The following is a 141315-nucleotide window of genomic DNA, read 5'->3' on the forward strand; positions in this document are numbered from 1 at the left end:
AGATTCTTCCCTACCCTCCTTCTGATGTCCCAGGAGGGAATTAAGAGCGCATCCGATCCAATCAAACGCCATTAGAATGCAGCCCACGAGGGTAGGAGCTGGCGATGCGAGCTTTTCTTCCCCAGCCTGCTTTGTTTTGGGGGTCTGCACCGTGGCGGGGTGGCCGAGAGGCAGCACCTGGAGGAAGAAGGGAGCTGTGGTTGGGTGGCCGAGAGTCAGCACCTGGAGGAGGAGGGGAGGAGAGAGGTAATCTGGGACTGGTGGGGGTGGGAGAGTGTGTCCTTGCAGCTGTGACCTCACACTGGCCCCTGCCAGGGCACAATACCCCTCTGCTCACCTCCATGGGGATCTTTTTCTGGGTCAGTTCAGTGTTTCGGTGTTCTGAGCTCCATGCTGAAGATAACCTCAGAGCAGGGTGGAGAGCTCCAGATAAGTCTGGATCGATGGCCTCCTCCAGGCTCTGGCAGTGAGCTGTCCCAAGGGCATTTCCAGCTTTCTGTCCATCCTGGTCCTGCACACGAAGTGTCCATGGCCACTGTCCAAAGCTTCCTAAATAGGCCAGGGCTGCAGTGTGGTGGGGGCAGTTGACAGAGGGGCCCCCCAACCATCCATTGGTGAGGCTGTGTGGCTGGAGGACATAGGCCACCAGGCCCAGTCACGGGGGTCCCTTATGCCTGTTCCTTCCTTTTCTCCCCATGCAGTCGAGTGAGTGGCAGGCTGTGTTATGATTCATGGGTGGTAGCCAAGGCTGGGACAGCACGAGTTAGGGCAGCCGGCCTATGACAGTGCTGGGCCGGGACAGAAGCCGAGTGTCCTGAGGTGTGAGTGGCAGGCAGTGCAAGAAAAGCTCCGGAGGGAAGACTGGATGGAGGAGGCTTCCAGAAGTGCAGGGAAGCCCGGCACAGCTGCCAGGTTCCCCCCTCCTCCCCACCTCATCTGGCAGGCCTGTGCATCAGGCCAGCTAGATGACTGGATGGTCCTCTCCTGTGCCTGTCACTTGGTAGCTCTCCTTGGTGTCTGGGGCTCTGCCACTCAGCTGAAGGAGCTGCAGAATGGCTGGCCACCAGGCTGAGGGCGGGAGGAGCTTTTAAATGTTAATTGTATTTTGACATCTGGGCTTGTGACATCCATCCTAATGACATTTGGCTCGCGGCTGACAGCCCCTGGACATGTGGGGAGAGAGAGAGCCATGATAAGTAGTTTTAAATTGCAGAGTGGCAAAGAGGCTGAAAAATCCTGAGTCTTAGGAAAAAAAGAGAGAGGGAAGGCAGAGGAAAGAGTAGAGAGGAACAGGGTAGGAGGCAGCCGCTCACTGCTAATCACTAGCTGTATGCACTGAGCATCCACTGTATGCTGGCAGAGTCAAAGGCCTCTGGAGGATTCAGGTGTGTCCAGCTGTGTTTGCCACACCCCACATCTGGAGCTGTTAGGTTTTGTTTGTTTGTTTTTTTAAAAAAACCTCTGCATCTTTCAAGGCCTCATTCCAAAGCTTCCTGCTCTGGAGGTCTCTCTCTGTCTTGGCAGTCTCCAGGCCCCATTCCCAGCCACCTTAGGGTGTGAGGAAGCAACTAGAGGGTCTCGGTCCTTGGGAGCCATGAGGACGGCTGCCTCCTCTAGCTCAGGGGCAGGAGAGATCACATCTTGTCTTCTCTAGGCTGCTGTGCTACAGCTGCTGAGGCAGGCCGCCCCACTCCCAGCCGCCCCTGCTCCCAGACTCCCCTGCTCCCAGACTCCCTTGCTTTTCTTTCCTCATCAGAGGGAAACCAAGGCTGAGGAAGGAAGTAGATGCTTCTCTTTCAGAAACTCTGGAGCAGCACCTGGGGAGCAATGTTGGCCTGGGGGCCCCATCGCTCCCCTCTGGCCCCCCCTGCCCAGTGCTCCTCCTATCCTGGCCCAGGTGTGCAGCCTTCATGCTAGTGGCAATGGGCACAGGCCGTTGTCACCCCTGGCCTCTTGTCCTGCATCCCTTCCCCACGCTGCAGGCGCTAAGGGGCGCCTGGCACACTGCGGAATGCAGCCCATCCTGGTCCTCCTGTGGTGGGCACAGCACTGGGGTTCCGGGAGGCTCGGCTTCGTAGAGGTGTGCTTGACACCCGCTCTCAACCTGTACCACCTTGTCCTGTTGGCCAGTCAGCGCGGATGGAAGATGTGGTCTGAGTATCGGGGCACACTGGGAGCCCTGGCAGTATGTTAAGGGTTCACAGGCATTTATGGGGACCAGATGGGACAGGAAATTGGAAGGCTAACGTGGTGACACACAGTCTGTGGAAGACCCGTGGGCAGTATGTGCCCCATGTTGTACAGTCAGAGAGCCGCTAGCGGTGCAGAGAGGGGCCTGTTACTAGGTTCTGGTGTCCCGAGAGTGTCCCTAAACAAACAGGCAGACTGTGGCTGGCTGCAGAGCTGTTGGGGTTTGGGAGCAGTAGATGGGGGGACAGTTCTTTACGGAGGGTTCTGGGGCTGGAGGATCCCTGGAGGCTGGCATGTCCCATAGCAGAGTCGCAGACCTCAGAAGTTACTGGCCTTGTCCCTTCCTGTCCCTGAGCCTGGGTGAGGGGAGGAATTGCCTCCTGGAAAGGTATTAAGATGAGGCTTAACTCACTGTGGAGACTTGAGAGGCTCAGCCCAGCCATAGATCTGACAGATGGAGAATCCTATGCTCAGGAAGGTTGGGGACCCCACATCCAGTGGCCCTCAGCACCGAGGATCCAGCCCTGTCCCCTCCTCACCAGCCTGAACTAGCTCTGAGGTCCAGGGGTTCTGCAGTTGGCTTTCAGGAGACAGGGGTCTGAGTGCAGGCCGTGGAGAAGCAGGCTGTGGAGAGCCCGCATGACTCTCTGGAGGTCACTTCTGGCCGTTGTTCCTCAACAGAGGCTGGTTCTCTGGCAGAAGATGCCATGGAAGTCCTCTGAAGGTCCTGTTTCTTTGTCTCCATGATAGGCACCCAAACAAACAAGTCAGGCCAGCTGGGGCCCATGGTAAGGGCTCATGGGGGAGTGCGCTCGGCTTTGGTAGTCTGAAGTGCCATGGCTACCAGGCAGATCCAGTCTCTGCTGGGGACCTACCACCGGCCCAACCACAGACTCCGCATCTGCCAGCAAGTTTCTTTTTATAATCGCTGAAAAACACAGCCTGCCCAGCCTTTAGCGACGCAGCTGGTGGCCGGTGGGGGATAATTATGGCCAGAGTGGTGGCAATACTGAGGGGCAGGAGCAGGGGAGTGGCTGATTGTAGGAGCTCTGGTTCTAATAAACCACGGCCTGTGTTATTTTCAGTTCTATCCATCCATCCAACCAGAGGACACTGGGTTATGTTCTGTATAGGAAGTGCTGTGGCTGCCACTTACGGGAGCCCAGAGAGGCCGCCAGTGCTGTGAACCCAACTCCCTTTATGTCAGCTTTGTAGGAGGGCCTAGGGGCTGGACCGCGTGCTACTCAGCCACAGCACTGGGTAGAGTGGACGGAGGAACCACTGACCCCAGATCCTCACAGACCAGAGCCGTGCACACTTGGCCGTGGGAGCTCTGCCATCTCTGTATCTGTGGTTGGAGCGGCTGGAGATGCATGCTGCCGAGGTGGGAACCCTGGCTGTGCCTGTCCAGGGGCAGGGTCACTGGTGGCCCTGTCCGTGTCCCGCACTGTGCGTGAAGCAGGATCACTGGTATAAGTCACACACACACACAAGGCACAGATGAATGAACAACCTGGATGCTTCCGTCAGAGACGTCAGACTGACCGGGTGAAGGAGACATGTATTTGGGTCATTACGTGTGACAGGAGGAGCAGGAGCGTAACAGTTTGCCAACAGTTAATCATTCACCATACACGCCTAAGCTCACGGTGGTCCAGGCACAGTGCCAGGCAGGGCATGAAAGATGGTCAACAGATGCAGTGCTGGCCTTCATAGTCTTCAGAGCTGGAGGTGTCCCTGCCTTGGTAGGGACTTGGGAGAGAGAAGCAGAGAGGACAAGCGGTTCAGTCCTGCTGTCCCCAGCCTCTCCCTCCAGAGTCTGGAAGTCAGGGCTGCAGCAGCTGTGATAACTGAATGCCCAGGCCTAGGCCCAGTAAACACCAGGTGGCTCTCTGCAGGCGGGCCAGAGTGAAGGAGGCCCCTGGCCCGCCCCAGCTCTGTTAGCCACCCTGTCTCCCCAGGACAAGGCTGGCCACTCCTCGGGGTTCTCAAGGAAGCCACGTTTGCAGTCTGGGCCCAGCGTTTGCAGCACCACGGCTATCTCCTGGCCGGCCTCTTAGGCAGGTTCCCTTTCCAGATCGCCAGAGCCCAGGGAAAGGGGGCAGCCCGCTGCCAGCTTCTGGGGCTGAGGGACTCTTCTTGGGGCTAGCTCCAGGCCACCTGTTACACTGTGTTCAGTGGGTCCAGGGGTGAATTGCTCCCTTGGTCTGGGGGCACGGGACTGCTCGAGGTTCAGGGATAAGAGCACTCTTCTCCACAGGCCATGAGACCTGGGGCAGATGGAGTCACGTCTCTTGGGCCTCAGTTTCCTTCCTTGGCATGCTTGTGACAGGAGTGTGTAAATGAGCATGCCACAGGGGGGCATATGCCACGTGTGTGCTCGCCTGTGAGAAGCGGCCCTGCGGGTGGGGGGTTCCAGTGACGCACCGGGTGGGTGTAGCGCGCCCCTCTGCGTCCCTGAGCTCTGCTGTACTTTGCTGGGTGTGCGCTGGGCAGCTGGGTTCCCTGACCCTCGACCTGTGGGGGTGAGGAGGGGTCTCCGCCATGTCTTTGGGGCGCAGGGGTGGTGAGCTGGCGCGCGCATGGGGCTAGGGGGTAGGAGGGAAGGCTTCCTGGAGCGGGTGACAACCGAGTGCCGTGGGAGCGGGAGCCGCTGGCGGGGCGGGCGTGGAGGGGTGGCGAGTCCCAGCTTCCGGAGGTGGAGGTGCAGGTGTGTGTGTTCGGGGTGTGTGTGTGGGGGGGTGGGGGGAGACCCGGGCGCTCGCTCTTTAAAAGGCTGGCGGAAGCGTGGCGCGCTCGACCCGCACTCGCGGCGCAAACTTGCGGGCTGGGCTCGCGCGTGCGGTGCGGCAGGGCGGTGGGCGCCGGGAGCGGTGCGGCCCCCTCGGCCCGCGGCCCGCGCTCCCGGCGCTCTCGCCCCTCCCGCACCGCCGGGCTCCCTGTGCCTGGCTCGCACGCTCTCATTTTCTCCCCGCCGCTGCCGCCGCGGCCGCCGTCAGGTGCCCGCAGCCCGGCCGGCTGCGCTCGCCCCGCAGCCCCGAGCCTCGGTGCACGCAGCGCCCCGCACCGCCTCGCCCGCGCTCTCGGGCTCGGCGGCGGCGGCGGCAGTGGCGGCGGCAGCAGCAGCAGCAGCGGCACCGTGGCGGCCGCTCCCAGCTCCAGCTTCCCGGGAGCTGCTGCCCAACGCCGCGCGCTGCTCCGAGGCTCCGGCCAAAGCGGCCGCCGGCTCCTCCCCGCCGCGCCCGGGACTGCCGGCGGCTCCGCGCCGGGCTTCTCGGTCCGCAGCGTCAGCGCCGCCCGCCGTGGCCCGGGCTCCCGGCACCAGCAGCTAGCGGCTGGCCTCCGCCTCCCTGCGCTCCCCGGGGCGCAGCCGACCCCCGGCCGCGGCGTTCACCTCGCCGATGCGCGGTGAGTTGTGGCCCGAGAGCACGGGCGGAGGGGGACTATGGTCTCCGGGAGCGCGGGCTGCGCGGTGGGGACCCCGGCGTCTGGGGAGGTGGCCTCTGCGAGCTCCCTAGTTCCGGGGAGGCGGGCTCGGGACCCAGGGACAAGGGCTCCTCTCCGGGCTGGGGCCGCCTCTCCGATGCCCCCTCGGGGATGGGACACAGCTATCTTGCGGATCTAGGGGAAAGTGGGGTGGGGGCTGTGACGGGCTGCACTGATGACAGGTGGAGTTGGCCCCGATGGGGATGGCGACACCCGCGCGCCCCCTCTGCTGCGCAAAGGCTAGGTGGTGGGGGCGCGGGCCGGGGTGTGCGCTTTTGCCCCGTGGTCCTCGGCCGGAGGCAAGGCTCCCTTCTCTGAGAACCGAGTCCGGCCCCGGCACCACCTTCGCCACTGGCTGGAGCCGGAGCACCTCCTGCCCGCAGCCGCCGCCGCCGTGGTTTGCGGTGGCGCTGCAGGTCTGGGGTCTCTCCACAGCCCCGGGACCTGGGGTCAGGCTTTCTTAACACTTGGGGCCATACCCTCCCCCGAAACCTTGGTGAACCGAGCGTCTCTAAGGGATCTTCGTGAGCGCTGGTGTGGCGGGGGAGGTCCCTGCCCCGGGGTCGGTTCCCCGCGCCCGCGGGCAGCCGTGTCCCCTCCCCGCGCGGGGGCGGGGCCGAGGTGGAAGCCCGACTGTGCGCTGCGCCCCCGCACCTCGCGCTGCGAGGCTGTTTGTGCTGAGCTGGGGCAGCAGCACAGCGGCGGGGAGTCCTGAGCCCAAAGGACGAGCGCCCTCTGCCCCTAGCCCTGGGCGACACTCTTGGTACTCAGACAAGCCTTTCTGCAGGGGACACCTGGTTTCTTCTTGCTCTCCTCATTATCCCTGCCCCTGGCTAGGGAGAAAGCTGGCTTTTGGTGACACCCTCCCTGAGCTGGGCTTTCAGGGCTAGGATACCCCAAGCCACATGTGTGGCAGTGTGGTGTCCATCCTGCCATGAGTCTGGCGGGAGGCGTGTGTGTCTGTGTCCCCCACAGCCAGCCACCCACTCTACTCTGGATGATTGGACTTAGGGCAGGCAGGCAGGCAGGGCAGTACTCTGAGGGTATCCCTTCTGAGCATCTCAGGCCACTGGAGCGTCTCTGCAGCGGAGCCTAACATCTAACCAGCCGTGGGGAGAGGACTCCCCTTCACATGCCAGCCTTACCTCTCAGGGTGGCTTGGCCTCTCCCCCCCCCCCGGGGGGGGGCTCAGTTCCCCTGTGAATGGGAGGAGGTGGCAGGCCTCTGGTGAGGAGCTGAGAACTTGGGAGCTTTCCTGAGCTGCTCCTATAGGAGCTCAGAGTCTGGAGGTCAGGGATCACAGGGGACCACCACAGGCACTGTGGGGGGATCACAGGGGACCAGCACAGGCACTGTGGGGGGATCACAGGGGACCAGCACAGGGAGTGTGGGGGATCACAGGGGACCAGCACAGGGAGTGTGGGGGGATCATAGAGGACCAGCACAGGGAGTGTGGGGGGATCATAGAGGACCAGCACAGGGAGTGTGGGGGGATCACAGGGGACCAGCACAGGGAGTGTGGGGGGATCATGGAGGACCAGCACAGGGTGTGTGGGGGGATCACAGCGACCAGCACAGGCACTGTGGGGGATCACAGGGGACCAGCTTAGGCCCGGGCCTGTGGGCATTAGTCCTCAATAGAAGACTGCTTCCTGAAGGAGCCCCCAGCCTTGGTCAGATTCTTGTCCTGGGTGGGACCTTTGGGGATAGTGCCCCACCCATTTCTTCTAAGCTCTGAGCTGCATGCCTGCCCTCCTGGGGAACAGATGACTACCGTTTTCTTGGACTCTCCTCACCTGCCTCACACCGCTCAGGGACAAACATCCCCAGAAATGATCCCTTACCCTGGTAGTTGGCAGTGTTTGGTCTAGAGGAACATATCATGAGTGGTGGATTTCCAGGCACATTCAGAGAGGGCTTTGGGGGACTCTCAGCCTCACATAGAACAGGCCTTGAGCAGGCAGGGAGGTAGGGACAGGTCAGGAGCTGGACAGATGTCCTGGTCTCTGGCCCAGCTGAGGGCACTGCCCTCCTCCTCTGACCTGTATCATGGCTTCTGTATCCTTGTCTTGGAGGCATGAAGTCTCTAGGAGCTTGGCAGTCAGCCTGTGACTGACTATTTGCTGGCCAGAAGAGCCTGGAAGGCTCTGCATAGCCTTGTCCCTGTCCTGAGGGTGCCACAGCCCAACCTTAGTGCTGCTGGGCCATCCCTACCCCACCGCAGGAGCCAGCTGGTGGGAAGACATGGAGCAGGACCCATGGACTCCAGAGCCTTGTAATTACAGCTGACAGGCCTGTCCTCTTCCTCCAAGCTCAGAGCAGCAGCCCCTAATTACCACCCACCCCAAGACATCTGCCCACCCCTGCTGTCCTCCTCCTCTCGGCCCAAAACCCAGCTTTCCAGTGGGCAGGCCCTGCTGGGAGACTGGGCAGCTGGGCTGGCAGCTCCTGCCCCTGGAAGGTATGTGCACTCCTGCAGATCCGCACCTCATGCCACTTGGAGAAGGCGTGAGGGAGCTGGAAGCCAGGCCCCAGCCCTGGCCTGGCCCGGCAGAAGACCTGCTGGCTGAGCAGGCCCCCACCTGAAGTAGAAGAAGCAGAGGAGCTTGGAGTGAGGACAATAGCTTCCTGTCACTCCCTGTAGGACCCCGTTTCCAAGAGTGTCAGCTCTGCCCCAGTCAGCTGGGATCACCAGGGAATGAACTGAGAGAAAGCTGGAAGATGGCTCATTTGGCAAGCCCCAGGTTCTGAGTTTGGGTGCCGGCACATGTGTGAGAGTTATGTGGTGATGTACCTGTAAGCCCGCACTGGGGAGGCAGAGACAGGCAGCCCCTGGGCTCACAGCTCAGCCAGCCTATCCTCACCATGGCCTTCCTATTAGTAAGACCCTGTCTGGACAACTAGGGAGGGGAGAAACCGAGGGAGACAGCTGCTGTCCACTTCTGGTCTCCATATGTACACAAGTATGCACGTGTATGTACACCACCCATGCATACAGCGGGATTGAGAGAAGTCTCGGCCTGGGGCCCTGGAGAGCAGGCTGTCCCCCAGTCCCTTGTACCCTGCTCCCATGCAGCAACACCTCCCTCTGACCTTGCCCCTCACTCCCTCCCCAGGCTGCTTCCTCTTTCCAAGCAGCTTTGCACCTTCAGGGAAGGTTGTGAAAAGGACCCAAGGGAGCAACTGATGGCCCCAAGCTGGCCTAGCCCAAAGCGGCCGTCCGCTCTGAGCCCTCTGAGCCTGCAGGCCAGTGAGGCTGCTCTGGCTTGTCCCTGTCCCCTGGTTTCTTGGTAAAACCAGCACACTGAGCATAGTACCAGTCACCCCTAAATGAAAGCCGAGTCCTCCCATCAGTATCACCCCCGAATGTCACTGTAGAGCAGTGTCATGGTGGCAGCCAGGTGTTAATATGTGTGGACTCGCATATATTCAACGAATTGGATAACTTGGTGGATAATGGCATTATCAGGACCCTGTTCAATTAAAGTAGATATTATCTGCAGTAATTGGGAAATGACAGCCCATAATGACAGCCTGTGCCATTTTAGGCCTAGTGAGACAGTCTAGTTAAGCTACCACTCTCCTGGAGAAGGCAAGGCCATGATCACTGGGGCAAGAGCAATAACTATGAAACCAGGAGAGACCCGTGGCTGCTCCTGTGGCTGTGTGCGGGCACAGGGCCAGAGTTCTGGGCTCTCTGGCTACCTCCCCACATTCTTGGGTGACAGAAACCAGCCCTTGTACCCTACTAGGGGGTGGAACTTCTAGATAAAACGACAGCCACTGCCCCAGATGCAGAGAGTCTTCAGGTTCAAATATAGACACAAGGGGCAGGGATTCAGCCTGGCAGGCCCTGTCTGTCACAGACATCATCGTGGCCACTTATGCTCCGTGGCCTTTGTGTGGCCCGCCTAGGGATGAAGTCTTCTCCTCGGAGGTGGCTGTGTCCACGCTCTGCAGCAAAATGGATCAGATTGGGTTTAGCACCCGGCTTCAGGCAGTACTTGGGCCTGGAGTATTGGGTTTGGGGGCGCCAGCTGTCAACTTGGGTCTTGTGCAGGAAGCTAGGGACCATGGCGGGGACATGGGGAGGTGAGGCCAAGATGAGAGGGTTGGGCTGTGGGCACTGGGCCTGAAGGTGGAGGAGGCAGTGTGGACTCTGATGCCCCAGAGAGGCGGGCGATGTTGGTTTGATGGATGGCTGATGCCCTGAGCTTTGGTGATAGGCTGGACATGGGATGAGACTTTCTGCTGATGTGGGCAGCTGTGGCCTGCTCAAGTGGCTCAAGTGGCCATCCTTCTGGGCCTCAGGTTTCTTTTTCATCTTGTCACTGAGCTCGAAGGCCCCATCTCTCTGTCTGAACAGTGGCCATGGAGTCTGACTGAAGCCAGTCACTCTCTGACTTGCCCCTCAGCAATCCTTCCTCTCTCTCCTCTTCCGGACGAGCTGGCTTCCTGCTGTTCATCCACAAAAGCTAAGCACCAACCTTGGGGTCTTTGTCCTTGTGGTCCCCTCCTGGCTCTGCTCCAGAAGCCCACGGGCTTACCTATTCCCGCTGTACTTTCTTTCTATTCGAATACAACTCCTCAGAGAAACCCTCCCTTGTGATCCTCTTCCCAAAGGGCTCTTCTGGGCGCCTTCCCTGATGCCCTGCAGCTGTGTGGCTCTTGTCCGTCCCCTCCTTCCTCCCCAGTGCCAGCTGCACAGGTGCGTGTGCCTGAGTCACACCAGGGCAAGACACACTGGGAGTTCATAGCCCATATTTGAAGGCCACCCTGAATGACTGGATGTCCATGGCAAATGGGACAGCAGTCTGTGCTTGACCACACATGAGGTCTCAAGAGTTTGGTTCAAGGGCTGAGTCCTGTGTGGACTGCAGATGTTGCTGCTCATTGTCCTGGGCTCTGCCTCAGTGGAGCTGCATGGCTGGCTCCGGGAGGGGACCTGTCTCTGCCTGTCATTGATTGAGCGTGTTATTTTGTGTTCTGAACCGTGGATGAAGCATAGGAGATGTAAAGGAGCTGGTCACATGGGCCCCTCCATCAACCCCCAGCATCAGCTAGACTATAATATTTGTCTCAGGAACTGGAGTAGTCAGGGCAGATTCCCTGGGGGAGGAGGGCTCTCGGCTGCCACCGGAAGGGCAGAAGTACAGGACTGTGGATGTCATGTTTTCTTCTGCCTAATTCCCATGGATACTGAGCTGAGGAGTTACTTCCTGTGTCCTTCCCACCTCCTACCTCTTCTCTCCTTCCATACACATTTCTGCAGGGCTTGCCGAGAGCCAGTCACCTCGGAATCAGGCTTGTGCTCTTGCAGAACCTGAACGGATGGATGCTTGGGGTGTGGACTGTTCTAGGACTTGGCAGGTTCCCAGTCTGGAGCCTCAGCTATTTGAATGCAGGGCTTCCAGAGCTGGGTACCAGTGTGATACTCTCTGTTACCAGCCCGTGGCTGTGGGAGAGCTGAGGGACCTGGAGAAGTGCTAAGGGACCCAGATCTTCTCTTTAGAATACGTCTCTGATCAGTTGGGGGGGCCTCGGTGCCTTGGTCCTGTTCACAGCCTGAACACCTACCCCAAGTTCCACCTTCAGAAGTACCAGTACTGTGTATCACAGGGTCTCGTAAGTGCAGAGCAGGCTCCTGGGGAGCAGTGCAGGCCCCTTTATAGCATCCATTCTCCACACCATGCTGAGAATGTACGGCTGGTGTGCCAGGGTGCAGAGGCCATGGAGGACACAGCCTGCTCGCCTCATGGGAGGCCATGTGTCCGATGGAGCCACAAAGCTGCTCTCTGTCAGGCAGAGTTGTGGACTTGCTCACTGTGGGGCAGGGGAGGTTGTGAGTGGCCTGCTTCCCATGTCTGGGCACTGGCCAGGTCCCTTTGTAGGGTACTGACTCACAAACTAGTCCTTTGTTGGGTCGTGGGGTCCTGGGGGTGGTGGAGAGGGGTTCAGGCAGGAAGAGGGGAGAGGCCTCTGGTTCCCTTTCATTTTTGCCTTTTAGGGTGTGTGATGGGGCCAAAGAGATGTCTACAGGGCCAAGGACAGTCCCCACTCAGCCACTCACAGTTTCCAGCTTTCTGAGCACCTGGTTGGGTGGGAACCAGAGGTATCCAAGGTGGGACAGGTCACTGAGGCGATGGAGCAAGGCTCAGGAGGGCTGAGGGCGGGTCTGGGCTCTAGCTCTTCCTATGGCACTCCAGGGATAGCTTTGCACCCTGAGTGCCCACATCTTTTCTGGGGCGCAGCCCTCAGAGGATCAAGTGTAATGGCTCCCACCTTGTCCTGTGACAAGGTACAAGGTTACGCCCATTCCTGTCCACAGGTCTGCTGTTTGGGTTCTGTTTGGTTGGTTTTGGAAGAGTCAAAGGCAGCTCAGTGAAGGATGACTGGAGTTTTGGTGAATCATGGTTCTCCCTGCCTGGTTGTTGCTCTGTGGTCTGGTTCCTCCTGGATCGGGCCATGCTTGGGGAAGAACGATCGAGATCAGAAAGGCCATGGTGGACCTGCCTGAGAGGACTTCGCACGGTCCATGAGACAGGTTTCTGAGCCCTCCCTGGTGGCCAAGGCCTGCGGTTGGTCCTCAGCCCTCCTAGACTGCAGCCCATCCCAAGTTCACTTTACAACCTCCTTCACTGAAGAGAATACTCTGGACAATGCTCACTGTTGGCCTGTGAGCTAATGCTGTACCCGGGAGGACTCTCTGCTGTACGGGGGAGGACTCTCTGCTGTACAGGGGAGGACTCTCCTGCTCCTCCTCTGGTACTGTCATTGTCCACCCTGCAGCCAGTGGGGGAGTAGGGAGGACTACGCCGGGGCAGTGGGGGAGGCGGGGGGGGGGGGAAGAAAAGGGAGATGCTGGCCTTGCAGCCCTCCTTCTGGGAGGGGAAATGTGTGTGTGTGTGTGTGTGTGTGTGTGTGTGTGTGTGTGTACGCACGCATGTGTCTGCGGCTTAGGGAATGGACTTCAAAGAACTCCCCTTTCCCCTGCAGGTGCAGACAGACATCCCCAGGGCTGTGCTCTGCCTCCTTTCAGGGTATTTTTACTTCCCCCTTGTTCCTGATACAGCATCAAAAGCTGTTGGAGAGGCTGAAGGAGCTGTGCCCACCCATCCCCTTGGAGGAACTGGAATCTGCCTGGGGACCTGCTATGGCCAGGGATGAGGCTCCTGTCCCGGGAGGGAGGCCATGTGGGAGGCTTGGCAGCTGGAGAGGGACTCCTGAGTCTGGCCCCACTGTGTTGGGCTTCCTTCCCCTCATTCCCTGATGGTCCCACATGTGGGGGGCGCACTGAGCCTCTAGGAGCTTCTGTGAACCTCTGGAATGTAGCGAACATCTGGAATGCAGTGAACCTCTGGAATGCAGTGAACCTCTGGAAAAGGCTCCAAGCCACTGCCACAGCTCTGTTGTGCAGGCTCCCTGCATCTGTTGGCCCTAATATGGCTCATACTCTTTCAGGGTGCCAAGCCCCCTCCATATGACACTCATGGAAACAGCTGTGAACTCAGCAGGCCTGGGGGACGGCCCACAGCAGCAGTGGAGTGGCCAGAGTGTGGGCCACGCTGCACATGCACTGTGTCTCTGGGCTCTGTGGCCAGAACCACTCAGTGCTGCGGCTGCCCCCTCTGTGGGGTGGGCTGGACACTCTATCCCACCCCAGGGTGGTGTGTTATGCTCTCCAGCTGCCCTGTGGTTGTCTGAACTGCTCAGTGACCCCTTGTCAGTTGTTTGGCATGTCCATGCCCTGTCCTCACACAGGTCACTTTAGTGATAGCTGTAGATGTGCCCAAGGGGCCACCATGGTGCCCAACTGACCCAAATTACATGTACGAACACAAGAAAGACCTAGAGGACATGTGCCCACCTGGCAAGGCAGGGCAGAGTTCTGGGACTCCATGGTGACACCAATCTCCTTTCAACTGCTTGTGACCTGCCTAGTGTCCCATCTAGCTATTCCCACAACCACCCAGAAAGTGATCCCATAAAGCCATTCTCATGAGGAGTGAGGGATGACAGCTCTGGGCAGAGGTGGCCTTGAGACCCCCAAAATCTGGCTGTGGATCTAGTCCCAGGTCCCTGGGTCTTGGAAAAGGTGGTTCTTCAAGGATCTCTATGTGCTCTGTCTCTAAACCTGACACATCTTGATCTGCTAGGTGACTTTGAGAGAGTTATGGGATGCTTCTGGGCTACCCATACCAGTTCGCTGGTAGAGCAGGGCTAGGTGGAGTCGTCACCAGAGTCTTGACTGCCCAGGGCCTGTTGCAGATGGAAAACTTGAGGTCTGGGCTTGTAACTTAGTGGTGGAGATTGCCTAGCATGTGCTGACCTTGGGTTTAATCCCTATCCCCCCAATACTTAGTGTGAGGCCCTCAGGGCCTGAGAAGCCCAGAAGCTGAGGCTGTAATCTGGTCTCATATCCTTCAGTTCCCTGTCCTTGGGGCTTTAGTAGGTGGATTGGCAAGTTGAGGAGGGGTGGGTTCCCAGACCCCTGCTGGGCCTTGATGGAAGCACCCTATTTCTAGGGGGAGTTTCAACCCAGACTCTAGCTCCTCCTCTGATTGCATGGGAAACTGAGGCACAGAGTGGCCTAATGGCTAGCTGGCTTCACTTGACAAACCCTTGGAGAAAGGGTCTTGGGGTCACCTCTTGGCCCAGCCCTGACTCAGCTATCAGCTGAGTTTTCCTGGTGGATTCTGAAATAGAGGTGGGAGGCTGCTAGCTTCAGGGGGAAGGCTAGGGGGTGTACAGAGTTCCCAAGGGAAATTAGCCCAAATTAGCTGTGAGAATGAGGAAGAGTTGTTTTCTCCTCTACCCTGAAGATAAATATTTAATCACAACAATAACAACAATGCTGATGATAATGTAGAGGCCCTGGTCGCAACCTGAGCCCCACTGGGGCAGATATCAGAGGGAGGGAGGCCAGAGGAGGCTGAGGCAGGGAGAGGGACAGGGGAGGGAACCTGGATTTGTGCTCTGTTTGGGCATTTGTGTGGCCGGGGTGAATATGTGGGAGTGAGGGACCATCTCTGAACACCAGATTCCTACTTCTTCCCACCCTTTGGTGTTGCAGCTCCTGGCCTGGGCCCAGCCAGCACTCCAGCCTTACTGGGCAGGCTGCTCTCCTCCTGGGGTCTTGGCTTCCCCTCTTGGGTCCCCCCAAAACAGCTGGGTTTCTAGCTCAGAGCTAAGGTGGGGAATATCTGTGGAACTTGGCACAGACTTCTATGGGGTTTCAGTTTCTTCATTTCTATCATGAGGTGGGATGGACAGGACTGGTATCTTCCTATAGCTTCTGAGGGCATGCTGAGGGGCTCATTCCTTCCCAGCCATGCTCACTGTCCCCAGGAGGACTCTGTCAGAGGCCTGGCCTCTGAGGGCAATGGGTCCAGGCCAGCGAAGGTCTTTAAACATGACCCAGTTTCTGTTTCCAGCTCTGCATTTCCTCAGGAGCTGGGCCGCAGAAGTGAAAATCAAGTAGAGATTTATGGCGTCTTTGGCGATAACCTCTGGGTTCCCTCTCCCAGGCTCCTGATGAGGAATCAGAACAGTAAATGTCTTCTTCGGGCTGGGTTGATAGTCTCTCTCTCTCTTTCCCAGGTTGGTAGCAGTGATTGGAGCTGTTTTCTCCTTGATGCTAAGATCCTGCCAGGCTAGGAGCTCACCTCCCTTTCCATAGCCAGACACGGCAATCTGGCCTGCAGGACATGGGGACAAGGATCTGAGACCTCCTGTAGCTCCGGCCACTTTCTGTCGTCTGTGGATTTGGCCTGTGTGGGCCACTGAGCTCCATTCAAGTACCAAAGAGGAGGAGGGGAGATCTTTGGAATGGGCCAGTCCATTGGCCGTCTCCAGCCACCCTGCTGCTGAAGCTGCCCTGCTCATGTGTACCCAGGCCGTGGGACCCAGGGCCTGCCAGGGCTAGGAGTCCGGCCCACTATTCATGGGTCTCTAGGCCTTTTCGAAATGCCTGGGAAGGGAGGCTGGGGCTGGTGGTGGGCCCGGCTGCCCCTCTGCCTGCTCCTCAGCCTTTATGGTCCCTGGGTGCCTTCATCCCTAGGGAAGCCCAAGGGTCACCCCCACATGAACTCTATCCGCATTGATGGGGACATCACGCTGGGAGGCCTGTTTCCTGTCCATGGCCGCGGTTCAGAGGGTAAAGCCTGTGGGGAGCTGAAGAAGGAGAAGGGCATTCACCGGCTGGAGGGCATGCTCTTCGCTCTGGACCGCATCAACAATGACCCGGACCTACTGCCCAACATCACCCTGGGCGCCCGCATTCTGGACACCTGCTCCAGGGACACCCATGCCCTCGAGCAGTCGCTGACCTTTGTGCAGGCGCTCATCGAGAAGGACGGCACGGAGGTCCGCTGTGGCAGCGGTGGCCCGCCCATCATCACCAAGCCTGAACGAGTAGTGGGTGTCATCGGAGCTTCCGGGAGCTCGGTCTCAATCATGGTGGCCAACATCCTCCGCCTCTTCAAGGTTAGTGCCCTCCATGGCCCAGGGTGCCTGGCCTGAGACTCCTTCCTCCTCCTCCTCCTGACTGTGTGGGAGAGTGTATGAGGAAGGAGGCAACCCTCTTGGCTCTGGCGCCTGATGCTGTTTGAAGCTTGGGCTCGGTGGAGTGAGGGTGGGGCTGAGGGATGGGGCTTGGTGCTGACCATGGTCCTGAAGCAGCACGTGCCTTGGCTCCCTCTTTAGACCCTGAACCTGGAGGGGGTTAGAAGTGTGAAAGAACATCAGAGAGAGGCAGACAGACAAATGGAAGACAGGTGGATCGATGGAAGGGCAGACAGACAAAATATAGACTGGAAACCACGGCGCTGCAGATTGCCAGGGGATAAAGCAAGACTTTTGTTTTGACATTGTTTTCAAATAATTGCAATCCCCAAGAAAGATGTGTTTCTTCTGGTTAGTTGAGGAAGCCCCTGGTGGCTCTCCCAGCCCGCCCTTCAGTTCCGGCTAGAGAAGAGTGTCCTGGTTTTCGGATGGGGGCGGGGTTGTGGGTTCAGGGGGGGATGAAGAGAGGAAGGGGGGGCAGCAGGCTAATCCAACCTTAGCCTGGTTACCTGAACGTAGCCCTGGCTTCCCTCCCATCCTCCCCTCTGCCCTCTGCCCTCTGCCCTCCTCCTTTACGTCTTCCTCCGCTTGCTTCCTTTCCAGCCCCTCCCTCCCCCTCCCCCTCCCTTCTTCTCTTCCCGGGGCAAGAGCTGCTGATTTGCAATTCAATTGGAGCCAAGTGCTTGCTAAGCTCCTAAAACAACCGAAAGCTACTGGGAAGAGAAAAAAACCTTACAAGCGTTTTACCAATAATTATGCACCAGCTCCCCCCACCCCTAAGCCTGCCTCGTTTGCTCTGTCTGTGGTGTGAGTGGCGGGGGAGAGCGGGAGGGAAGAGGAAGAGACCAGGAGAGGCCACTAGTCCCCTCTAACTCTGACCTCTGGGTCCCTTTGCCCTGGTCTCCAGGGCTTGGGAAAGGCTGTTTGAGCCACTTGGGGTGGGAGGAGAGGAAGCCAGTCCCTCTCACCCGGAGCTCATCTGTCTAACTCTGAGGATGCATCAGTACTGGGGATGGTGTGGTGTCTGGGCCTCCAGGAGGGCATGAATAGAGACGAAGTTCCTGTTAGATGGGGTAGAATTTAGCCACGGCTAGTCTCAGGTAACCCCACTGCAGAGTGCATTACCCTGTCTGCATCTGCAGCCATCATAAATGTGTGTGCACATGTGTATGCACCTGCTGTGGTCCCAGGCTGGCCTTTTCCCGGGCGGTTGGTTTAACTTGATTTGGGCGTAGGAGCAGCAGGAACCCCTAAGGAAACGATGCCCTTGCATGGACAATTCAAGGAGTCCCTGGGGACCTCATTGTCCTAATCATCTCGTGGGTTCTCAGAGTGCTGCATTGGTCCTCCCATGCCTCCAGCCTCATGGAGAGAAGGAGATGATGGGAAAACTGGGGCTGACTGTCCCAGGCCCGCTCCACAGATGGCTGGGACAGCTGAGTCATCCAGGCCCTGCCAGGCCTGGGAGGGAGGCAGCCTGGGCCACCCAACTGTGTTCCCAGTGACGCTGGCCCAGCCTCCAGCTCATTGTCAGCGAGCCTTGTATGGAATCTTGAGACTCTCCTGGTGCTCCAGAGTGAGGGCTTCCCCATATCCACTTCACCTTTGGGATGGGGGATCACTGGCTCCCCGACTTTCTGTTTGGATGTTAGGCTTCAAAGCACATTCATAGGAACACATATATCTGGGGGACAAGGTGCTTGAGGCCCTCGAGATGGCTAGCATTTCTGTGCTACTCTACCCAAGGATGGGCACAGTTGGTGTGATAGGACCCAGGGCTCAGGCCTCCTTGTTCCCTGTCCCTCTGGTCCTGTGTGAAGAGGCCTGGCTGCTAGGTCTGTGCCTAAGCGAACACAGGGATTGGTGTGCGTTGTGAGGTGGGCAGGCTGCATTGACTGCTGGTCTGGAAAGAGAGGAAGTAGGGGAGGGGAGCAACCAGAAGGCTGTGGTCTGTGTTCCCTGGGTCCCTTTTAGTGATGTTAATGGTCCAAGCTGGGGCAAGAGGCTTCTTCACTAATGAAAATGATAGAGACGAGAGGCTGACCGGACACTCAGAAGCCATTTACAGAGGCAAGAGGTTAACTTGGGTGAGTGGGCTGGGCAAACCCACAACAAGAGCTGGCTCTCCAGCTCTGGGGCATGTGGGTGTCTGGTCCCCTGTGTGTGTATGGGGGTATGTGTCACTGCCTGGCTCTGCCTCCCAGCCACAATGGAGACTAATTCTTTCAGGGGGACCTGGGCTCTGCTGCAGTGGTCAATGCTTCCTCCCCACTGAGGGGAGCTCCAGGGGCCCAGCCTGCCTGGAGGGTGCTTATTGGGATGCAAGGGGCCAGATCTCCAGTGCTTCCTCTAGACAGCTAGCTCACACAAACCGCTGCAAAGTGGGATGGGAACCCGGCCATCTTTGGGGAGCAGATGCCTGACTCTGGGCATACACAGACCTAGCAACCACCTACGTCCTGTTCAGTCAGCCTTAGCTTGGCCTGTTCTCCCAAGGGAGAGAGGATGAGTGTGTGGAGAACACCTTGCCGAGGGTCCACAGTCTCTGAGGAGGACATGGCGTGGCTGTGGATACCTTGTGGTGGTGACAGCCCCAGGCAGGGTCAAGCCTGAGCGTTAATCCTTGTCCCTCCAAAATCTTTAGAACCCCACTTACTGTATCCGCCACTGATACCAGAGTTTGAACGAGCCAGTAGGGTCTTCTGAGAACAGATGCTGTTGAGGGTGGTCAGGGCAGTGCAGGCTCCAACCTGTGCGCTGGTGAGAACTCAGAGGAGCCGTCTCTGAGTCCCTCTTCCTTTTGCTTGGGAGAGAGTTGAAGCCTGGAGAAGAGACCAGGCAGAGGATGGTGGACAAGGCCGATCACTTGGGATGCTGGTCTGCCTGATTCTGCCTTAGTTTGCAAAGAGTATGAGGCAGTTGCCCCAACCCCCTCAGCCAAGAGGATGGAATTAGGAGGCGGGGTGTGAGCAAGGTCAGCACAGGGTCCGGTACAAGGTCAGCCCACAGGAAATGTCACACCCAGCTTGGAGCTGGGCCTCAAGTCAGCATGAGATACTCCATCGATGCAGAAAAGCTAGGAAGGAGCAGGCAGGCTGCAACAGACGGTGACCTTTGAGGCTGATCCTGGAGAGTTCCCGCCATCTGCTGGGCCTCTCCTTTCTTCCTGTGAGGGCTTCAAGCTTAGCGCTGGCTGAAGCCACGTCTCCATGGGGAGTGACAGTGTTCTTGTTGGGGCTAGTGAAGGGGGAGGGGCTTTTGAGCTGCCCCGGCCAGGCCATGAGGGTACTGCCATTGCACATGGGGCTGGGAGGGGCCTCCTGACTTGTGTGGCTGTTGAGCAGGTCCAAGGCTCAGCCCTCAGCTCCTGCCCAGGACTTCTAGAAGCTTTGTGGTAGAGTTGAGACCAGATTTCCTGTGGAAGCAATGGGTTTGTGCTTTCAAGTGTTCCAAGTCATGGATGAGAAGAACTCTGAGAGTCCTCAACCTCCCCAGAGCAGCTCATGTGCCTGGAAAGCATGACACACACACTTCCTTCTAGGCCCAAAGCTGGGACTTACAGACACTGGACCTCTTCTTCTTGTGGCACCTGCTTAGGTTCTCTGTGAGCTCATCCTAGGCATGGCCTCTCCCCAGCCCTCCCTCCCAGCCTCCCCCAGGCCTCCCTCCCAGCCTCCCCCAGGCCTCCCTCCCAGCCTCCCCCAGGCCTCCCTCCCAGCCTCTCCCAGCCCTCCCTCCCAGCCTCCCCCAGCCCTCCCTCCCTCTCCCCCTCCCTCCCTCCCTCTCCCCCTCCCTCCCTCCCTCCCTTCCTCCCTCCCTCTCCCTCCCTTCCTCTCCCTCCCTCCCCCTTCCTGCCTCCCTCCCTCTCCCCCTCCCCTCCCTCTCCCTCCCTTCCTCTCCCTCCCTCCCCCTTCCTGTCCCTCCCTCTCCCCCTCCCTCCCTCCCTCCCTCCCTCCCTCCCTCTCCTATTCCCTCTCTCCCTCCCTCCCTCCCTCCCTCCCTCCCTCTCCTATTCCCTCTCTCCCTCCCTCCCTCCCTCCCTCCCTCTCCCCCTCCTTCCCCCTCCCTCCCTCCCTCCCTCTCCTATTCCCTCTCTCCCTCCCCGTCCCTCCCTCCCTCCCTCCCTCCCTCCCTCCCTCCCTCCCTCCCACCCTCTCCCTCTTTTCCGTCAACAAGGTCTCATGTAGCTAGGCTAGCCTCAGGCTTGCTATGGAGCTGAACATCTATCTGATTCTTGTGCCTCTACCTCTCCAGTGCCAACAGGCATCACTATGTCGTCCCGTCCCCAAACTTGACACAGGTTAGTTGTCTGGAAGAGGAACCTCAACTGAGGAAATGCCTCCATCAGATTGGCCCGCAGGCAAGATTGTGGGGCCTTTTCTTGATTGATGATTGACCTGGGAGGGCCCAGCCCACTGTGGGCGGAGCCACCTCGGGCCTGCTGGTCCTGGGGTGTACAGAAAGCAGGCTGAGTAAACCACGGGGAACAGGACGCACTTCTCCTTGGCCTTTGCATCAGTTCTTGCCTTGAGTTCCTGCCCTGGCTTCCCTCAGTGATGGACTGTTACCGGGACGTGTAAGGTGAAATAAACCCTTTCCTCCCCAAGTTCCTTTTGGCCATGGTCTTTCTCATGGCAATGGAAACCTAAGGCGCACCCTCACACCCAGTGTTATGCAGTACTGCGCATGGAATCCAGGGTTTCTGTGTGCTAGGCAGTGCCCACCACTGAGCCACACCCCAGCCCCTGGAGCCGTCTTTCTAGAGCCCAAGTTGAACCTCCTGTCTCAGCTGCTGAGACCTGGTGTTGACTTCCTGTCCTGCTTGGCAATGTCAACTCCTGCTGGAGGCCTGGGCTGCCTGACAGCCTCAGCTGCATCCGTCTCTCAGGAGTGCACTCCACACCAGCCATACTGCTTTCTTCCTGTTGCTGAAGACATCAAGCTGCTCTTCAACCCAAGGGCCTTTGTCCCCATGCTCCCCTCTCTCTGGAATCTCCTCTCTCACTCTTGTATACTTAGACAGGGTCTCTCTATGTAGCCCAGGCTGGCCTCAGACTCACACAGGTCCGCCTGTCTCTGTCTCAGGTTGAGGCTCCTCTCTTGTCTGACCTCACTTTCTTCTCATACAGTCACCGTTCATGTCATCCACACGCGCACGACTTGTCTGTCTTCTGTCACCCTTGGCTCCCTTCTAGACCAGACACCATATCCGGCCCGCTCCTGTTTTCATGTGGTCTGTGAGCTACAGAAGGTTCTTATGGTCCAGATATGTCCAGTCCAGGCCTAAGGCTGTGTGTGCCCCTGGACAGATATAAATACAGCCAAACACAAAATCATAAACTTACTTAAACATTTTGAGGGTCTGGAGAGATGGCTCAGCACGTGAGAGACCTGTTGTTCTTGCAAAGTTCCCAGAACCCACATCGGATGGCTCACAGTCACCTGTAGCTCCAGCTCCAGGGGACTCAGTGCCCTCTTCTGGACTCTGTGGGTACACACACACACACACACACACACACACACACACACACACACACACAGAGACATGGACACATGAACATGGATACATAAATACGTAATTAAAATAAATGGTTAAAAATTATGATATTTTGGGCCAGTGAGACGGCTCAGTGGGTACAGAGGCACCTGTTGCTAAGCCTGATGGCCTGAGTTCCATCACCAGGGGCCCTATGGTAGAAGGAGAGAACTGACTCCCATAAACTGTGGTGTACACATACACACACACACACAAACACAAAATAATGTAACTTTTTTGTTGTTATTGTTTTTCAAGACAGGGTTTCTCTGTGTAGTTTTGGTGCTTGTCCTGGATCTCGCTCTGTAGACCAGGCTGGCCTTGAACTCACAAAGATCCCCCTGGCTCTGCCTCCTGAGTGCTGGGATTAAAGGCGTGCGCCACCACTGCCTGGATAACACTTTTTTTTTTTTAATTATGAGGCTTAAATAAATGCTAAATTACCCAGTTATCAAGTGTGAATTTTGTTGTGTTACCATGTCAAAAGTTTGGGTATACCTGGAACTTATGGTTGGGGGTGAGCCACCAAAAATACAATATGTCATGATGTGAGAAAGTCTGTGAGGACACAGCCACACCTGCTTGCTTTCTGCTGTTGACCTACAGCTTTAAGAGCTGCTGAGGTTCAACTGTCTGCAGGGCTCCTGGTGGAGGCCAGGGGAATAGTAGGCCACCAGGAACCTCCACCATCATGGGCTCCTGGAAGAAGGGGACATATGTCCCCTGGGCTGCAGCTGCTGCAGCTGAGGTCTTAGAATCTCCTGTAAGTTCCAGCACGGGGAGGGAGTAGCTGAGGTCACCTCTGAGTGAGTCAAACCAGTGCTTCCATCTGGATGTGTCCCTCCCTTGAACACCTTCTTCATGCTCTTAGTGTGTTGCACCAACACCTTGTCCCTGGGAAAAGGACTCATGACCATATGTTTCTAGAGGTTTGCTTCGATAGGGTTTGCTCAGCCACAGCTTGGGGTGAGTGAGGTTGTAGTTGGTTGTTTTTTACTCTTTGTTCTTTGCTGTATTGAGGGGCCCACCACCCAGCTCCCAAATAAATACACACAGTCTTATTCTTACTTACAAATGCCTGGTCTTAGCTTGGCTTATTTCTTGCCAGCATTCCTTAACTTAAATGATCCCATCTACCTTTTGCCTCTGGGCCTTTCCTATTCTTACTTCTGGGTATCTTACTTCTACTCTTGCTCTGTGGCTGGCTGTGTGGCTGTTCCCTTATTTCTTCACTCCTCTTACTGTGGGTATCGCGCTGTATGCTGTGAATGTGTTGCTCTGATTGGTTAATAAATAAAATGCTGATTGGCCAGTAGCCAGGCAGGAAGAATAGACGGGACAAGCAGAGAAGAGAATTCTGGGAAGAAGAGTCCTGGCTGAGTCAGGAGTCTCCAGCCAGACACAGAGAAAGCAAGATGTGAAGGCAGAACTGGGAAGAGGTACCAAGCCACGTGGCTAAACATAAATAAGAATTATGGGCTAATTTAAATGTAAGATGTAGCTAGCAAGAAGCCAAACAGTTTTAATTAATATAAGCGTTTGTGTGTTTGTTTGCGTCTGAGCAGCTGTGGGCCCGGGCGGGACTGGAGAAAACTCCAGCTACATCCTCTCATTCCTCCTTCTACTGATTTTCTCTGCCTAGCCACGCCTATCCGTTCTCCTGCCTTGCTATTGGTTGTTTAGCTTGCGATTAGACCAATCAGGTGTTTTAAACAGGCAAAGTAACACAGCTTCACAGAGTTAAAACAAATGCAACATAAAAGAATGCAACACATCTTTGTATCATTAAACAAATGTTCCACAGTGTAAACAAATGTAACACATCTTAATATTCTACAGCATGAGGTAAATAGAGAAAGCTCTGAGAGGAGAATGTGGAATGGTGGTGTCAGCCACATCAGCCTCAGCCTGGCCCTTTTCGGTGGCCACCCTCCCAGCTCCCCTAGCAGCAGGTGCTCAGTGTCTGTCCTCCTTTTACAGAGAGAACAGTGGTGTGGACAGCTAAAGAGCATGCTCAGAGTCACACAGGTGAGCTGTAGAGCTTGAGTATGCATTGGGCACCTGGGCCCAGCCCACTTCCTTCCCCACCATCTCCTGTCCCTCAAAGTGGGCATGGGGCTGCTCACTGGCAGAACCTGCAGTGTGTGCCCAGAGCTCTTACTAGGGGTCTGGAATACTGGTCCAGAGAACAGGTTTGATGGATGGCTTACTTTCCTATTGTAATGAAGAGACATCATGGCCAAGGCAACTTATGAAAGAAAGCATTTAATTGGGGGCTTGTTTACAGTTTTAGAGGGTTAGTCCATTATCATCATTTCAGGCATGGCAGCAGGCAGGAGCTGAGAGTCCACATCTGATTCGCAAGCAGGAGGTAGCAAGTGTGAAACTGTGCTTTTGAAACCTCCCAGTTGACCCACCCCAGTGACACACCCCCAACGAGGCCACACCTCTTAATCCTTCCCAAATAGTTCCACCAACTGGGGACCAAGCATTCAAATATATGAGTCTATGGGGGACAATTTCATTGAAACCACTACAGTGGATGCCAGGGCTGCAGGGGAGGATGAGGTTCAGGGTCAGTCGGTCTGAAGACTGTCACCTGTTTTCTTAAGGTTCCAGTATGTGTCGCTCTTTTACCCCCAGGAACTGGCGGTCACTTGGGGTGAGCATCTAGGAAGGGAAGTCTCTGGGCCAGGTGCACTGGGGTGCAGCTGCAGCCCTGAGGGTCTCAGAGTGCCAACACTTGGTCTCATCCCTGGGCCAGCAGACCCTTCCTGCCCACCTGGCCTGGACTGAGGGGTCCCAGCTGCTTTGCTCCACTGGGATGACACCTGGCAATCTAGAACAGCCTCTCTGTACCCAGGGACACTCCTTCTCTGGTTCCCAGAGCTTGAAGCCTAGTGTCAGGCCTGAGCTTGGACACCTGCTGACAGACAGGCTGCACCCTCCTTGCAGCAGCTCCCTGGTGCTGTGGGCATCTGCAGACAGAGCAGGTGTGGTTTCAGTTCCCACTGCCTTGTGCTCAGTTTGGCTGAGAGAGGAAGGAGCAAGACCTTCTGGAGAGCTCTTAGGGGAGCCCTGGGAGGGAGCCCTGGAACCCACGTGGGGCCCAGTAGAGGGGCTCAGGGTCACCGCTTCCGGCTTACAGCTCCCTCTCTGCTGGCTGGCCTCAGTTTACTCACCTGTAAGCATTTGCCCACACACCATATCTGTGTTATAACCTCTTGTCTACATGATGTGGGGCTGTTGTCCCTTGGCTGGCACCGGACACCGAGGCCCTGTCCCATGGTCTGACATGGGGCCTGAGTACCCCAGGTGGTTCTGACGTGTGCTCAGGGGAGCATGTTGCCCAAGCAGGAGCCGAGCAGGTGAAGCCGTATCAGGGGGAAGTGGGCAAGGAAAAGATGAACGACTCAAACCAGTTATGCCAGGGCTGGTGTGACCCGTGGAAAAACAAGACTGCTTCCATGAGAAGTGTCATGGAAGCAGCTGCTTTGGCGGAGGAATGGCCATTTTTGAGAGGGGACATTTCTTTTTCTGTTTTAAAGTGTATGGGTGTTGTGTCTGCATGTGTATGCAACACATGCATGCTGGATGCCCTCAGATCAGGAGTAGGTGTGGATCACCTGGAACTGGAGTTACAGGTGGTTCTGAGCCACCATGTGGGTGCTGGGAATTGAACCTGAGTCCCCTGGGAGAGCAGTCAGTGTTCTTAACCACTGAGCCATCTCTCCAGCCCGAGAGGGGACATTTCTGAAGACAGGTAAGGGAAAGTGTTCTAGAGAGTGGCAATGGTAAGTGCAAAGGTCTTGGGACAGCAAGGTGACCAAGACTCCACAGGAGTAATGTGCCTCTGAAACCCACATTGCCTACTTTTGCTGTAGAGGTGTCTGGTGAGCCTGGGCCATGTCAGGACCTCTGTCCCCTCACTGCCTGTACAGCCTGTACCCCAGCTGTGCCTGGGATGCCCAGGCAGGTTCCTCTCTAGCCCTCACTTCCCTTGTCTGAAGGTCTGAGTGGGGTGTACCAGAAGCACCCAGGCCCGCAGGCTATGGCTGTGGTTGGGTGTAGCTTGCACATTGAAGCCAGATCTTGCCCTATGTTGTCCAGGGATGACACAGCTGAGGCCCCTGTCTCTCCCAGATGTTGATGAAAACCAGTAGAGGCTGGTGGATGGGATGGAGAATGAATGGGCTTTGTGACATTGGATTTTGGTCTCCTGCTGACAGCTCCCAATGGGCTTCATGATGCTCCTGCTCATGTGAGCATGTGATCTGAACAGGAGGAGCGGTAGTTTGGGGGAGGCGAGGAGGCTTAGCAGGCTGGTGACTGTTGTGTGTCCTGAAGCTCCTGCAAGGGGACCAGTTGACATGGACCCTGCTGTCGTTCCCAAAGTGGCTGGCCCTGTGAGGGGATGGCAGCTGGGGAAAGGCTTTTGGTCCCCTTGTCAGTGAAGCCCAGGGCCAGGTGACGCTGCCACCTCACTGTGGGATCATCTCAGGTGGGTCAGCTGCTGTATCAGTAACTGAGGGTGTCAGCCTAGGCAGGCTATGACCCCACTCCTTAGCTAAACCGGGTCCATGTTTTCCAAAACCAGCCTTGCCGGTCTCCTGTTCTCTCCTGGGACATTCCTTTTGCTATTTGATGGACTAGCTGGAGCTTTTCAAGGCCCAGCTCAACCTGCTAGAACTTCCCACCCCCAGCACGGTAGGTGGCAGACCCGGGCAGCTGTTCCTGGCTGTTTCTCATGCTCCAGCACCTGGCCAGAGACCAGCAGATCAGCAAGCAGGCGGGAAGACACAGCGTGGAGCTGGGTGACAGGTCGGTGCCTGGCCCAGGTCTTCAAGGTTAGGCCCAGTACCTCCCCTCTAATAGCCATGAACTCTGCATGTCCCCAATTTATTAACTAGCATTTCTATGGCCTACACGTGCTGGGAAGAAAAGAAGCCAAGGTCTTCGTGATATAAGACTTGACCTTTCCCAGTGTGCTGCTGGGGGGGAGGGAGATGAGGACATTGCTCCAGTTCTGACACTATCTGGGAGATGGTGTGGGAGGGGCAGGGACCCCCTTAGCCTCACCCCCTCCTCTGTGTCCAGGCCTCATGCCTATTCCTGCCCCTTCACTGCTTAAGTGGCTCAGTTCCAAGACCTTTCTGTGGGGGGCACCTGGCTCACCTGGACCCCCTCTTGTGGCTCAGGACACCCCCTGATTCCTGTAGCTCCAGGAATTTCTCCCAGCTGGTGCCTGGAGGGCTGTGAGTTGATGAGGCCGAGGTATCTTTTTCCCAGATGAGGGAGACAGGCTGGGCCCATGAACATGGCTCTCACCAGTTTTCCGGGCCATGAGCTGGGAAGGATGTCATGGCCCACTGAGCGGTAGAAAGGAACAGAGCCCAGTACCAGGTGCACAGGAGAGGCGGCCCTCTCCTTCTGGAGTTTCTGGAGCTCAGTCCCTCCCAGACCTCAGTTTCCCTCTGGTGCTGGCTGAGGGCAGATGCTCTGTGCACAGGCTGGTAGCAGCCATGGCCCATTCTGTAGCCTTCCTCAAGGTCATGGGGGAATCGGAAACTTATCACAGGCCAGCCATCCTGAAGGGGCAGGAGGCTCACCCTGAAAGGAGGTGAGAGGATCTGTGGGACTAGGGGGCTGCAGACAGCATGCATCCCCAAGATGGCCCGGGTGGGGGAGGGGCAGCACTAACCTCTGCCAGAGCCTGGGACAGCGTGGGTACTCCTGGATCTCTCTGTCTCTCTGTCTCTGTCTCTCAGAGGGCAGGATCTCTCTACATAGCACTGGCTGCCCTAGAACTCACTCTGTAGACCAGGCTGCCCTCGAATTCACAGAGATCTGCCTGCCTCTGCCTTCTGAGTGTTGGGATTAAAGGCGTGCACCACCACTACCTGGCTTCTGTTGGATTCTTTTGAGCCTCATGCGTGGCTCCGGTGATAGGAGGTTATTGGTGAAATTATTGAGGCCACTCCATGTAGTTAGAACGGAGGTTTATTTTGTGGGGTAACTTACAAATGAAGGGATAGGTTGTAGGGTCTGGGAAAGGTATGGCGCAGTCCGGCCGTGTTCTCTGGAGAACTCTGCTTGGTCTACCTCCAGCGTCCAGGGGCCCAGAACCAAGAGTGACCTCTCCTCTCGATCCTGGGTCTCCAGCTTCCTCCCTCAGCCCCGCCTTGTAGGTCTGACCATTACCAAAGCCTCAATGGGGGTTGGAACTTCCAGGCCAAGGCTGGGATGGCTGCCCACTACAGGAGGTTTCATGTAGGAAGCTGATGATATCAGACACTTGAGGTCCCTGTTTACTGAGGGGGCTGTTGGAGGAGGGGACAGCAAGCAGGAAGCTTGAAGGTCACAGGAAGCATGATGTTCCTGCGTGTGGAAGTTGACTGTCCCACCTGTGAGAGGCTGCATGGGCTCAGGGTCACTCTGGCAGCGATGTGTGGGGGAACCAGGGACACAACAGGCATCCCTGCCCCTAGCCAAGGGCTGGAGGAGTCTGAAGTGCGGAGACCAGACTTTGTAAGTGCTTTGATTATTTTAAATTGCTTAAGTGGCTAAGATGGCCCTTCGGATCTTGAGCACCCAGGGACGCAGACACAAAATCAATTAGGAAAGGTACAACAGACCTGGGGGAGGCCTCACCTCTTCCACCCTCTCAGGCCTGTCACTTCCTGGAGCTCTGCTGGCCTCTGCCTCTGCTTCCAGCTGGGGCATTGCAGGCCACTGGGGTAGCCTAGAGGGTCTCCTGACAGACTATCCAAACACCAGGGAGCTTGCTGCAGACCAGCTTGGCTTTCTCATAAAGGCCTGACTGTAGTTTAATATTCCAGAGTCCACAGGAGAGGCTGGCCCCATGGACCCTTGCTCAAAGATCTCAGGCACTCTGGGGGATGGCATGGAGACTTTCTTTGTCCTCAGGGCTGGAGGGGACTGGGCACCACCCCCTGCACCTCTGTGGTTTCTGAGCATTGCTCTCATGGGTGTGAAATGTTACACTCTTGGTTTCTGTGGCTTCTTTGAACAACATTTTCTGTCATGTGTGATGGTGACCCTGTCTCCACTGCTGTGCCGATTTCTGTGGGGCAGTTTCCTCTACACATGGCCCAGGCTGGACCAGAAGGTGCCCTGTGGCAGACCTCACCTCTGGAGCCAGCCAGGCAAGGCACTTCCGTTAGTGCCCTGTGATCAGTCTTGACCTGCCTTTATGTGGCCAGAAACAGGATGTTTTGTAGATTCTTATAGAATCTAGAGAGGAGATATTTGAGCAGAAGAGTGAGTGTGGGAAATCCTGTCTGTTCTTGGAAGATTCTGGGTCCAGAGAGTGGCTCATTCAGACTGCAGGCGTCAGCTGGGCTGTGGTGGCGCACGCCTTTAATTCCTGCACTCGGGAGGCAGAGGCAGTTGGATCTCTGTGAGTTCCAGGCCAGCCTGGTCTACACAGAGAAAACGTGTCTTAAACAAACAAACAAACAAACAACAACAACCCCCCCCCCCAAAAAAAAAACCCCACCAAACCAAACCACAGACTGCAAGCGCCTCATTAACCACACATAGCTCCTGTAGTACGGGGCAGAGGAGCAGCCTGTTCCCTTTGGGTGGTAGCTCTCTGCTGTCATATAGAGTTTAGGCACAGCGCATGTATCCAACATGCTCTTGGGGTTCAGGGCTTTTATTTTTTTAAAGCAAAGAAAAAATTTACCCTTTTTAAAAAATATTTTTTATTTTATTTTTTATGTGATTGAATGTTATACCTGCATACCTGTGCACCATGTATGTGCCTGGTGTCCAGGGAGCCAGAAGAAGGTATCAGGTTCCCAGGAACTGAAGATGGTTATAATCCCCCATGTGGGTGCCAGGAATTGAGCTGGCTCTCAATCACTGAGCCATCTCTCCAGCCACTAAATACGTTTTTGTTTTTTAAAGAGCTATGGCTTTACTTTTAAGTGTGTGTGCACTCAGTAGAGAAGCATCTAGAGGCATTGGCTCCCTGGGCATTGGAGTTATATGTAGGCTGTGTGTGCTGGAGACTGAACTCAGGTCTTCAGTGAGAGCAGGGTGTTCTCTTAATTGCTGAACCATCTCTCCAGGGCTCAGAGATTTCTAATGGCTGCTGTTGGTGTCTGTGACAACATAAGGCCTTGTTCCACCCACCCACCCACCCATTATCTATCTATCTATCTATCTATCTATCTATCTATCTATCTATCTATCTTTTTTATCTATCTATTGAGGCAGGTTCTCTCTATGTAGTCCTGGCTGTCCTGGAGTTTGCTATTAGACCAGGCTAGCTTCAAACTCATAGAGACCCTCCAGTGTGCTGGGATAAGGGTGTGCACCACCATGGCTGGGGAAATTTTTTGTTTTGAGACATGATCTCCTGTGTCCTAGGCTGGCCTTGAACTCATTTAGCTAAGCATAAACCTGGCCTTCTGATTCTTCTCCTTCCACTAAGTGCACTGAAATCACAGACATACCCCCTCACATCTGCTTTATGCAGTGTTGGGATGGAGCCCAGGGCTTCTTATATGCCAGGCCAGCATTCTTTCAGATGAGTCACATCCTTTAGCGCTCTTGGTCTCTTCTTAGTCACTCCACATAACCTGCGGAGCCATCAAGACAGTAGCCCCATTTTACAGATGAAAAAACCGAGGCCTGTAGAAACTAGAGAAGCCATGCAGCCAATTAGAGCCACAGCCGGGCTGGGTCAGGTCCCAGCCTGCTGCTCTGCCTCTGCATGCCCAAAAGTTACGAGGAGAATCTTTCAAATCCGGCACCTCAGTGTAGGTCTGCCTGCCTGAGACAGGACAACCAGCCTTAGAACCGATGTCTGTGCCTGGCCAATGTCCCCTGTCTCCTTCCTGTTGGGTTTTAAAGGCCCACGTTTGTGGTCGGTTTGGAAGAAAACAGAAGAGCAGACTGGGAGCTGCAGTTGGCCGCACAAGTGTGAGGACCTGGGTTTGGGTTGCTAGCACCCATGTAAAAAACTGTGCATAGCTGTAATTACATCTGTGATCTCTGCTATGGGGAGACAGAGAAACTGGGCTCCCTGGCTGCTGGCTGACAAGTCTAGCTGAATCAGTGAACTGCAGATTTAGTGGGAGACCTGTTTCAAAACCTCAGGTGGAATGTCCTGAGAGATGGTCAGCAGTTAAGAGCACTGGCTGCTCTTCCAGAGGATCCAGGCTTATGTCCCAGTGCTCACATAACTCCAGTTCCAGGGGATCTGATGCCCACCTTTGGCCTTTGTGGGCACTGCATGCACATGGCACATGCATTAATGCAGACAAACATTTATACACATAAAATAAAGCGGATTAGGGATTTAGCTCAATGGTAGAGTGCTTGCCTAGCAAGCACAAGGCCCTGGGTTTGGTCCTCAGCTCTGAAAAAAAAAAAAAAGCTTCAAAAAAACTTGAAGAATATAGTAGAGAGTGATTAAGGAAGACCTATGATATGCATGCACAATAACAACATAAAGAGGTAAAGAAAGGGCTGGAGAGAAGGCTCAATGGTTAAGAGTACTGGCTGCTTTTCCAGAGTACCTGGCTTGATTTCCAGCAACCACAAGGCAACTCACAGCCATCCATAACTCTAGTACTAGGGGACCCATCACCCACTTCTGGCCAGGCATGTACAGATGTCTGTGCAGACAAAACACCCATATACATAACATAAATACCAAGGTAAAAGAGGCAAATAAAATTGCCAGTTGCCTTTCTAGGTGGCAACCTGATTTGTGTGTATTTTCCCACAACCTTCTGTTCATGTAGCAGGTTGAGTTCACATCTGTGGCTAGTGTTTGCACAAATCATGGTGGTGAGCATTTTCTAATGTCCTTAGCCAGTTTTTTTTGTTTGTTTTTTTGTTTTTTGTTTTTTGTTTTTTGTTTTTGTTTTTTAGCTGAGGATCAAACCCAGGGCCTTACCCTTACTAGGCAAGTGCTCTACCACTGAGCTAAATCCCCAACTCTTAGCCAGTCTTTGAAACATGCTGTCTGCTGGCTACATAATCACCCACTAGAGCACTGGCCATTCTTGGTTCAAACCCTCCTGGTAGTTAGTTGGCTTGATGTAGTTGGGGGCTGCTTCTTTGGCCATGTCTATATTTCCACAGGAAATGTGACAGCATGGTACCTAGGTGACTGGAGGAAGTAGCTGGGGGAGGGCACTTATCTCATGGAGCAGTTAGTTTTGCAGGTGCTCAGGTGAGCTCTGGGAAGGGTGGTATAGAGGTAAAAATGGCAGGTAGAGCCTGGGAGGTAGAGCAGGATTTTTCTGGCAATGCCTGGGATGAGGGACATATTCAGCTCTTCTTATGAAACGGGGGCTGACCTAAGGCTGGCAGTGAGGGAGATGAGCTGAGGACAGGGTATCTTGCTTGGCAGGAGAAGTGGAGAGGAGGTGAAGTCCCCCTGGAGGCCTTGAACTGGGCTAATGTGTTTAGGCATCCCACCTCCAGCTCCTCCCTTTCACCTTACCATTCCCTGTTCCTGTCCCCTGGGCCTCTCTGTAAGTCCCCGTTTGCCTCAGTGTCTAATGGTACCTTAAGGCAGAACTGCACCTTTTCCCATTCCTTTACACCTTAAGGTGTGACTTGTCATCATAAAGTATGAATTTCAGACACATTGACCTATAAGGTTTGAAGACAGGTTTGTGGATGACCTTCATCACCAAGTCTTTAGTGCCCAGGAAGTTCCCTGTAGCCCCTCTGGCCTATGTCTTTCTCAACAAGGTTCATCTGCTGCTGGACTTGTCCAAGCTTTACCTCAGCACATGCAGACTGGTGCCTCTGCTGTGTGAGGTCATCCATGGTGCCTCTGCTGTATGAGATCATCCATGGCGCCTCTGCTGTGTGAGATCCATCCATGGCGCCTCTGCTGTGTGAGATCATCCATGGTGTTCTCTGCTGTGTGAGATCATCCATGGTGCCTCTGCTGTGTGAGATCATCCATGGAGTTCTCTGCTGTGTGAGATCATCCATGGTGCCTCTGCTGTGTGAGATCATCCATGGTGCCTCTGCTGTGTGAGATCTGTCCATGGTGTTCTCTGCTGTGTGAGATCATCCATGGTGTTCTCTGCTGTGTGAGATCATCCATGGAGTTCTCTGCTGTGTGAGATCATCCATGGTGCCTCTGCTGTGTGAGATCTGTCCATGGTGCCTCTTCTGTGTGAGATCTGTCCATGGTGCCTCTGCTGTGTGAGATCATCCATGGTGCCTCTGCTGTGTGAAATCATCCATGGTGTTCTCTGCTGTGTGAAATCCATCCATGGTGTTCTCTGCTTTTGTGAGATCATCCATGGTGTTCTCTGCTGTGTGAGATCATCCATGGTGTTCTCTGCTGTGTGAGATCTGTCCATGGTGTTCTCTGCTGTGTGAGATCTGTCCATGGTGTTCTCTGCTGTGTGAGATCATCCATGGTGTTCTCTGCTGTGTGAGATCATCCATGGTGTTCTCTGCTGTGTGAGATCCGTCCATGGTGTTCTCTGCTGTGTGAGATATATCCATGGGGCTATTCCACTGTGTCTTTATTTATGTAATTAATAATTCATGTGTCCGGTCTGCTGCTTCTGAAAATTTAGGGTGAATCCAATGTTTGGGTCTCATGAATAAAGTGGGTCTGAATGTCCATGAATGTGTCTTTCAATGGACTTAAAGTTCCTTTCCCAGACTGTGTTATGTTGCTGGAAATGTTGGCTTCAGAGCTGTACCAGCAATCAGCTTTAGGGGGAACTGTCCATCATTTTCCACAGGGATGCTGCCCTCTTGACAGGTTTAAGCTTCTCCTGTGTCCAGAGGCCTGTCTCAGAAGCCAGCTTGTCCACGTCCCTATAGACAGTGCTGGTCTCTTGAGTCAGTATGCAGCTTTGACCTGTTCTCACTCTCATGGCTGGCTGGTGTCCGGGACGCAGCATCTTAGTAATGGAGATGGGTTTCTGTGCTGCATATGTTAAAATGGAAGCATCATAAGCCTGGGAGATGGTTCAGTGGTTAAAGTGCTAGACAGCCAAGAGTTTGGATCAGAGTTCGAATCCCCAAAATTCACATAAGTAAGCTAGCTACCAAAAGCAGCCATATTGGTGAACTCTGGGTTTGATTGAGGGGACCTGCCTCAGTGAACAGGCAGAAGAAAAGCAATGGAGGAAGACACCTGACTTCAACCTTGGGTCTCCACACACATGTGCTTTTACACCCCACACACATGCAAAGCATACACACACATAAAATAAAAAAGAAGATAAGGGCTCATGGAGGCTTGGGGCCTGTGCACTCCCTGGAGCACCCCCAGCACTCTCCCTGGAGCACCCCCAGCCCTCTCCCTGGAGCACCCCCAGCACTCTCCCTGGAGCACCCCCAGCACTCTCCCTGGAGCACCCCCCAGCACTCTTCCTGGAGCACCCCCAGTTCTCTCCCTGGAGCACCCCCCAGCACTCTCCGCTCAGCACTCTCTTCCTGGAGCACCCCCCAGCTCTCTCTGCTCAGCTCTCTCCCTGGAGCACCCCCCAGCTCTCTCCCTGGAGCACCCCCAGCTCTCTCCGCTCAGCACTCTCTTCCTGGAGCACCCCCCAGCTCTCTCTGCTCAGCTCTCTCCCTGGAGCACCCCCCAGCACTCTCCCTGGAGCACCCCCCAGCACTCTCCCTGGAGCACCCCCAGCACTCTCCCTGGAGCACCCCAGCTCTCTCCCTGGAGCACCCCCAGCACTCTCCCTGGAGCACCCTCAGCCCTCTCCCTGGAGCACCCTCAGCCCTCTCCCTGGAGCATCCCAGCACTCTCCCTGGAGCACCCCCCAGCACTCTTCCTGGAGCACCCCCAGTTCTCTCCCTGGAGCACCCCCCAGCACTCTCCGCTCAGCACTCTCTTCCTGGAGCACCCCCCAGCTCTCTCCGCTCAGCTCTCTCCCTGGAGCACCCCCCAGCTCTCTCCCTGGAGCACCCCCCAGCACTCTCTTCCTGGAGCACCCCCCAGCACTCTCCCTGGAGCACCCCCCAGCTCTCTCCGCTCAGCACTCTCCCTGGAGCACCCCCCAGCTCTCTCCGCTCAGCTCTCTCCCTGGAGCACCCCCCAGCACTCTCCCTGGAGCACCCCCCAGCACTCTCCCTGGAGCACCCCCCAGCACTCTCCCTGGAGCACCCCCCAGCACTCTCCCTGGAGCACTTTCCCTGGAGCACCCCCAGCTCTCTCCCTGGAGCACACCAGCTCTCTCCCTGGAGCACCCCCAGCTCTCTCCCTGGAGCACCCCAGCTCTCTCCCTGGAGCACCCCCAGCTCTCTCCCTGGAGCACCCCCCAGCTCTCTCCCTGGAGCACCCCCAGCTCTCTCCCTGGAGCACCCCCCAGCTCTCTCCCTGGAGCACCCCCAGCTCTCTCCCTGGAGCACCCCCAGCACTCTCCCTGGAGCACCCCCCAGCTTTCTCCGCTCAGCACTCTCTCCCTGGGCATGTGGCAGCAATACACTGCTCTTTCTCAGCCCGCCCACTCTGATTTCATGGGCCTCATGTTCTAATCTGGGGGCTGGTGAATCGAATCTGGTGGGTGACCCAGTTAGCTCATGACCACAGCCCCCGGAGTTTCCCTGGCTTTTGTCATCTGCGGTTCCACCTCAGAATCAGGGGTGATGAAGGCAGGAACCCACCTGTGTGCGAGTCCACTCCTCCAGTGTGGCTGGCATCTTCCCATTTTCACTTTTTCAGAGTCTCTTCGAAGGGTCTGGGATGTGGCTCAGTTGGCAGAGTGGTTGCTTAGCATGGATGAAGCCCGGGCTCAACTCCCTGCATCACCACATAAGCCAGGTGTGGTGGCGCTTGCTTGTAATCCCAGCACTCAGAAGAGGGCAAGATCAGAAATCCAAGCTCATTCTGGCTATAAGCCTGAGCATACATAAATTAGGAACTATCCAAATTATGTCTCAGTGCTTAGTGGAGTAGTACAGGCCCGTAAAAAAGAGCCACTTAAATTACAAAATACAAATTTGTTTAGTTTTTTTTTTTTTTTTTTTTTAAGTTAATTTCTATTGACTGGGACTGTCTTTGTGGGAAGGAACGCCACACACAGCAGTGTTTTTGGGGAGGTTCAGTAGGTGAGAAATCAGTCATACACTAAGGCTGGGCCAAGGCCCCTTTGGGAAATGAGAAAGGCCTCTTTAAGGCCATGGATTGACTAAATTATCCTAGAGGAAGAAGGCTGAAATGTTTCAGTACCCTGTAGGCTGAGTCCAGGGCAACTCCGGAGAATGTTGTCCATGCAGAAACAAGCCTGTGCTGGGAGGCAGAGGCAGGAGCTCAGCATAGTGCTGGGGCACTGGCCGGGGTGCTGGCTGGGGCGGAGGCTGGGGCGCCGGCTGGGGTGGAGGCCGGGGCACCGGCTGGGGTGCTGGCTGGGGTGCTGGCTGGGGTGGAGGCTGGGGCGCTGGCTGGGGCACTGGCCGGGGCACTGGCCGGGGCGCTGGCTGGGGTGCTGGCTGGGGTGCTGGCTGGGGTGGAGGCCCACTCCCGTCTGTGTCAGTGGGAGTCGTGTGGCTAGGCAGACGGTGTGGGTGCCTTGATATTTTAATTGAAGCCTGGAGACACAGTTGCTCTCTCTACTGTGCTAACAATGTACGGAATAAATAATTCAAGCGTGGCTGTGTTGTGCCTGCTGTCCTCGCCCATGGGGGTGGCCACACGTGAGCAAGTACACACACACACACACACACACACACACACACACACACACACACGCACGCATGCACACATGCACACACACGCACGCGCGCACACACACGCACACACGCACACATGCACACATGCACACTCACAGCCAGGAGTCGGGCAGAGTTGCTGTTAGGGGCCAGTGGCTGGCTGGACCAGAGGATGAGCATTTCCATTTTAACTGGGCACCTCTCAACCTTAGAGCAGTGGTTTCTTCTCAGGCAGCCCTTGAAGGAAGTTTAGCGGGCCAGCTGCTCCTTCATGCAGCAGCTAAGTGGCACCTAAAGTCTCCTGTGTCCTCAGACCAGCCTGAGATGCCAGTGACCGGGAGACAGGGACCCTCATATTGCCGTACTCTCTGGCCTATGTCCTGGCCCCCTTAGACTTAGCAAATCTCATGGAGCTCCAGGTTGGAGGGAGGTGTGAAGCAGATGTTGGGGTAGGGGGTGGCCAGAGTGAATGAATCTGGTCTTCCCAGAAGGAGAGTGTGTGGCATATTCTGGGGTGGTCACTGTGCTGGGGGTGGGGTGTGGGCGGCTGTGGTGGAAGTGTAGGTGAGGGCAGCCTGGACACTCAGAGGCAGAGAGAGCAGTTCTGATGAAGGGTCCATGAAGGTGGATTTCCTGAGAAGGTGGCTACTGTCCCCAGAGAGATAAGGCCATGGCATCAGGGCGTGAGGGAAGATGGGATGTGTGGGTCTGCTGGGGACAAAACAGGGCTGTCAGGGAAATCTCCAGGAAGGGACATTCAGACATAGACTCAGGTGAGGGTGGAGCCGGTGCACAGGTCCTGTGGTAGGAGAATACTTGACCTAGTTGAGAAACAGGGGCCCAAGGTGGTACTTCTGTATACCTTGGACCCTGCTGAGCACCAGCATCTGATACACCCAGCAACAGGGCCCTCCCATCTGCCAACAGACTCAAGGTTAAGTCAAACTTTTTTTGGTTTTGGCTAAGCTATGGAGATGGGAAATGGGGATATGTGAGTTGTGGGTCTTGACTCTTTCTGCCTGGTGTCACTGGCTGCCACAGTTGGCAGGCTGCACAGTTATAAAGCTGTAGAAGGGCCACAGCCTCCCTGGGGTGGGGAGAGGCAGGAACAGAGGGCCTGTTTAATTTAATTCCCTGTTTTATTGCTCGCTGGATAAATAACCTTCATTAAGATAGAAAGCGCGGGGCGGGGGGACATGGACGGGGAGAAGTTTGATTAATTTCGAGCCGGTTTCTCATTTGTTAATTTTCTTCCAGTTCAGCAGGATTATTTAAACAAATTACAGACATTACTGTCCCCTTCTTCTCCCTGCAGGACTGTGGTCCTCAGGGAGGGTCCGGCTCCTTTTTCTACCGTGGTTATTTAAGGGCAACTTAAGTCAGGCAAGGAGGCTCTCCAGCTCATTTGTTCCTTGTGAGAAGAGGCTGGCGAGGCAGGCCACAGTCTAGGGGAGGCGGGCCACAGGCCACAGTCTAGGGGAGGCGGGCCACAGGCCACAGTCTAGGGGAGGTGGGCCACAGGCCACAGTCTAGGGGCTGCCCCAGAGCCCACCCTTAGTTCCTTCCAACCTGCTGCCTCCTGAGCACTGTCCTTGACTCTCGCCTACCCACCGGCTTGAACCCATGCTCCCCTGCTTGCTCTGGGTGCCCTTGCTGTCCCCTGTGGGGTACTCACAGGAGAGAGCAGGCTGGGGGATGGGGAATTAGGACCTCAATCTCTCTCTGTTTCTCTTTTTCTCCTTCCCTCTCCCCGCCTCTCTCTACCTCCAGTTCTGGGAATTGAACCCAAGACCTTGCTCATGCTAGGCAAGTGCTCTACCATTGAGCTACATCCCCAGGCCCCCTTTGTACCCTGTTTTGTGACAAGGTCTCACTAATTTGCACAGACTGGTCTTGAACTCAGTCTGTTGCTCACATAGCACTCGATCTTGCAGTCCCGAGTACATGGGATGACAGGTCACAGACAGGCCTGTGCATCCTCAAATGGTTGGTCAGCTGCCTTACTTCCCCGAGTCTCCGTGTGTGCATGCATGGTGTGTGTGCATGCATGGTATGTGTGCAGCACATGCGCAGAGTAGAGGAATGTTTGTGTGCACAGATTGTTGGCATGGTCAGGTTCACCTCTCGCAGTGAGCCCTGTACACTGTGTAGAGGGTCGCATGTGTGGAACTCAGAGAGTGCTGTGAATGTGCACCTGGGTTCTTGAAAGTATGTGAAGCAGTGTCTCAGGTGCCCTGTGTTTGCACACCTGTACCCTTGAATGTATGGGGCTAGTATCTCAGGTGCCACTGTTCTGTGTCCCATCATGCTATAGTGTCACACATACAGGCCTGGTTGACAGGCAGGCCAGGCTGGAGGGAGAAAGGGACATGAACCTGAGCCAGGGAGTACCATGCCTGTCAGTCCAGGGCACGGCTATACTTCCAGTGTCAATGTCAGGTCTAGAACCTCTGAATGTGAGCTGGATCCAGCTCTGAGAGGCTGGGTCTGGAATGGACCCCCATGAAACTACAAGCCACCCCGTTAGAGACACAGAAGTAGGGAGGGAGTCCGTGGCCAAGGGTCTGCGACGAGAGGGTCTTTTCAGGGATGTGGGTGGGTCTGATGCCATCATGGGAACTTCAGACTGGTGCTCGGACGAGCAGAAGGGACTGGGCAGGGCCTTGGGTACCCCTGCTTTTGCTGTGCCGGGGATGAACTCGGGGCCCTGCACATGCGCGCAAACCACTAAGCTACAGGGCTCTTGTATTTTGAGACAGGAGATGACTATGTAGCTCAGGCTGGCCTCAAACACAAGATGTGCCTGTCTCAGCTTGAGTGCTCACATTCCAGTCACTAGATTCAGCTTTTGCTCTGCTGTGACTGTTCCCTGAAAGTGACCATGGCTGCTGTCACCAGGAGGGCCTTGCTGTGCCTCCTGTATGTGGCAGACCCCTCTAAGCTCTGCTTCTTGAGCTGGCCTCAGGGACCCACTCAAACTGTATGGCAGTTTTGGGGCCTGCAGGGTGAAAAAGACCCCCTCTGCAGGACGCGTCACCTCAAAGCACTGGATGTTGGTACCCGGGCAGGCCAGACCTAGATGTGGAGCCTGTGGACAAGACTGAGATGTGCTGGTGGTCCTCATGGACTTGGAGGGAGGCCTGGACTGAGCATCTGTGTTTGGTGCCTGTGGGCCAGATTTCAGCAGCAGGTGCTGCTGGCAGCCTTGGACTCCCTGAGCCCTGCCTTGGGGTTATCAAGTTAACGAGGGGGATAACAGTGGCCCCGACTGTAGCAGAGCAGGTCTCTAGGACAGGCCCGAGGTGATGTTGTGTGGCTTTACTTGTGTGGTAACCTCTGGACCCGTGTGAAGAGCAGTGTCATGGAAACGGGCTGCATAAGGTCTTAATGAGTTACGTCCCTTCACGGGCGGCATTTCCTGCACTGGAGAGGGGCTGTTGGGCACGCCACCAAGTCCCAGTGTCTGGGGCATGATGGGCGTGTGGAGTGTGGTAGCAGAATTGAGCGGCACCTGTGGAGGTTTCCGCAGCAAAGGGCAGGGGACGGCCACTCCATATGTACCCACTGCTGGCAGCAGAGACAGCGTCGCTGCCATTTCTGGATTGAGGACCCTTGGAGGATGCCTCCTCCCTGGGTCCCAGGGGTTCAGAGGTGACAGAAACTCAAGCTTATTCCCCGTGGAGGTGGCAGATTTTGCTGGCACACAGAGGAAAAGTGCAGGTGGTTCAGCCACTCACCACCTGGGTGACATTAAACATGATCCTGCACCCCTTGGAGGGGTGGGGCCAGCACCTGTCTACTTCGGAGGGCTGGCAGCAGCGAGTTCTGATGACAGAGTGAGTCTGGGCAAGGAAGGCCAAAGGCATGACTGCCCTGAAGGCCCCCGGCGTTGGAGGCCAGAACACTCACGGGAGTGGTTCTCTCTTCCACTGTGTGGGTCTCAGGGCTCCAGCTCCGGTTGTCAGCCCCTCAACAGGCGCCTTTACCTACTAAACCATCCATGGACTCCCTGACTAAAGTTTTCTCTGACAGAATCTTGATGGAACCTACTCAGGAGAATCAGTGAGAGTGGACTGTCTCTGAGACACCTGTTCAATAGTCATTCATATCCTTAGTCTACATCCTGGGGCTATGGGAGGCGGGGAGAGGCAGACAAAATGGTTCTCCTCAGGGTCTGGCATCCGTCGGGAGGCACCCAGTCCACAAACCTGTGGGAAGTGTGCGCTGTCACAGGGGGTAAGTGAGAACTCCAGGTAAAAGGCCCTAGGGTTGGTAAGCACAGCCCAGAGCTGGGGAGCATGGTAGAGAGGTCAGGCCCCGGAAGACCCTGCAGGGCCTGCTGAGCTCCCACAGAGGGAGAAACTGAGCTAACTTGGGGTTATGTCCTTCCAGCTGTGGGTGGACATGCAGGTGTTTGAGGGGGTGAGTTGGGAGGGGGCTGAGGAGACAGGGATCCATCCTGCCAGAGGCTTGGTAGGGGCCACATGATAGAGTTGGTGAGAGGTGGCTGGGTTCTGGATGTTTCTGGAATAAGGCCAGCAACACCTGATGGTAAGTCAAGTTTGGGCAATGAGGCAGACTCAGGGTCTTGATGCTGCCTTGGACCGCAGTAGGAAGGACACAGCAGCTGTTTTGAGGCCAGGCAGTTCCTGTCATATCTAGTCACTGGTGTCTCCAGGGGAGGTCAGCTGGGTGGTATCCTAGCCTTCAGTGTTTATCTGAGGGTGAACACAGAGGCAGGCGGCAGGGGTGTGTGTGCTCTGAGCCCTGGGGTGCAGGGCTCAGGCAGGAAGAGGGGGCTGAGGAGGGCAATGGGACCAAGCAAGGAGGGGACCACACAAGCCAGATGTCATGGTGGGGAAGGCTGCTGGGGGCACCAGTGAGGCTGCTGTGGCACAGCTGGGCACCCGGCCAGGCACCCCACGGCTGTCCCTGCTGTGTTTGTCCCCCTGCTCTGGCTGCTCCCTTCTCCCAGACACACCCCTGAGCCCCAGTGGGGCTTCCTCCTGGCTGCCTGGCCAGTCTGAATATGGCCTGGCTGTGGATATAAATCACGGGAAGTGTTGGCAGTGTGACTTTTATCATCTCGTGTGTTCAATGATGTTAATACATCCCATTATATCATCTTATATTAATATAGTGCAGTCCATCACACACACACAGAGCACATCTGCCTGACTTGGGAGATGGTGAGCAGACAGTGGCTCATTTTCTCCAAGGCCAGCCACGCCCCCACCACTTGCATCCCGTCGCTAAGTGGACCTCAGGGTATCAATGGCAACCACTGTGGGCACGGAATCAAGAGGTCCTCCTGGCCCTGTCCCAACTCCTGCAGCCTGTGGAGGGTCGCCAGGTTTGGGAGAGGTTTTTCATGAGTCCCTGCTTACTGTAGAATCCCCTCCTTCTGTTCTGGCCGAAAGCCAGGCAGATCATTAAATTCTCACTAAACAGGGCAGGTGCAATGGTGTGAAGCCGACGGCTTGGGGGTGCAGGGGGGGGCAGTGGGAGCAATCCCGACCCTTATTCAGGCTGCTCCTCAGCCTGAGACAGTGGGAGTGAAGGACTGGAAGCTGTGTGTGAACACGGAATAGTGCCAGGTAGGGACTGTGGGCTGAGAACACGCAGGTGAACACGCAGACAGACCTGGGTTCAAATCCTGCCTAAGAATTTGCCGTATGCTCTCAGGACATCTTTTCTTATCTAAAAAATGAAGTAACAGATAGCGGTCCTATTGTGTGAGGAAGAAAAGAGACGGGCCTTGGGGGGCAGGTACCAGGACAGGTTGATTCTCAGTGTGTCACAAACTCTCTGACTTGGTCACCACAGACACCTTCCACTGCTCACCTCTTTGCAGGGCTGCAGGGCCAGGCAGAGCCAACATCATCTCCCAGTCCCTTCCTCCGGCTCTTCCTACTCACCCCCACTCCTGGTGCAGGTGCTGGAGTCCCGAGGCCCCGGGCTGGTCTGGGGACCTGGGGACCTGGGTGATCCCTTGTACTCCTCCAAACTGGGCAAGGCCTTCTTTGCTCTGTTTGTATTGAGGGTTGAAGCAGGAGAGCAGCGCGGGCCTGCATTGTCATCTGCACCCGGACAGGACAGTGGCTGCAACATCCGGTCCCTTTCTTCTCCCCAGAGTCTTTCCTACCCATCCTTCCGTAGGCCCCCTCACTGTGACCTCCACAAATACCCGATTCTCCTCACCACACCCACTTCACAAACAAGGAGACTGAGGCTCCATGAGTTGGCGACCCGAGACGGCTCAGTTAGCTAACGACCTGCATCTTACCTCTGGGAGCTTGGTTTTAGCTCCTTGCACAGAGTGCAGAAGCTGTGGCCCTGGGGGTGGCAAGCTTGGCTCCAGCCCTCCCCACCCAGGCCTCAGCTGCCACCCCCCTCCCTAAGATCGCCACTGACAAGGTGGCACAGTCCACGTGGACCTGCTAAAGAGAGTGTAGTTTATTGATCTCCATTTTGCTTATGAAGCAGGACAAGAGCTGGTTTGAAGATCTTGTTTGCTGTCGGCCCAGGGCCCGCTCCCTGCCCGACCGCTCTCATCTGTCTCCAGGCCCTGCCTCCAACGCGCCAGTGTGGCTCCTTTGTCAGCCGATGCCAGGCGAGGCAGGAGCTCTCCACCCTGCACACCCCATTCTTCTCCAGCCCCCAGCCTCCTGGTGGGGGTGTGTGCTGGGCTCCTGTGAAAACATGCAGTGCTTAGAAGGGCAGGCAAGGACTGAGCACGTGCCCTCCGGGGATGTGTCTGTCCAGGGCCAGCTGCCTACGCTGCCTAGTTCCCTTCAGGAAAACAATTTAGAACAGGAAATTCATCCAAGTGCCAGTTTCCTGTCCTGATAGGATGCTGGGCAGCCAAAGTGGAGGTAGGGGTGTGGAACAGGGTGTCATTGTGGAATCAGGGAGACAAGGTCCAGCAGGCCCTGGAGGCAAGGGGAGGTGGGGGTGGGGGAGTAGCATTGTCCATATGTGAGTGCTGCCTCTGGTGGTCACTTCCTGCAGACGTGACAGCTGGCCCTGGCTGGGCATTGGGCAAAGGGAGGACTCAGAGGCAGACTGACTCTGCCATAAATGAGGATTAATAGGGAAGGTCATGTGCACTGCTCCGGGAAGGGTATCAAGCAGCGGAGAAGACCAGTGCAAAGGCACAGTGTACCTCAGTGCTCAAGGTATAGAGAGGCTGGCATGGAAGGAACTGTTGGGAGGCCAGGGCAGATGTGGTGAGTGATGGGGTCAGAGTTATGCATGTGAAAATACTCCGGGGGCTGGAGAGATGGCTCAGTGGTTAAGAGCACCAACTGCCCTTCCAGAGGTCCTGAGTTCACTTCCCAGCACCCACATGGTGGCTCACAACCACTTGTAATGAGATCTGATGCCCTCTTCTGGCCTGCAGGGACACATGCAGGCAGAATACTGTATACATAATAAACAAACAAACAAACAAACAAATCTTTAAAAAAAATACTCCAAATTAGTTATTCTGATAGACTGCCGTGCACTGAGCTGGAAAGGGTTGCATGGGCACCTGCCCTGGCTCACAGAGGAAGATCAGTGGGCATTCTTTGGAATGTAGGGCTTGAGGTCCATCTGGAGCACCCAGGACCCTGGTGTCAGGATAGTATCAACTTTTTTTTTTTTTTCTCCTGAGACAGTTTCTCTATGTAGCCCTGGCTGTCCTGGATCTCACTCTGTAGATCGGGCTGGCTTGAACTCACAGAGATCTACCTCCCTCTGCCTTCCAAGTGTTGGGATTAAAGGTGTATGTATGGTGTCAACTCTTACCTAGCCATTTCCTCAGTATGTTACCATGGAGGGGGGGGGGTTGAATGTAAATGGTCCCCATAGGCTCATATATTTGAATACTTCATAGAACTATTTGAGAAGGACTAAGAGATGTGGTCTTGCTAGAGAAGGCACGTCACTGGAGGTGGGCTTTGAGATTTGAAAGCCCAAGCTATGAAACAAGTGTGGTGGTGTGTGCTTTTAATATCAACACTTGGGAGGCAAAGGTAGGTGGACCTCTGAGTTTGAGGCCAGCCTGGTCTACAGAGTGAGTTAAAAGACAGCCAGGACTATACAGAGAAACCCTGTCTCAAAAAGCCATTCTCTCCCCCACCCAAAGCCCAACCCATTCCTGTTAGTCTCTCTGCCTCATGCTTGGGGAATCAAGATGTAAACTCTCAGCAACTGCTCCAGCATCATGCCTGCCTGTTTGCTGCCATGCTAAGATAGTTACGGACTCGCCCTCTGAAGCGGTGAGCTCCAATAAACTCTTCTGTAAGTTGCCTTGGTCCTGGTGTCTCACCACAGCAACAGAAGAGTACTAAGATGGTTACCAAGAGAAAAGAGAGGCCCCAGCCACGACCTGGGCTGTGCTGTGAGGACAGGGTCCTCGTAACAGGTGCTGTCCTGGACTGTGGTTCACTGGCAGCTGTAGAGGTGCCCACACACCACAGCCAGCCCTGTGTCCTCCTTGAGGACAGTTACAGACAAGAGCCCCTCTGGCAGCCTGGGGGTGAGGTTCTGCTGGTGATCCTAATTAAAAGCTCGGATCCAAATGGCTCGATGATGGAATTTCTAATTACATCAATTTCATCTCGTCTGGCAAGCAGAGGTTTGCATACGATAAGCATGAAATTAATAATTACGTTTAGGAATTAGCTGCTGCTCAAAGCAGACCATTTGCACAGCCCTCTGGGGCCCAGGGCAAGCCTCACCCTGTCCTTTGTGTTAGAGACAGATGGACCACTTCAGCCCATAGAATGATGGGCAGGAGAGGTGTGCAGTACATGAGACAGCTTCTCTCTGCTGCTGTCCTTTCTTTCCTGTGGGAGATGGAGGCAGCCACTTGTCACTGGAGGCTACAGGCACCCTCAATTTCTATTTAATTTTATCAATTAATTAATTTTTAAGTTTTTTAGTTTCTCAAGACAATGTCTCACTAGTTATGTAGACCAGGCTAGCCTTAAACTCTCTGAGGTCTGTCTGCCTCTGCTGGGACTAAAGGCATGCTCAGTACTATTTTATTTATTTTTTAATTACTTAGTTTTTTATGTGTATGAGTGTTTGCCTGCATGTACGTCTGTGGACCACATGTGTGCAGTACCCATGGAGGCCAGAAGAGAGTGTTGTATCCCCTAGAACTGAGTTACAGATAGTTGTGAGCTGCCATGTGGGTGCTGGGAATTGAACCTGGGTCCTCTGGAAAAGCAGCCAGTGCTCTTAATTGCTGAGCATTCTCTTCAGCCCCAGCCTTAGATTCTACATGTGCATTCATGTTCTGTGTATGGATACATGTGTGTGGGCACACTATATACAGAGGAGACTGAGGTTTCACATAATAATTACTGGGATGGGTTCTGGATTCAAACACTGTCCTAGCCAGTCAAGAGCTGTGTGACCTCAGATAAGTAACTTATTTTTTCTGTATTAGTTTTAGATAAATGATGATTAAATGGGTATATAGTATAACATTGAAGGGGTTAAGCTTGGAAACCTACTTAGGACAGGAAGGTGTATAGTAGGCATCTGATCAGTGTCGGTTCTGACAACGCTCGTGAGCTGTGTGTACCTAAATGAATCTAGTTTATTCTAGTACGTCCCCTTCTAGCCTGAGAAGTGTGGTAAGTGTCAATCTGACACAAGTTCTGAGGTGGAGAGCCATTATTGATGTCCAGTAGTTGGAGAGTCATGTCACTGCTGACTATACAGCCCTCAGACTGCCACCTGCACCAGTCAGCACAAGTGAGGCGACGCTGTGGTAACAACCAGCCCTCAGACCTGCCACCTGCATCAGTCAGCACAAGCGAGGCGACGCTGTGGTAACAACTATTCTGCAAACCTTAGGATGTGAAGAACAAGGGCTTAGTAACTGCCAAGCCACACATCCTGTGGATTGGTTAGTGCTTTGTCCTGTCTCAGGAACCCACATCAGGCTGGACCCTTGCTGGTGACAGTACCAGGGATGCATAGACCGTGGGGAGTCTCCCACCTGTGATGACATGCTCTGGCCCAGAGAAAACATGCATTCCCTGCCCCCAGCTCATTAAGCAGGATGTGTCATGTGACCTTGCCAACCACAGGGTCACGGAGTTGTAACATGTACCACAAAGATGAGAGCTGGTCCTGTGGGCAGTGACCCTGGCGTTAGGTACCTGTGTGTTCATTGCTTAAGCAATTATCTCTGTCTCTTGTGCCGGAATCAGCTTCACCAAGGTGTCTCCACAGCAGGTGCTAAGGAAGCCATTACTGAGTGAGTGAGTTAATGAAGAGGCCACCAGGGTGTGCAAGGAGGTAGAGGAGAGTGTGGGAGCTGTGGCCACAGCAGCTACAGAGGCAAAGGAACCTCTTGGGCCTTGTGGACAAAATTTACTTTCTATGACACTCTGGCAGTTTGAAAATTCTCATATGTGCTCCTGGTCATAGTAGGGATACTCTGTAGGCCCCAGAGGAGAGAGAGATACCTGTGTGATGCAGATTATGGTTCTAGGGACAGAGCAGGCCCAGGATACTGTGGAGTTTGTGCGGGAGAGCTGAGCAGGGGAGCTTTGTGCTCTGGGCATGGCTCACAGACAGGACGCTCCTTGGATAGAGGCCAGGGAGAGCCGCTCGATGGACCCAGCCAGGGCAGGCAGGGTGTGTAACCAGGCCCAGAGTGGCCAGATGCTGGGGCTGGCCTTTGTCGGGTGGCTGCTATGAAGTGATGAGTGACAGGATAGGCTGTGGGGAGCCATCCAGGCTGGTTCAGCCTGAGTTCCCCACTGTCAGGTGGCTCTGGTGGGTGTGGCTTCTGAAGGGGAAGGCCCAGCATGTGGTTCCGGAGGCAGGCTGTCAGTCCATCTTCCCAATGAGGCCTATCCCAATCCTGCCAAAGACTGCCAGAGTGCTAGGACTGGTCTTTGGTGATTGGGGGTTCTCAATCTGTGGGTCATGACCCCTTTGGAGCCTGGAGGAGAGGGACAGAAGATTGTCATTCCTGTCAGGTGGCCCTTGAAGGGTCTGTGGTAAGGTCTTTCGTGGCTGGTCATTTGGCTCTGGCACACTAGGTCACATGGAGATTGGGTGGAGATTTCACTCCAGTTGTTCTGGATGGCTCCAGAGACTATGGGGACTGTACTCAGTGACCCTCTGGGACACTGGTGACTGCTTTCCTGGGCGGCTTGATTCTGACACTTTGGAGCCTTTCTCTTGGATCTGAGCAGTGGTGTGTGAGCCCCTGTGTCCTGGCCAGGGTCGGCATGCCTAGATTGTTGGGGGAGAGCCAGATGGCAGCCTGTAGTCCCAAGGAGACACGGGCATCCTGACATGGGCACCCCAATGGGGCACCTGACATGGGCACCACAGCACAGGTACCCTGACATGGGCACCCGACACGGGCACCCCTACACGGGCACCCGACATGTACATGTGTGCCACCTGTGGTCCCACCAGGCAGATCAGTGTCCCTCAAACACAGCAGTGGCTCCCTGGGACGTGACACCAGTGTCACCCTGGCGGGGCCTTCCACGCCTCCCCTCACACCCTGCCTTCTCTTTTCCCTTCTGCCTTCTGATTTTCTTTTGAGACAGGGTCTCACTATGTAGCCCAGGCTAGCCTGGAACTCATGTCAATCCTCCTGCCTCTGCCTGCCAAGTGCTAGGTTTTCAGGAGCACCTCTATGCCATACCCATGTGCTCAGGCGACTCTACACGTGTTCTGGAACACGCATGTGTGCACAGATGCACTGGGATTCCTGCTTGATTGTTGCTGAAGCCCAGAAGCAGCTTTTAATATTCTTGTGGCACGGACCTCCTCCTCACCATTCCAAGAGTGTGGAGGGGCAGTGAAAGAGAGTTTTCACACTCTTCCTTCTCAGTCCCCTGCATAAACCAGAGCTCTCCTGGGGTCAGCGGCAGACACACTATGTGTCACTCCCACTAAGCAGCACTTGGCCACAAGCACCGCCTGCCTTCTCTCCCGTCTCCTAGGGAGCAGGGGTGTCCACCAGTGCTCAGGGCTGGATGCTCACCCACTTTTACATCCTTCTGGTGGCACATCACAACAGGTGACTTAAACAGGGGATGCTTGGTGCTGTGGCAGGCTGAGGCAAGCCTGGAGAAGCCAGGAGGGCTGCCTGGAAGAGGTGAAATCAGGCTGCACAGTGCATGTAGAAGGGTTGGGTGTGTGGAACAGTCCATGGGTTACAGCTTCTGTCAGGACCCTGGGAGTGGAAATGGGCTGTTGAGCCCAGTGGCTGTGATGCTCATTCTGTCCCCAGAGTGTGGCATGAGCTGCGTCCACAGCACCCAGAACAGAGCAAGCCTCAGATCTGGTGGAGGTTTTGCATATGGCCAGGGCAGGGGATGCTGAGGAAGTGGTGGGAGTCCTTTGGGCTGCCATTTTGAGAAGTGACATCTTTGAGGAGAACACTAATTGAGCCATCTTTCCCTCTCCAGCCGAGACAGAGGAGCTGAGGAGGGCACACAGCCCCATGAATCAGCATGTCTGAATCACCTGGTGTGGCAGACTCTCTCTCCCACAGCCTTCTTTGCCCTGCAGTGCCCTGATCTTCCCCCACTCCAGGCTGGGGCAGTGGGAGGATGGTGTCTCAGAAAGCAGTAAGCATTCTAGGATGTCTCCCTGACAGTGATTGGAGCTGTGTCTGGGAGGCTAAAACTGTGGTGCTATTGTGTTCCCCCAAATATTGTGCACTCTAATAAACTTATCTGGGGTCAGAGAACAGAACAGCCACAATATTAAACACAGAGGATAGGCAGTGGTAGCACACGCCTTTAATCCTAGCATTCCAGAGGCAGAGATCTACCTGGATCTCTGTGAGTTCAAGGCCACACTGGAAACAGCCAAGCATGGTGACTCACGTCTTTAATCCCAGGAAAAGATGCCAGAAAGCAAAAAGATGCCAGAAAGCAAAAAGGTATATAAAGCATGAAGACCAGAAACTAAAAGCTTTTGGCTGGTTAAGATTTTAGGCTTTTAGCAACAGTTCAGCTGATATTCAATCAGGATGAGGACTTAGAGGCTTCCAGTCTGAGGAAACAGGATCATCTGAGAAACTGGCAAGGTGAGGTGACTATGGCTTGTTCTGTTTCTCTGATCATTCAGCGTTCACCCCAATACCTGGCCCTGGGTTTGTTTTTATTAATAAGACCACCTAAGATTCCTGCCACAGCCAATGAAGGCAGAGGGAGTAGGAAGGCAAGGACCAGGGGAGGGGTCACATGTAGCTCTGCAGAGAGCCACGGGCCTGCTCTCAGAGGCCCAGGGATTCCTCATAGCACCAGCAGCTCCTAATTGCCCATTCTGTACCTGCAGAGCCTGAGGCCTGGGGAGGAGAAGGAACTGGTCGGCTCTACCAGCTAGAGACATGAGTCAGACTTGAACTCCAAACCTTAGTAGTCTGAAACCTTTCTTAGCAGGAACTTTAGTTTAGGAAATTATTGTGTCTCTTCAATTTCCTTCCCAGGGACCCAGAAGAGACGCTCCTAATGGCGGGGGTAATCTGCAGGAAAATAATCTACATACACCGGGTTCTTTCATCCATTTACTTTATTCCTCTGAGATTAAATGCTATCTACACAGCTTTAATTCTATTCTTATATCTAGCTCCTCTCTGCCCCTTCTCCTCCTGTCCTCTCACAGCCCTAACTAAACTCTTTTGCTTTTGACCTCATCTCTGTCCTCAGTTCCTCCATCCATGCTTGTCTCTTCCTTTCCCACTCTCCTGACTTGGCCTAATCCCTACCATCTATTGAAAACTCTGCCTTGTTCTTTCTTCTCTGGCCACACAACTCTGCTCAGTGCTAGGAATTCTGCCTCAACCCCCCCTCACCTGGTATGCAAAAACCCTTTTGTTCTGAGTCAATTGCTCTGGAATGCCATTTGGCCTGTGAGGGGAAAGAGGGTCTGAGCTTCATTTGCACCAGAAACAAAGCTATGCATCTACACATCTACCAGCCTAGACATTGTCTCTGTAAGGGTGTTACCTTAGTTCTGATCAGCAGTAGGTCTAAGAGGCTTATAGTGTTTGCTGTTATGGCCCAGGAGTTATGAGTGCACAAGAAACTGATAGCAGGAAACAGCTGATATATTAAAAGCCAAATAATACCAAATATTCCTTGATATATGGCTTCCTCAAGAAGGATTCCTTGATCCTTCTAGGTATAGCTTTATCATATACAGCTGAATTCTTACTACATTCCTGCAGCTCATGACACTTCAGAACCTGTGATGTGACAGGGAGAAGGGACTGGTCTACTGTCCCTTATCCTGGCCTGGTCTGGAGTTGGTGTCTTTCCCAGGGCCTCAGGGACTATTGGGGCAGTACAGCCTGGCTTTCCTGCTGTATACTATGCAGGAGCCCCATGCTGATCCCACATCTTTGTGGGAATGGGGTACATGCAATATGTGCCTGGACCAATCTCTGGGTGTGGGTGTGGGTGTGAGTGTGAAGCTGCTGACTGCTCCCAGGGGGCTGGGCTCCCAGCCTGACCACAGGGTACTTGGAGGTCTATCACTCATGGCCTGGTTGGGAGGGAGAGATAGTTTGAGGGTGTGATAACGATGAGTGAGGAGCAGCCTAGCTGAGGAGAGAGTGGGGACCCAGCCTTTGGTGCTCATCTGGAGGACATGTGGGTGGATGGGTCCCATCCTAGCTGTCCCACATTCATGGTGTTTTGTTGGGTAGGTGATGGGGTTGCAGGGATTTAGTTTTATTCTGTATAACAGTCTTTTAGGAAAATGGACATTTTAGACATTCACAAAGGCATAGAGAACAGGCAGCAAGGCCCCACGTACCTGTCACTGCCTTTCACTGAATGATTGTCAGCTCTCTGCTAATAGGTTTGTCCTTCCTCCTGCCCCATAGGGTCCTGTGAGGCAGACCCTATATTTGTCACCCCTACATATCCTCTCTTTTTTTTTTAAACAGGGTTTCTCTATGTAGCCCTGGCTGACCTCGAACTCACAGAGATTCACTTGCTGCTGCCTCCCGAGTGCCAGGATTAAAGGTGTGCACCACCACCCAGCTTCCTTTCTAGCTTCTTAGCACAAAATTTTAAACATTGGTTCTCAACTGGGACAGTCAGTCCTCCAGGACCTCTGACTCTGTCTGGAGATACACTGGTGGTCACTGTTGGGGAGATACTTCTGGCACATGGGGCACAGGCTGGGTATGGACATCCACAGGGCACAGGCTGGGTATGGACATCCACAGGGCATAGAGCAGCCCTGTCTAGGAGCCTCTTCCATCCCTAGCCTGTCTGTGTGGTAGCTGAAAGCCCCTAGGAGCAGGGAACTGTGGTCTCCATAGTGTTGGAGAGGAGGGGACAGGGAGGAGGGCTCATGCCTCCTTTCTTGTCCTTTGGGATGGTTTTAAACAATTATAGGAGGCTGATGCCACTTAAGGGTAGGGGATCGGGTTACTCCGTGGCTGGGAGGGTAGGAGCAGGGCCAGAGGTAGGCTTTGTCTCTCCGGGCCCTGTATTCAAACAGTGGAGAGAAAGGGTCTCTCAGAGGAAGCTGCTCTGGCCACCTGAGGGGATGGGGAAGCATCTGAGGTCTGGGTTCTGGGCTGTGTCCTCCAACTGGGTAGGAGAAAGGAGACAGAGGTCATTGGAAACCATAGAGACCAAGCCTTCTGTATGGTGACTAGAGGGACTTGGAAACGGAGGCTCCAGGTGTCCCCTCCCCCTGCCACGTGTGTGCATACCCAAGTGTTTATTTGTATCTGGGGTATGGCTAGAGACCATCAGTCAGAAGCCACATGAGGCCAACTGGGAGTCGTCCTGGGGTCGCAGGCAAGCTCTTGGTATCTTGCTGGCCAGACCTTGCCCCTGCCAGGGAGACAGGTGGAACTCTGTGGGAGGGGCGGCCACCATTAGACACCTCCTCTTCTCTCAGTACCTGGGACCTCTCCTGCCATTCTACAGTGTCTTCCCTGGCTGAGGGGAGGGGAGGCAGTATCTGTGGGAGGGTGCTTTGGGTTGTGGATGGTGGGGAGCAGCTGCCCCTTTCCTGTGTTTGTCCATCGATCTGCCTGTCCCTGTCCCCCTAGATCCCTCAGATCAGCTACGCCTCCACAGCCCCTGACTTGAGTGACAACAGCCGTTACGACTTCTTCTCCCGTGTGGTGCCCTCGGACACGTACCAGGCCCAGGCCATGGTGGACATCGTCCGGGCTCTCAAGTGGAACTACGTGTCCACGCTGGCCTCAGAGGGCAGCTACGGCGAGAGCGGCGTGGAGGCCTTTATCCAGAAGTCCCGAGAGGACGGTGAGACCTGTGTGGGGTGGGCCCTCTGCTTCTGGGTTCTCAGCTCTTCCCTGAGCTGGGTTTGTCCGAGACGCTGTATGCTCCCGCCATGGCTACATCTGTGGACCGCTCTGTCCTTTCGTGGGCAGGGAGACGGGGGGGGGGGGGGGGGGGGCAGAGGTCTGTATTTAGGTGGAGATCAGGGACCCTGTTGCATGGGTGATCAGCAGGAGGCTTGTGAAGCAGGGAGTGTTCAGGGATGGGTGAATGAGGGCTGGAGGCTGCTGGGATGCCCTCCATTGTGGGTGCGCTGCCTTACCCATTGAGCAGGTGGAGGGAGGCTCCAGTGGCAAGTCATTGGCACAGCAAGGGTTAACATCTGAATCAGGGGTGGTGGTGATCACAGGAGGGTCTTGAGGTGGCAAGCAGACCCCTGGGCTGGAAGACTCTGTGTCCTGTGGCTTCCTAGGGTCTCCTGGATAGAGTGCAGGGGTGGCCCTGGTGCCCCTGGCAGCCTCATCCTGCGGCCTCTAAGTAGCTCACCGCTGCTCTCGACCTTGGCCAGTGCATATTTATACCTGCAGGGCCCAGACCTCTAATTGCTTTTTCCTAAAACTGCAGAGTGACCGGAGGTTGGTGGTGGTGATGCCCTGCAGGCATAATCCTGCTACAATTCTCTGATAAGCCCTTTAATTGTAGTAGGAAAGCTGCCTGGGTGCCACACGGTGCTGTGGGCTTCTGTAATCCCAGGGTTGCTCCTGCCCTGAACAAGTGAGCACAGACTCTGTCCTCCGTGGAACTCAGGGCAAGCCAGACGGTTTAGTCATGGTGTTTAACCCCGCTGTGGGGACCTGGAGGTGCCAGATCATGTGTTGCACTTGCTGTCTGGGTGGCCGCAGCCTCTGTGGAGAGTGCCACCACTTATATGAGGGGCAGAGCCTTAGGAGTCACTCAGTAACTCATTCCCTGTCTCACAGTGCAGAGGGGCAGGTGTGGGCTTTGACCCCAACTCCAGGGCAAGTAGTGTCAGCGGCTTCCTGTCCTCACCTACTTAGTTTTCTGCCCATGCTGTTCTCCTGCTGGGGTCATGGCCAGCTGGGGGTGTGACAGGGACACATGTGAGAAGGTGTGCCTGACCTGCAGGCACAGGAGAAGCTGGTGTCTGGTGTGCTCAGCTGAAGGCAGGACTGTGAATGGCTTTTTCAAGCGCTAATCGGGTGTTGGGAACTGGGAAGAATAATCTACAAAAGATGCTTAGAAAGGACCTCAAAGTCTAGAAAAACAAGAAAACCAGTTCCTTGCCAGGCCCTGGCTCCTCCACTCTCCTGTCTGGCAAGGAATCCTTTGCACGGCCTCCTCTCTGTGCTATCCTGTGCCTCTGAGGTCCAGCTGTCCACCACGGCCTTCGATTCTCCCTGTTATCCGAGATCACCTCGCCACTGGGTACCCCATCCTGCCCTGTTGCTAAATGGTATTTGATTTGGAGGGCAGTTCTTGTGGAGGGGGGCAGAGAGAGAGAGAAAAAGAGAGAGAGGGAGAAGAAGGGAGGAAGGGAGGGCGGGAGAGAGGGAGGAGGAAGGAGGGAGGAGGGAGGAGGGAGGAGAGAGGGAGGGAGGAGGGGGAACTGCTTCAGCAGGTCAAATTGAAATCAGAATTGAACACTGAGAGAAAGAGGCCGCGGCACCTTATAGCCTAATCCCCGAGAAAGATTAAAGATGTTTTTGGCCGTATATTGTATTGATTTGTCCTCTGAAGTATAAGTCATTTGGGAGGTGGTGGGAGGGGGAGGTAGGGAGGAGAGAGAAGTCTCTGCTTTTGGTCACAGACTAGGACTTCTCATTGTGATGGTGAGCATGTCAGGCCTCTAGCCTGGACGTGGCTCTGGGTCATTCAGAGGAGTGGGATTCTTGTTTTGTGTTTTCCATTTCAAAGAGAAAGAGACAGACCAGAGAGGGCAGATGGCCTTCCCAAGGCCACACAGCTAGATTGGAAGATACAGCTTTGTCCTATGGTGGAGAATGTTGCCCTGTCAGCCCCATGACACCCTCACCTGTTAACTCCTGCTTGGGGTGTCCCCATGGTTGATGGAGCCCAGCCTGTGCCAGTCACTTCCCCAGCCCACCTTGACCGTTACAAATCCTTTCACGTTGTTTAAGCATACATAGACGCTGGCTGAAGACCACTTAGGTACACCTCCCTCAGAGGAGGGCTGGGAAGGACCAAAGGCTGCAGGGGTGGGCATCCAGAGGGGGGCAGGGGTGGGCATCCAGAGGGGGCAGGGGTGGGCATCCAGAGGGGGGCAGGGGTGGGCATCCAGAGGGGGGCAGGGGTGGGCATCCAGAGGGGGGCGGGGTGGGCATCCAGAGGGGGCAGGGGTGGGCATCCAGAGGGGGGCGGGGTGGGCATCCAGAGGGGGGCGGGGGTGGGCATCCAGAGGGGGGCGGGGGTGGGCATCCAGAGGGGGGCGGGGGTGGGCATCCAGAGGGGGGCGGGGGTGGGCATCCAGAGGGGGGCGGGGTGGGCATCCAGAGGGGTGCTGTAGGGCTTCATCTTTGGATTCAGGAAGGCTATGATGGGTGCTTAGGAGTAAGCCCTAGCTGCTCTGTTGGGTGGTTCAGCCGAGGTAGAGGGAGACAGGAGGGACTGTGTGGCTTTATCTTGGGGTATCTGCCTATTTGTGGCTTCAGTAGCTCTGGACCCCCCAAAACACTGACTGCCTACTCCTTGGGGAGATAGCCTGAGTCCTAGCCTACTGTGTCCATCTTGGAGAATTAAGGAGGAGAGGAGGCCCTGCCACGTGCCTGTCCCCTCCATCCCAGAAACCCAGAGGCTGCCCTGAGTCTCAGACCCAGCATGTCTTCCATTCTGAGGACTGAGAGTGGACCATATGAGTGGCCCTGCTGAGTGGCAAGGCTCACCAGGCCCCAGCTGGTGTCTTCTCCAGGCTGGGGATTGGCAAGGTGTTGGCATTAATGTGACTGCTAGTGATGGCCAGGTCAATCCGTGTGACGAAGATGAACCCCCATGCTTGCATGGCCCGCCTCGGGGACTTTGCCTGTCTGCTCTGATTTCTCTGATGCTCTGGCCTGCAGCAGGATGCTGACACCTCTCAGGTTGGTGAGTCCCTGGGGCTAGATGTCATCAGGCCCTTGTGTGCGTGTGCATATGTGCGTGTGCGTATGTGTGTGTGCGCGTGTGCTGCCACTTCCCCTGTTCTCTCTGCTGGCCTCTGATGAGTGTACCTTGACAGCAGCAAGAGGAAGCTGTCACTTGCAGGGCTGTCCTGGTCTGAATTTGCTGCCTCTGTCCTCCACAGAAGCCATGTGCACGCTCCGAGGAACTACTTGAAGATGTTTGGGGGTTTAAAGAGTCCCCTTTTGTCTTTGGCCTGTGCAACTCAGTTCTGGATGGTTCAGAGCCCAAGTGCTGTGGCAGGAGGCTGGGCTCAGAAGCACGGACTGTGCTGCCTTGAACCCGAGGCTTCCACTTCCTGTAGTCTAACAGGAAGGGGAATAGCGCATGTGCCCCCGTCCCTCCCCGGAAGTGCTGTGAGGTTCCGGGACCGAGAGTGACTGTGAGTTCTAGACCTGGCTGTGGGTGGTGGTGTGGCCCTGAGCTTGTCACAGCACCTCTCTGAGCCTTAGCTTTGTCACTGGTGTGAAAGTGCTGGGGTAGGGGCTTCTGGGTTCCCCCCCGTTGAGTTCTTCACGTCCATTAGCTTTCCATCGTTCCTCACTGTTTGGAGGGCAGGTGCCACGGTGGTCCTTGGCCCCAGACCCAGGTCGCAGGCACTCATGCAGTCAAGAGTCCCCTCAGCACCCTCCCAAAGTCTTTAAGTTTATCTTCTTCCCCCCCAAAACTCATTGTATCTTCCAGGCCCCCGTGGAATCGGGAGGGGTCCCTTCCACCGCTTCTGGTTGCTTAGCAGCAGCTGGCAGAGGCTCCAGACCAGCCGGACTACCAGCCTTCTCCTGTCCGTTGGCTTGTCTACCGACTCTTCCTCCTGTGGCCCCCATGCCACTGCTAAGCTTTTGGAGTAGTGGCTAAGCGCGAGCCATTGCCTTGTCCCAAGGGCTGGAGGAGCCTGCAGACGTAGCTCCCTTGCTCTCTGGGGCCCTGCTCTAGGCCTGGCATCGTGCGGCATGCCAGCAGCTTTGTCCTGCTCCTGCCCGGTACACACTGTGTCACCCTAGTCACGCCCCTCCCGGATCGGCCAGCTCTTTTGGTGTAGGACCAGCAAAGGGCCGTGTGGGTGCTGAAGCCATTTCTGCCTCGTTGCTCTGTCCACTTCCCTTCAGAGCACTTGAGCCTAACAGACTCTGCCGCCTCGGCCAGCCCCTCGGCCAGCCTGCCTGTTCTAGACTTCTGAGACTCTACCCATGACAGAGCCAGGCTGGCATTTGGGGACAATCATGATGGGGAGCGGGATGAGTGAGGGGGAAAAAGAGGAACTCTCAGCTGGGGCCTCTTGGGCCCCGGAACGGGGTGTGACTGGAGCCGTTGAGCACTGTGAGCAGAGATGTGAAGGTGCTCAAGGCTAATGGGCTTGCCCTGGTTGTTGTGTAGGTAATAGACTGGGGGCCTGGGCCCCGGGAAGGCCGCTCCTGTAGTATGTAAGAGTAAACAAGCACAAAGACCCAGTTCAAATCCCCCAGAACCACGTGAAGAGTGGAGCATGGCAGCAAGGGGCTCCTAAGCCAGCACTGAGGAAGGGGACCACTGGGACCTGCTGGCCTCCATCCCCTGCAGGCTCTGTGAGGAGAGCAGAGCAAGGCTGAGACAGCTAGGAAGGATGCCTGATGGTTCCTCTGGTTGTGTGCACTCACATACCACACACACATCCACCACACACCACAATACCCCCCACCACACACATATCACACACATATACACACTCACATACCACACACACATCCATCACACACAATACCGCCCACCACACACATATCACACACATATACACACTCACATACCACACACACATCCACCACACACCATAATACCTCCCCACACCACACGCATATCACACACACATATACATACACACTCACACATACCACACACATACCTCACACACACTCACTCACATACACACACACAGACACACCACACACCCCAATGTATTTTTAAGAGATGAGGGTTTGGACCATGGGTTCATGGAGAGAAGAGAAGGTAGGGTTGTATTCTAGTCACGAGCTCACAAGCTGTGGCCCTGGGTTCACGTGGACAGAGGTTGTTGAGCCCAGCCCAAGCTTCAGCACCATGGAGAGTGGCACCAAGGCGAGGCGGGGCATTCCTGGGCAGCCCTTTGGCTCCAGCCTGCAGCAAACCGCCTGCTCCTGGCCAGTGTGCAGACACGGAGCCAGCCAGGTGTCTGTGAGACACAAGCCTTCCCCTCTGCTTTGTTTCCAATTTCCGTCTTATCCAAACACATTTATTCCTGGACACTGCTGTGACCAGGCAGGTCTGGCCGTACTAGGAGCTGGGATGAAAGGGCTGAAGTGCTTGTCTCTCTCAAAATCAGTGCGGTGGCTGAGGGGCTGCGGTTGCAGGATGGGGAGGCTGGGACTGGAAAGTGCTTCCTTTGGGAGACCCAGGTTGGGCCTGGCCCAGAGGGTGTTCTGGAAGGCAGGCCGGATGGAGCAGGCACCCAAGCAGAGTGTGTGGCCCAGGCCTGCCTGGTTCTTCCCTGTGTGGATGGACCACTGGTCCTCTTTGGCTCTCTGAAGTGGAGATAATTCTAGTTTTTATTTATTTCTATAGAAATGATAAAAACAGGCAAACCAGCCTCCATGAGGCCCAGTGAGACTGGAGGGTTCAGGACTGCTTCTGGGCATACCAACCCAGAGTGAGCGATTGGCCTAGACTCAGGGTTCTCCTCCTCCTGGGTCTTTACACTCCTTGACTTACATGTGCTACATCTGGCTCTATTTTACTATAGACAGAATGATCATGTGGCGATTCTATGCAAATATATGCAAATTTTTAACGAGCCAGAAGGAAGCTAACGATGCCTTGGGACCCAAGGGAAGCCTTGGGTGTAGGAAGCAGCGGGGCAAGGTGATAAGCAGAAGGAGAGAATGGGGTGGGGGCAGAGGGCTAGGGAGGGCCCTGAGACCCTTGCCACCCCTGGCCAGCAGACTTCTTCCTGGCCCGTGCTACAGATTTAGGGAGGTTGGGAAGATGGGCAAGATGACTTACTCTTCACCCAGAAATGGAGGAAGGGGGTGGGGAGGAGGAGGGGGCGGGAGGAGAGGGGGGAAGGAGAAGGATGGGAGGGGGAGGGGGCGGGAGGAGAGGGGGAAAGGAGAAGGAGGGATGGGGAGGAGGAGGGGGCAGGAGGAGAGGGGGAAGGAGAAGGAGGGGAGGGGAGGGGGCGGGAGCGGGAGGACCTAAGTCAGAGGCAGTAGGCAGAGGCAGCCAGGCAGGCTCTGGATCACAGGTGGGCTCAGTTTCCTCTGAAATGGTCATGGAACCCAGGGTGTGAGCTGATTGGGAGGGGCCAGTGGGGCAGCACAGGGCAGTGTTTGCTGTCTAAGGAGGCTGTGTGGCCACAGAGGGCTGGCGGGGTAGGAGGGAGAGAAGGAGGGGAGGGGGCAGAAGACAGACAGTGGGTGAGTAGGGAACACAGGAAGAGCTGGTGATGGGGGAGGGGCTTCTGGACCACTGTCCAGCTGCAGTCCAGATGTCAGCCAGTGAACTGGGCCTGCTCATTCTTCAGTACCCTCCTGCACTGTGGGGACGACTGAGCTGTAGTGGCAGGGCTGTTGACCACCCTTTCTCTTCACAGGTGGGGAACAGCAAGAGGGAGTCCCCTGTCGGGGCCCCCCAGGACACTTTGGAGTGGCCTTGGGGAGGGGAGTGAGCACAGGTGTAGAGTTAGGAGGAGCAACTGGCCATTCTGTGAGTTAGGGCCCACAGGCGAGCGTGAACTGTAGTTGGGGCTTGAGTGGTCAGCTGGCTGGGTCTGAGGCAGCCTGGTGAGTCTTCCTAGTTCATGCTGGTCAGTCTGGGACAAACCGAAGTCGTTCCGTGGACCCTGGTTGAGATCGGAAAGGAGCTCTCAAGGCCCGGTAGTCCTCTTATGCTCCTGGGGTTCTCAGAGCCATGAACGATCATCCCAACTTCATCTCTCTACTAATACCCAGTGTCAGATTCTGGGGAGAGTCCCCTGCACCGTAGCTTGTGCCAATCTGACAGGAGGCAAGTCGCACGCCAAACCAGAGGAGGTGGCGGATCCCACCCACCCCACCCAGGAGGACTGAGGATTGAGGCCCCTCCCTCCCTGCCTAGCTCGTCCTTCCCTCCCAGGGCTGCTGGCTAGCTTTGGGACTCTAAGCCTCCTCCCAACAGCTGCAGGTCTGCCGGAACTGGGATGGATCAGCTCCTGACCTGCTCCATCAGTTCTAACTAACCAGAGCCCCAGGCAGCTGGGGCTCCTGGGACCACTGCTCCCCCTCCATCACCCCCCAAGCTGGGTCAGGCTGGCTTCTGCTGCTTTGGGTCTGTGTCACCCTCATTGCCATCACCAAGGCTAGCTGATGGTCCCCTTTCTGGGGCATGGGTCAACAGCTCCATTTTCCACCAGGAAGCTAATGCTAAACAGGGTGCGGGGTCTGCCCCGGCCCCGGCTTCTACTGCTTAGCTGCCACTGTCTTCTCCTAGCCTGGCTTGCAGAGAGGGCAGGGCTGGCTGGGAGGGCCCTGGAGGACTTCCTTCCCAGTGGCTGGTGTGACAGGCTCAGGGCTGAACTGCCTGCAGCGAGACATGGTTGGGCTGCCTGCATAATTACATCTCAACATTTCATTGTTTGTCAGTTTCCACTTCCCGGGGATGTGGGCTTCTAAATATTTCATCATGGTCTGCAGTGGCCCATCCTACTTTGGCCAGACCACAAGCTTGCTGCTGCTGCCCCTAACCCCCGCTGCTCTCTCCTGCCTGAATGTTGTTCCTATAAAGTGTGGAGCTAGCCAGGGGCACCTGGAGTCTCTCTCCACACAGGAACCTCCAATACCAGCCTACTGACTTCCCATCTCCTAGACAGCAACTGGAAATGATTATTATTACTATTTCTTTTTTCAGACGGGGATTCTCTGTGTAGCCCTGGCTGTCCCAGAACTCACTCTGTAGACCAGGCTGGCCTCGAACTCAGAGATCTGCCTGCCTCTGCCTCCCGAGTGCTGGGACTAAAATAGTGTACTGCCCCCACCACCTGGCTGTATTGAACTATTATTAATTGAGCTCCCCTGTCTGCTGGGACCTAGGGAGTCAGAGGAAGGATGACATATCTCTTGAGGGACTCTCATGGAGGAAGCCGACCTCAGGGCATGGAGCACTTTGGCTGTGTCTTTTGCACCAGGCAGTGTCCTGTGCCATTTACCTATGCTTGCTTGCTCAGTCTGTCTCCCCACCCACCCACCCACTATGCAGGCCTGGTTGACTTTGAATTCAAGGCAATCCTCCTGCCTCAACCTCCTAATTGCTAGGATTATAGGTATGTGTGCCACCACACTCTCCTATATGCCCTATTCTTCACACTTTGTGATGGACAAAATCCAAAGAGAATTAAGTACCTTGTCCAAAGTTACAGAGCTAAGAAGTGGCACCTGGGACTGGAACCCTGGCTCCCAGGCTCAACCCTCTCTGTGATGCAGACAAATTACAAAGCACAAGGCAGGGGTGGCAAGTGCCATTAGAGAGAGCAGAGGGGCAGGACTGGGCCATTGCCAAGAGCTGGGAAGCTTTTGAGGGGGTCAGATCCGGAGGCTTTGTGGGCTCGGCAGACAGGAGGGGGCAGCTTCTGCTTGCTTCAGGACCATAGTGGCAAAGACTTGAGGTGGCAGGGTTGCGTGGCTTGGAGGAAGTAGTCCTGTTTAAGAAGCAGGGATGGGGTGGGAGGGGCTGGAGAGTCCTTGCAGTCCTTGTCTGCCTGTTTCTGGAGCAGAGGCAGATGAGAAAGGAGTGGAGGTCTCATTCTGTGTGCGGTACCTGTGGGATGGAGACAACCTTGGCCAGACTGGGGGCCCTTTTAGCCACAGGCCCCCCTTGTCCATAGTAGACCAGTGAACTGGTCAGTAGACCTGGGACTGCACTCAGCAGCTATGAACATGTGAGGGCCTTGGGGGGGAATCCCAGCCCTCTCTGCAGCGAATCTGGGAAGCAGATGGCTTTCCTCCATCAATGGACAGCCATACTACCAAGGGGGATATGGGTGGAAGGTTGGACAGGGCCCCCACTAATTTTCTGCCGGCATCCTGTCCCCTTAGCCCTGTCCTCAACACCTGTCTCCAGCTCTTCTCCTTTCTATATTTTTTCTTGCTTCCTTGCTCTGAAGGTGTTTTGCCTAAATGCATCTGTGTTAAGATATTAGGGCAATCATTCAATGGATTTCCTCCCAAGAGCTCAACACCATGAATAATGAAACTCTGAGCCCTGCTGCAGGCTAGTCAGGGACAGTAGGGCTTGCGTGGTGGCCCATGTGTCCTCCTTCATCCTGGGCACTTGGCCTGATCCGGAGTGGATATGTGTCACGTTCTTACTGCTGAGTGATGTGGCTGTTGGCAGGAAGCAGTGGGGGTCTGAGATGGGACCAGGACCATCTGTGCCCTCTCGGTCTCCTGTGTCACACTGGCCCACTGCTCTCCAGTGCCTGAGTTTCTTTCTACCTCCCCGTGCACCTCTAACCCCACAGGGACATGCCTCAGAGCCAATAGGGGACATTGAAGATGAGGGCGTTGCTTTAGTCCCTGGAGTGCTATATAGCAGTCCAGCTTTGCTCCCTGTAGTGTGTGGGCAGGATCCAGAGAGCTGCCGTGACCCCCAGCTTCCAGCAGACCCCAGAGTGTGGGGGTCCACCAAGGCACTCAGGAAGACCTCCCCCATGAGGAAAGGGACAGGCCTGAGGGAGTGTGCATGGATGGTGAGCATGGGGGACCTGGGGAAGCTGTGGGGGAGTAGGCTGTGTGCCTTATGAGGGGCCAGGGTTGGCAGGCCTATTGTCTGACTGGGGACATGTGTATCTGTGTGGTATATATGACAGTTCATTGTCTGTGTATGAGAACAGGACTCTGTGCTTGGGCACCCATTTGAAGCCATATAGGCACAACTGTGTGGCCTGGTGGGCTCACCCCGTCTCTTGTGGTGTGCACAGCTGTGTGGTGTGTGGAGGCTGTGACCACAGTGGTACATTGCCTGCACTTGTGTTATCATGTGGTTCCTGCATGAGCTTGCACAGCTATGGACTGGGCAAGGTGTGGCTGTTTAAGGTGTGTGGCCCTGTGTAGGCCTTGTGGTGTGGCTCTTCTGTGGGATGGGAGAGCTGTGGATGTGTCTCTGTGAGGTCCTGGAGTTTAGGACCATGAGCAGTGTTGAGTGCATGTGTGCTAACGGCCTCCAGTGGGGATGCTGGCATGGCCCTGGACAGCCCTAGTGCTTCTGAGCTGTGGCCCCGGGACTGGCCAGCACGGTGTTTCAGACCCTGGCCTCCAGAGCTGCGGAGTTCTTGGGTCCTGATAGGCTGAGTGATGAGTTCCGTCTGAGCTTCAGCCCAAGCAGCCCTGCCACACCAGGCTGTGCCGCACCTCAGGGTGGCGGCTGCAGTGGGCAGTCCCAGACCTTCACAGACACTCTCAGAGGTGACCTCCACTAGCCCCACCAGGAGGAGTTTATGCCCGTCTCTGTTTTACAGGAGGTCAGAGAGGCTTGGTGACCTGTGCTGGCTGAAGCTCCCCTGCTTTGCCTCCTTTGTTTTCTTGTTGCGTGTCAACGCTGAACACAGGCAGTGTGTTCTCCCTGTACACAGACCTGAGTCCACTGAGACCCGACAAGTCTTTCCCCAGGTGGCCCATTGCCCACCAGGAGCTGGAGTCATTTGCAACAAGGAAGAGGATGGTGCCACATGCCCCTCTCTGGCCCAGCTGTCTCACACTGAGCTTTGGGACAGGCAGGTGACACTGTCAGCTTGCTCTCCTGCTGCCCATTTGTGTTCCGTGTACCTGTTCCTCCAGTGTTTACTGCAGGGGAATAGAGCTGGGCGGAGAAAGCCAACAGAGCAGAAGGCAGGATTGAGAGACGTCCACGGGCATGTCTCCACAAGTGTGTCCAGAACTCACGGAGGCAGAATGTCCCCTTCATGAAGTGGACACCAGACACCATAGGGTGCCCAGGGCCTGTGTAAGGTAAGGCGGTAGCTCCGAGGGGAGATCACTGCAGGCCCTGTGGGTATAGACACCCCTGAGAGGAGCACTTGCAGGTGAGAGTCCTCCAGAGCGTCTGTCGCCCATGCTCACCCATGTCCCTGTGACCCTGTCCCTTGTTCCTCTAGCAAACATGGGCAGCTGCCTATCCCCAGTGGGCAACTGGGCATGTGCCCTGGGGATAAAGAACCCAATGAGGGAAGGGCTGGTGGGTAGTGGCCAGTTGGTTTGGGGTGCTCCTGGCTAGGGGGTCAACCTGCCCAAAGACCTGCTGTAGGGCAGAGGTAGTCCGAGAGGCAGGATCTGGAGGCCTGTAGTGAGGTAGCAGCTGCAGACCAGAGCAAGCAACATGGATGTCACATGTGTTGGTGTGTGCACATGTATGTGGACTCACCAGGGTACGTAGGGTGAGAGCGTAAGCAGGCTGGACAGTGTCTAGTGGGGAGGAGGTTTTGGGGCAGGAACAGGCAGGGCAACAATGGGAGCCAGGCCTGAGTGAGCCACTGTGTGTGCAGTGTTGGACCCAGAGCCCAGCTCTCCCTGCCTACCCATAGCTCACCGTGGAGCAGTCTCGGGAAGGTGAGATCACTGGGGTGGGGGTTGGAAGTGTTCCCACCCCAAACAGTACCAGACCCCTGCTCTGCTGCCTGAACTCTATCAGAGGCCATCACTGAGGCATGGCCTCGCTGCATGGCAGAACCCAGTCAGCCACCTACCCTCTAAGGAACTGTTTCCATCTCTTCCTGGGAGCGGGTTTGAGGCTGGGATTGCTGACAGCCTGACTTAGGAAAGAAGGAGAGGAAGAGAAAGTGACATGCACGCTGCGTGTGTATGTGTGTGTGTGTGTCTGCTTGTTTGTGTATGTGTGTGTGTGTGTATGTATGTATGTGTGTCTGTATATGTGTGTGTATATGTATGTATGTATGTGTGTCTGTCTGTCTGTGTTTGTGTTGTGTCTGCTTGTTTGTGTATGTGTGTGTGTATGTATGTCTGTGTGTCTGTCTGTCTGTGTATGTATGTCTGTGTGTCTGTGTATGTGTGTGTGTATGTATGTGTGTCTGTCTGTGTTTGTGTTGTGTCTGCTTGTTTGTGTATGTGTGTGTGTGTGTGTGTGTGTGTGAGACTCCCCAGTGCCTCCCGCCTGCCCTGCTTCCTGCAGGGAGCCTAGCATGGCCTGGGGGCCCCTCCCCTGCTCTCCCCTGCCCTCCCCTCCCCTGCTCTCCCCTGCTCTCCCCTCTGCAGTCTACTGTATTCTGAAGCAATATAGGTTTTTCCGCTTGACTTCCTAGGGTTTGTCTTTTCATTATTTTTTTTTCTGTTTTTACATTTAAAAGCATTTTTTTTTTTCAAAAAAAGGAAAAAGAGAAGGAGAGGAGGAGCCTGCAGGGCCTCTATTTAGGCTGTGAGAAACTGAGGAGGAGCCTGAGCAGGCAGGGAGGAGCCTGAGCAGGCAGGGAGGAGCCTGAGCAGGCAGGGAGGAGCCTGAGCAGGCGGGGAGGAGCCTGAGCAGGCGGGGAGGAGCCTGAGCAGGCGGGGAGGAGCCTGAGCAGGTGGGGAGGAGCCTGAGCAGGTGTGAGAGGTGGGAGCCCAGCCCCAGGCATTCAGAGCACCAGGCAGTGGTCAGCACAGCATGTGGAGGAGGCTTGCCCCTGCTGTTAAGTGTCTCCAAGAAAGGCAAAGTCCCTCTCTGGCCTCAGACCCTCTGTTCTCCTGGTGTGGACTGGGGTCTCAGGCCCCATGGGCTGATTGTAATCAGGGATATCTTGGTGAGAGGCTGTAGCATCTGCCTCTGGCCTGCTAGGACACAGGTCTGTGGCTGGCACATGGCAGTTGGGTTCTGAACAGGGATCTAGCAGCCTGTTTCCTGGTAGGAGGTTGGGTAGGGTCTGGGGAATGACCTGAGGGATCTCTAAAGGGGACCCAGGTGGGCTTTGGGGGGCATGGGAACCTCAGATTCCTCCAGCCCTTCTGGTCCTGTGTCTGCCTAAGCTGGGGATTGGCTGTTTCTTGTCTGTCTGTCTGTCTGTCTGCCAGCCTCCATTGCTCTCTACTGCAGTGTGGATGGTGGTTCTTGATGGAGTCCACTGGGAGCCTGAGGGCAATGGAGGGGGAAGGCAGTGCCCCAGGGAGCGGAAGAGTGAGTGCCAAGTGACGGGCACAGGAGCTGGACATGGGTACCCTGTAGCAGCGTGGTCTGTGACCAAGTGTGAGTGTCCGAGGAAAGGCCGTGTGATTGTGCACATATACACTCTTTGGTGTGCATACTCCTGACTGTGCACACACACACGTGAAATCTCCACCCATTCTGCAGAGGTGGGTGAGACTTTGACAGTGGAAACCTTGCCACTCATCCTTAGAGGCAGCTGTGGAGGGGAGGGCTTTCTGGATAAGGAGGGCTTCAGCAGAGAGGACCTTGGTCTGCTGGAGGCTCTGGGCACTGAGCAGGATCGCTACCTCACTTGCCATGGCCTTTGCTAGGCTGTTTGCAGCTCTGAGCCTCAGTTTCCACGTCTGTCAGATGGGGATATTAGTATTTATCCAGGGTTGAGTGTGCAGACTCTTGGAGGCCAGACCTAGCCAGTGCCAAGCACAGGGTGGGTGCTCAATCTGTGCTGGGCCACAGGGGCCACTCTAGTTCTCTCTGGCTGTGACAGGGAACCAGGAGAGAAGTGAGGCAGGGGTGCAGGGCTTCGCCACTCCCAGGAGCCATGTGCCCCAAGACAGGCCCCATTCCCCCAGCTGCCATGTTGACTGTGGGCAGTGAAGTCATGACACTGTTGGGCACTTGCTTTCTTGTGATGCAGTGGCACAGTAAACATTCACCTAAGTCCATGCCCAGGCATGCCCACACTCCTGTGCCCAGGCACTCCCACCTCCACAGCCAACTCCCCTGCTACACACAGGACAGGACAGCTCCTCACCTAATGTTCCATCTCTGAGGGCCTCAGTTTCCCTATCTGTCTAGTGGGAATGTGGTGTGACTCCTCAGAGGACTGGCTTCATGTGGCCTTTGTTATGTGGGATGCTCCGTAAATATCACATCCTCCAAGACCACACACACACTCAGTTTCCTGTGACTAACGTTCCCTCTCGCTGGGCCACTGCCCCCTCCACCTGCTTTTCAGCAGAATGAAGCTGGCAGGAAAGGGCAGGACAGCATGCGCTGGCCCAGGAGTGTGATTTAACCCCACACTTTCCCTCAGCAGGAGATAAACTCCCTACTTCCCACTTCCTCCTTGAGCCAGGTGGCCCAGCCCCACTGCCTGGACTAGCCTCTTCCTCTTGTCCATCTGTCTCCCCAGATGGGGGTGAAGACGTGTCGCCATTGGCCCATTTTCTAATTGGAGAGAGACCATATGGCCGGTTGGCAGGAGCCGAGTACGGCCATCATTAGAACGCCGCCAGCCAGGGAGGGCAGCAGGCCATTCCCTGGCTCTTTCTGTGGCCAGGGGCTGGAAGGGGTGCTCCCACCACACGCTGTGAGAACCACGTAGAGGTGCCTCATGCCTGGGAGGGTTGCATCCGTATAGACAGACCACGTGGAAGCCCAGGCCCACATAGGATAGCGGGTATGGGATTGGCCACGGCTGAAGAGCTAGGGTAGAGGTCCCACCAAGGGGCTGGCTTCTTGGGTTCTTCCTCATGTGCTCTTCATTAACAGCATCCCAGCTCCACCAGGGGCCTCGAGGGGCTGTGGTCTAGAGTTCCTAGCTCCTGGCAGGGTAGGGCTGGCCCAGGCGGACTGTCTGGGCTCCAGTTTCCTCGCCCGCCCCATGCAGTGGTGAGCACAGGTGGTCCTCAGCTGCTCTCCTCGGGAGAGTGCAGGTGGGCCGTGAATCTATGAATGGCATGGCCGTCTGCCTGTGCTCCCCTGAGGGGCTCGGCACAAGAGCTGCTGGGAACTGGCTGGCTTCAAAGTGCTCCCTGGTGTCCACTGGTGCAAAGCTGGGGTGCATCCTGGGACACTATGTTCACCCTGGCCCACCCCAGCAGCCACACATACAGCCCACCCCCAGGACCATTGGGGTGCAGGGTCTCTGGGACAGGGGTAGGGAAGTGTGTGGACATGGGTGTGGGGACACCAGTTAGCAGGGTGGCTATTCTCAGATCTAATCCTTCAAAGACCCTTCTCAGGTGAAACCAATAAAAATAGCCATGCTTCCAGGTACTTGCTGCACACCAGACAGCGGGTTTGCTCACGCTGACTCACAGGTTCCACAAGAAGCCAGTGAACTAGGTCGCCTTCTAATCTCACTTTATAAATGTCATGTCTGAGACACAGAGAGGTTGAGCCATTGCTTTGAGGCAATAACTGGTAAAACCAAGATTTCAAATAGTATGGCTCTTGCTAGCCTCCATCAGGGAAACTGAGGCACAGAATAGTACTGAAGTGTCATATCCAGGGTCTGTATTCATGCTGTGGTTGGTGTTTGTGACCATGACGTGGGGCTCTGGGGGTCAAGTCTCCTGGGGTGCGTTGGAGAAGTGGGGAGGTCAGACTTGATTGCTGAGGCTGATGGGCAGGGCCTCTCCACAGGAGGTGTGTGCATTGCTCAGTCAGTGAAGATTCCTCGGGAACCCAAGACCGGGGAGTTTGACAAGATCATCAAACGCCTACTGGAAACATCCAATGCCAGGGCCATCATCATCTTTGCCAATGAGGATGACATCAGGTAGGGTGGCCATGGCAGACAGTAGCCCAGGCACATCCTACTGGAGGACTTCCTCCCTCCAGGGAGTTGGGGAAGGGCAAGGGGTGAATCAGAGTGGTGGACTGGCAGGCTAGACCCAGGTACTCTAACAGGGCTCCTTCCTCTCTGTTTCCTGTATCCATTTTGCCAGCCAAGGATGGCAAGCAGGACACTTGGGGGAAGCGCCTCATGGACTTAGCACACACCTAGTTCACCTGCTGGAGGGGTGACCTCAGCCACGTTCCTCAATTCTCTGAGCCTCTTTGCTGTTTAACAAACCCAAGCAAACAATTCCTGTCCACGAGTGTTTGGGGACCAAGAGTAGGAAGGTGCTCAAAGCCGTGGAACAGGGCCTGGCATGAAGTGGGTGCTCAGTGGGAACTGTGGGCCATAGCTCAGCCCCTACCTCTGCTTTTGGTAAGCATGGGGCACACGGCTTGGACATGTTCTCATTGTGGTAGGCTGGTTCCTTCCTAGACCCCAGACTCTGGTGGCTCGGAGTACAAGAACTATGGAGACCCCGCCAGTCCCTCTGTGTGTCCTCCAATCCTGCGGAGGGGTCACAGGTCCCGAGCCCAGGGGCCCTCTACGGACTGTCCCCGCAGACCCTTCCCAGTGTCCCTCCTTTGCTCTTGCTTCTCGCTTGACCCACCTTCTAGAAATGAGTCATGTCCCTGAGGTTCACCTTTGAGAGAGAACCCTGCATCTGAGCAGAACTGGGGGAGGGGTGGGCCTGCTCTCACAGAGGAAAGTGAGCCCCAGGCTCAGGGACCCTCTCCCTGGAACCTTCTAAGGCCCATGCTGGCCTGACTTCCCTCTTTCAACCCTTTCCCACACCTTACCCCAAGTCCTGAGTTTTAGCAACACAGAAGCCCCAGGGACAGTGCAGGAGTGGAGGAGAAAGGACCCACCCAGGCAGGGGTTCCCAGTGGATATGGTCTTGCGTGGATACCCTCCAGGATGCACAGAGACAGTACGAACCTCCTTAAGGCACACAGGTCCCCAGACATTGGTGCCAGAGCTCTCCATGCCCTCAGGGAAATGGTGGCTTAGTGGCTGAGGCTTCTCTGTCCCCTTTGCCCTGGCTCCTCTCTCACACCCTAGAACAAGTCCCACACCCACATCCAGTTGTGCATGTCGCTTTGGGTCCCCTGCTTCTGAGGGTACCCTAGTTCAGGTAAGCCTCCCTCTGGGAAGAAGGGTGAAGGTCTTGTCCCTAGGGGAGGGGCTGGATGGGACTCTGTTGAGCCACATGGGCAGTCTGGCAGGAGGCGGGCTGTTTCTGGAAATCCACTGTGTTTTCAGAAGTGGACTGAGGTAAAAATAAATGCAGGTGACGGGTTGGGTGGGGGATGATTGCTCTACCCCCCTCGGCTTCTCAGATGCAGGAAGCATTAACAGGATTGTGGCTGCGGTTCCATGTGTCTGCCCCATCTACCATTAGTGGTGGCCCAAGGTGGGTGGTGGCCTGCTAAGGGGCCAGGAGTTGGCAGAGGTGAGAGCAGGGGCACAGGGTGACCGTGGGCTGGTTTGGGGGCAGGTTCTGGGGCTTGGGAGAATATTCTCTCTCTCGTAGTCCATTCCCTGCTCTCGTCTAGACTTCGCCGGCCCAGGCTAGCACCCCTGGGACCCTGGACCTGCTTCCTACTTCTCACCAGGGAAGCCCAGGAACAGTCTCTGGGGTCCCTGGCTCCCACATGAGAGTCTCCGGCTCCTCTCCAAGACAGCAGGGTCAAGGACTCCCTTCTCTTCTCCCCTCTTAAGAGCTGGGCTTGAGGGCCATCCAGTTCAAGAACAGTTGTGTGCCATGCGGTCCCCTCAGCCCTGTGATGAGCTGGTCCTGTGCCCTTTGATCAAGGTCCCTGCCTGGAAGAGAGAATTAGGGCTAAGAGCACTGGAGGCCCCACCTTGTACCAGAGCATCTGAGGAAGGGGGTAGATAGATGGGCAGCTACCCTGTGGCATCCATGTGAAAGATTGACTTGCTATGGGGTGGTCTGGTGCCCAGAGAACATGCCTCTGGGAGGACAGGGGTTTGGTAGATATCGTCTGGAACCCAAGTGGGGCAGACAGGGATTTGGGGAGACATGGGTGATCTTTGTAGGGCCAGATGTGGGCCCACAAAGATAGGGCTGGATGAGAAAGGTCACTGTAGACACGCACGTAGGCATAGGCCCAAGAGTTGGGGAGCTCCAGGAGGCCTGGCAGAGGCAACACGGGGCAGTGAATCAGGGGTGAGGGGCTCAGGGGTAGCCTGGGGATGGGCATAGGCGGTGAGGGGGTCAGGTGTGTATGGGGTATCCTCTGTGGCTGGGAGCAGGGGCAGCCATGGGTTCTGGGCTGTAGAGCATGGATGGAGGGTCCAGATGCAGCCTGGGAGGTAGCATGGAGGATGGGGGCAGCTGGGTAGCCGTACATATCTGGGCTGGGCTGCTGTGTCCCCACAGGAGGGTTCTGGAGGCAGCACGCAGGGCCAACCAGACGGGCCACTTCTTCTGGATGGGCTCAGACAGCTGGGGCTCCAAGAGTGCCCCTGTGCTGCGCCTCGAGGAGGTGGCTGAGGGTGCTGTCACCATCCTCCCCAAGAGGACGTCTATACGAGGTAGGCCCAACAGGTGGGATGACAGCCCCGGCAACCCTCATGGCTTACCTCCACCTCCACCCTCTTCCATTCCCTGTCTTGTCTCACCTCTTCATTTGCCCATAGCCTCCTGCATGCAGTGGCCTCTAGCCTGGCAGAACTGAGTGCAGACCTGGAAGTGACCCTCTGGTGTCTTAGCTGCATGGGGTTGTGGGATATGAGAGGCATGAGGTCATAAAAGTGTCTCGTACCTGTCCAGTCCCACCCTTCTCCTACTCGGGACCCTTTCCCTGCTCTGCAGGGAAAGCATGCGTGGCAGCATGTTTCGGTGTGGCCAGCTCAGGGCCAACGGCTAGGTGTGGGCACCCTGCTCTGTCTTGCCTCCCTTCCTGCCTGCCTTGCCCACACCCCTTTCTGTGGGGCGAAGGCCACAGTCATCTTGGGTAGGAATAAACCTCTCTGGCTGGAGTCTTGCAGGGTGTGAGGCATGATGTCAATGTCCTGGTCATAGCCTGACTTGGCAGCACTCAGTCTCACGACAGGACGATGGCTCCCAGGGCCTTTGTTCCACTCAGTGAAAGCCAACGTTGAGTTGACAGGCCTGGAAAGACCTCAGGAGTCAGCCCCTTCATCCGACTTTCCATCACTTGCCGAAGGTCACATAGCATGTCCTCTCTTCACCTTGAGGCCCAGCCAGCACAGGCAGTGGAAAATTCCACACCACCTCAGCCACACAGAGCCACAATGAGCACCCAGACTGACTGGTGTGGCAGATGTCGGCCCCTGCCAGGTCCTCAGTTAGCCTCCCAGCAGCTCTGCTGTTGAGTCACAGAGCTGGGATCTGAACCCAAGACTTAAGTACCCCTTCTCTGTGGAACATTGGGGACATTTTAAAGACACTGGTTTTCATATGTTATGTTTAGTTTTTGAGACAGGGTTTCTATGTGTAGTTTTGCACCTTTCCTGGAACTCACTCTGTAGCCCAGGCTGGCCTTGAACTCGCAGAGATCCGCCTGCCTCTGCCCCCCGAGTGCTGGGATTACAGCGTGGTCACCATGCCTGGCCACTGGTTCTTCTCTGGAGATACTGTTGGTTGTCATAGTGAGTGAGTGATGCCCCTGGAGTCTGGTGGGAGGAGGCCAGAGGTGTCATTAAACATCCCATAAGAGTCCACACAACGAAGAGTTACTCAGTTCCACCATCGTGCAGAATTCATCTCCCTCTGTCCCCCACAGCTTGGACAGCCCCTTGCCTTTGGACCGCATGGGGCGAGCTTCCCAGGGCCTCTGGGCAGGAGGAGAGGAGTGCCAGCCCCGAGGCAGGGTTGCCTGAGGAGGAAGGGCGCTGGGCAGCTTGCAGAGCCAGGCTCCCTGCGTGTGCGCAGACCGGCCCGCGAGGGCACCTCTCATGCGGGCTGTGGCCCTAAACTACATGCTCTCCGCCGGGGCCTGACCAAGCGCTTTGCATTTTGCACGGCATAAAACTATGCCGCGTCTTGTGTTTTCTTAGCTGCCTGGCCCCAGGTCGGAGGATTCCCCTTTCCCTCCTGGCCCTGCTTACCTCGGTGTCCGCGTGTGTGAGGGGAGGGCGGGGAGGAGGCCCTGACACCGCCATTCCCTGCCAGGGTTCGACCGATACTTCTCCAGCCGCACGCTGGACAACAACAGGCGCAACATCTGGTTCGCCGAGTTCTGGGAGGACAACTTCCACTGCAAGCTGAGCCGCCATGCGCTCAAGAAGGGGAGCCACATCAAGAAGTGCACCAGTGAGCATGCGCCCGTGGGGGCGGGGCCTGTGGGGGCGGGGCCTGCGGAAGGTGGGGACTATGGGGGTGGGGCCTGCGGAAGGTGGGGACTATGGGGGTGGGGCCTGCACAGGTGGGGACTATGGGGGTGGGGCCTGTGGGGGAGGGGACTGCAGAAGGTGGGGCCTATGGGGGTGGGGCCTATGGGGGGCGGAGCCTGCAGAAGGTGGGGACTATGAGGGTGGGGCCTATGGGGGGCGGAGCCTGCAGAAGGTGGGGACTATGAGGGTGGGGCCTGTGGGGGCGGAGCCTGAAGGAGGTGGGGACTATGAGGGTGGGCCTGTGGGGGCGGAGCCTGAAGGAGGTGGGGACTATGAGGGTGGGCCTGTGGGGGCGGAGCCTGCAGAAGGTGGGGACTATGGGGGTGGGGCCTGTGGGGGCGGAGCCTGCAGAAGGTGGGGACTATGGGGGTGGGGCCTGTGGGGGCGGAGCCTGCAGAAGGTGGGGACTATGAGGGTGGGCCTGTGGGGGCGGAGCCTGAAGGAGGTGGGGACTATGAGGGTGGGCCTGTGGGGGCGGAGCCTGTAGAAGGTGGGGACTATGGGGGTGGGGCCTGTGGGGGAGGGGACTGCAGAAGGTGGGGACTATGAGGGTGGGGCCTGTGGGGGCGGAGCCTGCAGAAGGTGGGGACTATGAGGGTGGGGGAGCCTATGGGGGCGGAGCCTGCAGAAGGTGGGGACTATGAGGGTGGGGGAGCCTATGGGGGCGGAGCCTGCAGAAGGTGGGGACTATGAGGGTGGGGGAGCCTATGGGGGCGGAGCCTGCAGAAGGTGGGCTTTGCGAGCGGAGGCTGTGGGGGCGGAGCCTGCAGAAGGTGGGGACTATGGGGGTGGGGCCTGTGGGGGCGGAGCCTGCAGAAGGTGGGCTTTGCGAGCGGAGGCTGTGGGGCCAGATGCTAGGCTCCTGAACTCCCGCCAGTTGTGGCCACCAGCCCAGTTCCCCCGGCCAAATCTGGAAGAGCCAAGAGCCTAGCTAGAGAGGCCTAAGGACTGGTGTTCAGAAGCTGCTCCTCACGTCTGTGGACGTGCGAGCGTCAAGGCCTGAGAGTGGAATTGGTAGGTCTGGAGGAACAGGGCTATAGGCAGAGTAGGGTGCAGCCCGCAGTGGCCTGAGAGGTCAGAGTGGAGGCTGCACTGCGTTCTCTCCAGAGAGCAGGGCTGGCAGAGGAACTTGCCCCTAGGGGCGTCTGACTGCCTTGGGGTTCACTGTGCTTGCTGGACTGACCTGCACAGCTGGTTCCATTCCTGCCTCTCAGCACACCACACGCACCCCTGACCCGCCAGGGGCTTCCTCAGCCTCTCAGCAAGTGCTAGGCTGGATCACGGACTGACGGACTGACGCCTGGGCCTGTTCTTGTGGAGGATGGAGAACAAAAGAGTCTGAATCCTCATGGAGTTTTTATTCTAATGGAGAGACAGACGATAAACAAGATAAATAAATCATGGGATGTGTCAGAGGGAGCTGCACTGTGGAAACAAAACCCATTTGAAAAGGAGTAGGAAGTGCTATGGGGGAGGGCAGCAGCCCGTCACAGCCACAGGATGTGCTGTGGGGGAAACTGAGCCCCAAAAGGGTCATGTGCGGGGGGGGGGGGGGGGGATCTGAGAAGGGATCTTAGTTCCCACAAGTGCCAGGGGCTAAGGCAGGATTTGAACTGAGGCCTGAGATTCAGGCCCTCCACCCTGGGATTGCAGCCTGGCACTTGCTTCATATGTATTTGGACCCAGGTCCTGAGTGCTCTGGGTCTGAACAGCTCTGCAGCAGGAGCCCCCTGGGTGACCTGAGGTTCTGGGTGCTGCATCCATGTGGTACCTCACTGAGGGAAAGGCTTCTGTCTTATGTCCTCTGGAGTGGCCTGGGCAGCTTGGGCAGGGAGGTGGGAGGTGGAGACACTCCACAGGGAATCTTGGGTTTTCTAGGAGGGGCGGGAGGGAGCCAGAAGTGGTGGAATTGGGTCTGGGAGAGTGAGAAATATGCTGCCCTCTGGTGGCTGCAGCCACAGGGACTAGCAGCCACTGGGCAGTGGTTCCTCCTAAGGTCACAGTCAAACCCTTGGTGTCTGGTCGGCAGAATATGTGTGTGGGCGTGTTGAGGGGCTGTGTGTGTAGATATGAGTGTGCATGAGTGTGGGGCTGAGCTGGGGTGTGTGTGGGTCTTGTGTGGAGGTTCACGCGTCCTGCATGAGCCTGTCTCTCATGCTTACACATGTTAGGTTTCTCACGGCCATGTCATTTCACCCTCCCAACTAGAAACCCTTACGTTTCACGTGCAAAAGAGGCTGTGGAGGTTCAGAGAGACAACAGGTCAGAAACTGCACAGCACACATCTTATGACAGGCGTCCCAGGCTGTGCAAGGAGTACAGATGCGGGGCTGAGGACATAAAGCACTCACCCACAAATGTGAGGACTTGAGTTCTGATCCCTACAGCTCACAACTGAAGAGACAGCTCGGCAGTTAAGATCACTTATTGCTCTTGCAGAGGACCCAGGTTCAGTTCCCAGCACCTACAGAGTGGCTCACAATTATCGGTGCCTCCAGTTCCAGGGCATCTGATGTCCTCTTCTGGCCTCCATAGGCACTGCATGCATGTACACGGTGCACAGACATACATGCAGGCAAAACCCTCATACACATAAAGCAAGACCATAAATAAATCTAGAAAAGGAAAAGCCAGGCATGGTTTGTATTTGTTATCCCAGGGATGGAGAGATGGGAGGCATGGGGGGATGGGAGGAGGTGGTCCCTAGCTTATTGCACAGCTGGCCTAGCCTACTTTGCTGAGTCCCGGACCAATGAGAAACCCTGTTGCAAACAAAAGGTGAAAGGCACCTATGGAACGACACTGAGATTGTCTTCTAACCTCTGCACACACGTGAACATGTGTGCACCTCCCCACAAACATGCACACATACACACAAGAAGCACAAGCATATCTAGTTAGTCATGGAGGCTGGGCCCTCATGGGCAGACTGATCATGTGCCCTGTCCACTTGCTCCTGTGTCCCTGTTGGTGGGACATTGTGTAGATACCCTGATCATGGTTTCCCAGAGCTGGTTCCCAGGGTGGGTGGGCAAGCCTGGAAGTGAGGTGAGATGGGGCATCCTGCTCCAGTGTCTAGGTGAGGATCAGGGATCTCTGGAATCACTTCCTGTTTATGGGAATTTGTAATAAAGGTCTGGACTTCTCAGGCTGGGCCCAGACTCGGGCTTCAGCATGGACACCTGAGGTGATGCCCAGGTACAATCCCAGAATCCCTGCTGCTTCCTGTTGGAGCATGCGTGCAGAGGCCTTCTGAGTGTGTGGAGCTTTGCAGGGTGCCTGGGGCCAGCTCTGTGACCCCCCCTGGCCTCGGCTTGCTCTTCTGAGAAATGGGGCTGATGTGAGCTGGCCCAGGGGTCTGTAGGAGGAAGTAAGGACTCTAATGGAGGCACTCTTTGAACTGAAAAATGGAAGCTCTCCAGCCTGGTTGTGCATTAAAGCCACCTGGGGAGTGCTTAGGATCCTCATCATGGGTGGGATTGACTTTTTAAAGCTCCCTTGGTGACTTTAACGGGGACTTGGGGTGGGGGGGCACTGGGTTTGAGGCTTAGTCCATGGGAATCACTTGGGGAATCACGTGAATACTCATACCTGACTTCACCAGGGTAGTCTGGCACCCTACCACAAGAGCTTTTATCTCATTTACAGGGTCTCTTGTTGGTCTCAAAGTCTTGATGTAGTTGAGGGTGACCTTGAACTCTTGACCCTTCTGCCTCCACCTCTCAAGCACTAGGATTGTAGATTTGTGCCACCAGGTCTGGTCTTTTGTTTGTTTTTGAGACCGAGTCTCCTCTGTAGCCCAGGCTGGTCTCAAACTTGCAGCGATCCTTCTGCGTCAACCTTCCTGCAACTGCAACCATAATATCCAGAGCAGCGGGGTTTGTCGGAAATTCCCAGGGCAGGGAGTTGTTCTGTGCAGGCGCAGGGGCTTTGTTGGTAAGAAGGGCAGGAGGGTGGCAGTCATTGGTGTAGGCACAAGCAGATGGACAGGATGTCATGGAGGGACAGCATTCAATGGAATAAATGCCCCCCACCCCACTCCATGAGTCTCTTGGTATTTTCTGTAGTAGAAGATTCAGGACTGTATCATCCCAAGGGTGAGTAGTTCAGACTGTCTCAGGGCTACCACCCATTTTGTAGAAGAGAAAACTGAGGCCACTCCCAAGCACCATGGTGCTACAGTTGGCAGGATGCAGTTTGACTGCAGGTGTCGTGGCCTGGGAGCTGAAGTGGATGTCCTGCCTGCCCCACACCTCCTCCTTTTCCCTCCTTAGCTCCAGGGCCTCCTTCATCTTCATCCAGCCCAGGCAGCCAGAGCCTGGGGACACTTGCGTCCCACCTGCTCACTGCACTGGAGCCTGTCTTCCGGCCCTCTCCCCTGATGGCACTGCTCAGCCTCTCTCGGTGGGCCTGAAGCTGGCATCCTCTGGGACAGCTTTGTGTGGGACAGGAAAGCAGAGAGGAGGCAGCAAGAAAGGCCACTCTGGGGGCAGTGGAGCCCAGTGCTGGGTCCTTGCAGGACATAGAGAAGCGGCCCTCATTCCCTGGGGTCTGTTGGAGTGGTGGGCTGAGGGGCTCAGAAGTCTCAGCACCACTCAGTGTGCACAGAGGGCTGGCGTGCAGTGACAGGGACAGGGCTACAAGGGTGCAGATAAGGAAGGCACCCGTGTGCACCGTGTTTCCCAACACAGTGACGAGAGCTTGTAGACTTGGGTGTGCATCATGCTGCTGGCGCTTGCCGCGGTGACCTTGAGCAGGTCCCCATTTGTAACTGGCATCCTGCCACCCTGCTCAGCCTCCAGAGCCCTGGGACGGGAATGGCCCTCCCTCACAGGCTCCCTGGGACGATGGGAGCTGACTTGCTGTTGGCCTGTGGTCTGCCCACACTGACTGAGAAGGGTCACAAAGAGGAGCAGTGTGTGGCTGTCAGGCCCAGGAGGGCAATACCCGCCACCTGCCTCCTCCATGCCCAGCCCCTCCCCAGGAGCTCACTGAGCAGGCTTGGGAATTAAAGTCATAAACAAAGCAGATGTGGCATCCGTCTTTTTGACAGCGCTGCCAGCCAGGTGATGGCTGAGCCGAGGAAGGCTCGGTTTATGAGGAGAGAGGAAAAATTTACTGTTGGCTGCTCCCAGGGGCTGGGAGTCCAGAGAGGGAGGGCGGGATGGGATGGCAGGGCTGTGTGGGGAGCTGCTAGTTACCCATTGTGCTAGCTTCAGCCACAACGGCAGCCCAGCTGCCCAACAGGCAGTTTGAACTGCATTCATCCAGTTATCATCAAGATCTGTCCTAGGATTTTGCATTTCATCTTTAAGGCAACCCATTTTATGGATTAGGAACTGGCCTTCTTGTAGGGTCTTTCTACCTCTTCTTCAGAGGGACCGAGGAAGCCTTCCTTTGAGGAAAAGTGAGGAAGGACAGTATTTTGGGAGCACCTACTGTGTGCCAGCCTTGCACCCATTAGGAACTCCTAGTTGTTCAAACTGTCAGGTGTTTGGTAGCCAGGGTATGCCCCAAACCCTTTTCTTGGTTACTCAACCAGGAAATCACTGGCTCTTATTTAGAGGCTGAATACGGGGCTGGGAGACAGTAAGGAACTTGTCTTGTAAGTGTAAGGAACTGAGCTTAAGAAGCCAGATTTGTGGAAGAGAAAGTGGAGACAGGCAGATCCTCAGAACTTGGTGGCCAATCAGCCTAGCCCACTCAATGGAGACAGGCAGATCCTCAGAACTTGGTGGCCAGTCAGCCTAGCCCACTCAATGAATTCCAGCCAGTGAGAGACCCAATCTCAAAACAGAAGTGAAAATTAAAAAAAAAAAAAAAAATCACTCTGCGGGAGGCTTCTGAGGAATGACATCTGAAGTTGACCTCTGACCCCCCCGGGGGGGGGGGGAGGCTGACTGTGCTTAATCTGTGCTCATTCCACTGTGAGCAGACCTGCCTCAGAATTCTCTGGCAGTCTGACCAGGACAGTGGTCAGCCCGGCAGCTCCTTAGAGGAGAGAGCCGGTCCTGGGGGATGTCGGAGGGAAGTTGGGAGCCTGGATAGGTTGCACATTCAAGTGAGAAGGTGGCACATGAGCAAACACCTGAGGGGAGCCGGAGAGCACCGGGCGGAGAGCAAAGAGAGATCACGCCAGGTAGAGGGCAGTGTGTGCAAAGGCCCTGAGATGGGAAGTCACCAGGAGAGAGAGGGAAGGCTCGAGAGGTGGGGAGGGGTGGCCTGGGTCACATTGCCTTTAGCAGAGCCTGGCCCAGTGAAAGGATGGTAGGCTCCACCGAGGTTCTAACTGTCCCTTCTGCCTGGGAAGGAGGCTGCTGGATGAAGTGTGGAGATGGCAAGGAGGCTGACTGTAGCCCAGGGAAGGGGGACAGGGTCTGGGTCAAGGGCATGACAGAGGTGAGCAGGGGGCAGGGTTTTGGCAATTTTTCAGTGTGTCTGCAGAACTCACTGAAGTCTTCAGGCCAGGGAAAGAGGACAAGACACCAAGGATGGAGCTTGAGCAGGCAGTGGATGGGCGTTCCTCTTCTGGGAGGGGAAGGACGGAGGAGGAGTGGGCCGAGGCCAGGCAGGAGCTTGGATCCCAGGGAGGGGTCGGCACAGACAGCATCAGGAGTGAGCGGACTTGGAGATGCACAGAAGGTTGGGGAAAGGGACAGGAGAGAAGGGCTGCCAGACCGTCAAGGGAACCCTGGGAGGGAGCGGCCCCACAACGGTGTGGCTGTAGAGGAGGATGCAACACCCGTGAGCTCGGCCAGCTTTAGCAGGCGCCCCTGCAATGTCCTGGAGGTCCCCAGGGAGACAGACCCCACACTTGGTTTCTGCCGCCATCCCTCTGCGTTCTCCTGCCCGACTCTTGCCCTCTCCAGTTCTCCACACTCTCCCAGAGTCCTCTGTAAAGCGCCTGCACCTGCCCGGCATGGTGGAGTACAGCTGGAATTTGAGCACTTGGGAGGCTGAGGCAGGAGGATCACCCTGGTACTTCAGGCTAATTTGGGCTGTAGAGTGAGACCCTATCCCTCAACACAAAACAGAACCCCCTAACTAACCAAACAAAAACAAACAACAGGTGTGGAGTCAGGTATCCAAGCCTGGTCAACCTGGGGGGACAGAAGGGACGTGGAAGTGAGTCTTGTCAGCACCGCCTTGTGGGACGGTGCAGCCCAGGGCGAGGTGACTTGTGTGCATGTGATTGTGCGTGTGCGTGCGTGCGTGCGTGCGTGCGCGCGCGTGCGTGCGTGCGTGCGTGCGTGCGTGTGTGTGTGTGTGTGTGTGTGTGTGTGTGTGAATCTGCGTATGTCTGGGGATGGCGTGGGAACTGGCTCAATCCTGAAGGTGTCTACAGGAGTGGCACTAAGGACGGTGGTGGGGTGGGGCACGTGGGGGAGTGGAGAGGAGCTGTGGACTCTGATTATTTCAACCTTGAAAACTCATTCCGATTACAATTTACAACCTGGCCACAAAGGCTGCGGTCTCTGCAGTAACTACCGCTCAGGGCTTTGAGAGAGAAAATCCTCCCCACGTTCGCAGCTGCCTGTCACCCGTGGCTGAGCCAAATGCATCTCTGCCTCACGGTGCCCCGGGACACAATTAGGACATCTTCAAACTGTTGCTGCTGTCACGGCACCATGTGTCTGGAATTTATTTCCTCCTGTGGCGCTTCGCACGTGTGCCTCACCTCCTCCCAGAGCTTCCAGGCTCCTGCTGGGCCTGGGGTGCCATGCATCTGCAAGAGAGGGGACACTGGCTCCCTTCCCCTGCCACCTCCCTGCAGACAGGGAGTCCCTGATGTTATCTTCAGCCTGGCTAGACAGGGGATAGTCTGGACCTGGGGCAGGGAGAAAGAACAGTCTGGGGACCCCTGGGACCTCTGGAGCAAGAGGTTAGGGTTCAGCTCACCACCCCATAGAAGGGCACTTGGCTTGTCATTATTGTCTTCTGTGGGGTTCAGGCCTGGAGTTCAAGGCTGGCAAGGGAAGGAAAGGAAGGAGAGGGAGAGATGTAGAAGACAGAGACGTAGAAGACAGAGAGACATAGAAGACAGAGACGTAAAAGGCAGAGATGAAGGCTCTCACAGCCTGACCACTCTCGGAAGGCCATCTCTGTGTGTGTCATCTGGAGCTGGGCCAGCATATTGAGGAGTCAGTGGCCAGCCCTGTGACACTGCCAGGTGGAGTCAGGCGGGCTGAGTCTGCACTCAGAGCCCTTGTACACCACTCTAGTGGAGACAGGCTTCCCTGCCGAGGCAGCTCCTGGAGGGTGTCTGTGTCCTTAATGTCTCTTTCCCCAGTGACCTATGACCCCACTGGAGGCACAGAGTGGCCCGGAGCTAGCTGGTGCTCCATCAGGGTTCTGTGAAAAGGTTCCATGGGGAACCAGGGGCAGGAGAGGTCAGGGGTATTGCTCCAGAGGGGCAGCCGGCCTCTGAGCCACATTCTGCATCCTTGCTTGATAATTTACTTCTTGTTGGATGCGCTGTGAGTTAGGGAATGGGGTTCAGGGCCTGGGTGGGGGGTACCAGGAGGGGGTCCTGGCTGGGATATTGAGCTGAGTCCTGGTTCTGGGAGAGGCTCTTTGGGGACTGAGCCCAGCCCCCCTCTCCCTGCTGCCTTGTTCTCTTCTTGCCTCTCAGCACCCATGGTGGAGGCTCCGACAGGAAGTCAGGATGGGCAAACTGGAGGACCTGCATCCTCCTGTTCCAGCTGTTGTCTTGACTGGGAACTGACAATCTGTTAGCACTTTAGGCAGTGAGGCTCAGAGGAAGCGCAGGGCCAGCGTGGTGGGAGAGAGGTGCAGGCTAGCTCTTGGAGACTGGGGCTCTTGCCACCGGAGGCCCTACCCTGTCTGCGTGGCTGGAGCATACCTCTCCTGGCCTCTGTTTTCTTATTTGTGACAAGAAGGTTGAGGCAGGTAACCAACAGCGCACCCCACCCCACCCCATCCCAGGGTATTGCTGCTGGCATCTCCTATGTCCGCTCTCAACCAATGAATACCTACCCTGACTGAGCCAAGGATAGTCCCGGCCAGCAGGGCTAAGTGACCAGGCCAGCCACTAGTGACAGGTGCCACAGCCCATCAGCCCTGCCTGCCGGATCCAAGGGACTGTGAGTGCCTTTTCTGGTGTGTGTGGATTGGATAGTAGGGTACTCACTAGAGATGGGCACTGACCTCTTCTTACCCCAGGTCTTCTTCTGAGGTGACCGGGGCAGAGGGATGGACATGCTGACCTCCAGAGTTCCTAGGGAGTGGGGGCTGAGTGCTAATGCCATTCACAGGGCCTCTGTACATGCTCTTTGTGTCCTTGGCAGGATCTAGGAGTGTGCCCGAGACCCAGCTAGTGTCCTTCTTTCATGTTGTGGCTAGGCAGTGTGCAGGGCTACAGCTTTGGGGGCCTGTCCATGTTCTTCCTCTACCAACACCTCTGAGGCCCTGAACCTCTTTCCAGCATTCTTCCCTGCTTCCTTCCCATGCCCAGCAGCAGGGATAGGCCTGGGTTAGAAAGCCTAGCTCCTGCTAGGACCCTGCTTGTTGCCCAGCATTTCTGTGCATCTCTCCATCACTGCAAAGGGAATAATTACTCATGACAACTAGGTAAAGATTCAGTGACATTCTGAGACCACATGGTGGAAACAGATCTGACTCCTCCAAATTGTTCTCTGACCTCCACATGTGGGCTGTGGCCCATGAGCTCACACACATAATAAATAATAAATGTAACTTAAAAATTTAAAAAAGAAATAAGAGGGCTGGAGAGATGGCTCAGTGGGTAAGAGCACTGCCAGAGGACCCGGGTTCAATTCCCAGCGCCCACGGGGCAGCTCCAGGGGATCTAAAGGCAGCCTTTAGCTGACCTCTGCTGGCGTGCACGTGGTGCACATACATGCATGCAGACAAAACGCTCATGCACATAAAGTAAAATAAATCAATGTTAAAAATAATAAAGAATTCAACAAGCTGATGCGTAAAGCACAGCCCTTACCAGGCGCAGCACAGCTTCTGGCTTGTGGGAGCTCAGCAGGTATCGGAAGACGTAGTTTTTAAAATCATCACTATCACGGAGGGCCCAGGCCAGGAGCTGCTGCCTCTAGGAAGACTTTCTGAGTGTTGTATCCCAGGGATCTCTGCTGCCACTTCAGAAGCCCCCATTCTGGCCATTCTCCCGGGATGACACAGTTGGGCCACCTGCCTGTGCCTCATCTGCTCACAGTCTCACCCCTGCTAGAGCAGGGTCGGCGAGGCCTGCCAGCTGAGGACACCCAGACCTCTGGAAGTCCAGCGACTTGCACAGGGCTGCTGAGCAGAGCCTGGGAGGCCACGGAAGGGGGCGGGTGTTGTAAAGCGCCTTCTCAGGAATGTCAAAACATCTCCCCCTCCTCATAAGGTCCCAGTCACAACCAAAGTTTGAGTCTACGATAGTTCACCTGGCAAACTGATGAGTTTATTAGACTTCCTTGCAGAGCGTGGGGAGGGGGTCAGGCAGGAGTGTGGGTGACCTCAGAGCAGCCACACTGGAACATCTGCACTCTGAATGACAGCTCCTCCGTGGCCACATAGATGGAGCCTCCTTCCACGCATGTCCCCCAGCTTGTATGCTCTAGAACCTCCCTGTGACCCAAGGCCACATGTAACTAAGGAAGAATTGCATCCAAGTGGCTGGGAGAAGTGGCTGGAGACTCATGTGGGGGTCCAGCGACCCTTGCATCCCTTCCTCCTGTGAAGGAATCCAGCTGTGATGGATGACTTGTTGATGCAGGCACAGCTGGTCTGATGGAGAAGGCAGCTGTTTCCTGGGAGGATGGTATCTTACAGCGGAGTATGTGGAGGAGGTGGGGGGCCCTCAGTCAGTAGTGAGAAGACTGCTTGGTGGGTCCACTCACCCAGCTACTGGAAAGCCTGTGACTGAAGCGGGGAGACCTGGCCAGGGCTGATGACAACTTCTGGTGTCAAGTGACTAGAAGCCATTGAGGGCACCAGGAAGCCAGATTTAGCCTCTTTGGGCCTCCTTTTATCTGTGTCTTAGGAAGAGGGTGTCATGCTCTGGAGTGGCAGCCCACGGTGAGCTGCTTTTGGGATACCACGGCCCTCGGGAGAGATACAGCTCCTGACCTGGCTGTTTCCACGCCTGTGGGGGCAGCTGTTCCCTCGGTGATCCCAGGTCAGCTGAAAGAGGGCCAGCAGATGCTACAGCCCTAAGGATGCCACCAGGTCGCTGCCTGCTGACGGTGGCAGGATCAAGGGGCTTGTCCTGGCTGTTCTGGGGCCTAGTGGGTTATAGTGTAGGGCTGTGGACTCCCTTTTACCCTCTGAGGTCACCTTCTGGGCTCCACTGGAGCACCCTCTCCATATACACATGGGGATGAAGCAACCACCAGGCTGTGTCCAGCCTGGGGTATGCTCAGGCCCCCACTGCTCTGCTGAGCTCAGAGGGTCTCATGGGCGCCTGGCATGGTGTTCCCTCACAGACCGAGAACGCATCGGGCAAGACTCAGCCTATGAACAGGAAGGGAAGGTACAGTTCGTCATTGATGCTGTGTATGCCATGGGCCACGCACTGCACGCCATGCATCGTGACCTGTGTCCTGGCCGTGTAGGACTCTGCCCTCGCATGGACCCTGTGGATGGTACCCAGCTGCTTAAGTACATCCGAAACGTCAACTTCTCAGGTGGGGGCACGGAGCAGGACACTACTTGACTCTGGGGTGGCCTGGGCCATGCAGCTGCAGGGTATAGAAGTCTGGGTTCATGGGGGTGGGAATGGTGGTCTCTTCAGATGCTCTGTGCAGGAGTCTACCCAGAGATGCCTCTGTCTTGAGTTTATAAGCCTCCCTGTGCCTGGGTAAAGGCTCAGCAAAGTCCTTCCATGCAGGTATTGCAGGGAACCCTGTAACCTTCAATGAGAATGGAGACGCACCAGGACGTTATGACATCTACCAGTACCAACTGCGCAATGGCTCGGCCGAGTACAAAGTCATCGGCTCCTGGACTGACCACCTGCACCTCAGAGTAAGCATGAGGACAGGAGAGAACGTGGGGGAGCAGAGTGCAGAGGCCAGGCTGGGCCGGAGGTCTCTGGCTGACACCAAGCTATCTGAGAGTGAGTCGCTGGCCCCTCAGACCTCACTGGAAGGAGCTATTTCACCCAAGAGGCGCCCTGGGATTCCTCCTTGCCCTTGGGGTGATACCTCCAGCAGTGAACAGGATTGTCTTGCTTTGGGTTTTGTTGTGGTTGAGAGGAAGCACCCTTAGTGAGTTGTCTGGGGCTTGGACTCTGCCCTGCAAGGATGGAGGGAGAGACGCATTGCCAGCAGGCAAAGCAGGACACCTTGCAGTCTCTTCCAGGCATCCTGTCCAGGCAAGGAGCCCCTGCAGCCCTGCCCAGCACGGATCCCCTTATTCCACGTCCCAGAGCCTTCCCAGCTGGAGCAAGTGTCTCAGGATACTGTCCCTAAGGAGGGACAGAACCTGTTCCTGGAATAAGGTTCCCCTGTGTTAGGTAGAGAGAAGGTGGATGAGGATGTGCTGTGTGTGGAGGGCAGAGGCAGCCAGGCCTGTTCGCAGTGGCAGTCCAGCGCATGCACGTGTGTGCATACCCCGCTATACTGAAGTTCTGTGTGATCTTCCTGAGAGGCTGGTAGCTCTGTGAGGCAAATATTGTCCTGTCCCTGGGCCTGAAGGCTGGGTAGGCGTGTGTGTACAGCTCTGAAGGTCCCCTCTTCCCTCCCTGCCAGTCTGTCTGTCCCCAAGTCCCAGCTTGCCTGGCCCAGCCCAGGGCACCCTCCTGATGCCTGTTCTGCCCCTGGTCTAAGGAAGGGGCTGAGTCACAACAGTGTGGTAGGGTGAGGGCTGGGCTTTCCAGCCTTCTCCTAGGGTGACTAGGATGAGGCCATCTGAAGAGCCACAGCAGGCAAGCTTGCTGGAGCTGAGGGAGAGGGCCAGGGCTAGCAGGCTACCTAAGAGGATCTCCCAGTGAGGAGGCAAGGTGGCTTCATGCCAGCTACTGTTGGAACAGGTGGAGGACAGAGGCTCAGTGGGTCAAGGTGTTTTCTCAAAGGTTCACAGCCCCTAGCCACAGCATGGACCCTAGGACTGGGCCATCTTCATGGGAACCAGGGTTTTCCAGAGTATCCACCACCGTCCCGGGGCCTCATCATTCCTTTAGGACTACGGCGTAGCAACTGCTCCCTTTGGCTGCTAGAGTGAAGCATCCCATAATACACAGAACCCAAGAAAACCTCTTCATGCAGACTTCCTTTACCTCTTGCCCTTCCTCACTCCTTTCTACTCAGTTCTGGAACTCTCTGAACAGCCTCAACCAGCCAGGTACCTTCCTGCAGGACAGGGCATTCAGTAAAACGCACGACACACGCACGCGCACGCACGCACCCCGCAAGGTCCCATCTCAGGCTCGTGGCTCTGAGAACAAAATTACTGCCTGGCTCTTTAGAGCACTCCCTTTGATCAGGGCCTCCAGGTCAACCAGGCTCCCTGGCCCAGCACTTATAGCTTTCCTGGCCACCTGGTTACTCCCAACAATGTTGGTAGGGCACGCACCACTCCTGTGGCTTGCTTTGCTCCCAGCAACTGCATCTTCAGAGCCCTGGAGCCGTGTTCTCGTTTTGTGTCAGATGTAAAGGAATGCTAACCCCTGGGCACTCATTAAGTGGCTTCTGATTAAATCTTTGTTCCTTGTTTTCAGCTGAGCAGGACTCGGGAGTTGCTGGGTGGGAGGAAGCTCAGGACTGAGCTGTGAGGTATAGTTCCTCTTCCATGCCTGGGGCATGAGAACCACATGGGAGGGGCTTGTTCACACAGGCCGAGATCTAGGCGGGTTGAAATGGGCGTTTCTAACTCACTCCTGGCTGCATGATTTCCAGGCCTCGGAGTTTGAAAGTCAGGACTCCTGGGGTCTTGGTCTTGCACTGGTGCTCAGTATGACTCTAGGGTGTCATGTCTACGTTCTCTAGACTCAGTTTCTCCAGGCGAGTATTGAGTTTCAATTCGCGCTAGGTTAGTGGTGCCTGGGTCACGTAGGTGAGTTGTCTGATTCCCACTGTCTGCCAGTCAGCTCTGATGAAGTCCAGGAGGCTGGGCCTGTGGCCAGTGATGGGCCGATTCAGGTGTGCAGCCAGAGAGATCTCGGGGGTAAGGTCTGGGCGCTGCCTGCATGTCCTGAAGCCAGCTCTATGGTGCTGTCATTGCCAGATAGAGCGGATGCAGTGGCCAGGGAGTGGTCAGCAGCTGCCGCGCTCCATCTGCAGTCTCCCCTGCCAGCCGGGTGAGCGGAAGAAGACAGTGAAGGGCATGGCTTGCTGCTGGCACTGTGAGCCCTGCACAGGGTACCAGTACCAGGTGGACCGCTACACCTGTAAAACCTGCCCCTATGACATGCGGCCCACAGAGAACCGCACGAGCTGCCAGCCCATTCCCATCATCAAGTTGGAGTGGGACTCGCCCTGGGCCGTGTTGCCTCTCTTCCTGGCCGTGGTGGGCATTGCCGCCACATTGTTTGTGGTGGTCACTTTTGTGCGTTACAACGATACTCCTATCGTCAAGGCCTCGGGCCGGGAGCTGAGCTACGTGTTGCTGGCGGGCATCTTTCTGTGCTACGCCACTACCTTCCTCATGATTGCAGAGCCAGACCTGGGGACCTGTTCACTCCGCCGTATCTTCCTGGGGCTCGGCATGAGCATCAGCTACGCAGCCCTGCTCACCAAGACCAACCGCATCTACCGCATCTTCGAACAGGGCAAGCGGTCAGTCAGTGCCCCACGCTTCATCAGTCCAGCCTCACAGCTGGCCATCACCTTCAGCCTCATCTCCCTGCAGCTGCTTGGCATCTGTGTGTGGTTTGTGGTGGACCCCTCCCACTCAGTGGTGGACTTCCAGGACCAACGGACACTTGACCCCCGCTTTGCCAGGGGTGTGCTCAAATGTGACATCTCTGACCTGTCGCTCATCTGCCTGCTGGGCTACAGCATGCTGCTGATGGTCACATGCACTGTGTATGCCATCAAGACTCGAGGTGTGCCTGAGACCTTCAATGAGGCCAAGCCCATCGGCTTCACCATGTACACCACCTGTATCGTCTGGCTGGCCTTCATCCCTATCTTCTTTGGCACCTCACAGTCGGCCGACAAGGTGGGTGGTGGTGGCGTCAGGGTGCATGGCCGAGTGGGGATTGAGAGCAGGAGCCCAGAGCCCGGGCAGCCCCTGGAGACACCTTCTTTTATACCTCGTTCTGTTTTCTCTCTCAGTTGCAGGTTTTCCCCTCTGGGTTTCTCTTAATTTGTATTTCTTCCTCTTTTTTAAAATTTTATTTGTCCTTCCTTCCTTCCTTCCTTCCTTCCTTCCTTCCTTCCTTCCTTTCTTTTTTTTAAAGGAAGGGCATTTTTAAAAAGATTTATTTATTTGTCATGTATACAGAAGAGGGTGCCAGGTCTCATTACAGATGGTTGTGAGCCACCATGTGGGTGCTGGGAATTGAACTCAGGACCTCTGGAGGAGCAGTCAGTGCTCTTAACCTCTGAGCCATCTCTCCAGCCCCTTTATTTGTTTTTTTCTCTTTCCCACGCTGAGGGCAGGTACAGGCAGAGGCCACACCCCTCTATGGTGTGCCCTTGTGGTGTGTGGCCCCACACCTGAGGGAGATGGCAGCTTGAGAAATTGCTTTTGGCCTCACCAGGGGGAGGGGGTCACTGCTGGGCGTCCCTCCTGTGTGTCTTGGCAGGGACATCTGGGCCTGCGGCTGCCAGGCCACAACATGGCAGCTACGGCCCTCCTGCTTCACCCATCCCTAGTGCGTTCCTGTGTAAGTGAAGCCACGAGAGTCTGTGAAAAAAGGTATCAAGGATTTATTAAGATATAAAATGGGGAGAAAATGCACTCACCGATACAGAACCAAGTAAACAGCCATCGTGGTCCTCCATTCTGCCTGGGGTGAATGGAACCAGCAGTCTGATCTCTGACCACCACCAGAGAGAGCAAGCATGCCTCTCTCCTCTGTTTTAAGCAGTCATGTAACCTGCCAAGAGGCCATGCCCTAAGGCTGGTACTCCAAAGCTATTGGCAGAATGAATATCCACAACATTCCCGACCTCTCAGAGGTCAGACCTCTGCCTTCAGGTTCTGGGGCCCAATGTCATCCTGAACCCCTCCTCTCCTATCCTGGATCCCTCCTCTCCCATCCTGGATATCTGCCCTCTTATCCTGGGTCCTTGTCCTCTTATCCTGGATCTCTGTCCTCCCATTCTGGATCCCTGCCCTCCTATCCTGGATCCCTGCCCTCCTATCCTGGATCCCTGCCCTCCTAGGGGCTCCTCTTGGTACCTGGAAGGAGCTGCCAGGGTGTATCCCCATCAGAGATAGTCCCACCAGAATCCAGAGAGGGCTTGGCTTGCATCCTGAGCTGTATTAGAGGCTGTCCTCACCAGTGTGGCCATGCTTCCCAGCACTAGCCCTTCTCCCAGCCTCCAGATGGGGTCAGAGTGGAGAGATGGAGTGTTGAGTCCTTGCCACTCGGGACACCAGCCTCCAGAGAGGCTCCTGCAACTCTGGGTGTGGAGCTCTGACAAGCCAGAGCTAGGGAATACCCAGCACAAGCTGCGTGAGAACAGGCTGTATTGGAGCCATGAAGTGGGTATGGGGGGGGAGAGAGAGAGAGAGAGAGAGAGAGAGAGAGAGAGAGAGAGAGAGAGAGATGTAAGCATGGCCTTCTCACATGTGCCTGCTCAGCAGTAGATGAGCTATGTGTGAGGTACGCAGGGCTAATGGGCATGAGGGCTAATGTGCTGAGGGATTCACAGCTGCCTGTATGGAAGAGTGTGTGTGCACACAGGGGTGCAGGAGCTGGTGGGTACATACAGGTGGCCATGCAGCTGTCTGAATGGATCTGTGTATATGCATGTGCACCCAGGGAAAGGTGTAAATCAGGTGTGTGTGAGTTCAGGTATGTGTGTGTGTGCAGGTGTTAGCAGGACTGCATGGCTCCCCTGGGTGTGGTGTGAGGCAGACAGGGCTGTTCTGGTGAGCCAGGGATGGCTCTTTTGCCTTAGCCAGGATTCTCAGGATTAACAGCTGTGAGGTATTGCTGTGAGCCATCTAAAGTGGCCGTTCTCTTTTGTGTAAGGCCACTGCTCAGCCAGCCTTGCGTAGGATGTGGCTGTAGAGTCAGCTAGGATAGAGGAAGTTCCTGATTTGTACAGCACCCGCAGTCCCCACTGGATCAGCCTGAGTGAACGCTCAAAGTGGGCGGAGCTTCTCGGCTCCTGGGACCTCTCAGAACCCTGGCACAGAGACAGCGGACTATGGTCCACATATCCAAATCCTGCTCTCTCTGCTTTGTCCCCCATCAAATCCCATTCACCATTGGGGGCCTGAGGTTGTGGCTGACAGAACTTCAGAAAGAACTCCAAGAAGAAGATGCAGTGTCGGCTGAGCTGGTCTGCCTGAGAACAGGATGGTGGCGTAACTGACCCTGAGGCTGGGAGATGGTTAGGTGGTGAGGTCACATGGCCCCTCAGTCTGATGCCTTTAAGACCACACTGAGGTCTGGCTCCCTCCCTACGTTCCTTACCCTGACTCAGGTGCCACCTGAGCTCTAGAGGACCTTGGCTTCTCTAGAAGGGATCACCAGCCACCTGCTCCTGGGAGCCACGTATGCCTGTACACAGGGGACACCAGATATGGTGCTGGAGCCAGAGACCAGCTCCAGAGTTGGAGGGGAAGTCTGAGTCCTGGGGCAAGGAGAGGATCTAGGTGGGCAGCCATTCTACCTGGAGGTGGCCAGGGACCCTAGGGAGCTAGAGAGCAGATCTTCAGCAGCTTTAACTCTAGTCTGAGCTGCTCTTGACCTCTTTGTGTCTTCAGAAAGGCTGCTGGGCTGAAAAAGGAAATAACTCAGAAACAGTGACTGGGTTCAGCACTGGACGCCAGTTATAGATTGGGCAAAGGCACACACAGGGTTCCTGTGCACATACTATATACAGTCCAAAATGCTGCTCACTCTGCCTCTGTTAGTGAATAGTAGGGGCCATAAGCCCAAAGAGGCTTGCCCAGCATCTCACTATGGGCCAGGGTGGATGGCCCTTTCTCTCTCAGGACCTCTGTGACTTCAGAAAGAAGTGTAGGCTTGTGCCCTACACCACTGGGCCAGCCATGAGGTACGCAAGATGCCACTGGGAGCCCTGGCAGTCTTCTTGGAAGAACGGAGCATCCGCTGCACTCTAGAGCAGGAACCCAGGCTCGGGGCCATTTCCAGTCTCCTCCACGACAGCATCTGGGGCCCCAGCTGAGCTGAGACGGGTAGCCAGGGCCTGGTCACCTGTCAGAAAGGAGGAGGTGGGAGAGAACCTGGGCGGGGCTGTGGCAATTGCTGGGCTCTGTTTGGAGGGCTTCCGCCATTGAAGAATGGATTATCCGACACCCAGATGAATGGGCTTTCATTTTACTAAACATCTGTCACCGTTAGTGCTGGTGAGCAAGCGTGAAATGAGCTTTGCCTGCTTTACCGCCACAGCCGTCTTCCGCTGGGTGTCGTGTGTCCCCTGCCAGGGCCTGTTCCACACGGCTGGCACAAGGTGGATAGTCACTGGATGAGGGGCTGCTGGGAGCCATTCCAAGGCACCAGCGGGTGCTCATGTCACCCACAGCAGCCCTGTGCAGGGACTGCTCCTGCAGAGGTCAGCTCTGGTCCCCAAGAGCTGTGCTGGAGACATTTCTCCAGGTGGATGTGGGGGCTGTTCCACGGGTTTCTACCACTTTACTACACACAGACGGTGCCTCCCACACCCTGACCACTGTTAACCCTGCCCTCACCACAGCCCTGTGAGGTAGGTACTATAGTTTTCAGGTCTGTGTTGTACATAAGGAAACTGAGGCACAAGGACTGACCTGTCCAAGTTCACAAGCTAGGATGTGAGTCCCAGGAGTTCTGAAGTCCCAGCTCCATACGATGACGTCAGGTCCGAGCAGGCCTATCCTGGCTATGTCTGTCTATTCCTAGGAGGGTGCTGGACAGGTCAGGGCCCTCTAGGATGAGAGGTAGCTGAGCAGATTGGGGTGGATGGAGCAGGGCAGGGCAGGGCCAGGTGGGTGGAGTCTTGGCAGAGCGTGCGGGACTGTGTGCCAAGAGGTGGAGCCTCTCTGACGCCCCACCTGCGGCCACCCACAGCTGTACATCCAGACAACCACACTGACGGTCTCCGTGAGTCTGAGTGCCTCTGTGTCCCTGGGAATGCTCTACATGCCCAAAGTCTACATCATCCTCTTCCACCCGGAGCAGAATGTGCCCAAGCGCAAGCGCAGCCTGAAAGCCGTGGTCACTGCAGCCACCATGTCCAACAAGTTCACGCAGAAGGGCAACTTCAGGCCCAATGGCGAAGCCAAGTCAGAGCTGTGTGAGAACCTGGAGGCCCCAGGTGAGTGCGTCACCCCGTCCCTGTCTCCCAGGCCCCGCCCCCTTCCTGCACAAGCAGCTGCAGGCCTGCTCTCTGGTAACCACTGGGAGACAGTAGGTTGCAGATGAGCACAGCTGCCCCACCCAGCCCTTCCTGGTGGCTTCAGAGGCTCCCTGTGGGTGGCCACATCCTTCCCTGCCAGCTGACCTGGTTCCTGCAGGGTGCTGAGACCCCACCACATCCTTGTTCTGGCAGCATCTCTCAGTCCCTCTGGGGGCAGGGCTGCCACAGAGGCCCAGTTCCTGGAGTAACCCAGAAGGGATCTTTGGCTTTGTCCCTAATGGGGTCTGAAAGGTGAGGACAGAGGACATGGCCGTCCTGGGATGGGTGGGTGAGGATGGAGTGGTTGGGACTTTGATGTCCCTGTGGATCAGCATCTCCCCCAGGGGCTTGTCAGAGATCTCAGAAAGAGGGTCACGAGCTGAAGGCAGCATACAGAGCCGGTTGGTGACAGAAGGGACCAGCTCGACCTGGGCTTGACCCCAGAGGAAGTGAGACTGACCTCGACATGGTGTCTTTTCCCTGTGCTATGGTTTCCCTGTCTCTGGGGTCCCCATCCTCTATGTGGGGCAATACACCAGACTTCAGATGTGCCCCCCACCTTGTGTTAACAGCTTCCCCCACCCCTTACTTCCCTGTTCTTGCTCCTCCTCCTCCTAAAGAACCATGTAACCCCTGCCCTCTGATCCTGGCTCTCCCTTCAGGTACTGCCTGAAGTTGGGAAGGGGCAGGGTGTCCCCTCTGGCTCCCATGTTCTCCTGACTGTCAAGGATCCTCAGAGCAGCTGCATCTCTCTTTCTGGCCTGAGCACGGGGACTCTTTGCTCCTTCCTGTGGACATTTGCCCATTCCAGCCTGATTCCTTCAAGGCCCTGCACACCAGTGCAGAAGCAGCTTTGCACACAGCTCCACACGCAAATGGACACTCACATGCACACAAACACATGCATTCACACACATGCACATGCTGTTTCTCAAGAGCAGGATGTATCAATGCTATAACTCAGGAGGATGGTACTATTACACTCGTCAATCAGAGGGGACCACAGGGCCGAGGGCCTTCACAGAGTTCTGATGGCCCCACTGACATTGTCCCTCTGCCTTGCTCAGGCCAATCACAAGGCCATAAAAGGAAGTATGGCAAGTAGGGGGAAGCCAAGTCCCCAACCCTGCTCCTGCGAGGGAGGGCCAGAGGTGGCAGCTCCTTTTGTGCCCTGTCTGTCAGTGACAGGGCTGCACAGTGATCAATTCTAGGGACAGCCCAGATGAGGGGGTGTGAGAGGGAGGAGTGGGGAGGTGTCACTTCCATGGAACAGGGACATTTTTCACCCTGTCAAGTTCAGGCCAGATATCTTTAAACAAACAACAGAATAAATAATTTAGAACCCTGATTGTAGGCGGATTGGCACAGAATCACAGGGCAACAAGTGGTGGCTGTTAGCCTTGTGCCTCAAGCTGGCTTGCAAATTGCTATATGGTTGGCTGGTGATGGAGAACCCTTGGGATGGCTCTGCCACACCCTCACGCTTTCACTCACAAAGAGGGTACTGCTACAGCGCCAGGCACCCACCCTGGCCTCGCTGCCACGGCACCTTTCTGTCCAGCATCTTACAGCTGAGGGTTTCATCTGCCCTGGCCCGAGTCCCAGCTGCTGTGTTCGTCGGCATGTGGTTTACAGGTAGAGATGTTCCTGTTTGAGGAGGGTTAATTTGTTAGCTGGTTATATGGCAGAGGCTGAGGAGGCCCAGAAGGTGGCCCAGGTCCCCTCCTTTATGGCTGATTCTTCCTGTGTGCCTTACTGCTAGCCAACTTGCTGTTCCCATTTTCCAGATGGTGAGACAGGCTTTGAAAAGGGTTCAGGGCCCCCTGGTTTGCAGCTGAAAGCCAAGACACCCATTCTACAAGCCCTGGAGCCAGTGATTCCAGGAGTTTAGAGGAAACAGACAGCTCTGACTAGTGGGACCCAGATGTCCCTTGCCATGTGTTTTTTTCTTGTCCCCTTAACAACTCCTGGTGCAGCAGGGCCTGAGGTGTGCATTCCCCTGCAGGGGGTTAGCTCCCACCACTGCTGAGGTTTCTTTCTCTCTCTAGGCCCTGAGCCACTGGAGAGTCTTGCAACTGGGAAACAGTTTCCATCTGTTTGCACAGGGAATGATGGAGTCGGGGGAACTGGTTCATGGAAGCCAGGACTGCCCCCTGTGGCTCTGCTGGGGCAATGGGGTTCAGATGGTGAAGTGTTGCAAGTTTTGGCAGTCATTTGGGAAAAGAATTCTGGGCACAAAGGGCCACCTTACTTGTTTATTCTAACTGTAGGTAGGGAAACTGAGGCTCAGCAGGAAAAGGAGGGAGCCACCCAATGTTACCCAGGAAGGAGGAAATTCCCTCCGACTAGAATGAACCTCTACATGTTTCTCATCCAGCACACCTGCCATCCTGCATCCCAGCCTCTTCTCCTGAGTTCTCCTAGTCCATCCCAGGCCCAGGATGCCTCCCAGTTCTGTCCCATCATCCTGCAATCTTGGTTATCCAGCTTCCTGAAGAGATTCAGGGGTGCTTTGCATACCACTGTTCTTATCTTTCCCTGAATGTTAGGGCATGTTTACTTCCATTGTACCCAGCTTCTGTTTGATACGTCTTCAGACAGGGAGCCTACTACCACTTAAGGTCACTTGCCCCACCCTATCCCTGGCCAGGAGAAAGTTATTTCTTTAGCTGAACTGAACTCTGGTCCTGAGGTCCCAGAAGAAAAACCAAGAGGCTCAAATCAGGCAAATGTTTTTCTCTCTCTAATGTCAAAGAAGATGATAGGTGGGCAGGAGTGAGGTATGGGCCCAGGTTCCTTCCATCTTGTTGCTCTTTTGGTTCCCCAAGGATTGAGGCCATCTCCAGTGTTTGCTCTACTCGTGAAGCAGACAAGAGAGGGCAGAAGTGCCTGGAAACAACTGTTTTGCTCTCACGGTGGTGGAAGCTGCACGTCATTTGTCCTAGTTAGCTTTTCTATTGCTGTGATAGACACCATGACTAAAAGAAACTTGGGGCCACCGGCAGGGGAAGTATTTATTTCATCCTAAAGGTTATAGTCCATCATTGAGCTAAAGCAGAAACACAGGCAGGATCTTGAAGCAGAAACCACAGAGGAAGGCTGCTTACTGCCTTGTTCTCTGGCTCATGCTTTGTTAGCTTTTTATACAGCTCAGATCCACTTGCCTGAAGATGGTGGTGCCTACAGTGGGCTGGCCCTTCTGTATAATCATTAAGACAATTCCTCACAGACAAGGCCACGGGCCAATCTGATCTGGCTAATCCCCCAATTGAGAGAGACTGCTTCAAATGACTCTAGGCTGTGTCAAGTTGATAACTGGCCTTAACTAGGACACCATCCCTCCCTTGGATTTAATTAACAAGATTTACCATGGAGCCTGCTCAGCTTCAAGAGAGACTGGGAAACATTGTCCTTAACCTGGCAGCCATGTGCCCAGTGTAACAGGGACCAGGAGACAACTTGTGGACCTCCATGCTGCCCTGCCCCATCTCCTCTCTTCTAGGTCACCTGTCCCTGGTCCATCTCCATGGGTGTGTCTCCTTTTCAGAGCTGAAAGAGTCCCAAGGGAAACAAGTCAGCTCTAAGATGAGGAGAATATCTTTTCCCATCCAGCCCCTCTCCACCCCAACCCCAGGCACCATCACTGCCACTGATGGAGACCCCCAAACCTCTCAAGGCAGGACAAGCCGAGGGTGTGGCCAGCCTCCTCATGCCTCTGGTCTTGGTTGACTGACAACAGAGGCAACCCTCCTTTGGTCTCACTGTGCTCTGGTGGGGTAGGGGAGACCCACATTGCCTCTGAGAGCTGATGTCATCATCTGGCTGGGATCCTAGGGCAGGATCCTTGAGGGTGCTGTGGCCAGGAAAGGGGAGGACCTCAGATGTGCCATATCAGTCTCAGCTCGGGTGGAGGACATGAATGAGGGCCAGAATGACCAAGGCAGAGAATGCCTGGTCCAAGGTCTCCAGGCTGAAGGGGACAGGCCCCCAGAAGTGGACAGGATAGGTGCCCCAGCGTCTCCAGGATCAGGGACTAGTGTCTTGCTTGGGCAGAGGGCATTGTGAGCCCACTGCATGTCTCAGCTGCTTGCCAAGCGAGGCCTCCCCCTGGCTGCCATTCTTTCCCCTCAGTCCTAGTCTACTTCTCTAGGCCACCATGCTAACACACTGAGTGTTTTCTTTTCCAGAATGTCTGGGCCTGAACCTCTGAAAGATTTCCCTTGGAGAATGTTCTAAGATTCTGTAATTACATCATACATCCAAAGAACTATTTTAAGTCATGATAGAGTTAGGAGTTGACAAGGGTTCTCTAGTGGGGAGGTGCTTAGCGAGGTGCTGAAAGATGGGGTCACATCTCAGTGACATTGTGAGGAGGAGGCATGCTCCAGGTAATGGCTCACCTGAGCAAAGAGGTGGTGGTGGGAATCCTGTGTGGAACCTGGGGATGATAAGAGAGACAGACAACTTTGGGACAGGTGTGCCCAGCACCCAGTTGGTACCCTGGGCTGGGACCCTGATGGAGTTCTGTGTGGGCAGTGCCTCTGGGGAAGGAGGCCTTGGGGGGCGTCAGTGCTGACTCCTGGCTCTCCTGATCTCTCTCCAGCACTGGCCACCAAACAGACCTATGTCACCTACACCAACCATGCCATCTAGCTGGGCTGAGGAGCCACCGAGTGACGGAGTCACAACCTCCAAGGAAGGTGCATCGGGCCAGGGCCACTCCTGCGGGCCGATGTCCTGCCTGCCCCATGGGCATCCACCCATGTGGCTTGGTGCTGAGGACAGTAGAACCCCCAGCCGTCACTGCTGGGCAAGCCGTGGTGGGCAACTGGAGGAGGCTGAATGGCCGGGGCAGTTCCAGATTGTGCCACACAGGCCTTCCTTCTGGACCCATGTCGTGCCCAGCCCCAAAGCACAGGGGCTTGGTCTCCAGATCCTAGCCCTGACTTTTTCTCCCTCCCGCCTCCGTCTGTCCTGTTGGTGACCCGGGTTGGTCCTTGGCGTCTTTGCGTTTCTCTTCCGTCTTTTGCTCTGCATGTCTTGTCTGTTTGGGCTCTTTGCTTCTGTATTTTCTTTTTGCCCCTGCCCTTACTCTGCCATCTGCTCTGCCCCTCGCCTCCGGCTCCCCTGAGTCACCCCGTCCCATGTCACTTCTCATGCATTCTTCTTTTCCGTCCCATCGACTTCATTTTCTTCCAGTTTTGTTCCCTTTACTCCATCCACCAACTCACGTTACAAAAGAGAAAAAAAAAGGGGGAGGGGATAATCAAAACACAAAAAAGCCCAAACACAACTAATCCTGAGTGTGTTGCAAAGTGCTGCGTCCTCCTGGTGGCCTCTGTGTGTCCCTGTGGCCTGCAGCCTGCTCGCCCACCCTACCCGTCTGCCGTGTGTCCTGCCCGCCTGCCCGCCTTGCCTTTCCTGCCAACGACACGGAGTTCAGTGCCTGGGTGTTTGGTGATGGTCCCTGATGTGTAGCATGACTGTTTTTATACTGAGAACATTTCTAATAAAGATAAATACATGGTTTTGCACCTGGCCTGTGCGTCCTCTGAGGGCCCCATGCTGAGCCACAACTGGTGGTCAGAAGCAGAAGGGCAGAACTTCAGAAGGCTGCTGGGGGCGGGACTTGGTATCCCAGGTAAAGTGAGCAGGACACTGAAGAATATTCCAGTACCTACTGGGGCCGGAGAGGTGGCTTGGTGATCACACAGTGTAACATAAATCTTAAAAAGTCTTTGTAATAAAAATCCTGGAGCCCGATATTGGGGTAATTTCTGAAAGATCAGAGAGACAGAACAAGCCACAGCCAACCTCACCTCGCCAACTCCTCAGCTGATCCTGTTTCCTCAGACTGGAAGCCTCTGAGTCCTCACCTGAATGGATCTCAGCTGAACTGCTGCTCAAAGGCTAAAAGCTTAAAAGCCTCTAGTTCCTGGTCCTCACGCCTTATATACCTTCCTGCTTCCTGCCATCACTTCCTGGGATTAGAGGCATGAGATCTCAAGTGCTGGGATTAAAAGTGTGTGCCACCATACCTGGCTCTTTTTCCAATGTGGCCCTGAACTCACAGAGATCTAGATGATCTCTGCCTCCAAAATGCTAGGATTAAGGGTGTGTGCCACCACTGTCTGGATTCTATGTCTAATCTAGTGGCTGTTCTGTTCTCTGACCCCAGATAAATTTTATTAGGGTGCACAATATGTTGGAGGGCACAATATATCACCACAATACGGCATCTTGGAGAAGACCCAAGTTGGGTTATCAGCATCAACATCAGGCATAGTTCCATGCTCCAGCGGATCTGCTGCCCCCTCTTCTAGAGCTCTTGGGTATCTGCACTCACCCATGCACATATCTACACACATATGCATATAATTAAAAGTAAGACATCGTTAAAGAAATAAGTACCTACATCTCTCCTGGCCCCTGCTCCCTCCAGCCAAGGGCATCCCTTACAGATTTTGGTTCAGGGCATCAGGGTCCCCAGGTCCACCCTTACTTTCCTATCTTCAGGTGCTAAGGTACCCAGGACCCATGGGTCGGCACATGGTACTTCAGGGGTGTGACTCTCTGTGGGTCTGCGCGTCTGTCTGTTCTGGATGCATCCAGCTCCTCTGTGCATGCATCTTTTGTTGTGTGTGGAGGTCTGGTGTAGACAGCTGGCCTAGATTAGTGGCAAGTGTGTTCAGCAGGTGTGCAAGTGAGCGTTGTTGGCAGCTGGCTCCCTTGACAGGTCAGGAGGTAGGCAGGGGGCGTGGCTGCGATGCTGGGCTCTGCTGGGAGACAATTACAGAGCTGGTGGCATAAGGAGGCCACAGCTGGCTGTGGGACTCTGGCCTGGGTCCTGGCACTGCCCCTTCCCCAACTCTCCCACCCCATAGCTAGATGACAGGATCTGGAGCACCAAAGGGACCTAGGGGCTCCGGGCAGGGAGGCATCAGGGATCAAGTGTGAGATCTGCAGACAAGATCATTGTGTGGTGCACCAGTTGAGGTCCCCGACACCATGAGCCAGCCCTTACTCGTGGGGCCAGCTGTGTCCAGCCTCTGCCTTCCATTACCATGTCTGCTCATGGCACCCTGCAGCTGCTAGTGACAGGGAGGAGCAAGAACAGTTGTCTCCCTCTGTCTGCTAGGATGGGCCCAGGACCTCTCAGATTAGGGTCCGTCAAGCACTGTGCTAGCACTAGGCTCAGTCAGGCAAATGTAGAATACCGGATCATAGGTGATTTCTGGAAGCTTCCACGTAAGCAGGTGTATGGGGGAAGGATTGAATTCGAAGGGAAAAAGGCATCTTCTGGGGAATTCCTACAACACCCCAGCCTGGGCACCTTGCCCCTCGGCTCTGAGACTCAAGGCTAGGCATGTTGTAGAAGGCCTACAATGGCAGCTTGGCCCATGTGTGGGAATCTTGCCATTGTTCTATGATGGAATCTGCACTCAATGGGGGCCATACCTCTCTGTTCAGGAGGGGATGGTGGGAGTGGCCAAGGTCAGTCCTCAGTCTCCCCTGTCACCCCCACCCCGTGGGCAGGCACAGGCTGAGGAAACCCACCTGCCAGGGAGTCGCCCTCAGGAAGCCAGACTAAACTCTGAAATGAAATCCTGAGGAATGAAGATGGCCGCATAGTTTAGTAGGGAAGCCTTGGGCTGGGTGCATTCTGAACCCCTGAACCCAGAGTGCGGGCACAGAATCCTGAGACTGGAAGAAGTGACCTGCAAATCCGGGGGCCCGGCTATATGGGGAAGTAGATAAGGGTCCTGTACTCACTGCCTGGAAGACACTGTCAGGGAAGCGATGGAAATGCTGTATGACCAGCTCTGAGGAGGTGAGGCTGGGCCAGCTGGCAGCTCCCATCCTAAATTCTAAGTTAAATTTTATTATCATTTCTTATTGTCCGGAGATGGTATCACCCCCTCTTGCGCTCTAGGCAAGCGCTCTACCCCGGCACCCCAGCATGGTCCTCTCATTCTCTTTTCAGTTCTGAAACAGCCTTCTCTACACCGACTCTACATGTAACTTCCAGTTCTGTGCCCCAGCCCACCCCCAGAGCCACGTGGATAGGTCTGTGGTATTGTGTTCCCAAAAATATTGTGCAGGCCAATAAACTTATCTGGGGTCAGAGAACAGGACGGCCATAATATTAAACATGAGGCTAGGCAGTGGTAGCACACGTCTTTCATCCTAGTATTCCAGAGACAGAAATACCTCTGGATCAAGTTCAAGTTCAAGGCCACATTAGGAACAGCCAGGCAAGGTGACACACGCCTTTAATCCCAGAAATCCAGCCTTTAATCCCAGGGAGTGACAGCAGAAAGTAGAAAGATATATGAGGCGTGAAAAAGGCCAGAACCTAGAAGCATTTGGCTGGTTAAGCTTTTAGGCTTTGAGCAGCACAGTTCAGCTGAGATTCATTCTGGATGAGGACTCAGAAGCTTCCAATCTGAGGAAACAAGACCAGCTGAGGAACTGGCGAGGTGAGGTAGCTGTGGCTTGTTCTGCTTCTCTGATCTTCCAGCATTCACCCCAATACCTGGCTCCAGGTTTGTTTTTATTAATAAGACCTGTTAAGTTCCTGCTACATAGGTCTGCACCCCAGGCCACCCCCTGAGCCACCTGGATAGATCTGCACCCACACCCACCCCTACGCCCCAAGCCACGTGGACAGGTGTGCACACCTCCACCCACCCCTGAGCCACATGGACAGGTGTGTGCTCTGTGCCATCCCCTGAGCCATGTGGACAGGTGCCACAGATGCCTAGGATTTTATATTTCAGTAGGACAGGGATTGGAAGACAGAAAGATGGAATCCCAATAGGGCCTGGATTATCCTGGAGTTTCAGTCTTCAGGAGGTTAAGTGGGGGACCACACCCCCAGTACCATCTCTATCCTTGCTTACACAGCACAGCCAAGACATTTTCCAGGCCACAGCTCTTCACCAACCTGGGGAAGCTGCCCAGGGATGGCTGAGGTACTGTGTGGGGGTCCATTGTGGACCAGGCCTTGGGGTTGGTGAAGCCAGGGGGACCAGCAGTGCCCATCTACAAGCTTGCCTATGGTTCACAGATGGGACAGCTGCTCCTGCCTGGGCCAGGGCCAAGAGCTGCCAGGTGAGATGGACAGACACGTGGCACCTTCTCATTCCTCTTGGACCCAGTGAGACCAGCTGTGGCATGCTGAGCTGAATCCTGGGTCCTTTGAGCTCCAGGGCTGGCTCTGCTAAATGCCTAGTCTGTCCTCCTAGCAACTTCTTGGCCCCCGGAATTGGAGGCCAAGAAGGCCTGGGGTCCAGAGCTAGGGCAGAGGAGACACCAATTAGCACTGTGCCAGCTGTCCCTGAGCCACCTCTGCCCTCAATCCCACCAAGGGAGTCCCAAGGAGGGACTCACCCTGAAGGTACCTGGAGAAAGCCTGAGCACTTTCATTACAGTCTCATGAGGGTCCCACACGCTCCCAGAGTCTAGATGTGCATTGAGCGTCCAGGGTAGACTGAGGTGCTTCCCTGTACCCTCAGCTTCCCTGTACAGCCCTGGCCATCCCCCAAGCCTCAGCCCTGGGCCCCTGAGCATCATCGGGCCTGTTCCCCAGACAGCTCTGTGTGCTGAGAAGCACACGCGCCAGGATCTCACTTCAGTTGGCAAAAGTAGCAATTAACATCTAATGAGCCTTCTTGCTTTATTTTTAGGTAACCTCTGAGGCCCTGCCCGTGGAATTCAGCCCGCCATTGCTGGCACATAATTAAAGCATGTCACCATAATTTGCCTTTTTTTTTCTTACAAAGCCCATAATTATGTTTTTATTGCAAGTGAAGGGGGATAGAAGGAAAAAGGAAACAAAGCCAGGCGGGGCTGGGGCAGGGACCGGGGCTTGGCTTCCTTAGCGAGGCAGGGCCCCCCTGCCTTCTGGGTGCCACTGCCCCCAGAACACCCCGAGCTTCCCTGGGAACTCCCTGCCCTAGCCCTTCCCGATGGCTTTCCTCAGCCGCTTCTTCCCCCTTTCCTCACAGGCTTGCTTCTGATTTTTCCAGCCCACCCAGGGGAGAGCAGAAATGGCTGTGTCCGAACTGATGATTCTTGAGTTGGGAGTGGGCACGTGGGAGTTCCTGCCACGTTTCTTCTGCAGATGTTGGAGATTTTCCATAATAAAAAGTTAAATAAATCTCTGCTCCCAGGAAGGAGTCTGCTGACTGCTCTGGGGGCCGCTGTCTCTAACTAGGTGGTGAGGGGCGGTCTTTTTCTATCATTAACTAGAGCTGCTGAATTGGGGTGGATGGCTCCTCCTGATGGGACTGCTCCCACCCCCCAAACAACATCTCAGATGCTGCCTTTGGCACCCCTCACTCTGAAGCCCGTTCACCCAAAACACACTGATCATTTGACAACTATGGAGTCCAGCATGGAGACATCAGCCCTGAGGGCGAGGGACAGGAAACAGGTATGTTTTAGGGCATTCCAGGGACATTCCTTCCTTCTAAGGGTTCCTATGGGATGGGATGGGGAGCTGGGGAAAGCATGGAACAGCAGCACACTGCCCAGTCCCTCCTGGGATGACAGGCACCTTGCATGTCAGGAGACCTGGATTCCAGCTGAGGCTCTGTCATGGACTTTGCTGTGTGTCCCTGGACAAGTTGCTTTCCCTTTCTGGGCTGGTTTCGTCACCCTTAAGACCAATGTGAGTTCTGAGTGCAGAGCAGAGTAAGTACATAGAATTCCTGCTCTGGTGGGAAGGGGAGGAAGAGAAGCAGAGAAAAGGCTTCAGGGACAGTTGCTATGGCAACTGTGCCCCTAATAAAGGGCGGGGAGGAGCCTGAGTATGCAAATTAGACCAGCCTTCCCCAGCTTGGGTGGTCTGGCTGAGACCAGAGAGGCCTTTACCGTGTTGGGGAGCCCTGGAAGGGGACAGAAGAAGGGAATGGGTTAGCGCGAGGCCAAGAGGAGATCTGCAAGAGGTGCTGTCCCGCTGGCTGAGGAGGCTAAGCTGGACCGGGCTGCTGGGACCATCCACTACCCCATCTCACACAGATGCCTCAGAGGCCCCATCCTCAGCCTGCCACCTGAGGGTGAGGAGTGCTGGGAACCTCTCCTTTCTGAGCCCTCAGCTCTTGAGCATTCCCGCCATGCTGTGCACCCTGACCTCTCCGAAATCCCTGTTCTGTTGGAGACAAGGTGTGATGGTTTTAATTGTCAACTCGACACAACCTAGAACTACCTGGGGAGCGTCCCAGTGAAGGGGTGTCTAGATCAGGCAGACTGTGTGCACAGTTGTGGGGAGTGGGTGGCCTAGATCACCTCCTCTGATGAGACCCAGCCTGCAATTGGGTAGATCCATTCCCTAGGTTTGTACCTGGCTTTAGACGGTATAGAGTAGAGAAAGTTGGCTGAGCAAGACACACAATCATCCAGGTCTCTGCTCATGACTGATGTGTGAGACCAGCTTCAGGTTCCCACCCCCTCACCCACCCCCCACCCTCCCCCCCCCCCGCCTCCCGGCCATGGGCGACAACCTGGAATTCCGAGTTACACGCAACCTGGCAACCTAAGATGCTTTTCGTCAGGGTATCTCCTCACAGCAGAGAAACCAGGACACGGGGACTCTGACGTAGCCCATGCTGCTCTGTGCTCACAATCCTCCTGCCTCAGCATGTGCCCCTTCACCCGGCTTTGAATTTCACTTTCTACATCTGTGAAACAGATCAGACTAGACATAGAAAGTGATTTTGACCCTGAGCCGCTGGGGGAGGGTGTGAGTGTCTCCAAGTCAGGCAGCATGCCCTCAGGTCCCTTTGTCTTTCGGCCCCTCCGTGGATAATAGGACCCCAGGCTTCTGCCCACCTTTTGTCTTTTTCTTCCATTTTAAAGTTCTGGGTGCGTGAGTTGGCTCAGTGGGCAAAGGTGCTTGGCGCCCAGTGTGAAGACCTGAGTGCCATGTCTGGGATCCACATGATGAAGGGACAGACATAAGTTGTCCCCTGACCTGCCATATGCATGTGGAGTGCATGCCTATATGAGCATGGACACATCCAACATATGAATGTGAAAATAAAAATACAGTTCATAACTTCAGCACTTAGCAACTTGTCCGCACTTACCTGCATTTCCCAGCCTGCCTTGTGGTTGGGTTAAGTCATGTGGCTTGTGGGACAGTAACTGTGGGCAGAGATGACTCTGGTGGCTTCAGTCTGATGCGTCTCTTCATGCCGAACCCACTTTGGCAGTCACCTGTCTTGATGACACTTGAGAGGAAAATGTCTGGATCCTGGGTCAGTGGGGGGAGGGAGCCTCTGCCAACCCATGACCAGTTGTCCATGAGCAAGGAATGAGCTGCCAGGGCAGGAGGGTTGGCTTGGCGGTTAAGAGAGCTTGCTGCTCTTCTAGAGGACCTGAGCCTGTGCTCAGCATACCCTGGATGGTTCACAAACTGCAGCTCCAGGGGAACGTGATGCCTTCTCTGGCTTTTGAGGTCACCTGTAGTCATGGACACACACACACACACACACCCCACACACACAATTAAAAAGAAAGAAACTTCTACACTAAGAAGCTGCAGCTTTAGGATTTCTTAGCAAGTGAGTGTGTTTCCCAGCATATCTAGTACACTCTGGAGCAGTGCCTGAGTCACACAGTGTTCCCAGTGTCCTGGGCACTCCATAAGCCACACAGACTCACCCCCAGCATAGTGCACATTCTCTCCTGACTGCACCTTTCCTATCTTATACCCTCAATGTGGGTGATCAACAGCCTAGAGCAGAAACTGATGCCTGGGCAGACCCCACTGCCCCCCTTCCTCACCACAGGCCTGGTCCCACAACCTTCCTTTCCCATCTGTCCCAGCTCCATGCCCTCCATTCCTACCCCAGCCATGTCCCAGCTTCCTGGTCAGCTCCCAGACTTTGTTTTCTATTTTTTAAATTTCTTTTTACATTTATCTATTGTAGTACACATGCCATCGCATATGTGTGGAGGTCTTAGGACAGCTTGTGGGAATTGATTCTCCTTCCACCATGTGGATTCTGGGAATTGAACCCAGGTCCTCAAGTTTAGTGGCAAGCACCTTTACCTGCTAAGCCATCTTGGCAGGCCCTGTGCCAGCCTTTTCCTCACTCTGCACAGAGCTCTCTAGTTGTGAATGGCAGTGTCTCCGCGGAGCATCCCTTCCTCTGCTACCAGCCTTGTCTGTGTCTGTCATTTCTGTCTGCTTTTGTTTGTTTGTTTGGTTTGGTTTTTTTAAGACAAGGTTTCAGCCAGGTGGCGCACACCTTTAATCCCAGCACTCAGGAGGCAGAAACAGGCAAATCTCTGAGTTCGAGGCCAGCCTGGTCTACAGAGTGAGATCCAGGACAGGCACCAAAACTACACAGAGAAACCCTGTCTCGAAAACAAACAAACAAGACAGGGTTTCTCTGTGTAGCCCTGGCTTTCTTGGAACTTACTTTCTAGACCAGGGTGGCCTCGAACTCAGAGATCCACCAGCCTCTGCTTCTGCTGGGATTAAAGGCGTGCGCCATCATTGCCCGGCTCCCCTCCCCTCCTCACCCTCTGTGTTTCTTACTGCTGGCAGTGTGCCCCTCTTGTTTTGAAGAGTTTGATGGTGTGCCATGGGCAGCATTCTTCTGGTTGTTTGTGTTTGCTGAGTTTCTAGGACATTTTCAAATAAACTTTATTGTGTGTGCACAGCACATGTGTGGAGGTCAGAGGACAGCTTTGTGGAATTGTTTGTCTTCACCGACCTTTAATGTAGTTCTGGGGACCAACTCAGGTTGCCGGCTTGCACAGCAAGCTCCTTTACCCCAGAAGCCTTCTGGCCAGCTCGATCTCTGGGTTTTTATAGCGGCCATTACACTTGAAAAGTCTGGGAGCGTTATTTCTTCAAAAATGTTTTAGTTGCCTCTTTCATTCCCCTCTGTTCTGGAGACTTCTGTCGCACACGTATCCCAGGCTAAGATTGTCCCCCAGCTCCACAGTGCGTCTTTCTTCTTTAAAAATTTTTTCTTCTTATTACACTTTATTTATTTTGGGGAGTTCTTGTGAAGATGAGAGGACAATGTATGGGGGTCTGCTCTCTAATTCTCTTATGTGGGTTCCAGGATCGAACTTGGGCGTTTGAGCTTGGCAGCAAGAACCCTACCCACTGAGCCATCTTGGCGGCCTCCTCTTCTTGTTCTTGGTTTGATTTTCTGCCTGTGTTTAGTCTGTCAGTCTGTCTACTTATCTATCTGTCTGTATCTCAGACACAGTCTCACACATAGCCTAGGCTGGACTCCTACTCATTACATAGCCAAGGATAACCTTGAACTCCTCATTCCTTTTGTCGTCTGGTGGCTGTCCTCAGGTTCACTAACCGTTGTGCTGGGGCCCCCAGTCTGCTGTGGGTCACACCCAGCACATTGACAGCTTCAGCGGAGGAATGTCCCCACTCAGGGCTTGGTGGGTCCTGTTAGTGTCTTCTGTGGCTCTAGCTACAGACTCAATCTCTCTGGCCTTCTTGGACATGTGTGTGATGATGAGCCTGTTTGGATATCCTTGGTATCTGTGTTGTCGGGTCACTCTGGGCTGGTCTCTCATCACGACTGAGCCTTCCATTGCTTTGTCTCCAAAAGCCTAACGTGACCCCAGATCCGGATTCCAGACATGGTGGATGGCCTCCTGGGGTACCAGGTATTTTTGTCTACAAAGGAGTCATCTGACTTCATGGATATGAGCAGTTACTTGGAAACAGCCAGATGCTTTCAAGTCTGGCTTCAGAACTCCAGAGGATGCTGGGAGCGGCAGTCTGCCCAGGGTCCTGGGCACCCACTGGCACGCCAGGCCTTGCTTGTGCTGCACTGTGCCCACAGGCTGGACAGTCCCTGGGGGGCCATGTCAACTACAGGTAGTTTGGAGCCCAAGGTCCTCATCTTGAGAGAGCCCAGCTTTTCTCTGTTCCTCTCCTGACCCTCCTCTGTCCCCTGACTCTGTGTGACCCCCTCAACCCCCACCCCTGCTCAGGCCTGTGGTCTCACTGGGCTCCAGCAAGGTTTCTGTGGCCTGGAGTGTCCCTGAGCACTTCCTGGGACCATTGTAAGCTCTACAGCTTTGTCCTTCTCAGGCTGCCTGTGTGTGACTTAAACTCTTCAGCGCTGTGGCTTCATGTATTTCATGCCTCCTTCCCCCATTTTTTTTTTTTTTTTTCAGAAAGGCAGTCTGGTTTCTTATTAGGGACGGAATGTGTGTCCAGATTGGCCTCTGCTAGATAGTGAGTTTGAGGCTACCCTTAGCTATATGAGACATATCTCAAAAAAATGGAAACCAAAGGTCTGAAGAGATGGCTTGGCAGTTAAGAACCATACTGCTCTTGCAGAGGACCTGAGTTCAGTTCCCAGTCAGGTAACAGCTGCCTGTAACTCTAGCTCCAGGGAATCTGAGGTCTTCTTCTGACCTCCCCGGGTACCCTACACTTATAAACATGTGCACACATATAAATAAAAATAAAATATTAAAATCTTTTTTTTTTTTAAAGGATGGGGACCAAAGAGATGGCTCAGCAGTTAAGAGCACTGGCTGCTCTTCCAGAGGACCTGGGTTTGGTTCTCAGCAACCACCTGGCAGCTCACCACTGTCTGTGACTCTAGATACATGGGATCTGATGCATTCTTCTGGCCTCAGAGGACACCAGGCACACACATGGTGCACAGATAAATATGTATACACATAAAATAATAAAATAATTTTTAAAAATGTTTAAAAAGGAAGATTTATCTCTAGGTCCAAACTATGTGCATATTTACTTAAAATGCCGTGTCTGAAATGTTTAAAAGCTCAAATAAGGCAGCTCTAAGGACAGTTGGGAGAAGTAATTACTTGCCCTCTTGCTCTGATAAGATAATCAACTGTCTTAGTTACTGCTCTATTGCTGTGAAGAGACACTATGACCAAGACAACTCGTAAAAAGGAACCATTTAATTGGGGGCTTGCTTGGCGTATTAGAGGGTTAGTTTGTGATCATTATGGTGGGAAGCAGACAGGCATAGCCCTGGAGCAGTAGCTGAGAGCTTTACAACCTGTGGTAGTTTGAATGTAATTGTTTGAATGTATTTGGCCCCCATAAGTTCATACGGAGTGGCACTGTTAGGAAGTGCAGCTTTGTTGCAGTGGATGTGGCCTTGCTGGAGGAAGTGTGCCACTGTGTGGGTGGGCTTTGAGGTTTCATATATGCTCACGCCATGCCCAGTATCTCAGACCACTTCCTGTTGCCTTTGGGTCAAGATGTAAGAACCCTCAGCTCCTTCTCCAGCACCATGTCTGCCTGCATGCTGCCATGTTCCACCATGATAATGACTGAGCCTCTGAACTGTAAGTGAGCCACCCCAATTAAATGTTTTCCTTTATAGGAGATGCTGAGGTCATGGTGTCTCTTCACAGCAAAAGAAACCCTAAGACACAACCTGATCCCCAGGCAGCACTCTGACTGGGTCTGGTGTGGGATTTTGAAACCTCAAAGGCCAGCCTTACTCTCTCCAACAAGGCCACACCTCCTAATCCTTCCCAAGCAGTCCACCAACTGAGGACCAAGCATTCACAAATATGAGCCTGTGGGGCCCATTCTTATTCAAACTGCTGCACTGACCAAAGCCAAAGGAAGGGTTTTGTTTTGTTTTGGTTTAGTTTTTTTTTTGTTGTTGTTGGTTTTTTTTGTTTTTTGTTTTTTGGGTTTTTTTTTTTTTTTGGCTCACAGTTCAGGATGAAGGATCATGGTAGTGGGAATGTGAGGATGCTGGTCACACTGCACCCCCAGTCAGGAAGGCAGGTATAGTCTGATGATGCTGCTCACATGGCTTTGTTCTCTTCATTCAGTCTAGGACCCTGGTCCATGGGGTGCTACCCACATTCAGGGCTGGTACTCTCATTTAAACGCTCTGGAAATGCTTTCACAATAAACTGAGATGGAACTCCTAGGTGACTCCTAGGCTGATAGAGGTAAAGCATCTCTCTAGGCAAATATGAAAAGGAACCAAGAGACTCAGAAATGAAAATAACGTTGAAACTGAAAACCCAGCAAAAGGGTTAGACTGCATGTTAGATACAGTTGAAGAGATAGCTGGTGAACTGGAAAATAGATCTGAGGAAATCACTAGCCATAATAGAGCACACAGAGAGAAATGGAGACAAGGAGGAGGCATGAGGCAGAGAATGGGGAGTTCTAAGACATGAAGAGAATTGGAGAGGTAATATTTGATGATATATATTGATGAAGAATTTTTCAGAAGTGATTTTAAATAACACACTGAGAAGGAGGTGGAGGGATTCTAAGAGTAAATAAAAGAAACTCAGAGTAAAAATCATCATTGTGAGCTGCAGAAACCCAAGAAGATGCTCTCTTTCTTTTTATCAATTTTCTCTCTCTCTCTGTGTGTGTGTGTGTGTGTGTGTGTGTGTGTGTGTGTGTGTGTGCACATGTAGAGGTCAGAGGACATTCTCTTCCTGCACTATATGGGTCCTAGGTATTGAACTCAGGTTGTTAGGTTTAGCTGCAAGCATCTTTTCCCACTGAGCCATCTCACTGGCCCCCAAGAAGGCTCTCTTAAGTCAGACAAACCAGGCAGTGAGACACAGGAGAAGACAGGAGGATCAGAAGTTTAAGTTCATCCTTAATTCCTAGTTCCCAAATCAGTGCACACAAGGCATAACCACCCAGTGCAGAGGCAGGTCACCAATGTGACACCAGTGTGGCCTCTGGGGACAGAGAAGGCTTGAGTCCTATCTCCAGGATCTTAGGCTTCTGATGTCCAGGCTGGATGTGGGGGCTGCCTGCCTTACCCTCCAAGGCTCTGAGGAGAGGGGTGGTGGAGAGTGGGGGTGGGGGATGGAAGAGGCTGAGAAGGGAACATGAGGACAGATGACCTAGGGCATTCTTTTATAGTCTATCCCAAACACAGGTGCATATGTATGCGTGCGTGCACGTGCACACACACACACACACACACACACACACACACACACACACACACACATGAACATACCCCCCCCCACACACACACACCAGGCACACCTCCCTCTTCTCCATTCTTGCTAGGGGTTTTTCACCAAACAAGCTCCATTAATCGTCTAATAACCGGATTAATTAAGGACGCTGAAAGTAAACAGCAAGAAGGTAATTTTCTCCTGATTACTGTGTAATTGCGGGAGGATGAACTCATTTGCATATGCAAAGAAGGCTGCAGACAGAGTGACAATGGAGGAAGGAAGTGGTGCGTCTGACCTCACGGCTGCGGAGCTTCCGTCCTGGCTGGCGGGCCTCAGCCTCAGGCTCCCAGGGCAGCCCAGAGGTGGTTCTGTTCCCTGTGGGTAGCGGCAGTCAGCCATCTGGCCCAGGCAGCTCGTCCAGAAGAGGGGGATCCCGAAATACGGACCAGAGAGTCCCGCCTTTGCCCTGTCTGGTCGGCTTTGGGCAACAGGTGCCCCAAACATAGGGTGATGTGCCACCAGGGCCTACGAAACTAAACGCTGTAGAGGCTGCCTTCTGCAAAGTCTGGAGGAGTGGAGCCGCGCTTACTGGGGTTTCAGGCTCTGCCGACTCCGGGATGCCTTCCAGAACTGCACCCTTAAACCCTGTCCCAGGAACCTGCTCTCTTCTGGGTGGGAAGTGTGCTCATTTCTGTAGCAGACTGTCCACAACTCTGCTACACTGACCTCGTGGACTGGGGGGAGGGGGGAGTGTGCCTCCCTCCTTGCCCCCCCACAAAGGAAGCTCCAGCTTGCAGGGGCGTTGCCCATACTGGGCGTCCTGGCCCACTGGGCTTTCTGACGCCAAATTGTTTTCTGATGGCGGCGGCTGTCTCTCTTGAACTCAATTTGCGTTTTCAAAGCAGCTAATAGAAGCATTAAAAAATCCATTTTCGCTCGGGATTGAATCTGACTGAGCCGGATCAATCTGCAGACGCTCCCACCGCCCTTGCATGTAGCCCTGGAGATGGCGACTCCGCTTGCCCAAGCCCACTGCAGCCCCTGCTGGACAGGGTTCAACCCAGGGAGGACCCCAATTCCCCCCTCACAGAGTGACCCTCGTCCACACCGGTGGCTTGGCTCATCTACAGCCCATATGCATTCTCTTCTCATGAACCTCCAGGCTCCCAAGGCAGGAAGGAGCACACATGGGTCAGTGTCTGCCGCGCATGCTCAGCTGGTGCATATATTTGGCCACTGTATTTGAGAAGGAACCGTAAGGCCTGGGTTCAAATTCCCACTCTGCTTTTGTAGCCTAGCACAACCTCTTTGTAGCTGGGCTCTGTAAACAAAATACTGACACTTCCCTGTAGGGCTGGGGGAGGCTGGGAGGTCCCCCTAGGGTTGGCAGAGATCCATACTTCAGCTCTGGCTTCTTTGGGGTGACTCACTTTACATGAACCCCTGCAAGTCAGTGGCTTCCCCACCTCAGCGCTGGGAGCCCCCACACTAAGCCCTAGGAGACAGGAAGTTTGCCTGGTGTCTGCAGATTCCCAGTCTGGGCCTCTAGCAGCAGCCCCCTAACGGGAAGGCAGGTTGAAGTCCATGATAAGACACACACACACACACACACACACACACACACCGCCGGTCGGTGGTGGTGGCCCTCGCCTTTAATCCCAGCACTCGGGAGGCAGAGCCAGGAGGATCTCTGTGAGTTCGAGGCCAGCATGGTCTACCAAAAAAAAAAAAAAAAAAAAGAGACCCCTGGGCCAGTAGGGGATGGGGGGGTGCAGCCTCGGGACCCCACTTCTTTACAACTTGCTACTGTGTGGACAACCTCAGCTGTTTCAGCTGACAGATGGTCCTAGGGACTGTCAATCATGGGATTTGAAGGAGAGGCTCTGTGGCATTATGGGGTTAGAAAGGAGCTGGGTTGACAGGGGCTAGACAACAGGGTGTTAAAAATACCAGGACTATCCTAGAAATGGAAAAGGAACGCATGCTGGATCATTCATTTATTGGCAGGGTCTTAGGTATCCCCGCTCAAGTTTCTGTGGTGCTGGGAACGGAACCCAGGGCTCTGCTGGCCCAGCCACCTTGCTGGCCTTTCTGTGGTTGTCTTGACTCCGAGGCCCTGTCCACTTTCAGGTGTGTTTGAGTGTGCAGCCCCCACCCCCTCGCTAAGCGCTTGCTCAGCCTCTTCCCCCACGAAGCCCAGACGTCAGAGCAGGCTGCCCAGTCTACACAGGATGCTGCTGGCATCCAGACACTTTATTTTCCCTGTTTGGGTTTTTGTGGCACGGGGTCTCCTTCCTTCGCCTTGGCTGACCTGGAATGTGTAGCGACCCATTTGCCTCAGCTCCCAGAGTGCTGGGGTCTCAGGTGTGCGGACAGACAGAGAGACAGAGAACACTGTCAATATTGACTTCTGGTCCAGGAGGATGGTCAAGCCCTCTTTTCTTTTCCCTTTCTCACTGTTCTCCCCTCCCTCCTCCCCTCCCTCCCTCCCTCCCTCCTCCCCTCCCTCCCCCCCTCCTCCCTTCCCTTCTCCCCTCCCTCCCTCCCTCCTCCCCTCCCTCCCTCCCCTCCCTCCCTCCTCTCCTGTTTTGTTTTGTTTGAGACTGAATCTCACTCTGTCGACCAAGTTGGCCTGCTGGAATTTTGAACATGTACTACCTACCATAACTTACATTTTAAAAAAAGTTTTAAATCATTTTTATTTTGTGTTTGTGGAGGCCAGAGGCCAGTTTGCAGGATTTGGTTCTTTCTGCCCATCACAGAGGACCTGGGGATGGACACCAAGCTTGCCTTTACCCACTGATCCATCTCACCACGCCCACCCCCACTCTTTCTTTTCCTTTTGGATTTTTTTGAGACAGCTTCTAGATGTAGCCCCAGCTCATCTAGAGTTCATTATGTACCCACGCCTCAAACTCCCATGATTCTCCTGCCTGTGCCTCCTGAGCTGTGGGATGACAGGTGTGAGCCACTGTGCTAGCTAGCTGCCGCTGGCTTTCAGTGGCTCCTGCTGTCATCTACCCCTCCTTTCTCTCAGCAGCCTGGCTTTTCTCTGTCCTTTGCTGCCTGACCTTGGTCAACCATGCTGTAAACTGGGGCAGGCCAACAGGCCAGGGCTGAGACCATTGGCCCCCCAACCCCACAACTACTGCAGCCTGGGAGGACCAGGCCTGGGGTCGGGTGAGCTGGGACAGCACCAGTGGTGCCTCCAATTAGGGCCACCTGCTCAGGCCTCCTGGTGGGCTAATTAAATCCTTGGCCACTCCAGCGCTGTCTCCTAATCTTTGGCTTTGTGCTGACAGAAGCAGTTTCTTCTCAGTCATTCTTAAAGGGGGCAGGCCCTTTCCTAGGGAACATTTTAAATACAATTACACGGACGACAGTGATTCTAAAATACACTTTACTAAGCACTTTCCTTTTTATTTAAAAACACTCGGATGGCGCTTGTCAGAGGCTAAGCACCTTACAGATCTCATTGCATTTAATTCTCACACTAACCAGGTCACTGTCACCACGGGCACATGGGTGACAGGCGCTCAGAAATGATGGAGCCCAACTGGGCGCCTTAGGACACCCTGGGCTTCCCTGGGATGCTCATACTGCAAGCTCTCTGCATGGGCCGGCTGCAGGGCAGAGGGGGAGCAAGGCCCTCCACTACCACTCCTTCTGCGGGCAACCCCAGCCTCAGATCCAAGCTCAGGCAAGTCTGGCATTGTTTGGTTTTTGGGTCAGCACTCTGGAGACTTGGTTATGAAATACAATGGTGTTCTGGGGTCCTGGTTACCTGCTAAGCAGAAAAGTGCCTGGCACGGTACGTGTGTGTAAGTTGGGAGCCTGCAAGAGGAGCGTTAAATCTGATCCAACAAAGTACTTCTTATACGGTGTGGGAGGGACTTGGAAAGAGGGGACGCCCTAGCTCTCTCTTACAGCCTAACTCACCTCCTCTGGATATCCCTTCCAAGACAGCACACACACTCCTACTCCTGGACTCTAGTTACCTTAGGGAGCATAGGAAAAATATCATTTATCTGTTGTTCTTTTATATCTGGCAGTCTCCCTCATAAAACATAAGGGTGAGGCCTTGACGGTACTATGTACTCAGTACTTTCCCACATGGCCAGTGTGTGCTGATTGCTTGGAAGGAACTGATAGGGGAGTGCCTCCAGGCCTGTGTGCTGCCATGTCTCCATAGCTCTCTGTGGACAACTCTGCTGTTGCCCTCACTGGCCTAAGGGGTTCCTTGAATCTTTGGGGCTTCAACTCAGGAAAATGGTGGTTCATGGTGTTGATGAAGAAAAGAATTCCAGGCATACCCTGTTTGAAGCAGAGTTGGAGATTTCATTAAAGATAATAAAAATGGAGCCACATCCTCAGTTACCCACTCCCTCCAACTCCTGGCTGCTTCCCAGCCTCTAATGCTGGCCCCATCCCCACCTTTAAGAATCCAGTTCATCTTTCAAGACATTACCAGGATCCCAGCAGAGACTCAGCACCCTCTTCTGTGGAGAGTGGGTCACTACAAGGGCCACCTAGAAAGGTGGCCTGGGAGGTCCTGGGACGAGAACAGAGAACTCAAAAGGAACACAGATAGAGGTGGGGTATTCCGTGATTACTTGTCTTCATGGTCAATGTGACTGGATTTAGAGTCACTAGGCAATTGGAGAGTGCACCTCTGAGTGTGTCTGTGAGGGTATTCCTGCAGGATGAGCTGAGTGGAAATACCGTCCTGAATGTGGGCAGCAGCATCCCTGAGACCATCAGTGTAAAAAGAGGAGAGATGTGATTTGTCTGGGCTCACAGCTTGGAAGGCTTCAAATGAAAGTCCGCTGGTCCATCTGGGGCCTGTGGCAGGGCATCAGATCACAGTGGGAGCTTTCAGGAGGGAAAGCTACTCACTTTATGGCTGCCAGGAAGCAGAGAAACTGAGGAAGGACCATGGCCCCGATCTCCCCTTCAAGGACTACCCCCAACTCTAATTTCTTCCCACTGGCTTCCCCACCCAGCAGCACCGATGGCTGGAGATTGCACCTGAACACATGCAATGTTGGGGAATGTTTGGGAGTCAAACTCTTGCAGACCTGATCCTGTTCATGGGCAGAGGAGTGTAGGGGAGAGATGGGTAGAGGCGGAGGGCCAGCCTCCACTCAGAGACTGGGGTAGCTCCACTGCCACAGCCTGGGGCTACAGTCCAGGGCTCTCTAAGTGGAAGAACAAGTCGGACGCTAAGCACATGATGCTCCTGTAAGACAAAGATGTCTGTGCACTGTTCTTAACACCATGACACCTGCCAAAGGACACCAGAGGCTGGGAGGGGATGCAGAGACAGGGAGATGCAGAGAAGCAGAGACAGGCAGGGGGGCAGAAGGGAGGCAGGGAAACAGTTCTTTCCCAAACTCATTTTGCCATGCAAAATTTCAAACATCAAGGGAAGAGAGGTGGATAGAGAAGCCACCCTCTGGCCCAGGAGGTTTTCCCACTCTGGTTTTTGATAAAGTTCACAGTGAGCCCCAAACATCAGCATGAGCATTGGTAACAGGGCTTAGTATTTGCTTATGGTTCTTTGTGTGCATGTTTGTTTAGAGATGTGTTTACACAAGGGAAATGAAGAACTTGTGGGGATTGCTCTGGAAGCTCTGAAGAATGACACATCTGTATAATCCAACCTCAATCAAAATATAGAACATTATCCACATTCTAGAAATTTCTTTCATGCCACTTCCTAAGGAACTGTTCCTGTGCCTCTTGTGTGTATGTGTGTGTATGGGTGTTCATGCATATGTGTATCCATGTGTGTGCACACATGCCATGGGACACATATGGGAGTAAGAGGACAACTGTGGGAGTCTTTTCTCCCCTTTCACCACAAAGGTTCTGGGACTGAGCTCAGGGAGGTCAGGCTTGACCACAAGTGTGCCTTAGGATTTCTGTTGCTGTGAAGAGACACCACGACCACAGCGGCTCTTATAAGGAAAACATTCATTGTGGTGATTTGCTCACAGTTCAGAGGTTCAGTCCATTATCGTCATGGTTCGACATGGTGGTGTGCAGGCCGACGTGGTGCTGGAGAGGTAGCTGAGAGTTCTGTATCTTGCAGGCAACAGGAAGTAGTCTGAAACACTGGGCATCTTGAGCATATGAGGCCTCAAAGCCCACCTCCACAGTGACACACTTCCTCCAACGAGACCAGACCTACCCCACAAAGCCACACCCCCCGAGAGGTGCCACTCCCTCTGGCGGCCATTCTCTTTCAAACCCCACAAAGTGCCTTTACCCACTGAACCATCTCAAGAGCTCCACATTGCCTTTCGAGTCAGGCTCTCTCACTGAACCCAGAGCTTGCCAATTAGGCAAGACTTGCCTACATCAAGTCTGATGCCTAGAGTTCATTCTCTAGGACTCACATGGAGGAAGGAGAGAACCAACTTCCACAAATTGTGTTCTAATTTTCATGATCTTAACACAGTGTGTGATTGCATGAGCATGCATGCACACACACGTGCATGTACACATGCTCTAAATAAATAAATACAATATTTAAAAAAGATTCAACATAAATAATATGTCTTGATGAGGACCTCTGCTCGCTGTTCCCATCCAGTGGCTGGTAGTACCATGGCTTGAACTTCTGGTTAGCACATATGTCTATGCCACCTGGCGGGAACCCACATTAAGTGACAAACGTCTGTGGGGCTCAGGCCAGTCACATCACAGCCTACTCACTCAGCTCCCAACTCTCTTGGGGGCCGTCCAGTGGTCAGTTTCTGAATATGAAGCAGGTCCTGGGCCTCACTTGAGACTGGTCAGAGGCAGTGACAACCTCTGTTCTACACTGCAGGGAACTGAGCTGTGAACACTAAGGGTGTAGGGTTTCTCTAGCCCAAGGCAGAGAGAGCTGCCCACATATGGTGGGCTCCCAGTACAGTGCATCTCAGTGTTGGCCTGGGTTCTCTACTTATATTTGTGACCTGGCTCCAAGTTGTCATCTCTGTCTCCAGCAACCCCTCGGCCCCCAGGGCCCTGCTGCCTGGGGATTTGGAGGCAAGGGCTTATCTGGGACTGCAGCAGGCAATGTGTGGGCTCTGACCCTCTCAGTGACATCACAACTCGACACTCCAGGTCTTAATCCTCTTAGCCTGGACTCACTTTGGCTGTCAGATTCTGTCATTCCTCACCCTCGACTCTGATCCCAGCTGTCACATTTCCAGTCGAGTCCCTGCTTCCCAGACAAGTCACTGAGTCTGAGCTTTGCCAATTGCTCATGTCCTGGGATCCAGGGGTATTTGGATTTGGAAGCTTTTTTAAAAAACCATCCCTCAAAACCCTGGATTTGGGACTGGTAGCAGCCACTTCTTGTTGGCAGTTTTTACTCTAAACTCTTATGGTTCTTGGTTCTGTGTTCTGGGGGGCCTGCCACCCAGCTCCCAAATAATTGCCCATGGAGACTTTTTCTTACTTATAAATGCCTGGCCTTAGCTTGGCTTGTTTCAAGCCAGCTTTTCTTAAATTATACCATCTACTTTTTGCCTCTGGACTTTTTCCTTTTCTTACTTCTGTGTATCTTACTTTTATTCTTACTGTATGGCTGGCTGTGTAGCTGGATGACTGGCCCCTGGTGTCCTCTCTTTCTCTTGCTCCTTGATCTCGCCTTTTCTCCTTCTATATACTCTCTCTACCTGCCAGCCCACCTATCCTTTCTCCTGCTTTGCTATTGGCCATTCAGCTCTTTTAGACCAATCAGGTGTTTTAGGCAGGCAAAGTAACACAGCTTCAAAGAGTTAAATGCAACATAAAGAATGCAACACATCTTTGTATCATTAAAACAAATGTTCCACAGCATAAACAAATGTAACACATCTTAAAATAATATTCCACAACAGCTACTAGTCATTATTACACAGAATTTCTGCCTTCTGGGTACCTGCTCAGTGACAAGTGTCCTTACAAGTTCCCTGTGTCTGTTGATGCAGAAAATCAACTCTCAGCTCAAAGGGAAAAAGTGACAGTTTATTCTGGAAACTAAGATGAGTGTTCATGCTGAGGAGCGCAGAGTCAGGATACCCTAAATACTATGTTCCAGTGTGGAATAGCTATAAAGGGGAGTGAGTAATAACAGATAAAATAAATGGAATTAGGCTTTGGACCTGCAACATCCCAACTCTCTACAATCACACCCTTGTGGAATTGTTTTTGTTTTTGTTTTTGTTTTTTGAGACAGGGTTTCTCTGTGTAGTTTTGGTGTCTGTCCTGGAGCTCACTCTGTAGACCAGGGTGGCCTCGAACTCACAGAGATCCACCTGACTCTGCCTCCCAAGTGCTGGGATTAAAGGCATGCGCCACCACCGCCCATTGCCTTGTAGAATCTTTGTGGAATCTTTTTTTTTTTTTACCTTTTTAGAGCTTTATTGGGGGGGGGGGAGACAGAGACAGAGACAGAGAGACAGAGAGACCACGTGGAGGGAAGAGAGCAGAAAGAGAAAAGGGGAGGGACCTTGTGGAATCTTAACACAGGTGTGGCCTCCCCTCCCCACTGCTTCATAGATGAAGAAACTGAGGCTCAGAGGTGTTAGCCAGTCCTGAGACCACAGCTCAGCTGAGGCCTGACTCCTTCAGTGCCACAGCTGTGCCACCCAGAGCTCTGCAAAGGTCTGGAGTACAGCGGACGGACCAGAATGGCCATGCCTGTGAGTGGCTATTGCATCCTCATGCACGATGACACATGGGGTCTTTTTCAGGGGCCAGTGCCTCTGTCACTCCTGCATCCTTAGCTCCAGAGGCAGTGCACCCCTGGGGTTCCCCAGAACCCTGGGCAGCACCAGCCAGGGTGGTTCAAGTTGAGAGTTCAATACTCGCTGTGGAGGGACCTGAGTAGGAAAAAGAAGCCCAGGGTTCCTCAGAGCGAGGTAGTGGAAGGGATGGCAGGTGAGAGTGTAGAGTGGGCTCTGGTCACAGAGGTTGGGGTACAGAGACTGGAGCAGCAGAGAGGGGACCTGCAAGGCACAGTGTACAATAAAGACTAAACCCAGGGTGACACCAGGATTTAGCATCTGTTGGTTCCCAGTTCCAGCTAGCTCCAGTCCATATGTTCCCCGCTGTGTACCTCAAGGCCTGCTTGCTCCTCTGGGCAGTGCCCCACCCTCCTCAGGCCTCAGGAAGCTTCTGGCCCTGCTTCAGGAGTCTGGATGGAGCCTCTTCTGATACCCCTGGCCCAAAGACTTCCCTGCCCGCTCTAGGGTGTGGTGGGCAGTGGACAGTGGGAACGAGGGAGTCAGGAAGAGAAAAGCAAATCCTAGAGGACTCTGCTGTCCTCAGCGCAGCCTGGAGGTGGGACCACAGACATTTCAGAACAAACTCCAGGCTGTTTACCCACGGGCTCTCTTCCTGATGGTTATTTACTTTCCTTCAGTGCTGGGAATGGAAAAGGAGCCCGGGCCTCGAGGGGCCTTAGCACATGGAGGAAAATCACCAGTGTTAACTGATTCAGTCGGCCACTCAGACAACTTGCATCCCAGAGACCATTGGCTTGCATGGCAGACGCACAGGAGACTTTGGTTACAAAATGGAGGGTGGAGCTCTCAAGCACAGGGTAGAGAAACCACTGCCCCAGTGTCCAGCCCAGTCAGAGGAGATCCTTTCAGAAGGCTTAAGGGTCACTCCCAGGAGAATGAACATGGGGGGGGGAGGGAAGTGACCAGCCCCTCAAAGTCACGGGAACTCAGGACCAGAGCCAGGCTGAGCCCTGCTACCAGGGACACTGGCTATTTCTCAATGATCTGGGAGTTCTGGGGTCCAAGACTCAGTGGACCCCAGTTCTGTCCCTACCATGCTCTTAGCCTCTTGGGTTTCTGTCTGTCTGACCACAATGCAAGCATCTTACTTTTCTATTGCTGTGAAAAGATACCATGACCAAGGCAACTTAAAGAAGAAAGAGTTTATTTGGAGCTCACGGTTGCCAAGGGTTAGAGTCCATGACTATCATAGGGAGCATGCAGCTGGCAGGCAGGCATGGCTGGAGCAGTAGCTGAGAGCCCTCCACAAGCACAAGGTAGGGACAGCTAACTGAAATGGTGTGAGCTTTTGAAACCTCAAAGCCTGCCCCTCAGTGACACACTTTCTCCAACAGGGCCTCACCTTCTAATCCTTGCCAAAGAGTTCCACCAACTGGGAACCAAACAGTCACACATATGAGCCTATGGGGTCCATTCTCATTTAAGTAAGACTCAGGATGCCCACTGGACTGTCAAAGGCCACCTGAGGGCTCACATATCTTGGTGAACTCCTTAAATCGGAAACAGCCCTATCTCTTCCCGCCCTTCTGGAGGTCATGGTGACTTTCCCTCTTGGAGAGTATATGCTCCATGCCTTCACCTGTGAACTGGGTGGTCAGAGGGTACCTACCTCACACATTGTCTCGAGGGAGAACAGAGCTTCTCGGCAGTGTCCGTGGCAGTGGCCACGCTACAAGCTTGTGTAGCTCCTATCTACCCTGAAAGCTGGTGGCTTGGCACAAAGGGAGTGATGGTGCCAGGCAGTGCTGATGGCCATGGCATCTAACCACCACACACACCTGCAAGGAAGGAAGGACAGTTAGTCTTACAAAAAAACCATCTCTCATGAGCTGAGCCAAAAAACCAAACTTGATTAAATTTCCCTCCTCTAGTATATGAGTCTTTAACATTCTAAAAACCACGGTGTGCTGGGGAGGCCCCCACTGAACAGAAGGAGGAAGATGGAGCTCTGAGCTGAAATTGCTCTCCTTGTGGAACACCGTTTACACAGCGTGGGGGGCAGTGCAGGGCCTGCGCGGGACGGCTCAGTGAGTAAGGGCACCTGCTGCCGAGCCTGACGACCTGAGTTCAGTTCCTGAACCCACACGGTGAAAGGAGAGAACAACTGCCCTCTGACCTTTGCGCATGGGCCGTGGCACATGGGCCGTGGCACGTGGCGCACCCACCCCCACACTCCCACAGACAAACCGGAGTTGTTCCATCTTGGGTGTTTGGCACCCAAGTTCCTGAAAGGAGTGAACGAGTGTGTTTCTTTGAGGAAAACAGGATTTCCTGCCAATGACAAAGTTTGAGTTTTCAAGCCATAATAAGAATTCAGGAAACAGCTGGGCCTTCCGGCTTCCCCATCCTTGAAAGCCTTTCTCACAAGTGGCCAGGCATGCATGGTTACCACGGAAGCGGTGCACTCGCATGAGCTACATGAGGACTTTAACATCGCAGAGTGTGGAGCCTGTGATTGCATTTGTAAGATTCCAGGCTGGGAGCAGCCCTCCAGGATCTGCCATATGTTAAGGTTTGGTATTGAATACCCACAGCCGCTGATGGGCTCCAGATGTGGCAGAAGCCGGAACTTCTTAATCTCCTTCAACCAAAGCAGCATATTACCAGAGAGTTGGTGCAGAAGTATATAAGACTTCAGCTGTCTGCGCTTAAAGCAATGTGACACGCATTGATGGGTCCCCTTCCTCACTGCTGTGACGAAATGCCGACCAGAGCCACTTAAGGGAGGAGGGTTGCAGGGTGGCTCTCAGTGTGAGGGGACACAGTCCACCACAGTGGGAAGGCATGGCGTCAGGAGTGGGAGTCGGCTCATCACACATCCACGGGTGTGGAGAAGAGGTGAATGCTGCCGCTCAGCTCACTTTCTCCCTTTCATTCAGTCCAGGGTCCCAGACGTGGGATGACGTCATCCACAGTCAGGGCGAGTCTTCCCCCTCAGGTAAACCTGTTTGAAACCCCCTCATAGGTAACCCCGGAAGTGAGAGATGTTTCCAAGGTGACTCAAAATCCACTTAAGTTGATGATGGAGGTTAATTATCACCCCTCTTCCCCCTTGCTTTTAAAATAATTATCTTTTACAAAAATACATTACTTTATTAATATGAACTTAGATGATTATTTTTATCTTAAATGAGTTAATTAATTGGATATTTTAAACGTTTCTTAATTGATTTCATGTGTTTTGCCTGCATGTATGTCTATACACCATATACATGGAGTGTCTACAGAGGCCAGAAGAAGGCGTCGGACCTGAGTTACAGATAGTTGAGAGCCACCATATGGGTGCTAGGGGTCAAACCTATGTCCTCTAGAAGAGCAGCCAGTGTTCTTAACTTAATCTCTTTAGCCCCCTTGATTCAAATACTTAAAGCTTCTCAGCTTTGACTTTGATGTAACAAATACTGCTGAAACCACACAAACACTACGGTGGGAGTCTTCGATAACTTATTTTTGGGACAGGGTCTCATTATGGGTTGCTGGAGACGTTCTCTCCAGCCCTCCTCCAAGCCCTGTTAGTCCAACAACCCACTTACAAAATAAACACACAGACCTTTATATTATTTAAACTGCTTGGCCATTAGCTCATTGTCTAGCTCCTACTCTTATATTTAGCCCATTTCTATTAATCTATACTTTGCCACGTGACTCGTGGCTTACCAGTACCTTACATCTTTCTTGTCATGGCGGCGGCTGGCAGTGTCTCTCCCCCAGCCTATACTTCCCAGAATTCTCCTCCTCCTTGTCCCGCCTACCCTATCCTTCCTGCCTGGCTACTGGCCAATCAGCACTTTATTTATTTTACCCAATCAGAGCAACACATTTGACATACAGAACATCCCACAGCAATTGTGTAGCCCTAGCTAACCCGGAACTTGCTATATAGATACAGCTAACTTGCAACTCACAGAGATCCACCTGCCTCCTAAGTTCTTCAATCAAAGGTATGTGCTACCATGCTCACTGCAGTAAGTTTTGTTTGGGGGACAAGGTCTCATGCAGCCCAGGCTGGAGTCTCAAACTTTATTTTTAGTTCAACAACAACAACAACAACAACAACATACCTTGAACTTCCAGTCCTGTTGTGATAATATGCGTGTGCCCTCACACCCAGCTTTATGAGCTGCTTGGGGATAGAATCCAGGACTTTCTGAGTGTTATACAAGCACACTATCAACCCAGTTACATCCCCAGCCCAGTTTTTAAGATCACAAAGGGTCCTGGCACGCCAGGGTCTAAGAACTGGTTGTCTGGGCATGTGGGGAAGGAAGAAAATAAGTATTCTGCAGACTGTAAAGGTAGTTGAGGGTCTATGGCCAGGCAGAGGCCCTGAGGAGGCATCCAGGTACCCCTGAGAAACATGGTTGACAGGAGCTTATCCCTATCACTGGGACTGAAAGATTGTCAAGGAGACTTACACACATCAGGAAGACCCACACACATCAGGGAGACCCACACACATCAGGGAGACCCACACACAGCAGGGAGACCCCCACACAGCAGGGAGACCCACACACATCAGGGAGACCCACACACATCAGGGAGACCCCCACACATCAGGGAGACCCACACACAGCAGGGAGACCCACACACATCAGGGAGACCCCCACACATCAGGGAGACCCCCATACATCAGGGAGACCCCCATACATCAGGGAGACCCACATACAGCAGGGAGACCCACATACAGCAGGGAGACCCCCACACAGCAAGAAGATTTCCACACAGCAAGGAAACCCCCAGGAACGGTTGGAGAGACAGGGACCATGAGCACCTGTACAATGAGGTCAGCTACTTCCTATCAACAAAACCCAGGACCCATGTCCCCATGTGTCAGGTCCAGAGGCCCCAGCATGGTTAATACCCAAGACTCTGCCTGCCCCTTGTAGAGTGGGTGGTGGGTGGGTGACATCCTTTGGAGAACTCTGCCCTTGGGGACCCTCAACGCTGACATCTCTTATATTGGTTTGAACCACCATGTTGGGGCTGGAAACGACCTAACGCTATCTGGTCCAGTTTCACCTCCCACCCTCGCTCAAACCTAGCTGCTTTTCCAAGCCAGCATCCCTGCAGTGTCTTGGCTGCCTGAGGTCCCCACATCCCCCTGTGCTTCTGTTGCAGCTCTAGGCCTGCCCCCACCCCCTGGTCTCCTGCCCTTCCCTCAGCCTCTCCTCACACCGGCCGGCCTGTCTAAGGAGCACATTTGTCTGACTCAGTTTTGTAGACAGTCGGGGCTTCATGCTTTGCCTTGACCACTCCCTGGCCTCTTAGCAGTCAGACATGCTGCTCCTCTGGTCTCCAAACCTCCAAGAGGTGGGGGGCTGGTGCACATCCTGCCCGCCTGCTCTGCCCTAGTCCAAGTGGCTACCCCAGCTCCCTTCTGGGCCCAGCTGTGCCCATTCCAAGGCCTTTACCACTCAGCTCACCAGTGACTGGCAGGTTCTATCACCAGGCCCATGGGCATAAGGCATCCTTGCCATACTCACTTCCAAAGGGGCTGGCACAGCCTGGGGGTGGGAAGAGCTCTCCCAATAATCTTTGTGACAGTTCTGTCTCTCAACATCCCCATTCCCCTGAGACCTATCTCAAGCACTCCTGGGAAACACTATGGGCCACCTCTACCCTGTGGAGGCCGGATGCCATGGCTTGGATCTCATCACCCACACATCAGGACAGCTCCCCCTGGTGTGTATGTTGGATGGAGCCAGCTCTAAGGTGATTCTCTTTCTGGCTTGTTTCTTGGCATCTGCACAGCCCACCTGTGCCTCAAACATGAGGGGACAGGCGACTATTGAGAATGTTGGCAGATGTGACATCTTGCACCCTTGCATCCTTCCCTTGGATGATGGCTCCAGCCCTCCTGTTGGGTGGCGTTGCATGCATGATAGTTTGGGGTTCCCTGGAGCAGAGCCTGAGTTGAGGAAGGACTTGCTCTTTCTGAGGTGAACTCCAAGAACAAGGGCGGGGCAGAGTGAGCAAGAGGAAGGCCAGTCAGTGCAGTGGGCACTGCGGCTCTGTCCCCTGGGAGCCCGAGGAGACCACACCTCGAGACTGTCCACTGGAAGTACGAAGTTGTGTCTGTGGTCCCCAACTTCCTCTACTAGCCATGAGCAGCCAGGGCAGGGCCTGCCCGGGACTCCCTCGCTGCCTGGCGAAGGGCTGATTGGACAGAAATCCCGAGGCAGGAGTGGAACACAGAGATGGGCACTCACTCCTGACTACTGCTGCCCAGCTTCAGCTTCCAGGAGTGGCTGCTCGCTCTGTCTTTGGAAAGCCGGCAGAGTGGAGGGCTAATCCCACCCCGTGTCTCTTCTGCATTTACCACCGGCCCTGTGTGGCAATCATACCCTCCCAAACTTAGCTCCTCTCAGAGGACTCAGGGCAGGCAACTACAGCCAAGGTCCCACAGCTCTGCATGCCAGACTGGTGCCGCCTCCAGTGCCCCTTTTCCCTGACTCAGGGACTCACATCGTGTCCTCTGCTGCCCTAAGAGCAGGGCCTTTAGACACGGTTCTGGATTGCTCTGTCCAGGCCCCTTCCCCTCTTGCAGCCAGCTCAGGACAGAATCCAGTAAATAACATGCATCCATTGATCGGGGTCACCAGGGCCAGGGCCAATCGATGGCTGCAGACAGCTGGGCAGGCCGGTAATGAAGTCCCAGCTCCTCCGCGGGTGCTGGCCAGCCTGGGCTTAATCCCCTCACCTCCTCCGCAAGGCCTGTGACAGGAAGGAAGGAGGGAAGATGGATGGATAAGGCTCTCGGGGAGGGATGAGGGATGTGGAGTGGGGCACGCACTGGGTCCCACTCGCTGTCTGCCCTTAGGGCTTTGGTCCAGTTCTGCCTCCTCAGCAAGTCTCTCTCAGGTACCAAGGACACAAGCTCCCTTCAGCTGTGTTTATGAAGGCACACTGCATCCCCCACCTCATCCTCAACACCGTGGGTGGGTGTGAAACAAGTCCATGGCAGGACAGAGCTGGGACAGGGCTGGGGACAGGGTCTGAACATTGTTGAACACATAAGGAGATTCCGACTCTGCATCTGGGGACTTTGCACATCTTTTTTTTTTTTTTAACTATTTAAAATTTTTTTAGATTTTATGTGTCTGAATGTTTTGTTTGCATGTGTCTGTGTACCACATGCATGCCTGGTGCCCATGGAGGCCAGAAGACATCAGAAGTTCCCCTGGAACGGGAGTTACTGATGGTTGTGAGCTGCCATGTGGGTGCTGGGTCCTCTGCACGAGCAGCCAGTGCCCTTAACTTCGGAGCTACCTCTCTAGCCCTGTCTCTGAACTCTTACTACATAGTAAGATGGTGACCTTGAACTCCTCCTTCTGTTTGCAGGGATTATAGGTTTGCCCCACTATGCCTGGTTTTTGTGGTTCTGAGGACGGTAGGCAAGCACTCTACCATTGAGCTACAACCCAGCCTTGCACATGTCAACTCACTCCGGCTTCATAGCTCGACTTTCTCAACCTTATCAAGCCATCCCATAGACAAAGATACTGAGAGAAGAAATGTCTGGCAGTCACCTGACAATGGACCAGGCCAGGAGGCCTCATAGGGTGGTGAGATCCCCATTACTCTAGGTATCCAAGCCTAGGCAAAGGGATAGTCGTCAAAGGGAAAGGGAAGAATTTCTGCAGAAGGCGGGGTTCAAACTGCATGGCCATAGGCAATTCCAGGGTGGCCGAAAGAAGCCCCAAGAGAAGGCAGGGCCGTCCTGAGAGACATCACCAAGTGAGATGTGGCTTCCCTGGACGCTTCCGGGTGCAGCTCAGAGATACACATTTGGCCCCAAGTTCATCACGGAGGCTTGTGTCTGACACAGGCGCAGCCAGGGAGGGCAGGGGCAGCGCTCAGCACACTGGACCCCATAAGCAGGGGCAGCGGGGAGGCCGGGGAGGCAGGTGTCGTGTAGCTGATTTTCCTTTGTTCTTTTTGCAGTGCTGGAATGAGCCAGGGGCCTCAAGGATGCAGAGCCATCCCCAGCCTCTCACTGGGGACACTAGGCAGGTGTTATACTTCTGAGCCATGCCCCCAACTCTTCCCTGGAAGGTTCTAACAAGCCCACTACTACTACTAAGCCCCAACCCCAGCCCTCCTGAATCCGTATTTGATTGGCAAGCATTGCAAGAAGGGGTAGATGGAAATGAAAAGCCCCTCACTTAGCTGGCACGTAATATCTGTACGGATAAACAATAGCTCCCAGCACAGATGTAAAGCAGAAACGTCGCAGGCTACAGCTGATGCAGGAGGGAGCTGCCTCTGGTAATCCTGTGCTTCTGGTTTAGATCCCCTGAAGCAGCCTTGCTCCCATCTTGTCTGATGTGTTCGTAATTGCTCTCTCCCATTATGAGAAGAAGGCGGTGCGCATGTGAACGTGCCCAGGGCGTCTGGCCTCGAGGAGCGTTCCTCTGATTTATGGTGCATCGCACGCATCTCTAGTTAGATTTCATTTGTAAAGGGGCTCAAGTGAAGCGTGCTAGCCACCACCATGGTGGGTGACCCAGCCTGCCACCCCTAGGCTTTTTCTAAGAGAGGTGGGGAGCAGCAGTGGGAAATTGGGGTTCACAGCCCTCTGTCTTCTCACACTCAGGCCCAGCTTGTGGTCCATAGCTAGAGAGGCCTGACAGCTCCCAGTGCAAGAACAGGTCCCAGGAACCCGAGGCCACTCCTCTGTGAGGGTTGGGGGTGAGCAACCGTAGTGCTGGGGACAGGGAAGTTCGGTGGCCTGCTGAGGCCAGCTGTAGCTCCTGACCCAGAAGGCCATGTACCAGAAGAATGATGGAGGCCCTGACATCAGAGAAGAGCTCATTTGGCCAACACTGGGATTAAATGAGCAGCTGGGCTAGTCTCCAGGATGGGACTGCCATCCTGTTCTGTCTGACAAAGAGACCGGGAGGCTAAGTCTGTCCTGGGCCCTGAACCTTCCCTGCCCCCAGGGCTGGGGCAGCTGAGGCTGTGAAGGTGCCCATTGGCTCGACAGCAAAAGACCCTGTCTGGACCTACCAGCAACCCCAAAGCCCTCTTCTAACAGGTCTGGGGTTGACCCTGCTTGGGCCGGGTTAAGGGGTCAAAGGGCTAGCCTTAGCTTCTATCATTCAGCCCTCCTCTCGTGGCCCTCCAGTGAGCCTGGGTTTCAGTCAGTCTCTCCAGGTAGCCTCCAGGCACCTCCTACCCCAAGATCTTTGCACACGCTAAGATCTTCATTTGAATGTCTCCTCCTATACAGCAGCATCGTCTCAGCCTCAGGTGTCCCATCCTTGGACCCCTTCACCCCAGACAGTCAACCTTGGCCCATGACCCCTCCACGCCCTGCACCTCTAGGAGTCTCTTCTATTCACAGGGCTTCCCACAACCACGTCACGGTTGCCTCTTGTTTCTTCACTTCGGAATGCCAGCTCAAGGACAAGCTTAACTACTGTCCTTCTGGCTGTGCCTGCTGTCCTTAGTGCCATACCTGGTACACAGAGGGCTCAGCAGGTGTTAGTGGGATCTGGGAGTTCCTTTGGAATTGTGTAAGGCTTTGGGGGGTGTTTTGCTGAGAAATGGGCTGTGGAACACGGTCCAAGAACGGATTAATGTGAGGGGAATTCTGAGAGCCTGTGAGAAAACTCTAACAAGACAAGAGTCTTGGGACCTCAGTTTCTTTAAAACCAGAGTCATCCTTGGAATGTGCTTTCATCCCCCCCCCCCCCCCCCCCCCGCAGCGGATAGGAGTGGATTTGCTTTAGATTATTCATTACAGCTGGCTATTATCTGTTTATATGCCTCCATGGAAAAACATGCTTTTGCCACGTGCAGCTTATCCTTGTGATTGGACACTTCATTCATGTGGCTCTTAACCCTCAGAGTATAAATTGTCTGATGCTCTGCCTAAAGCCCGCTGTTGCACGAGACTTCAGTCCGCCTCATTTTTAGGTTCCACTCTCCCAGGTTCAAACCGCCAACTAGAGCGGTAAACAATGGGCAATCTTAGTTTAAAATGCAATGTGGAGCTTGAGCAGGGACAAAGAGGGAGGGTGGGAGGAGAGGGAGGAGAGGGAGGCAGAAAGCCTCCACATGGGGTGGGAGTTCTGAGGTCCGTGGGAACTGACGCCTGCTTTTTCAGATGCCAACTGAAGTGGTGGTGGGGGCAGGGCGCATGTGTGAGAACCAGATGAAGAGAGAAGGCAGGCCTGACTCTGCCCACCGCTGGCGCGGTCCTTAGTCCCTCTCTGGGGACTAGTGGCTCCTTGCTGAACTGGAGAGAGGGACTAGAAATTTTGGCAGGAAGGAAAATCTATAAGTCCGAGGCCAGCTGGGTCTGCACGGGACCCTGTCTCAGAACAGTGAAGGAGAGGCAATTTCAGAATCACGCTCAGTCATGTTCTTGTACAGGCTTCCCTTCCTGGGGCCTCACCTGAGGACTGTTGGTTGTGCCTGCGAGGATGGAGAGGCAGGGTTGGTGAGGGAGGCGCAGCGGCCACTGCGGGCTTGGCCAGGCAGTACCCGCTCAAGGGTGTATGCTTTACAGTGTTTAGTCTCTCCCTCATCCCCGGCTCAATGGCAGCCGCCCCTCAGTTCTCCCTCAGGGCCACCTGCCCACCTCCCCCCTGTAATCTTGTTTGGCAGCAATTAAATTTTAAAGTCCCATCAGTGCACATGCCGGCCTTTTCCCAGACAGCATTATTTAATACACTGAGGCTCCAGGGCCCTGCTTGGGACTGCAGACCCACCATGGTAGGAAATTAACACATGCCATCGCCTTCTGGCTGCCTCTACCAGGCCTCCTGCAGGGCCAGAGGCAGTGGCCTGCAGAAAGCTGAAAAATCTGGGGACCTTGACAGTGATCTGAGGACCCCAGGTCTGTGTGGGTCCCTGCTGCCTGATTAGTGGAATGAGAAGGGACACTGATAGCCTCTGTCTGTGGCCAGAAGGATGGGGTCAGGACAGGGTCACAGAGGTAATATGTAAAAGACTCTGGTTGTGTGATAACTCCAGTAGTGACCCGGACCATAGTGGGTGCGGGGGCTCCTGGGACTCAAGTTGTGGGCTGTCAGTAAGATCCCCAGGACCCACCATCCTGGGTGGGAACTTCACTCCCCCACGTTTTGCAGCGTGCCATTTAGCTTCTTGGCTCGTTTCCTCAACCATAAAATGAGTTTGTGGTAGCGGCTCTGTGATCTTTATGAGACGGTCGGTGACTCTGCCCAGCCTCTGCCGCAGAAGTAGATGCCCCAGTTCTCATGCTGGCCCAGATGCCCACCTTGTGCTGGTCCTGTGTGATGCCCATCCCACACTGCAACCACTAATCTCCTCTCAATAGCTGTAGTGTCGCCTTCCCAGAATGCAACAGGACGAAACTGTGACGTTCAAAACCTTTTGAGATTGGCTCCTTCGCTTGGCACAGTGCCTTGGAGAATCATTCAAGTTGCGGCACGTGTTGGTGGCCCCTTTTCATGGCTGAGGAGTGTTCCACAGCCTGTGTGGGCCTGTTAGTTCACCCATTTACCTACCTTCTCGAAGGCCGCTGAGTGGTTCTCGAGTGTAGATGATTATAGGGAGAGCTGCTGTGGACATCTTTGTCCTTTTTCTTCAACTGTGAAAAAATGTGCTTGCTTTTCTCCAGGGGCAACATCACAAGTGGGATTTCTGGTGCATATATTTTGCTTGATAGGAAACTTGTTGCTGGGTATGATGGCATATCCCTGTCGTTCCAGGACCCAGGAGGCAGAGCCAGGTAGATCTTCCTGAGTTCACAGCCAGCCTGGTCTACAGAGTGAGTTCCAGACCAGCCAGGGCTACAGAGTAAGACCCTGTCTCAAGAGAGAGAGAGAGATAGAGAGACAGAGACAGAGACACAGAGACAGAGAGACAGAGACAGAGAGACAGAGACAGAGAAGAAAAAGAAAAGAAAACAGAAACCAAGAGATGCAGCCCAGGAGCTGGAGCTGGAGAGGAAAAGACAGAGCAGCAGTGAAGGGTAAGGTTTTCAGCTCTCAACTATTGCTCTGATCTCTTGGCTTTTAACTCTGCAATTGGCTGTGTTTCTTATTTAACAAAATGGTTACATCTACAGAGAGAGGGTCTGGGGCAGCTCAATCCACCAGTCCAGTTTTGTGCCAGCTCTGGCACTAGACATTTACATTTTGAAAAAATTACTTTGTTATTTATTTATATGTGTACCATGGTGAGAGTGTGGGAATCAGAGGATAACTTCAGTCCCAGGGATTGAACTCAGGTTGGCAGTTTGGCAGCTTGGCAGCAAGCACCTTTACCTGCTGAACCCCTTTGCTGGCCAGAGTTTACAGTTTTTAGACCAGTGTATTCACTGTGTGAGCCAGTCTGTGTCAGATGTGGGGTGTGGGCTCAGGTTAACCTTTGTTTGCAACGCCATGTTTTGTGAAGATGACGTTTTCTCTGTCAACTCCTCCGTACTCTGTTAGTGGCTGGCGGCGGCGGCGGTGGCAGCGGCAGTGGTGGCAGTGCATGCTGGAGTCTACTCTTGGCCTTTATCCTGCTCCGCTGATCTCTACCCTGGTGCTCCTCCTCTTTACCGGGGCTTATTCAGTCTTAGAATTGGGTACTGTGGATCGTTCCAATTGAATTTTTCAGTCTAAAATTTGAGATAGGTCTCATTCTGTAGTTGACCTGGAACTCACAATGATCCTCCTGCCTCAGCGTTCTGAGTGCTGGATGACAGGCCTGCACTGGCAGTCTCTGGGAACTTTTCCTTTTACAAAGGTGTAAAAGGTGTTTTCTTCTGTCACTTCCCCCACACGGATCCTGGGGTCACTTTGTGTCCACACAAACACCTGCTGGGATTTAGGTTGGCCGAGTGGGTTGGAGCTGTACTCACCGGAGTCTTCTGCATCTTGCCTGTGCTGTGCCTCTGTCTGCTTGGATCTTTCCAGTCCAGGAACATGTCTTGTCTCTCTGTCTATTTGAGTCTTTCATTTCTTATATCAGCATCCATCATTTTGTTTTGTTGAAACAGGGTCTCTCCATGTAGCTCTGCATGGCCCGGAATGTTCTGCATAAACTAGGCTTTGAACTCAGAGATCTGCCTACCTCTGCTTCTTTAGTTCTAGAATTAAAGACACTCACCACCATATAATATTGTTTCAGAATTCTCTATCTGCAAACACCCACTGGCCGTTCCATGGACATGGGTGGATTTCTGCGAGTTGACCTTGCCAATTTCACTCACTGCTGTGTGGGGCTCTTAGAGGCAGGTTGTATGTATGTTATGAGATGATCACGTGGCCTGTAAAACAGTCTTATTTCTTCGTTTCCCATCTGCATGCCTTTTATTTCCTTTCCCTGATTTATTGCGTGGCTAGCATTTCCCGTGGCGCGTGGCAGGAGGGAGGAGCGTGGACAGCCTGCTTCTTCTGGTCTTAGAGGAAAGCAGTCAGTCCGTTGTTCCCTTCCTAAAGTGGCTACAGAAAACTTCTACCTGATTTGTTCTGAGTCATTATCAATGTGAGCAGTTCATTCATCTCCCAGACAATATGCCCATTACTCTCGCTCCCTTAAAGGTGGGAACAGCACCAGTGGGCCCGTGGTCTCCCCCATCATAGGGAGCCTGTTCTCTGATGCATGGGGACCAGCTATTCCTGTGCCGTCCAGGCTTCTGCTCTTTTGTATTCACCCTCACCTTCTCTTTTCATTCTTGACGTGCTCACCAGGTTCTCTGTCAAATAAAGACTAGTTTTCGGATTATCTCTTTCTTCAGTAGCTGTCTGGGAATTAGGGATGGTTTCAGTTAGCTCAGTAGAAACTCTCTTCAGATCACCAGGTGTGGCAGGAGCTGATGCAGGGACATGCCTTCACCATGGCTGTCACTGTGTGGTGGCCCAGTGCTGTGCGGATTCTGACTCTTCAAGTGACTCTTCAAGGACTCTGCCTGTCCTTCTGCAGTGTGGCTTTATTGTCTGTTTTAGTGAAGGCCACTTTAAATTGCAGTCATGGCCTTGGGCCACTCGTGGCTGGTTGAGTGCCTGGGATGAGCTCAGCAGCTTCAACTCCCAGCGGTCCCAAAGGTCCCTGAAGAGGCGGTAGACATGCCCTGGGTCAGCAGAGTAGCACAGCAGAACGCTGGCGGGATCTGTCCCCGCCCCATTCTCTTCCTGCTTCCCACATTCTCACCCCACGTGCAGCCCCACCCTTGATGGCCCTGCTGGTGTCCGTGACACCACCCACTATTCCCTTTACTTGGAACCCCTCCCCCGGCACCAGGAGATGTCCCCACTCAGGTCTGCACACTGCTGCTTCTCTCTTTTCCCATCCAAGAGACTCCTGGGGACCAGTCTCTTGACGGCACTGTCCCAAGCCTGCTTTAGTCTGCCTTCTTTCCCCCTAAGATTTACTTTCTGTTTTTTGAGTATGGGTGCTTTACCTGCACTGTATATCTGTGCACCGTGTATCCGATACCTGAGGAGGGAAGCCAGAAGAGGGTGCTGGAGCTCTTGGGGCCGGAGTTATAGATGGTTATTTGCAGCCACATGGGTGCTAGGAATCTAACTTGAGTCCTCTGGAAGAGCAGCCATTGCTCTAACTGCTGAGCATCGCTCCAGACTCCAGCCTGTCTTCTTAGCATCTGTTGTCATCATATACTCTAGCATGATTATTCCATGTTTTGCTGTCCCCTCCCTCCCCCGCCTCCCTGTCAGAGTCGGTGTGTTCACCCCTACCCCTACCCCCCATCAGGAATGGCTGCACATACACAGTTGAAATCATCACAAGGCTGAGGTCCACGGAGAGGAGGTGATTTTGGTGTCCTTGGGATTCAGCCCTGGGGCTGAGGCCCCTGACAAGGCTGGGGAAGGGCCCCAGGGAGGCATCACCTAGGAAGATGAGGAAGCAGAAGCTGCAGAGACCTTCACAGGATCCTGGCTCCTGCCAGGGACAGAGCAGCCGAGGGGATTAGCCGTGCAGGAAAGCGGCTTGTAGATGATATCAGACACTGGGAAGTCTGGCTTGGAAAGCACTCTGTGCTTGGGGCAACAGGAGTCTGGACTTGTGACTTAAGCCATAGGGAGCGCCTGAAGTGTTACCGCAGGCATGATCGGATTTGTAACTGAGAAGGATCACTGCTGGGGTGCAGGAGAAGGCCAGGAGGGAGCCTGAGTCCAGCCAGAGCATCTGCAGATGGGTGTCAGCAGCAGCAGGCTGGGAGAGAGGCTGGGGCTGGGAGTGGACCCGGCAGGGAGTACCGGAGGAGTGTGTGTGTGTGGGGGTGTTCTGCTGGGGTGGGGTGGGGCACTCCTGCCTGACAGGTGAGGGGTCCAGGAGTTGGGGTCTGGGCAGCCTGCGTGAGGAGTGGGAGAGCTGATGTCACTTGGGATCACTGGCTCCCTTGTGGAGATTTCCTTTTGCATTTATTGTTTGTTTGTTTTATTTTAGTGTGTGTGTGTGTGTGTGTGTGTGTGTGTGTGTGTGTGTGTGTGTGTGTGTGACGACATGGCATGCATGGGTACATGTGGAGGTCAGAGGACAACTTGGGGAAGCTGGTGCTCTCCTTCCAGCATGTGAGAGCTCCAGGGACCAAACGTGGCAACCACCTGTCCCTGCTGAGTCATCTTATGAAGGTGTCAAGGTGGCCGCAGCAGAGCACAGCACCCAGCCCCAGATTGAGAGGAAGGGACTTTGGCTTCCAATCCACAGTTGGCAGAGGAGCCTGGGCAGGGAAGTTCAGGTACTTCCCTGGACCTCGCGCCAGCTGGTCTTAAAAAGTAGAAATGCCCCCAGGACTTGATGTCTCACCATGGTCCCCATTTCACTTCAGACAGCCCCTGCTGCCACGTGGCCTTGGTGAGGCTGGATTAAGGTGGGGTCACAGATGCCAAGGAACAGGATGTAGGGTATAGGGGAAGGAGGAGGGGAGGTGTCTCACTGTAGAGAGGGGATGTGTCTTGGCTCCAGGATGGCAACCAGAACCTGGATAGTCTCCTGGATCCAGAGTGGAGTGGAGAATCTAACCAGTGACAAGTGAGGTATACTGTGTCAATCTGAGGACCCAGTGCTTAACTCGGCCCCCATGCTCTTTGCAACACCAAAAGCAGGAACTTGGAGACTCTGCAAAGACCTGTGGGACTTCACAGAGACAGAGTGGGGGTTAGCCAGGTCTGTGATGTCGGGATCTGGCTCAAAGAAGCCTGTGACCAGTCACGGTGAGAATGGAAGAGGCCCAGAAATCTTAGATGTTTCTCAGATGTTCCCAAACCAGACCCTAACCTCTAACCTGAACCCCTATCTCTAACCTCTGACATTAGCCCTACCCTCCAGCCTTGATAGTTTAATTGTGAACTTCACACACTGTGGAACCACCTGGGAAGAGTTTTAATGAGGCACTGTCAAGATCAGGTTGGCCCGAGGGTATGCCTGGGGGGTTTGTCTTGATTATGTTAATTAAGGTGAGAAGACACACCCAATGTGGGTGGCAAGTCTCTGGACTATAAATAGAGTGGAGCCAGCTAGCTGAACGCCGGCTTGCTGGTGTTCAGTACTCTCCGCTCTTGACTGTGGGTGTAAAGCAACTAGCTGCTTCATGTTTGATGTCTTCACTATGACTGATGGTGACTGGGAACCGTGAAGCAATACGTTCTTTCCTCTGGAGTGGCTTTTGTCAGGGTGTTTTATCCCAGCGGCGGAAACAAAATGAAGATCTCTTACCCAGAACCATAAAAACTATGACGCTAACCTAAACCACACCTTAGCCTCGCTACTTACCCTGAATGCTAACTTGAACCCTAAATCCTTACTCTAAACTAACACTATCACAAACCCTAACTTTAAACCCCAACCCTAGCCAGTAACCACTAACCCGGACTCTAAAAATCAAACCCAAATTTAACTTCTAACCCTAAACTAAAACTCTAATGTTAACATGTAATCTAGACCCTGACCACTACTACCCCAACCCTAACCCTAATACTAACTTGTTCTTAATCCTTCACTTATACCCTAACTCTAACATTAAACTCTAATGCTGACCCCTAGCCCCTGGGAAACACTAACCACTAACCCACAACCCTGGCCGGATGCACGGTACAAGGTGGAGGCATTGTTGGCTTTTACCATGGGCCAGTTGCACAGGGTCTCATATTTATTGTCATTTGATCTCCCTAGTGACCTTCAAAGGACAGTTGCTCCCTGTCCCTCTGTGTCCCCAAACTTCTCCTTCCTGGGTGTGTGACTGACCCTGTCTCCTGGCCTGCCTTGCGGCTAAGTGTGTCTGTGTAACCCCTTGTCACCTATGGAAGTTGGGCAGGGGTGTGGGAACCACTTCAGGCAGGGCCTTGAGATGGCGGTGGCAATCCCCTCTGCTGGAGGAACTCTGGTGGTGGAGACACAGGAGGAGCCTCGAGGGCAATGGAAGGGAAGGGGGAACAGGACAGGAAGAGCTTGGGCCCTGTGACTGCACAGCAGGGACACCTGCACAGCAGCCGGAGAACTGACACCAAGCTTGTGCCATGACACTTCGGGTCTGTTTATAGAAGCTGTCAATCTCCTAATGCAGCAGCAGGGAAACTGAGGCACCAACAGCCGAGTCACTAACTACCTAGGGAAAAACAGAAAGTAGGTGACCAAGGTGCCCAAGATGGCAAGGCTGCCATGCCCTTTGACCTCAGCAGGGTCTGATGGTTGTGGAAGCTGAGAGCCAGGCTGTTGGGACCTGCAGCTGGCCTTGGGAGTCTTCAGAGGGCAGAGAAACAGGCTAGGCCAAGCTGGGGAGGACACCCTTGGGGGCCAAGGCAGGAGGGTGGCGCTCAAGTAGTTGGGGGAAAGGCAGGAGGCAGCTGCTGTGTGGGGCAGGCCGCATGGAGCCCTTGGCTGGCACTGGAGGGAGTCATGCAGATGTGCTCCTTGGTGACCCTGGTGGCCCAGCCCCTTCCGAGGAGGGAGCTTGTGAGCCTGGTAAGTGGCTTGTTAGGAGTCTCAGCCAATGTCTTTCCATTGCAATAGACACCTTGAGGTACATGCTCAGCCTGACCCACATCTGGAGCCTGGGGATCCCCAGGGCAACCCATTTGCACAGCTGGCTCATGCTGGCACCCTTTTGCCATTATTTCAGTCCTCACTTTCAGAGCGATCCTGCCAGCATGTTAAAGACCGTGCTCATTAATTAACCAGGCGCTTCATTGAGAGTCAACGGCATAATTGTTGTTCGCGGTGGATAAATACTAATTGAATATTAAGGACATATTTGTGCAGAAGGAGCCTCATCGGGAGCAAGCCATGCCCTTTGTCAGCCAGATGTTTGGCTTGTTAGGGAGGCTGAGTTGTGAGTGAGTGCCCTGGCACTTGGGCCATGTTGTTCAGCATCTGAGAAAACAGGTGGGCAGCCCTTGGGAGGACCGGCTGCCAGGAAGGGGATGGCATCTCCTGGGATGAGCAGCTGATGAGCATGTGATAAGCTGTAACTTGGGCAAACCAAGGCCCTCAAGTGTAACGAGTCTCTCATGGAGACTTATTAATTTTGAAAGCTTGGCTTTAGCTCAGACTTGCCCCACTGGCTCTTACAAGTTAACCCATTTATATTAATCTGCATTTTGCCTCGTGGCCCTTTCCCCTCTTTCATTCTGTTTGTCTGTTTCCCTCCATGTCTTGTTGACATCTGATGTGTGCATACATTCATCTCCTACTTTCTTTTTCTCTGTCCGGAAGTCCTGCCTATACTTCCTGCCCAGCTATTGGCTGGTCAGCTCTTTAGTAAGCCAATCACGGTAATACGTCTTCACATAGTGTACAAATATCCCCCAACACTTGAGACTCTTGTCTCTTTGGAACCTTCATACGACTGGTTTGATCCTGGCCGGTGCAGCAGGCGAGCGGCCCTGTCCACCCAGTTTACAGCATGGCACACTCACTTCCCACAGGGCCAGGTGACTGCTCTACAGGTGTATGCTAGGCAGGCACTCTGTGTCCATGTCCATGTGCCATTGGGCTCCTTCTGGGCGAGGAAGGGCTGTTTCCCAGTTCCAGTGTTGTGGACCACAGAGCCAGAGGAAGTCATATCCCCCAGGCTTAGGAGGGACCACAGGCCACATGTGTGGCTCCGTATGCCCTGGGTCCCCCAGAACCTATGGGTGAGGGAGACTCCTGTGCAGCTGCCTAGTTCCTCAGCCCAGCAGCCAGGCAGGGACTCATGGCCCCAGTGCAGGGCCCTCTGGAAAAATCCCAGCCCCCTTGTCCATGCTTTCTCTTCCTGGTACCGCCAGGGTCTGTCTGGGTAATTCCCCCCAGGAACTCCCACCACCGAGACCCTAGGGACACCTCCAGCAGTCCTTTCCGAATGTGTGAGGACCTCATCTGATAGGGGAGGCTTGTAAAGGCAATACAGACTCCATCTTAGGGGAGGGCCACCATCTTAGACCACCTGCTGTACTAAGTCTCAGAAAGGACCTCGGGAATGTGCCATGACAACTCGAACAGATACAGGGCAGTATCCTCCTGCAGACATCCTGTCTGTGGTTTATGGCCCTTGAAGATATCTAGATAATCCTGCTGAGCAGTCCAGATAATCCTGCTGAGCAAGCTGTGGTTCCTCACCAAAAGTACAACCCAACAGTTTCAAATGTGGTTTCGCACCCAAAGTCTAGACCAATAGTTTAAAAAAACAAAAACAAAAACAAACAACAACAACAACAACAAACCCTTGCCCCATATCCCTTCTACTCAATCCCAAATTGCCAAAGCATGTAATTCCCAGCTTGCAGTTTTTCCCTATAAAAACTCTCTACCCCTGAGCCCACTGCCGCATTTCCTTCCATTTGCCTGGCGGTGGCCCAGGTTGAACAATAAAAGGACCCTTATGTGCTTGCATCAGAAATCAGCTCCTTGGTGATCTCTGGGGCTTTCGAGAAACAGGTTCAGCTCTGGCTCAGAGGCATCTGTGTCCACCACTTTGTAGCTGAGATACTAGGATCTCAAACAGCTATAGCAACATGAGGGAAAGTGAGGCTTGGTCCAGTGATCTGGGAGTAGGTGGGGTGAGTAATGAGTGTTGTCCTTCCGGGACAGGATGCCCCAGAGGTGAGGGGTAGGAACTCCCCTCACAGGCAAGCAGGGAGCAGTGCAGAACCCAGGGGACCTATAGCTGGTACCACCCCAGGGGCTGTGCTCTGAGGCTGAGTGGTCTGTGGGTGTTACAAAAATGAACCCTTGTAGGCACTTCAGTGGGGCTCAAGCTCTGGCCACCATGCTGGAGAGGTCACAACTGGTCAAGGTGTGGAGACCCTAGGCACGTCAAGGTGACCTCTTATACGGCAGTGCACAGCCTCAGGAAGCCACCCGCCCCAAGGTGACAGACAGAACTATTTGTGTGGAAGAAGGCAGCCTTGTCACCTCCACTGGAGCTGCCTTCTGCTTCCCTGCTGGGGCTCCTCCTGGTGGCTGCTGCAGCCTATATTAGGAGTCAGGCAGATGGAAGTGCCGGGACCCTCCCCCAAGCTCAGGCACTGGGCATGTGCCACCCCCTCCCAGCCTGCAGGAATCTGGCCCACCACCCTTCTGGAGCTCCCTTCCAGCAGCAGCCTGGCTCCAAGGAACCAGCTGGGGCGGGGGGTGTCCACAGAGAAAGGGGTACTTTGGTGTGAGGTAGTGGAGGGAGAGAGGGAAGAAGGGGCAGAGTGAGCAAAGCCCAGAGATCTGGGGACTTTGGAGCCGGGAGGGGCCGTAAGAGGTGAGAGCAAGGTGTGGAGCTGAGGGAAGGAGGCCGGGGTCTCAGAGCCCCACCTTTGGGAGGGGCCGTGGTCTGCTCCCATTCATTGCCTCTCCTTGGAGCTGACTGCCGGGCAGGCCTGGCTTGATCCTGGTGGAGAACGGATGCTCAAACTGGGCTGCCTCAGGCCTGAGTAGGTGCGGGACTAACTGAAGTCACCCTCAGTCAAGACTTCCCAGCCGGGGGGCACCACATTGACCCATCCAAGCAGAGCGCCCAGGAGACCTGATGGTTCCAACTTCATCCCCCTGCCTGGCTCCTGCCTCAGGGTCTCATTGCCTCCTCTGGCTGCCTTTCCTTTGAAACTCTGCCAGGGTGGACTCCATGTCCTGGGTGCTCCAGCTGCCTCCTGCCTCAGTTCCGGGTGGTATCCCTGACTTGGGTACTCAGAAGATGCCAGAGACTGAAGCACAATTTGCATTTTAATAAAGAAAGTTGGATTTCAGTCATTTGCATTTAAATAAGGTGCAGCTTCCTTCCCTGTGGTTGGCACCTTTGGGAGAAGGTTCCCAGGCCTCCCCAGTGAAGCTGGGTGCAGCCTCCTCACCCAGTCAGCTCCAGGGAAGGGGAAAGCTGGCAGCAGCACCCTACATCTCTCTCCAGAGATGTCACCCAAGTACGCACATGCACAGACCCTCACACTCATGAATGTACCTACAATATGCATGTACCCACACTCAATGCACCTGTGCATGTATACACACTTGTGCACTCACAAATGTGCACTGGACATGCAGGCACACACACACACACACACACACACACACACACACACACACACACACACACCTGCATATTTATGTGGATATGCATTCAAAGGCACAAGTAATCCTGTGGACTCCAAGATGGACAAGATACCAAGTACTCGATGCAGGTGAGTAGGTGACAACAGCAATGGTGTCCATCCCTGAGGCATGTGTGGTCCTGCATCCTTCCCTGAGGCATGTGTGGTCCTGCATCCTTCCCTGAGGCATGTGTGGTCCTGCATCCTTCCCTGAGGCATGTGTGGTCCTGCATCCTTCCCTGAGGCATGTGTGGTCCTACATCCATCCCTGAGGCATGTGTGGTCCTGCATCCTTCCCTGAGGCATGTGTGGTCCTGCATCCTTCCCTGAGGCAGGTGTGGTCCTGCATCCATCCCTGAGGCAGGTGTGGTCCTGCATCCTTCCCTGAGGCATGTGTGGTCCTGCATCCTTCCTTGAGGCCAGTGGAAGGAGGAGCTGACGAGCTTCCAAGGCCCTGACATGGCTGCCTCTTGTTTTTCTCAGCTCAGCTCTGTCTTCTGTAGCAGCGTCCCAGCGCCCCCTTCTTCCAGTAGCTCGGCCCATCCTTCACACCTTTCTTCCTATGGTGCTAT

General features: G+C 54.5%; 1 protein-coding gene across 1 annotated transcript; it reads left to right on the top strand.

The window, feature by feature from the left end:
* The first annotated feature begins 4990 nt into the window (after nt 1–4990).
* Grm4 (glutamate metabotropic receptor 4) lies at nt 4991–98054 on the top strand. The gene is made up of 11 exons (XM_036167524.1): nt 4991–5598; nt 15277–16161; nt 52518–52734; nt 68446–68581; nt 71046–71200; nt 72804–72944; nt 84487–84687; nt 84891–85027; nt 87227–88162; nt 92193–92439; nt 97124–98054. Exons 2-11 carry the CDS (start codon nt 15643–15645, stop codon nt 97171–97173), a joined length of 2739 nt encoding a protein of 912 aa, XP_036023417.1. The 5' UTR covers nt 4991–5598; nt 15277–15642; the 3' UTR covers nt 97174–98054.
* Nucleotides 98055–141315: the final 43261 nt, after the last annotated feature.

The sequence above is a fragment of the Onychomys torridus genome, chromosome 18 (assembly GCF_903995425.1).
Source record: "Onychomys torridus chromosome 18, mOncTor1.1, whole genome shotgun sequence".
In the NCBI taxonomy this organism is placed as follows: domain Eukaryota; kingdom Metazoa; phylum Chordata; class Mammalia; order Rodentia; family Cricetidae; genus Onychomys; species Onychomys torridus.

Bases quoted from the DNA above. Each gene is read 5' to 3' on its own strand.
- Grm4 (XM_036167524.1), top strand. From the start codon at position 15,643: ATGCCTGGGAAGGGAGGCTGGGGCTGGTGGTGGGCCCGGCTGCCCCTC. The intron at 16,162-52,517 runs GTTAGTGCCCTC...CTGTCCCCCTAG, and splicing joins ACATCCTCCGCCTCTTCAAG to ATCCCTCAGATCAGCTACGC. The intron at 88,163-92,192 runs GTGGGTGGTGGT...GGCCACCCACAG, and splicing joins CCTCACAGTCGGCCGACAAG to CTGTACATCCAGACAACCAC.